This window comes from Haemaphysalis longicornis, unplaced genomic scaffold (genome assembly GCF_048455015.1).
Source record: "Haemaphysalis longicornis isolate Haplotype H1 unplaced genomic scaffold, Haemaphysalis longicornis Haplotype H1 scaffold_5, whole genome shotgun sequence".
In the NCBI taxonomy this organism is placed as follows: Eukaryota; Metazoa; Arthropoda; class Arachnida; order Ixodida; family Ixodidae; genus Haemaphysalis; species Haemaphysalis longicornis.
In genome coordinates this window covers 194,087,970-194,232,148 of record NW_027526385.1, presented here as the reverse complement: position 1 = coordinate 194,232,148, position 144,179 = coordinate 194,087,970, and the positions used below count along the sequence as shown (strand labels likewise).

Genomic DNA, 144,179 nt, shown 5'->3' with positions numbered 1-144,179 from the left:
TGAATGAAATCAGATGCCACGAAAACACGATTGCCACAATTTATAAATCAGACTTACAAAATTGCTGCAGGGTTATTTTGTATATATATTAGAATATGTTAAAGAAAAACAGACAAAACAGAGGTGATACTGACGCAAATGGCACAACTTCCACGGATCTAGTTTTTTGAATGAATAAAATACATAACAGCAGCAAAACAGGTGGAGCAAGCTGCGTAACAAATTACAGCTCATAAATAAAAGGGCTCTTATTCATCCTCAGCCAGAATTTAAACTCTACATCGAAGAAGGCAACTAATACATTGTTCGGCCCGAATAATCTTTTTAAATGCTTCCAGTAATTCGCGCACAACGGAGTCACAGCTTCTAATCAAAATCGTAATCTCATCTAACGCGGTGTCACAACTGCAAGAACGGCATGTCATAGACAAATACCCAGCGACTCCAATCAATATGCCAATTTACCTTCCCGCGCTCGACCTTTCATACGACATCGAGCCGGGCACATGTGTGCCCGCCCAAAAGACAGCGGCCTACTGGACGCAACTCATGTGCCCGACTTTACGAAAGCCTTGCGGTGCCTATTTTCAAAAGCATGTTTCTGCGCAGCCGAGATTCGTGGGCACAGCGAAGCGAGTTTCACTGGTGCCCAAAACACAACCGGAATGCCACACCTTCTTACAGCCTACTTAATGTGGCGGGAAACTATTTTGTAACACCACGCGCTGCTCACGATGTTTTGAATTTGTTTCTGTTCTTGCATTTTGCGTTTTACTTTGTTTCTTCTGTACCCCATAATTATAAACAGCTTGGTACAAAAATTGAAACCCCATCCAGTTGTATCCAGTTGTATCAGTGTGTGCTAGTGTCTTCTTTTCCTTTCAAGTTTTCCTTGTAAATTTTTTTATTGTACTTTTTATTTGCTTTGTCATACCGTTTGCGGCTGAGGGTGGCGTGGCCTTCGTCAGGCAACTGGTTTGCCTCTAGCCATGTCCCCCAAGGCAATGTTTTGCAATATTGTCTTGAATAAACTTGAACTTACTTGAACTTGAACATGCATACAAAGTCCCCCTCGAGTTTTTAGATGCGGAGCAGCTTATGGTCGCGCTTGTTTCCTCCGCTGTTGTGCGGCGTCCACACAACCCACTGCGCATGCGCATCCTCCTCCTCCTCCTCTCCTCTCCTCTCCGACGCTCCTCTCCTCTCCGGGATTGCGCAACGGATGGCAACACCTACGGCTCCACACGCGATAATGCGAAGCAGCTTAGTGTTAGAGGCGCGGCGGTAGCCGCTGCATACTCCGCTGGTTGACCCCATGGCTACTTCGCATACTACTCAGGGTTCCCCTACGGGAACCCTGAGCAAAGAAAAGCTTAGCTCTACCAACTCTTTAAGCAAAGCTTAGCTCTACCAGCCAACGGTTTTTTCGTGGCGTGTGGTACAACAAACTTTTAAAGCGTCGCAGGTGGCAGGGGGGGGGGGGGGGGGAGAGCGGAGGGAGGGGTGGCGGTGGGTTTTACTCATGGAGCACACAAGAAATGGCGCTGCGAATTTACCCAGCGTTCCACGGGCGGTAGTGCCTGCTAGCCGGCGGCGGCGTCCGTGGTATGACTTCGTCTTCTGCTTCAGCGTCGGTTGTTTTGGCCCGGTGCTGCTTCCCGTCCATTGCGCGGTGCCTTCGCACGTCTTGATTAACTTGTTTGACAGCACCTCCAAAACCCGGTCACCCGACGGAATTAAGTGGTCGCCGCACGACAAACATACGTTGAGGGTTGGTTTGCAGGGCGGGAAAACAAAATGTACAAACCCCATACAGACATCTGGCCACTAGAGAAACGCTACCTTTTGCGCACTGCTTGCCGCAAATAGAACTCCGTTTTCTAACTTGGTGATTACCAATTCGGTTGTGTTTTAAGAGGTATTGGGAAAGGCGAAAGTAGCTAGAGATTCGGATAAATAGGAAGCGTAAAAGTTCCCTCAGCTTTCTCGCCATTTTCAAACTTACTAAGCTAACTAGTTTAAATCGGTAGATATGGGAATCGCTGAGCTCCCATGCCGCATTGTTTTAGTGTCTGCGCTTGGTGTAGCCCCAAGCTAGCACATCAGGATGGCTAGGTACCGCTGCCTCACCCTTCAAAAGACGCTCCTCTCCGTTTTTAAAGACGATAGTCTTTCTTTGGCTACTTAAACCCAGAAATTTCGGTCTGTCTGTCTGTCTGTAACTCGAGTTTGCCACCCGGCCAAAGTGAAATGCTTACTGCGCAATAGTGTTATATACTCACAGCCAAATGTAAACGTCTGAGCCCGGTTTATATGTTCATACTTGTCAACTTTGTTGAACAAGAACAAGACATTACGCAAATATAACACAGAAAATTAGTACACAAGGAATATTTACAGTGTTCCTTTATTAAAAAATTCCTGGATGCTTTCTGGTTTTTGGATAGAAAATTACATTCTACAGCTACTGCAGAACAACGCGTACCGCCTGCTGAGTAATCACGTGAAATCACGTGGCCGCAGCAACGAAAGGTTCCACTAGCTAGTTTCCACGTTCTGCTTGGAACGCACGTGGAGCACGGAAACGCGGTTCTATAAACCTTGAAGTCACCCACCTCGATTCACGCGCGTCTCCGCCATACTGCAGCGCTGGCATCGAGGAACCCCGCCTGTAGCAGTGGAACGCGGTAAATTCAAATCGCCTTGAGCAAACCGTTAGTGTGTTTACCTTGGAATAAGCGTGACGGAGCAGGAACAGTATCAGAGGTGAGCGGGAAAGCGAAGGGGGGCATTTCCTTGGCAAATGTCTACAAAGCAATCGTCTTTTGACGACATTTGCAACAAAAGGAGCAGGTATGCGGCCAATTTTCTCTATCCTGACTCACGGCTGGGCTACAGCGGCGGTGTACGCCGCTGTAGCCCGGCCGTGGCCGACGCTGCTGCTGGGACGCCGCCCCGCGAATTCCAGGTAACGGCTGGCAGAAACCCTGGCTTCACTCTTTGTAGAACCACGTGTGTTAATTCAAATGTCATCGCATGGGCAATTGTTGGGGGTGTCGTTTAAAGCTCTGCTTTCCGGCCAGCTTCACAGCGTGGATTGGAGCCATTTTTTTTTTTTTGTTCCAGGTAAACTTGAATTTAAGTTTCTCCCACTAGGCCTGACAGGGTCCTGAATGCTGATGCGAATATATGGCTCCGAAAAATTTAGTTTCAGTAGCCCCAGTCTCATTCACCCCTTTTGTGTTATTTGTGTTGTGCGGTAACATTTTCATCGATACTATAAGCCAGTATTTGTACCAAAAAAATTTGGAAACATTTGCAAATCTTGCACGTCAACGTGGCCGGGACAACAATGGCTAGTTTTTTGTTTTGGTTGATCAGGACGGCGTTTCCTGACAAGCACTCCTGACTTACCACTATTACTTCTCGCAGGGTACGGTGCGAAAACAAAGATAAATAAAAGCGCCGTTACAAGAAACAACGACCACGCTACGCAAGCTTTTGCAAAGAAATGAGGGCATCCATTTCTTGCAAATTCCGCAGCAATTGTGTGTTTTTTTGTTCCCCGAATTGAGTCTTCAGGCTTTGAATACACGATTGGATCATGTGTAAGTCTGTACAGTTAAAATAGCACTGATGCCTCTTTTAATGAGATCACCGCTTAGTTAGTCTTTCATATTGCGCATGCAACTAACCAGATATTTTCTCGCAGTATGGTTAAGAACACATGGTTGTAAGCTTGAGGCCTTCAGGCCGACGACATAAAATGCAAATTAAAGACGCTAAATAAACTTGCAGAAGCATCTGTTTCCGCTTTGAAGTTAGTGCGTATTCTTTTGTAGCAGTAAGATTGGCGAGGCAAACTTCCGTTGCTCGTTTGTTTTCGCTTGTTTTCGCAAAGAGAAGTTACCAACTGCTGTCCCAAAGTTAAGGCACTGAATACTCCGTTCTGCCGGCCAATGCTGCAAACAACTGCCTTCGAGGACATTGGACAGGTCTCTAGAGCCATACGTGCTGCTTGACTAGACGATTACTTTCGATTACTTTGGAAACGAAATACAGCACTTTCTGCTCCGATAAGATGCCAGTTGATATAGAGGGGTTGCGTAGCGGTGTTGCGCCACAATGTAGAAGTTTGATGGAAATTGGGAACCCATGGGAGTGCTTTGGGTTTCCCGTAGCCCCATTCAACATACTACATCTCCAGTTAAGGTACCGGCGTGTACTAACATTGGTGATGATTTCACGAAACATGCGATGCATGGGGGAATTAAGATTTTGCCTACAATATTAGCGTTTTCCCGGAATAAAGCATCCGTTGCTGCTTGACAAGCACTGAGGGGAACATGAATAACCGAATGTTTGGACAGATGAATGTTGGCTGTTATTTTCAAGGATAATTTATGTCTTTTGTTAATTATGTCTGCAATTTTGATGCTTAGTACTATAAAAGAAGAGAACCGCCCCCTTTCGTTTCACTTTACACCCCGGTGTTTTTGGGCGGGGAGCATCAGCCCGCGGATCACTCATTGTCAAGGTACCTCATAGCTCCAACAAAAGCTTGACTGGAAGCCAGATATAGCCCCTATAGAGGCCAAGAGTGCAGGCGCTGTTGGCATGTTGAGGCGTTTTAGTCATAGAAGGGTATACGCAGAGAGTCCCTTCTCAGTATCAGTGTATCGAACAGGAAAAAAATACCGGTTCCCTTACGGCTCGGGTTCGGGCAAATTCATTTCATTCCGGTTCTTTTCCGGTTCCACTAAATTATGCGGCGAACCGGTTCGCGAACCGGTTTAGAGGTAAATTATTAGCGAAATGCGAAAAATCAGTTTTGTATAACTTCACCAAAAAACTCGAGTATATATTTTTCAATTGGAATACTGTTTTTTTTAAATGAGCGAGGTGCAATACTACAGTCAATTTTTTTAAATGTAGGCCAAATGTAACGGAAAACGTACCAGCATTTTTTCAACACCCCTACTGTCGAGGATCCTAGAGACGACATAAAGCCACCGCCAAGAGACACGACTGGGATTTATTGATACTCCTCGCGCAATTTTATTGTTCATTGATTGTGGGTTTAACGCACCGACGCTACACAGGGGACTAGGCGCGCCGTAATGGAGGGCTCCGGATTAATTCGACGACCTCGGGATCTTTAACGTGCGCTAAAACCCCGAGCACACGGGCATTTTCGCATTTCCCCTCCACCAGAAAAGTGTCTTCCACGGCCGGAAATCGAACCCGCGTCCTTCGACTCCGTTTTATTGTACCTTCTGTATGCCTAAAATGACATGACATTGCCCATTCTGTTTATTTTACATCCTTGTTGAGTTACTGCTGATGCAACGTAGCAGAAAATTTGAAAGTTTTTTGTTGTTTCTCACCACTTCTTACGAAAACAGAGTCCTTGAGGTCATAATGAAGTTTGACAAGTCACGAAGGGCACTTAGTTAAATAAGGCAAGGTAGGGCTTCATTTTCACGGTTCATTTAAGCTCCCTAGCCAAGCATGTAAGAATACGCGATAGAAAAATTGCGCCGACCAGGGGCTGCTGCGGCCCCTTCGTTATCGGGCGTGCTACCACGACAACAAAAAGCGAATGCTGCCTGCCTATCTATTAGAAAGCCTTCAACAAAGAAAAAACTTGCGCGTAAAGCACGCACACACACGCACGTGCACACGTGCACACACAGGGCGTTTTATCCGCCTGTGAAGAGAAGCTTTTCCTGTATAAGTATACCAAAAGCGCTAGTGGAAATCAGCGAAACCAAACGTCCAGTGCCCAACGCCGGGCACACCTCTCCATTAGAAAGAATACAATCTCTATAACTGCGAATTGACACTAGGAATTTCGCATTGACACGTCTCTTCGCTTATCCCACACGCCGCGGTAGCTCAGTATCTAAGACATTGTGCTGCTCCCCACACGGGGCATCTTGAGCAATCTTAGTGGCGGTACTGGCGATACCGCGGACCACGAGCCCCCATACTATTGCTTTGATCTACCGTGGCTACAAGTTGTAAGGTGAAGGGCAGAAACCACAAACGGTGGCCGTCGGAGCACAGGTCAAGCTCCGGCGGATGGGCTCCCTGTCTGTTTACCAAGCAGGGAGCTCCGGGACCTCTTCAGCTATCAGGGTAAGGCTGACGAAGAAAGTACCCCCGTCCCCTGCTTTTATACTATACTATGCCTAATGTTATTTTCAAACCTCCCCCGCCCCCGAAAACGGCATCTGCCTCTGAAAAGGGGCCGCATCGAAGTATCTTTTCCCCATTGCCATCGGTAACCTTTCCTGAGCCAGATCATTTTCTCGATTTCTTGTGATGGAATCCCTCAATCCTACCCACCCTCTTGCATCTCAATCAGTCTTCGTGTTTGCAAAATATCTTGAAGGCATAATAGGAAAATCGTATAAGTGCAAAAAACAAAAGTCTGGTGAACTCCTAATCGAAATAAACGACAAGCAGCAGTCTGCAAAGCTTCCAGCTAAGACTAGACTGGCTGATCTAGACATCAGGGTCACAGCCCATCGAAGCCTCAACAGCTCGCAGTGTGTGATATCCGAGCCAGTTCTCCTGAACGAAACGGATGCGGATCTCCTCGCCAGCTTGAAGAATCAGGGCGTCACTGCTGTGAGACGCATCCCCATCCGCAGAGACTACAAGGAGATTCCCACCAAGCACATCATCTTAACCTTTGACCGCGCAGTTCTCCCACAACATATAAATGCAGGTTTTATCCGGTGCTCATTATGTTCGTACATCCCGAACCCGCGGCGCTGTTTTAAGGGCCGGTGGTTCGGGCACGGTAAGAACTCTTGCTGTGGCCGAACGACGTGCGCAAAATGCGCGGCGCACGATCATCCGAGCGACAACTGCCCATCCGAGACCCTCACTTGTGTGAACTGCGGGGGGCCGCATGCGGCGTACTCCCGCAAATGCGAAAAATTTAAATTGGAAAAAAAAGATAATCATCAAGGTAACTGAGAAAATCTCCGTCCCAGAGGCGCGAAAAAGGTTCGCCTCTTTTCCCCTGACGAGGTACGCCGACGCAGCTCGTCGGGGGGCGGAGCGGCGTCTGGTGTCCGCAGGGACCCAGTTCAGCGAGTCTCACCTGGTCCCGCCCCGGCCCCCGCTGGGTTGCCTCAGGCAGCCTAACCCGGCCCCACGCCGCTTGGTGAGGCAGCAGCGGTTGTGGCGCAAACCACTTCTGTCGGGACCGGTGCCGCTGCCGCCTCCAGTGCGTCGGAGGGTGCCGAGGGAATGGACAGCGCGGGCTCCGCACCGGCTCCCACCGCCAGCGCACCGCCCGTACCACCTCTGGTGCCCTGGACGCCCTCGGCGGGGGCGGCTCAAACGAAGGGCTCACGAAAGGGGGCCAAGTCCAGGGGGCCCCGTCCGTCAGGCACCCCTCGGACATCTGATGACGAAATGGATGTCTGGCCGTTCCTGCCTGCAACGCAGCGCAAGGTGCGGCCACCGACTTCTAAGCCTACACAAAGGCCTAAAAAGCCCTATGCCAGAGTAACACCCCCGGAAGACGACACATAAACACACACACACACACACACACACACACACACACACACACACACACACACACACACACACACACACACACTCCAGCCATTCTTAAATGTAAATGATGGGAACAGACAAAATCATTCAATGGAACTGTAGAAGCCTTATCAACAATCTAGATGATGTGTACGAGATACTTCATTCACATAAGTCAAGTCTCAAGTGTCTTTACGAAACACACCTAAATAGTAAACATAAGTAAAGCCCGCTTATATCGAACACGGATATATCGAATTATTGCCTATATCAAACCCTTGTATATTTCTCGTAAAAATTACATGCATTGAAATCTTTTTATATCGAACGCGATTTTGCTCACAATGAAGATATCGAGCTCTCCTGCGCGAAATTTTTCGCTTTCGTTAGGCATGCGGCCTTCTTTCCCGCAATGCATTGGTGCGCAGCGGTGGCGTGGGTGTCGCTTGCGGCTCCCGCGCGAGCTCGGGCGCGCCTAAACCGGCCGTGGCAGAGTGGACCAGCTGAAAGCGCCAAAAGCGCCACTTTTCGTAGAGCCGAAAGCGCCACTTTGGGCGCTGCGAGCTGCAGTGTCACCGAACTTCAAGTCCGCGCCACTCCCTGCCCGCACTTGCTCTGTTCGCTGGTTTCGCCGTTATTCGCTTGTGCCCATGCTTGCCTTCGCTCTGTCCAAGACGACGAGGACTCCGTACCGCTTCTGAGCACGAGCGAAGCCGTCGCTGCCGTGGCCCTGCTACGGCGATACTGCAGTGTCATTGAGGGCAGCGGTCTTGTGCTTGTCGACTGTTTAGATACCGTGGAGCAAGCAGTCACAAGCAACGCGGTGTGCTCCAAGAAGCCGGCTACACTCACGCAGTTCTTCCGCATGAAATAAATTAATGTTTTCTTTCCGAGAAAGTGTCGTATCAATAGTGAACTGCAAGGTGGTAAAAGCTCAGCGTTAGCTCGTGACTCCGTCGGCAAGATTGCTCTCATATAATGTTTTTTTTTTGCTTGACCTTCTATATCAAATTTTCGCTATATCGAACTATTTTACAATCCTCGCGCTGTTCGATATAAGCGGGCTTTACTGTACTAACATCTTGAATAGCTACTTGGTATTTCAGAAAGACAGGCACACTTGCACTTATTCTTCAGGTGGTGTGGCCATAATAGCCCGAAAATCCTTAGCATGTCACACCATTCACCTAAACACCATGCTGGAAGCTGTTGCGATTCGAACAAATATCTTTGACAGGTTAATAACGGTATGCTCCCTCTACATCCCTCCGGATTATCAACTATCCAAATCTGGTTTTGAGACCCTGATAGATCAACTACCTGAACCGTACTTAGTCTTAGGCGACCTCAATGCACATAATTCAATCTGGGGCTCTTACCGCACAGATGCCCGAGGTTGCCTAATTGAAAAATTTCTAACATCATCGGGAGCATGCCTTTTCAACAAAAACCAAGCTACTTATTACAACATAGGACAAAAATTCACATCTTGACTTGACTCTTGGCTCTAGACTTCTTTTCCCATTTTTTGAGTGGCATGTGAACACAAACATATAGTAGTGACCACTTCCCCACCAAATTGACTTACATAGGCAAAGGTACAAACACCTTCTCCTCTCATAAAAGGTTCTGCGAGGGAACAGCACACTGGACTACATTTACAGAAACGTCTGAACGCACACTACACATCCATAAAACACCTACACGTAGAAGAGGCGACCCAACTGCTCACGGCGCACATTCTCGACGCCACCGACAAGTCTATTCCACAGGCCTTCGGTGCCCCACGCAACCCAAGGAGGCCCTGGTGGAACGAGGACTTCAGGCGAGCGCGAGTACCCAAGAACAAGGCGTGGGGTTGCCTTCGCCGGTACCCCACGTCTGATAACATTGTATCCTTCAAACGGGCAAAAGCACTCGGGAAGCGCGTGCGCCGTGATGCAAAAGGGAGAGTTGGCATGCCTTCCTCACATAAACTCATACACAGACACACGCAAAGTATGGACACGTATACGTAAACTCAAGGGACAATAGACACAGAGCCTGCCCTGGTGAGCCCAACAGGGGACACACTCAAAGATCAGGCCAACACACTTGCACAGCCCTTCCAACACGTGTCCAGCTCTGCACACTACACAAACACTTTCATGAAATACAAAACATCTATTGAAAAGAAGTCGTTGTGGGATAATCATAATTCAAACACCTCCTATAACTCCCCCTTTACAGTTCATGAGCTGAAGCTTGCTCTCAGTACTTGTAAGCGTTCAGCTCCAAGTGGAGACAATATTACGTACACCATCACACAACACTTACACGCAGACACACTCGAAACACTTTTGCACCTCTGCAACCAAGTATGTCTTTCGGGGCACCTTCCAGGGTCTTGGAGGGAGGCCATCGTAGTGGATTTTCTGAATGAGGGAAAGGATCCGTCTTCCCCTGCTAGTTATCGTCCCATCGCCCTAACAAGCTGCCTGTGCAAGCTGCTCGAGAAGATGATCAATAGGAGGCTCGTGTACTTTCTAGAGTGCAATGGTCTTCTCGAGAGGTGCCAGGCAGGCTTCCGGGCGGGCCGATGCACAAATGATCAACTGGTTTCTCTAGAGGCCTACATTAAGGATGCATTCATTCATCAGCAATACTGCATGACAGTATTTTTCCACATTGAAAAGGCATATGATACGGCATGGCACTACGGCATTCTTAGATACCTAGAGTCTTTTGGTATCTCAGGTAACATGCTGAACACTCTTTCTAGTTACATGTCTTCACGAACATTCCGTGACAGAGTTGGGTCGCCACTATCAAACCTTCACGTGCAGGAAAATGGTGTGCCTCAAGGTAGCGTCTTGAGCTGCACCTTATTTATAGTAAAGATAAACTCTCTCCGAAAGGCACTGCTGCCAACCATCTCATGCTTGATGTATGTAAATGACGTCCAAATATCTTTCAAATCATGTAACATATCTATTTGTGAACGTGAGGTCCAGCTTGGGGTAAACAAACTTTCTCGCTGGGCAGATGAAAATGGATTTAAACGTAATCCTTCTAAAAGTACGTGCGCTGTATTCTCAAAAAGGCGGGGCATCCTGCCCGATCCTGATGTAAAACTCAATGGTAATTCAATTCCAGTAAAAAAAGAACACAAGTTTTTGGGTGCGGTGTTTGACGAGAAACTCACGTTCATACCCCACATAACACGACTAAAAATGCCTAGAAACAATGAATATTCTGAAAGACATGTCTCACCAATTATACGGTGGAGACAAACAACTTCTGCTTCGCCTTTATGCTGCGTTGGTAGGGTCACGGTTGGACTACGGAAGTGTTGTGTATGGGTCAGCCACAAAAACAGCACTGAAAATGCTAGACCCGGTGCTGCACTTGGGGCTTCGCCTGTCTTGTGAGGCATTCCGTGCCAGTCCTGTCCACAGTCTTTATGCAGAGGGCGACAAATGGTGCTTAGCGCATCACCGAACATATGTTGATTTTCTATACGCCTCCAAAATCTCCTCAAATAATAACCATCCCTTTAAACCGATTTTTAATTATATATCCACAACTAAACTCTTTTTAATCCATCCATCAAATTATGTTCCTTTCTCGCAGAGTATGAGGGACGAGGTGACTATTCATGAGGTCTCCTTCTTAGACACATCCAAATCATCTCACACTGATCTTGTAGCAACATGGTATCTCCATCCTGTGTCGTGTGACTTGTCTTTCGTTCAGTACATTAAAAAGAGGACACCAAGAACTGGGATTTTGCAGCATTTCCTGTATCTGCAGGACAAATACAGGGCTGCAGAGTTTTTCAGTGATGCATCTAAAACGTTCACTGCAGTGTCTTGTGCAGCGAATGGACCCAATTTTGAAGCATGTAGAACCATGAATGTAAGGACAAGTATATTTACGGCAGAGGCATAGGTCATTTTTCTGGTTATAAGTCACATAGTTGAACATCATATTTCTAAAGCCCTTACGTATACAGATTCGGTGAGCGTCCTCCGTGCATAATCATCCGGAAAGTCATCTAAATACCGTGTCGGTAATCTTGTACTCAAATCATTTATGCTAGCTTATTCGTCAAACCTTGGGGGGACTGCGTGTTTGGTGCCAGGCCACTCTGGCATTGGCGGAAATGAACTGGCGGATAAAATGGCCGCCAGTGCTGCACTCTGAAACACAGTAGACATAACAACACAACCTTACACAGACCTCAAGCCACACATTAGACAACAACTCTGTAAAACTTGGCAAGCAGATTGGACCGAACAGACCGACAACAAACTCCACGTAATAAAACCACACTTGGGACAATACACTACTGACTCACACAACAGGCACATTCAAGTTACCTTAGCTAGGTTACTGATAGGCCATACGCATGTAACGCACTCGCACCTGCTCACGGGATCTCGAAGACCCCTGTGTAGCAGGTGTGGGGAGGGCCTATCCGTTATACACATCCTCATTAAATGCAAGGCACTCGAAATTACACGACGCAAACACTTCAGAGAACCCTACAGACAACATATTCCATTACATCCCTCATACTTTTTAGGAGACGATGCCATGTTTTCTGTCCAGCGCACCTTCACATTTCTTTCAGAAGTTCAATTCTTACAGCTCATCTTATACCACCCATAGTTTTACCCCGGTTCTATACACCAGCCACCTTATTTAAATTTTAACGACTCTTGGTCTTCATCCTGGCCCTTTACACCAGCCGTGGTCGTAGTCTTTTATTGATTTTATTCGTGTTCCTACAAACCAGTTTTAGTTGTCACCTATTCATCAAACCACTTTCTTGGCGCTCTTTGCCCTAGCTGGCCTTGTGACATTAACCTTCAAACATCATCATCACAATGTGCTGCTGAATCCAAAGACGCGGGCTCGATTGCGGGCCACGGCGGCCGCTTTTCTTGTGAAGGCGAAATACGAAAATACCGTCTCTTGGAGATTTCGGCGCGCTTAATATCCCCGGGTTATCAAGATTAATCCCGAGCCTTCCATCACCGGGCGCCTCATCGCCTGCGGTTCGTCGGCGCATTGAACCTCATAATCAATCTTTTCTGCTACCCCTGTAGTATGCTTAAGAATCTTATATCTTTGGCCCCTTCTGCCTATTATACAAGCGATGTTCGCCTCGCTTGTATAAAGCAGATGCCACCGCAGCGATGCAATAGTCGACATAGAACACTTGCTGTGGTCTTGCTTCGCTTTGCGTCCTACGAGACTGACATTTTGCGGAGCCGGGCCTCCGCGTAGACTCATACGCATACAACGCACAGATATATGGGCCCCATCATTGTTCCTCCTAGACTTTATCCGCGAAGCGATCATTTTCATGTTCATATAATCAACATTACTCTTCATCAACTCATACCCCTTATCTATTCCCTGTGGTAAAATAAATGCTAAAAAAACATAAGTGCGCCTCATTCTTCCTGTGTCTCGTTTGTGACGCTGTTGTTCTAATTCTTACAATTATGCATGCACTTAAAAGCAAAAATTTCAACGCTCTTTCGATGCTACGAATAGCCATAGGCCAACCTAGAGCTTGAACCTTGGCCGGTTCACAGTGCAACCATATCGTGGCCTGATTGCACTTGCACCGTCCCAGCGAGGGAGACAGTGCGGCAAACGTTTTATTGAGCCTTTGAGGCCCCTTAGGGGGCCGCTGCAACAGGCGTACCTGCGATTGCGGGAAGGGCAACGTCGGTGCTTCAAACCTTGTGCAGGCTGATAATGGTTTGGCATTTGTTGTGCCCAGACTTGAACCCTGCTTGCTCGACCACCAGCAATATACCATTGCAATATTGGTGCGCAGTCGTTTCACCATGCCATTGCGCTGCGCTGTGTTGCTAAGGCGTCGTGCTGCTGAGGAGAAGGTCGCGGGTTTGATTCCCATCCACGGCGGCCGCTTTTCTGATGGAGGTGAATAGCGAAAACGCCCGTGTGTACGAGAATTCTGCGCACGTTAACGATGCCTAGGGGGGCGAAATTAGTCCGGAGCCCTCCACTACGGCGCGCCGAATCAGCTGTGTAGCATGGGCGCGTTTAAAAACCACACAATCAATCAAATAAAAGTTTCACCACGTTGTGACCATGAAGAGAGCGTTCGGAGCGTTTTGATTCCTCTGAAGGGGAAAAGTGCACCAGAGATTGCGAAATTGATGGTGCGTGAAAGAAAGAAGCCCTTAATGACCCTGATCACCCATTATAAATGATGGGATGGGTGAACCCTTGTCTCGTAAACGGGAAATTGTTATTTGATTTTTAGGTTCAGTTCCGGTTCGGGTTCGGCCGGCTGAGAAATTAACGGTTCGGGTTCGGGTTTAGCTCCGGAAAAAATACAGGTTTGGTTCTGGCTTTCGGTTCGGTTCGTTTCCCGTTCAAAAGCGTTCTTATGGTGTACAGAATTTACGTTCTCGCAAGTTTCGAGTTCGGCTGTGTGTTATTTGCTGGGTCCGCGGCGGAGAAGCTCCGTCTTCTGGTTCTTCTGGAGTGCCAGACTCTTCTTTGCCGCCTTACCTAATAATGCAACTAATGCACGTCTTTATTTGGAAGCACCCGTTCCTTTTCTGCTAAATAGGTTTCGGGTACGTACTGGGGGAACTTTTCTGAGATCCAGTATCTCTGGGGTTAACAGGGAGCACTTAACTTTATTGCTGCACCAGCTGCGTTTTTGGCGCACCAGTGACCAGATCGTTAGGTCCGCAAAGCACTTTGATACAGAGCTTTCTTTCTCAATTACGTGTCGTGATCAATAAGGTTATTCCCTGTTTTGACAGCTCTCCTCTTTCTATCAACTTCCGGAATATTTTTTTCAAAAATACTAAACTGCATGTTACCAGCCGGACTGCGCAATCGTCTCCTCCAAGATCATTTGGCCTCCATGCAGCCAGGTGCTATAATATATACAGATTCCTCTCAAAGAGACAAAAAATTCGGCGTAGGTATATTTTTCCCTCCCCTTAACTGGTCGTTTTAGTTTCGTCTGGTTGATTTTATCCTCGGTATTCTTCGCTGAATTCCCGGCGATTGTCCAGGCTCTACGAAAACTGGATGCAACAATATTGTCTCCAATTATAATTTCTGAATCTTTTCCTGCATGTTTAGCTCTTTTTTCCCGTAAATACACTCCCCTTTGGCCGACGTTTTGATCCCTCCTGCCTCCTCATTTCACTGAAGTTTACCTTCTCTGGGTTCCTGAACATGCGGGCCTCGTAGAAATAAGACCGTAGACTCTCCAGCAACGCCCGCACTCTCTGGGCATATTGTAGACGTCGTGAACCAACACTTTTAATAACCGCTGCTAGGTACCGTAGGCTGTTAAAACTTCAATAACAGCAAGAGTCAGTTTTATTCTCTTTGAGGAATTTTAATCATTTAAAATTTTCATTGAAATCTGAATGGTGCCATGGTGCAACATGAAGGTTATTATTACAGTCCTACGTTGTCGGGTAGCCCAGTTAGATAGGTACTTACACCGGTCTCGTCTTGCGCCAGCAGCTCTGTGCAGCTATTGTAACAAAGACGAGTCTGTCGAACAATACCTTTCGACATGTCGACGTTTTTCACGGCTCAGACGTCAGGTCCTGGAGGTGCCGCTTTGCAGTCTGGGGATATCCCTATCAGTGCCGGCTCTACTATCATTCCGGATTTCCGAAACGGGGTTCTAGCGCCGGGAAGTATGTTCTGCCCTCCTTGGCTTCTTTGACAATTCTAATAGATTCACTTTATGATTGCGATTGCTTACTCTCGCCTTTATTTTTCACTTTTTTGCCATTTATTGATCCAAAACGCTTTCCAACGGTCTAAATGATATTTTCTAATAGCCGCGTAATTTAATACGAATTCTTTTTATTTTCACTGTCTTCTGTTGATTGGCCAACCACCTTATTGGGTATGTGCGCTTACTAAAGGAACCACAACAAGAATATCCAACAATGTACACTACGCTATAGGCAATGCTCTGATACCACGGACACTAACATGCGCCATCAATCTATTCGAATTCCGTCTTAGGAGTGGAACAGTGGGATGACTAACACAATTTTCATCCCTCTTGGCTATCAAGTATGCGTAATAAATCTCACGAGTGCTTGAACTCAAGCACCGATGAGACATTTTATGCCTTTGCGGCCTACGTGACCTCCCCTCCCCAAAGTTTGGCTGAAAACTTCAGTTGGCCCTGGAGGGCAAGAGCTTCTTGAAGACGTTTCTTTATGTGAACGACTACGTAGTAGTCCTCAGGAAAAACGGTGTCGCAGAGCCAGTGCAAGGTGCAGGAACTTCTCGGTGTCTTCTTTTCCGTACACACGAAGGTCTTAAAAAGAGACGTAGCGCACGCGGCCCCGAAAAAATCGTTGCTCCGTTCGTGTCATCACACTATGTTCAAGAGCCCGCAGGCCAAACCTGAAAGACTTCTCAAAACGTGGTACCCGCGTATGCTGATTTTGACTGTCGCGGAGGGTGTGTTAAATTCCACAACATGGAAGACGGTGCCACAGGTTCAGACGACGAGGCGGGGGAGCGTAAACGTCATTCTATACGTGCACAAAGTATCGCATGGACTCAAGAACATCGGCCAGAAGGCGGGAATGAGGACCGTATTTTCGCACCTAATGAGATTGGGAGAGAGAGAGCAAAGCTGCGAACGACGTGACACCTGCGAAGGCGGCATTCGCGATAAGACATGGCACTCGCTTCGTTCCCTGTCCCGACAACGTAGTCTGAGATGCAACTCAGCTGCGGTGCTTTGTACATTGGACAGTCAGGGAGATGCCTTAGTGAACTCCTACGGGAGCACTGTACGCTTTACGTGTCAGCAAAGACAGCTACCTTGTTTCTCACTGTATGGTCAGTGGATTTCTCAAAATGCACAAGTTCTGAAGTGCTACTTGGGCTCGCGCACACGTGAGATTTTTCAGGCATACATGGTAGTGAAAAGGAGTTAAAGTTGCGTAGTCAGCCCTTCCTTGCACTGCTTCAGAAGAAACTCGAGGGCATTGATGCCGCATGTCACTGACTGCAGTATCTCCGCGTGTTTTCTATAGCGTCGTGTACGCCGTTTCCGGTTTCCGTGCTTTTCTTTTCGTTTCTGGTATTTTCGTTTCTTTATTTTCTTTTTTCCCTCAGTGTTGTGACGAAATTCGTGTCTTCGTATTAATTGCAGAACACAAAAAACTACCCCTAATCAGTTACCGCCTGTAAGGTATTTTTCCATTTTCTTTTCTTAGATCCTCGTCCCTGCGCTCTTGTTCCCGTTTTGTGACGTTTGAACTGTTAGAACTGTGGCCAGGACACTCAAAAGTGCTGCGAAAAGCTCACCGCTGTCAAATATGGACAGTGCAACAACTGTAAAACAGGCTCACAAACCCCACCAGGCCCAGTTTTCATCGTCAGGATCATATCCCACGTGTCCAAATAAAAACAAACAATTCATGCCACTGTAACTGAAACCGCCATTTTTCTCAAGGCGTGCCCACAAAACTTCCATATATGTTTGGGCGAATACTGCGCAGATGGGCCAAGCTGAGGATTTTTTGTTTTTTTGTTTTTTATTTATTTGCTGGGGAGGACGATCGCGGATAGAGAAACACTTGCCAATGAAGGTTAAATATGAAGTGTCTAACATGCAGTGACAAAACAGTACAGGGTAATGTGCAGCCTAATAAATGGTATTATATATTTTTAAATGATACAAAAAAATATTTACACGGGCCCATCGGTGTTTTAATGCGCTGGATAAAGACGTGTGGAGAGTAGTGTTTGGAGGTCAAATCCGTTTTTGGTTTGGAACAGTTATCACAGAGGCGAAATTACTTTTTTGTGTATTTAAATGCGACTCTAGAAAGACATCTTTGGGCCTGGCTAGTCAATCCACGGACTTGATTGTACACCAAATTATGTGGTCCAGATATAACGTAACAAAAACGTAGGTTAGCTTTCTAGTACATAGAAAACGATGTCATTGCGAGGAACTGCCGGGACCAGTGTAAAAGGCACTTCGAACAGATGTTAAGTTTTGATTACTACGACAGATGGGCTAAAAATTGGCTTTATTGTAAATGTCTTTTGTTTCACATATTTCAATGCAAACCAAGCGCAACTTGTTGTCAAGTCACTGAACACAAGGGAACAACACAGTACAGCAGAATGAAACTGACCAAATAGGAACATTTTCTTAGCCTCTTGGAAGAAACGCCTGTATTCAGAAAAAGCGCCAGGGCAACAATAAAACACGCCCTCAAAGGGTCATTATTTTTTGTTTGGATTAACTTGTGTTAAGCGGAAATTTGAGGAACAGCTTTATGCAAAAGCGTAACAAAATTCTGTTGGTCAAAAATCCGACTTGGTGGCCAGTGATGGCGGCCAAAAGAGCCCAACGATCCTACACAAAATAACCGATTGTTCAAACAATGAAAAGACAGGGATGCTTGTAATGACATCCGATTTCTCAGGAAACCTCTCAGAAACCACAATAACATAGCGAGTTGAAAATGAAATCTTTTAAATTAGGTTCTGGGCAGAATTTAAACAAGATGTCTTTGAAATACGAGACAAGCGCGCATACCGACAAAACAGAAGTCCACACACTATACATGCGGGTAGCCAATGTTTTGGGGCCTTCTGATTAACGTGAGTGTTAGAGACATGCAATGCAGCCAACGTGACTATTGAGACCATGATAATTACAAGAAGTACCCATTAGGCTAGTTGCAAAGTCGGTGTCCGCTAACGGCCCCAAAGGTTTTGCTATCAGTAGGGGGTTCTACTGAATTCATATTCACTGATAGAAGAAAAACATAAAAAATATAAGAATGATCCTAATAATGTAAGGGCGATTCCGACCGTTCGTGCAGCCGGTTGACGATGTGTTTATTCACCGTCAGGACACAATGCCGAAAGGCTTACCACATGTTCGAGCAAGATGTGTTGGCGCGCAATCCGTCCTACGTGGTGCCTCCTGTTTTTCGGCAGCAGAGCATAATATGCCCACATGGGAGGATTCAGCTCCGACTAGTTTTACGGCTTGTTGGATGGCGTGTGCTGACATTGCTGCAATAGTTCCCCAGCCCCGTAAACACAAGCTATCCAGGAGACTAGAAGGATGATACAAGTGGCTGCACTAATCGTCTTGGCGCGTAACGTGAGCAGTGTCACAACAACGCGGCATTGGTCGGCAGGAGATGTAGGCTCGATATCGTAGTTTACGGGATACGTAAAGACGCCAAATGTTATAATAATATCGCGGGAGCGCCGATCGCCGCACGGGTCAGCGCCTTTTCTGGACTTACAGTTGTCGTGTAAAGTTCGCCACCTATGCAGGAGGTACGCGCCGAGAAGCAAAAAAGTTGGCGCAGCTTGCAGTAGTAGAGCAAGGCTGGAGAAACAAGCGCTGGCGACCCCTATCCTTTCCTCAGAGACCCAGCTGTAGCAGCTCACATGGATTTCCGAAGTTGTCGCCGAAATTTTTTTATGACCATCAGGCCCGCATCATTCGTACGCAGGCTTTCACATCTCATCCGAAGTGGACCGCGTTAGCAGGCGCTAGAACCCGCGGAAACCTGCTTCGCGAATTCGGAGTCTGTGCTCCACACTTGAGGTGCGAATGCAACTGGACTGACTCGAAGAACCGCACGCGATAGATAGAACAACTTTTTATTTGCCCAGATTTGTCGCTTAGCCGTCGGTCAGGAGTCCTTGGTCCCTGGCGGCGGTCGTGGCCATCTGGACGAGCCGGGTCTGGATACCCGGGTCGGAGCTGAGTAGCGCGCGGTCTCCCACTGCTCCTTCGAAGTTATGCTGAGTGCAGGCTGCCCTGCCTCACTGCTTTGCGGGTCATTCGAGGTATCACGCCATGAGAGATGGGCAGAGTAATCTCGAAGGTCGAGTTGGCCGATGGCGCGCGCTCCTCACGAGGAGAACGCTCGCGTGCGCTCGGATGCATGAGCAGAGTTTTCCGTTTACGCTGGACGGCGGAGCTAATTGGATTGGATTGGAAAAACATTTATTAAGTGCGAATGCACTTTATAAGCGACCCCGAACCTTCCGCCGTCCGCATAGCAACAGCTGCGGGTGCGCGCGCTTTTCGTCTTCCTTAGCAACGGGGGGAGATGGGCGCGCGCTGCCTGGCCGCTGACATGGCACATACCCACGTGGGAGATTGGCCAGGAATAAGTGCGAATGCACTTCTTAAGCGAGCCTGAATCGTCGCGCTCGCATAGCGCCTCCTCTCCCCCCTCGCCTACTCTCCTAAAGCCCCTTTACTACTCTCCAGCTCGCAACACCCTCTCTCGGCGCGCCAGCCAGGCCACTACACTATATAAAAAAAAAACAGCATCCGGCGCCAGGTTTCGATCTGCGGACTTTGCGGCCGCAGCGCAAAGTCCGCAACGTTAGTAACGCGCCTTATATCTTTAACGCATTCAAACTACGTCGTCAGCGGCGTGCGTTGGCGAATCAGCGGCGTTATAGCGGCTTGATAACTGCGTGGTGTACACGTGATACTACAAACCCGCTAGTTCTGCATTCTCTCACGTGACTGCGCCTCCTCTCCCTTCACTCCGGTCGGCGCTTCGCAGCTGCGGTGCGCTGCGGTGCGGTGCGCTCCTCCTCTCGAACATACACGTTAATTCACCAAGATTTCCGCAGAGGGACAAACGAGGCGTGTTAAGCCGAACGTGATCACGAGGGGGTGTTAATGTAACTAACGGGCAAAATGCCACCAAACTTCAACAAACTCCCCCTCATAGCATCACCCCGTGCTTCGCACTTCCTCATACTCCCCTTCGGGGAAATGCGGGGGAATTTTTTTGACCTGCAGTAAAGCTCGCGCGCTTTAGACGCGGCCTACGTCGTCTTCTTGGCGCGCCTGCAAGTGTCTCGACTCGCCTTTTCAGGCTCGCCGAGTCCCTGCCTGGCTAACGTCTCGATGACCCGCTGGATGGCCTTGAGTTGCGATTCTTGGTCTTTTGTCCGCGACGCCCATTCCAGGAACCGCGGGAACATGCTTCATCCGGATGCTTCTTGCAATCCACAGAATGTGTTCCCACCTCCGGACCCGGGGTTGAGCCGGGCGGAGGCAGTGCTACTAAGGCAGCTTCCAACCGGGTCCCTACCCACCCCGGCTCTGATGCACCGAATGTATCCGGAAGCATAATCGACTGACAAGTGCCAGCTCTGCTGCAGGGGGACTCCAGACCAGAACCAAATCTTATGGAACTGGAACGAGCCCAATAGAAGCGACGTCAAGAACCATCCCGTCACGGCTTGCAGAAGCCGCAAGGAGCTACACCTACAAAAATCAACAGTGGGCCGTCCAGCAGGTCCTGCGGGCGCTCGCAAGGCATGAGACTCGCGAGTCGGCAACGGCGAGCTCACGTCTCCGATGAGTAGCCACCAAGACGACGCCGAGGCCCGCGTCGCGAGGCGTACAAATGTCGTTCTGCCAGCCTAAATAAAGTTTTTTTAATCAATCAATCAATCCATGGTGGCTCTTTCGTCACGTCACACCTCGCACTTGTCATCTGGGCACGTGTCCGGGTACACCTTGTGTAGTAGCGCTGGGTTCGGCAGCGTTCTTGTTTGTAGCTGTCTGAACAAGACAGCCTGTCTCTTGTTCAGGTTCTTGTGTGGTTGTGGCAGTTCTCTGCTTACCAGTCTGTATAGTTTGGTGATTTCATTGTATCCTGTCATTCCGTCTTTGTTGATGTACCACAGCTCCGGGCATTCCTCTCGGGCGCGGTCCGTTAGCCCGGCGCCCGATGCTCGGGTGCCCGAGCATTTGCCGTTTCGTTGCGGTTTGTGTTTTCCTCCGATACTTTTCCGGTGTGCGCCGGTTTCTGTCGTCCCTGTCGTCCCTATTTCTGTCGTCCCTAGGATATTGATGGCCTTAGGGCTGATCCTTCCTTTGGCATAGTTCTTGACTGGTTGTCTTGAGTCACTGACTAGGGCTGATCCTTCCTTCCTTTGCTTGTCTTGAGTCACTGACGATTGTCCTGCAGTCTTGATCAGCAAGGGCCAAGGCAATGGCTATTTCTTCGGTTTCTTCAGCCTTCTTACTGTTCACGCTGGCTTCTGTTCTGGTCTTCCCTTCGTTGTCCACCACTACTATGTCATAGCTGTCTCCGTTGGCGTACTCCGTTGCGTCCACGTATTTGACAGCTATGGAGAGAGGCATTGGGTAGCTCTATATATAGCCAGGAGATTCAGCAGGCCCTGGTACGCAGAGCTACCGAAGTCGCGGTTGGCCTCCGCCCAGCCGGCACCAACCCTCAGTAACCGTGGCTGCAATAAAGTTCTCTCTCTCTCTCTCTCTCTCTCTCTCTCTCTCTCTCTCTCTCTCTCTCTCTCTCTCTCTCTATCTATCTATCTGTCTGTCTGTCTGTCTGTCTGTCTGTCTGCCTATCTATCTATCTATCTATCTATCTATCTATCTATCTATCTATCTATCTATCTATCTATCTATCTATCTATCTATCTATCTATCTATCTATCTATCTATCTATCTATCTATCGATCTATCTATCTATCTATCTATCTCCCTTCCGTAACTTAGTGTTTGATGCTGCGGACGCTCTTCTTTAGCTTCTCCAATTATCTCTGTCCTCTGCCTAATTTCTTCAAATTTAACCCCGGCGGCTGGGTTGGTTTAGCTTGCGGTTACTGTAGTTTGTTGACATCGCGTTTCGACGAGCGTGTTATATTTCGGCCTGCCTTGTTCGTAACTGCCAGTTCGATGCAGGACAAAGGTTTTTCAGCCTATTTAAACTTTTTGAAGGCCGCAGTTTCGCACCGGAGGCTTCGCCGATTTCGGCTATTGTGACTGCGTTTTAGTTTATACTCGGGCTATTGGGAGTAACTTTATCAAAAATGCGCCTAGCGGGCTGATTTGACTTGCCAAACTATCAGAACAACCTCGCGACAACGCGAATATCGCTTTGGAGGGCCACTGCATCGGGGAAGTTAACTAGCTATAGTATTATTGCCTTAACACTTAACACCAGGTGTAACGCGACGCGACCATCCTCGCACCGACAAAAAGGAAAAGTTTGTATTGTACAACTATCGGTGCAGGGCAGTAAAATGTGGTACACAGCTGCCCTAACACTTTATGAAAGAGAAATTATTATAAATGCGAACTTAGGTCACACATTTTCTCGCAATTTTTGCAAAATTTTGTGCACCTTAGTCCAAACATGTCCGCCATAACGTCATGAAATTGAAAAATCCCACAAGATTTAAACATTAGAGCAGCATATGCCTTTTTCCTGTCTCGTGTGCATCACGGATCGGTTACCAGTTGCAAAATAAGATATAAGAAGGAATCAGCGATGCCTAGTGAATTTTAATGTCGTAATAATACCATTAGCACCCCTGCTTGTGCTGTCAGGAAGGCGGCAATAGCACGAGCTGAACCATTTTCAGGGGCAACGACGGGAACATCTCGGTATGGTGGGGAAATTCTCTGAGATGTTTTTGAGTTGTGTACAGGCAGTTTGGTCGTAAATGCTTCCCTGAAAGAGAAGTTAAGACGTTCAGCACGTTCAACTTCTGTTAGAGGCGTACGTGTACCTCTTTTTAGTACAGGGATTTCGGTTGTGCGGTTAGTGTTTTTAGTGCGTTAGAATTCAGCTGAGTAATGCCAGCCGTGAATACTCCCATTTAAAGCGTTCATTTCCGGGAGAAAGCTGCAAATGTTAGTCACGATAAGGGATGCCTTATAGGATTAAATGGTTTTTTTTTTCAAACCATGCGTGTTTTCATTCGTCAGGCGGTAATCTGTAGTGCAGTCACCGTCTCCTTATTTGAAACGAGAATATTGCATAAAAATTGAGGCTGTTGAAAGAACGTGCATACGCTCATATTCCGCGCTTTAGCCACAAAATACTCGCGCAGTTTTTGCCACGTCAACTGGATCCTCGGCGAAAAAATATCCTGGGCTGTCTGCAAAAAGTGAACCCTGGGGAGGGGCGAAGCACGCAGTGTATGTGTATCCTTGTTGCCTTGCCGTTTTTGCCAACGTAGATGAAACCGTTGGGGGTAGAGGTATACAGCTTTGCTGTAAAAGTCTCGTGTTTTTGAAGCACGAAGTGTTCTCGCGCAAGGCATTGGAGAACCAGTGTCCTGATGTGTTCTTTCAGTACGGGATACGTTCTAGCTACAGCGAAAACGAGTGTCCCGGTGTTGTAGTACCGTCACTACACGAGACGACGGATAAGACAACGACATGAGACGCCGACAGCACGAGCCCATAAGGCGTTTCGCCCCTGAAATCTTACTCCACCCGAACCTCTGGCGACTTGATAATTTTACGTCCTCTAGCACTATTCACGCATCAGTTTTAAAGCAAATGCTTAGTAATTTTTCCCGTGATTTCGCCGTCATGGATGAAATGACCTTCATTTAAACCACGGATTTGAACGCAGCTTCGGCGCGCGCGACTTGTCGGGCGGAGGTCTACGGTGGAAGGCATTCTCTGCCCCCCTTCCGCTGCTGGTTTGCCCCCTGCTGTCCACGAGACTCGCCGCGTGCCGGCTTGGCCAAGGATGACAGCTGTACCTGGCAGTCTTCTCTTCTCTGGGCATTTTGCGAAAGCTGGAGGCTTTGATCCGTCGCCGGGAAGCAGCGTCTGACTACCCCTCGGATATTGTCGGGCGAGCTGATTCACTAGAGGAATGCCAAGCGCACGAAGCCAGCGTCGGAAACTGAGGAAGAGCGAGGCGTTCGGCTCGGAAAACGCTGGAAGCGCCAGCGCAACCGCAGACAAAGGCTGGCTTCGGACGAACATTGCAATAATTAAACCTAAATAAAACGTTAAACGAGTGAATCATACAAATAGCTTGACTAAGCCCCGCTTTCCCTTTGTATATCCAGGGTTAGCACAGCTAAGACGCAGCCATTTTGTATTTGAACTTATGAACTTAGCAATAATAGGTCGCTGGAAATTTTGCAGTGGCTGGTCTACACGATGAGGACGTTCGATCTGACCAGAGTTAATGTTAATTCAGGCGTGTGGTGAAGAAATTCCTTAAGGTTTTTTGATATTTCTTACATTTTTCCTCCTCGACCTCTTTATGCCTCTTACAATGATATTGTTTCTTGGCATTTTGTTGATTGCCTCGTCAATGACGTTAACGAGTTATTCACTAGCCTTGGTATTTCTTGGAAGCTCCTCACGTGGCGCCCACGCGCAGGTTTGCACGACCCTGCTGTACACGAGCCTTTCTACCATTTGTTTTGCAGTGACGTAGATTGACGGGAGCCGGTGAGTTTTGGCGGAGCCCTGTCTATAGGCTAGCGAAGCGGGCGCGAAAATACGTTTAGCTGCGCCAGGGGTTGCTAGGCAAAGCGGGCGGGCATCATCGCTCGGCGATGACTTACTGAAAGGGGCCATGCAGACAAAATACAAGTTTGTTTTATTAGAATGATTTTGTGCTTTATAGTGCCCCCCGTGTCGGCCCGAAAAAAAAAACGAGGCTTTATTCTGTGAGAAATTAATCAATTTATGGCAAAAAGGATAAATGCAGACAAAATACAAGTTCGTTTTATTGGAATGATTTCATGTTTTATAGTGTCCCCTGTGCCTGCCCGGAAGAAAACGATGCTTTATTCTATGAGAAATTAATAAATTTATGGTAAAATTTAGAAATGTACACAAAATGCAAGTTTGTTGTATTAAAATGATTTCGTGTTTTATAGTGCCCCCCCCCCCCCCCCATGCCAGCCCGGAAGAGAACGATGCTTTATTCTATGAGAAATTAATCAATGTATGGTAAAATTTAGATATGCAGGCAAAATACAAGTTTGTTTTATTAGAATTATTTCGTGTTTTATCGTGCCCCCTGTCTCCCCAGAAAAACACGATGCTTTATTCACTGAAAAATAATCAATTTATGGTAAACTTCAGATTCTCCTGCCTTAATTGTGTTTTTATGACGTCTGCATTGACATCACAAAATAGGTCTTCAAGCTAAACCTGGTGTGATGGGGAGCCTTGTTTACCGTTAGCCAACATGGATGGCGCCGCCATACAACGCCGGGCACTTTTTCTCCCTTTGCTTTGTTTTTGACCGTAATTTTACGTGGCTTGTTTTTGTTGTGTTCGCTCGAAAAATATGGGCACGTAAGACACCGTCGCTTACGCCTATCGGTCAGTGTTGTCTTAGACAACCACAAAGTGCCGCAGGGCTGTGCAGCCAGAACAAGCATATAGTGCGCACAGTGCCAACATACGTATCGGTATTTCTATATTTACGTGTACTTTCGTAACTTCCACTGTTTATGCTACCATTCTTACTGCTATAAAAGGAATGTGCCCTAAATCTAAGCACCAACAGCTCGTTCGGCAAGCCTATAAGAACTGCATAATTTGCGTTTGCTTTTGCAGGTCTCAGCCAATTGCAGAGCTGGCACAAATGACATTGTAGGTTATGTTGTGGGAAATTAACTAGTGGGTCGCATGACCATCCCCTTTTATCCTAATTTAATGGCTTATTTGAGTTACGTTTACGCTAAGAGTGGCGTCAGTATAATTTTAACGAGGCAATCTTTCGAATGAGCCAAACTTGCGTTTTGTATGCGTGGCCACTTTGAACTGCTCAGCTGTTAAAATAGATGTGGGCTGAGTTTTAGCGAGAACAAGGATTGAACTCGCCTTTGAAGGAATGTTCGAGACACAAAAGGTAAATTCTGGCCTTTGGACCAGTGCTCGTTGTTCCTATGCCAAGTCGCGTCAGTCCCAACAGAAAGCGCTGGCAGTTGAACGCGGGAAACTTGAATTCATCAGAGCTGTAAAGGGTGGACGTGAAAGAGGCCCAACAGCGTGAGAGATGGGATGATAAGACGCGAGGTGCAGTAACGTGACAGGGGTGAAATTATAGTATGGTCTTGCAAATACTGGAACATAGGTGTGTGCCCCACAAATCATTGAAACAATTGTTTTCGTGACCATTTAGTAATTGTAGAACAAAGAACTGACTCATGTGTAGTGTCAGCAGTCAGAGACATAGGTCGCCAAAAAAGAAAGAACCCACTCAAACTAAATCGCAGTTTTTTTTTTCATTCGCACTGTACTCAAACTCAGACTCAAGAAGCTCGTCTGTTCTCAAAATTACTGGCCCTCGCTCATCACATACTCATTTGTAATCGTACTCGCCTGCACCCAAACTAAACTAATGAGTACTCATAGCATGACTACTCATGCTCATTAGTACTTATGCTCTTAAGTACTGTACTCATGAATCTCATACCCATGAGTAGTGCACTCTTGAGTACTGTACTCACGAGTAGTGGACTTATCCCTGTGCTCACTCGTCATAGTACTCACTTTTTAAATCTGGGTGTGTACTCATTCATCATCATACTGACTCATGAGTTTGAGTACAAATGAGTACAAATGAGTGTACTTACTAGTGAGCACGGGGACCTATGGTCAGCGAGCAGTTGTGGCCACTATTCCACACCTCAAAAGGCAAAAACGTCGATGTTTTTCTGCATTTAGCCTTTTCGTAAATTAATAGGTCTAATACACAATTCCGTGCTTTTTTAGAATCGTTAGAGATACTGGCAAATCTATTCTCGCAATACACCTTACGTGTATGTTTCATATCGTATGGCAACTTATTTCCCATTCTTTTGGTAATCAGCTAATTGATCAGTGTTCTTGGGTTGTATAAATTATGCAAAGTGTTTGTCACATATTTCTATTCTCTTCACTAAAAAGGCATTAATCCATAGTTTTCTAGATTTTTTTGCTTTTTGAGCTGTTCTTAGGTAAATGCACTATCATATAGTTCCTGGAATACTTTCAAAAAAAGGTCATAGGAAACGGGAGTATCACTTGTCTGCGTTACAGAGTCCCAGCTGGCTTCCTCAAATAACTGATTAAAAATTTGATATTTCCTGAGGAATAAATGCGTGCTATCTATGTTTGTTGGATTTGGTAAAGAAAACTGCAAAAATAGACAGAACGGCATGTGGTCACTTATGTTGGATATGTTGATTTTATAAAACATATATCTAGTAATTTCTTATTTTATAAAATTTCCATATTTATAAAACACATGTCTAGTAACATTTTGGACATATTTGTTACCTTTGTCGGTATGTCAATAAGAGTGAAAGTCAAGAGAAACAAAACATCAACTGCAGTTCAAACAGATGACTCAACCGAGAGTGAATTAACATTTAAATCACCAGAAACGATTGTAAGTAGAACAGTGCTCTCGAATACGCTCTACAAATTCAATAAATGGGGTTGTAGCACCCTTTGGAGGCCCGTAAAGAACTTTCAACCTCGTGTTAAGGCACATTACAAGCAAATATTCGACGTGAACATCTATGAATGAGTATCCTGAAACAAATTGTGGGGACCAGGGTTTTTTCGGCGACCCAGCTCGACAATCGAGACTCGGCCGCAAGGCTAGCCCAGGCACCAGTTTGCTCCAAGGCGGCCACTTCACGCAGCGGGTCGCCTTGCGCCGACGGTGTTTTCGCTTGCCGCACCGCCGGCGGATTCCGCTGCTTACGGGTCAGCAGTGACTACCCCTGACGACTTGACCCGGGCTGGCGGCCGCTTTCGTAGTCGTGCCTCCCAGGCGGCTAGTTAGCCCAGCGCCAACAATGGCTTTCACTCGGCGCACCTCCGGCGAGCGGCTCCGCCAAAGTGGGGAAGGGGCGCGATTAGCTGACCGCGGCAGCCGGCCCGCCGCGCAGCCGACTCGCTGTACGTGAGGCGGGGTGCTGTTTTGGAGTAACAGCTGGGATGTCTTTCTCCCAGGGTGGCGTCTGGCCCGGATGGCTGGCAGCAGGCCTGACGTGGTGGCGTCTTGCTTGGAGGGTCCCTCGGACCCTTGGCATGCGGACTTGAACACCCCGGAGACGGAAGCCCACCCGGTCAGCGAACTCACCGATTGCGGGTGTTGTAGCAGTGCGTCGGGAACCTTCCTTCCGCACCTACTCCCTTGAGCTCGCGACCTCGCGAGCCCGATGTGCGAGCGTCAGCAGTTTCTTTCCACCGAAAGTAATGCTTCAGCTAGCCCTCGTTAATGGCGCCGCTAATCGACCCAACCTGGGGTCTTTCAGCTTGTCGTTCAGCCGCGAGATCCTCTCGGCTACTACGAGCTGTCCGCCCATGTTGGGCGCCAAAAACGTAGGGGCCAGGTTTCTTACGGCGACCTTGCTCCACACTCGAGACTCGGCCGCAAGGCTAGCTCCACTGAACGCCACCACGTACCGCCAACTTGGCGTAGCGGCAGCGAATAGTAAGCAACACACGACAAGGAAATCACCAAACCTGACGTTTATTTTACTGCAATAAGGACGTCGGGTGCTTCGCTCTACCACCGCCAAGACCACCTTAATTAGGACGGGAGAGACAGGCGCGAGGGCGCGCAAAGGAAGGCAGACAGACAGAAAGACAGACAGACAGACAGACAGACAAGGAACTCTACTGCTGGTTCTAAGAGACTACGATGCCCCCCTTTTCAGGGGGTGATGAAGCCGCGGGCCGCTCCCACGTTGCGACGGGAAGTCCAAGCTTCATCGCCACATCGTAGGCTCTCTGGACAGCCCATCACTGACATGAAAACTCGGAGCTTCGTAGCGCAGAACTCCACTCTTCTTCGGTGCAGCTATTCGGGCCTCTCTGTAACTAGGAGCATCTCCAGACCATGTGCTCTAAATTACTTTTCTGTCTACATCTCGGGCAGTCTCGACTATAGCCGTCTGGATTGATGTAGTAAAATAAAGCGAAGATTAGATACCGTACTATCTGAAGCATGCGCAAAGTGATAGCCTGTGGTCTGTTTTGTTTGTTGTGGGGAGGAGAGCAAACTCTACTATCAAGGTAGTAGTGGTTAATTACCTCATTAAAGGTGTAAAGAATGTCTCGGAACTCGACAAGCTAGCTTCAACAAGACCTCTACTCGCACTCGTGTCCGCGCGGTGGGTAAGTGCACGCGCTTGGACGTGTGCGATGTCGTTGAGGTTGGCGAGTAAATCAAACTGGAAGTCGAGATGTTCCGGGGAACCATTTGATAGTATGTGGATGGAGTAGTCTACCCTGGAGGAATCTATACGCTTTTTCGGCGATGGAGACAGAGAAGTATGGCCTGACCGCCACCCTCGAATCATTGAATATTTGAGTTTTTTCTTCGTCCAGGAGTGCCAAAGCGATCGCTCCCTGCTCCGCCCTAGCCGGGGTGGGGCCTCTGATGGTGGCTGCGCAAGTAACCTGGCCTTCGTGATTGACTACTGCTGCGACGAAGCTAGATGTGCGCCTGTACTGAGCCGCATCCACGAAACTGACCGTGTAAGGGGAGTCCTTGATCTGCCGGAGCATTGCCACAGCCCATGCTCTGTGTCTACCCGCATTGTGTTGTGGCGGTACATTTTTAGGAAAAGGAGCAACCATGATGTTGTCCCTTAGATGATCCAACATAGCCCACTTACGTGCCTCCACTGCGGTATAACCGAGTCCCAAAACCGGGACGCTCTGCCTCCCCACGGGTGTGCTGGAGAGGCGTGATATTTGAGCTTTTTCCTGGGCTTCAATTATTTCGTCAAGTGTGTTAAGCACACCCATCTGGAGAAGGCGTTTTGTGGTGGCATTTACCGGAGCTCCTAATACTTCCTTGATGCTAGCGCTTCCAACTTGTTCTTTTCGGACACGTGCCACTTGGGCATTGCAGCCACGTAGATGATTTGGCTCATGAGGATTGCGTGGAAGAGTCTGGGAAGGTTATCGTCCTTCAGACCTCCCTCGTATTAGAGATTCTAGTGATCAGGCCGATCATGCACTCCGTCTTGGTTGTGACTTTACGGAGTGTGGTAATGTAGCGTCCGCTAGATTCAATGAACATTCCGAGTACCCTTAATTGTCTACCCTAAGAATGTTGGCAACACACTCTTGGTGTGAAGCTTCCTCGTCGACGGGCTCCACCCCTTGGGCCTGAGACCTTTTCTGACGGGTCTGTAGAGACATAGCTGAGACTTTTTTGCCGAGCACCTTAGGCTTGTGCCTTCAAGGAAAGTTTCGGTTCGGCCTGCCGCCTCCTGGAGACTCGATTCCACCTCCCTTTTGCTGCCCCCGGTACACCAGATGGTGATCTCGTCGTCTGTATATATAGTATGATTAACTCTCTTGATTTCCGAAAGAGATACCGACAGTTGCCTCATAGCCAGATTGAACAATTAGGGCGAGATTACGGTTCCCTGAGGCGTCCCTCTGGGCCCGAGCGAGTACTCTTCCGATTTGTGTTCTCTGACCTTTGTCGTAGCTTAGCGACCCTTCAGGTACGACGTGACATAGCTGTGAAAGCCTTGGCCTCAGTTTAATTCCGTGGTGGATTCTAGAATGTCTTTGTGCGATATGTTGTCGAAAGCCTTCTCCAAGGCGAGGCCGAGAATTCCCCGCACGACCCTCGTATCCTTGGTATGATTTCAGCCTTGATGAGTTTTATTGCATCTGGTGTTGAGAGGCCTGGTCTGAAGACGACCCCATTATAGGGCAGGAGACCATTTTGTTCTGCGTGCTTTGCGTACAAAGGAAGGCCAAAAAAGGAGCAACAGGCACCTATACGGCCACTCCCGAGGATGGATAGTATCCAAAGAGGGCCTTCCTCTGTTGGCGGCCACCGACCACCCGCCCTGAGCTTCCGGGCAGAACCGGTCCCGTCAGGGAGTCGGCAGCGGCCCCCGCCGTCATCCTCCCGCGGCGTGGAAACCCGCGGCTGCAGGGATGGAGAGGGACCTCCCCCCTCTCGCCTCCGCGGTGAGCCGAGAGAGATAGGGAAGATGGCGGACCTCCGTATATTCCCACACACTTTATAGTGGAAGGTGTTTTGCACATATATAGCAACACCACCTCTCTTGTGCTAATTCGCGCAACTAAAATTGAATCGTACCTTGAAAAATTTACAACAGAACATTCATGGAAAACCAAGTTTCAATCAATGTTAGGACATCGAACTGATGACCTAAGACATCTTTAAAAAAGTTAACGTGATTATGCTTGTTTCTAAAACTTCGGCCGTTAGGATAAAGTAAAGAAAATTTTTGGTGCCATTTGGGCTTGAGGTGTCTAAATGGTGAAGCATCGCAGTAGCTACGTGTTTTATCGCGTGTGGGCATGTGCTTTCTTGGAGTAAGAAAATGAGTGAAGCCATGGTGCTATCTCATTTGTTCGAGGTCACTGGCTGACTTAATCATGAGTATTCTATCACGTTCACTGCGCCGAACAAAGAATTTTGCGTCCTTGACCCACGCGAAGTGGTATTCTATTTCGGTCGCCTTTGATTTTTTTCTGCCAAATACAAGCGTTTGTTCTGAGCAGTCAAACTTTTATTGATGAAAACCGTTGATTTCTTTATTCTCAGTTCATCCCTTTTCGCAAGCCAATAATCACGGGTATAGCGCGCTGAAACGCACACTATAAAAGGCAATTGTCTATCTGCCCCCTTGCGCCAGCTTTACAACACAGCCGGTCAATGGTTTCAACAGCTTTTTCTGGTAATCTTGGAAGTTCCAGTTCCTCAGCTTGATGATTCAGTTTTCCCATCATTTTCACAATACTTTCTTCGGCAAGTGCGTGGATTTCTAGATTAAGACATCTCCTATATTGATCAAGGTTATTGACTTCTTGCTCACGCATTTTAACATCTAGTTAGTTTGCCTGTGCTTCGAGATTTCCCACCCGCTTTCTTAAACTGTTCATGTCAACATTTTTACGCTTCATTTCTGCAAGCACCTGGTCATACTGGCCTAACATTTTCTGCACTAACCTTTCAATGACAAGCTCAGCGGTAGCAACGCCTTCCAGAGCGTCAACTTGTAATTTCATTGTAAGTAGCAAAGAATATTTTCTGTGAATTTCGCCTATTTCCTTCGTAAGTTTCAGTCCGTGTTCCACACTTTCCTATTCAGTGCTTTGACTCCTCTGAGCTTTAGCCACGCGTTTAACATGTTGCGCAGTTTCATGCGCTTTTCGCTGTTGCAAATTTTTTTTGTAGGCTGATTCTGTACCTGCTGAGCTTGCACCTACATGAAAGCTTTATTTTCAATCTGAGCACAACAGATGTGTCGTGTTCCTCACAGATTCATGAGATGAAACATGTGTCCATGTTAGTCATTCGGCAAGAGTGGAAACCGTATATTCAACTGACGTGCGCTTGCTTTTATATACAGGCAAGCAATAAACTGGAAACGAAAGGCGTATTTTTAGGAGCCAGTCGAAGAACCACGCGACGCCACTGCTGCTGAATTTGTGTGTTCCAGGATACATGATGTCTTCTTCATTTACATGTTCTTGGCGATGACGTCATGTTTGTAATCGGTCGTTGGCGCTACTGGTTGTCGCATTGATGAATGATAGCACTACGTTTGTTGATACGCGTCGATTCCTAAGAAAAGGAAAATTACGCCCACCTCCCCGAAGGGAACCATGAGTAGGATGCGGAGCGTCATGGGGATTCCGTTTGCGTTTCCATTATGTTTGTTCGCCAAATTTGGTAAAATGTAGTGAACCCCGTAATGCTCATATATCCTACTCATGGTTCCCTTTGGGGAGATGGGTGTAATTTTTCTTATTGTATGCGTATATACGCGAGTGAGACGAGATTGAAGTGGTATCTAAAGGTCTTTATTTAGGTTTGCACGCCTTCTTACTTTGAGTATGACGGCCTTATGGTCGCTGAAGTGCACAGTCAGTGGATCTCGTAGCAGCGGTTGTATGTACTCGTCGCCGTTGCAGTTGGTAAAGACGAGATCGATACACATTCCGTAGATATTAGTTGGGTGTAATTGCTGTTAGTGTTTGCGCTGATGCTCTCACTTAATTGCGTCAGCACACTCACTGACGGAACTGTTGCTTCCATCCTACTTCATCTGAAGAATCACGGAGTCAAGCGCAAGCACAACCGGAGTTGTTGATGTTGTTGTTGTTGTTGTTCCTCTTCTATAGCACGTACCCACGTGGGGGATTGGCCAAGAAACAGTGGTGTGCGGACGCCGGACCGCCGCCGACGCCGCGGGACATACCCCCGAGCATTAGACGCTCCGCATCTAAAACGCATTTTTAAAAGCCAGTCGTTGAACCATTCCTGCTGAATATGAGTAAAAGGGCTCCGACTTCATAAACACGTGAATGTATGGTTTATGGCGCGCATTGTGAAAAGGTATCACGCAATCTCCAAACAGGGTCCGCTCTCAGTTGTAATTAGTATCACCGAATTTTCTCTTCACTGAAGAATAAAGGCCGCTTACCTATTTATATGTGTGTTTGACCAATTCCTGTTACCGTAGCGCATGTTGTAAGGATCAAGGACAGCTTTTCGTGTCAGTGTAGCTTTCCCATATGTATGCGGGTAACTGAATTAGCTCTCTTCACGAATAAGCGATTTAAAGGTGGGAAAAAAAGCTTCTGTACACTCTGTAGCTGCTGTCGAAGGCGATGAATCAAAGATCCATTTCAGTTCAATGATATGTACTTCCCTGAGATATTAATTCTGGCTCGAAGAGATATGCAAAAAAAACAAAGCCACTCTTCATACTAATGATGGGAAGAAAATCGTTGGAAATTTAATTAATCATTTTCGGCACGTAAACTACCCCTACTACGCCAAATGACACACACGGCATCGGAAACTATAAAAATGTTTGAGATCAGTGCCGATGATGTTAGTAAGATATATATCGCGGTAAGGGGCCCCCAAGTTTCCGCGTGTTGAAATGCGGTATATGTGCTGTCGGACCAGTTCTCTAGAAGTCATTGTAACCAGTGTTGCGCAGTTGTTTCCGCTATATTTTTCTAGATGCAAAAAAGTATTGGTTAAACCGCAGGGCTATTATGGATCGAAGTGAGTCCCTCCTCCACCACACATTGAGAATGTGTATAACCTTCTTTCACAAGGTATACACAAAAACACAATTGTGGAGCGCTAGACTTTAGATAGTATGCGGCGACTCAAGAGCACTTGGGATGCACCACTCCCGGGTTGGTTTCTGAACGTATGCATTTGGATATCTGGCCCAAATGTGTTGCCGCTTCCAGGATCGGCGACGCGTGTAGTCTATCGCACGCCGTTGAGAGTTCTCTAGTCGTTTATTTTCGCAGCCTCCTCCAGGGTTCATTGAAGTCTGTGACTCACTCCAGAAATTCTCTTGTACCCGCCAAATAGGTATATATAGGACCTGTTTGACATTTTTTTTCTTTCGGGTCTCTGTGCGACCACGGTAATGGCACTGTTAAAAAGCAATGGAGAGATACCCAAACCTTGGGAGGTTCCTTTATTTCCCATACATCATTCCCCTACTCTCAGGTCTCCCATCACCAGTTGGTCACTTCTGTCAGTCACAGTCTGTCACATAGCTTTAGTTTCGTTCTCGTAGATTGCGTTTCGATACCTTTCGATACCAGGGTAGCTGCGTGGTCAATTGAGTAAAAAGTGACTTGGAGTTCCAGTCCAGGTGCGGCTTTGATGTCGCTGCCCCTGCCGTCTAGAACCTGGTACTTGAATTTGAGCATGAAGTCCTGTGTTCTCAGTTGCTGTCTGAAGACGAGGATCATTGGAGATTTGGTTTCGGTTTGCTCTCGGTGCGGTTGCGACCGGTTGAGGAGGACGTGTTCAGGGGCCGTGCCGACGCCAGACGTCACTGAGATTGGTCTCAGATTGTCCAGGTGCGGATGCTTGCCGCGTATTGTGATCGTATAAATGTGGCTTTCTTCCATTGACATGTGTGTATGCCCGTTCGTCAGTGTTTGTGGAAGTCGGTTGGCGCTTCGATCAAGCGGTTGTCGAAGTTCATGAGCGACCTGTGCGTCAGGCGGTCAGGTACGGATGCCGATTTGCTATCGAGTACCGGTCTGAGTGCGGGGTGCTGATCAGCCGATCTGGCGCCCTGACGTCCTCGATATTTTTGTCTCTGTCCAGGAAGGGGTTAGATTCTCCTGAGCAAAGGCCATGCTGTGTGAAAAATGTGCGTGGTCAGTACTTGTCCAGAACATGCTTTGGGACGTCGTTTTCTTGTCACGTCAGGAAATGACGACGAAATGAGCTTCGCCCGTCGGTCTCACTGGTGCGTCTTGGTTTCGGAAATGAGCTTGGCCTGTCAGTCTCACTGGTGCGTCTCGGTTTTGGTCTCGTCTAGGAAGTGTCTGAGTATGCTCTAGGCTTTGTCGTCTTGCATCAGCGCGTATATCGTGTCGCTGAGTTCATTCTAGACCTGTTTCAAACGTTTACGGTAGTGTTCTTCGAAGCCTCCTTTCAGTTCAGCTACTTTCTGGCGAAGTCGGCATTCGAGGCGGTGTGTTTTTCAAAACGTAAGAGAGTGTTTTTGCTTCCACCGTATGTGCCAGTCGGCTGTCCATTTTCTCCACTCGTGAGTTTTTGGCACAAGGCGTCACTGTCCGTGATTTGCCCGGGGCCATCGTCTAGGCGCGAGCCGCATAGATTTCTGAAGTGGGCGCAATTCGTTCATTTGATCGTGGGTTTGGCAGTCTGGTGTTCCCCGGGATAAGAATGTGTACATCTACCATCACGTGGTCGCTGGGCAGGTCAGTGGACGTTGTTTTCAACGTCGCTGTGTTCGTGCCGAGGTTTTTGACGATTGTTAGGTTTCACGTGGTGCCCTGGTTACTGAACTGCCGATTCTCACCGGGGGTCTTGTGTAGAAATATTAAGTCCGGTGCGTTCTTGGAGTGTTGGATTTATTGTTGTAGCATCGCTATTTTATTTTCCTGTTGAGGCTGCTGCACTTCTGGTGCCGCATTGTTAGCCCTGGTACGTCAGCGGCCGTGTTAGCATGTAGTTTAAGCGACGGGTTGGGCTTAGTATACTGGGCTGTATGTGTCTGTTGTCGTGCGTCTTCCGTCCGTGTTGGTCGCACATGGGATGATCATGATGGCCTCTATCGCGCACTTTATACTGAGAATCATTTATCACCTAGATCTCGCAACGTATCTCTTTGATCTCGGAGCTTACATCATTGCCTTCAGTGCGTAGTTACTTGAGTGAAGTTGTGTTGTGTATCTTGAAGGTCGATCCCGTAGGGTCGATCACCCGTTTCTTGGAATCCGGAGTCCCGCTATTGTGCGTGTTATCGCCAACGTCGACCAATTCGGTGACATCCATAGGTTCCTCCAAGGGTTTGGGCGTGTTCACGGCTAGGCCTCTTTTCTTATGTCTTGATGTCTTCCGTTAGTTTCTGCATGATGGTTCGCATGACGCTGTTTTGTTCTTTGGGTTACACGACATTTTTGTCTCTTTTCACTCGCGGATGCTTCGGATTTTCTTCATCTCTGTAGTGAAGAAATTATCAGGATAGCACCGAGTCAGCAGCCGGGCTACTGCTTCCAAATAAACACACGTATTACTTTCAAAAGGCAATCCTAGTTGGAAATGGCCAGAAACGGCCTGCGGGGAACACTACTTACATCATGCACACACCACCAAAGCTAAACTGGCCGACTTCAGTCTGCTGTGGCTTCCACGGTGTAGTAAACAGAAGACGGGCTGGTGGCTTCTGCGAGTGGATGGCAGTGAGAGACTGTCTGAAGGGTTGATTAGTTCGGTGAGCGGATAAGCTCACCCTGGCGTGGTCTGCCAAAGCGAGGAGTCGGGTGGTGACCGATGGCTAGTGGTGGGTAGAGGGAGCTTACGCGTACTTTGAGACGGTGCCTCGCTGCCCGCGCTCTGCATTACCGACACACTGCTCACTCGTCGGACAAACACCGGCTTCTTTTGGCGATCTTCGGGCCTACACTGCTACGTGTGGTGACTCGGGCGGCAGCGTCGGCAACGGTACTCTGTCCTTCATCACGAGGGTTATCGTCTTGCTACCGCCTTCGCCGAACAGCTCCTTCTTCTCTTCTTTTGTTTCTTGGTGCAGGTCTTAGCGAGCATGGGTTGCGCCATCCTTTCGATGGATCAACCGAGGCATTTAACTACACCTCACTACAATCTCTTTATGAGCGTTCTTGTGGGTGCATTTGATGTGGTCGGCGTAACTGTCTTCGTCTCCAGTTGGATGCTTCTGGGCGCATGCGTTTTTCTTGTCGCAGCTGTTGTCTCTCGAGCAGGAGCCCCTCTTTCTGGATCATCTATTGCTGTATGCTGAATAATCCCTGGAAGGGGTTCATGACTACATTTTTTTTAATTGTGATGGCATGCCCTTTGGCATAAAGTCATAAAGATACATGATGGCAGCCACTTCCCTGAGGAAGTCCAGAAGACAGCGGTGCTGCGGCCCCCACAGCCATCGCTGGAGCTTGTGGGGGTCTCCGAGGATGCAGGCCTGTGCCGCGAAGGTGTCGGGATCTTGCTTGCTGAGTATTTAATCCAGGATTTTTTTTTCTTAAACATAAAGCAGCCTCTTAAAAAAAAGAAATCGAAGCGTGAAAACACCTATTTCATTATTGATTTTTGTGGTACGCAGCCAAACTTAAGGAGAAAGCTGCTTTTATGTCGGAAACCGTCAACTAAGATACACACGTGTGCATAAGAGCTTCGCTTTAAAAAGATAGGCTATGCAGGGTCTAATGTTTCTTTGCAAACTTGCATCGGCAAGCGATAACCATGGCGAGAAATCGCAAGATATTTGCACACCACACTAACATTAGTGCGCAGAGTCGAAGTCTGTGGTTGCGAGGTATTCTGCTGCTGTGCACTTCCTCACCCACATGCCCTTAGAAGATTTTGCACTTTGTCCGCAGACGTGTTCGGTGTCATTTTAGAGCGAAGCTGTAAGCTGAAATGATGCATTGCGTCAATCGTGTTAGACATTCATGCACCAAAGCAGTTTCTGGCAGAAAGAACGTTGACGTGCATCCTGTGCAGCTCTAAATGCAGATCTCTATCCTATTGCAGTTAGCCGCGAGGACGATCTACAATACTACAAGCTTTGTGCATCATAGGATATTTAAGCATTTATATGGTTAGAATTTACGTTTTCCTTCTTTCTAAGTTACCTAACCGCTTCATAGCTGGCGCTCCTTTCAACAACCAATTCAAACGCAAATATTGCATTAGAAATAAAACGAGATATAAATTTTTTGGCTCGCAGACATAAAGGCACTGTGACATCGTGTAAATATCAGGAAGCGATTATTTAAATAATAAAAGACACAGTGATCACCACGCAAGGATAAATCAGGGGTCAGGGGAAGAAAATGACTTACAATTGCGGCCTCTTGTGTGTTGCATGGCACTTCGAGTGTGAGCTCCCCAAAGCAAGGGTGCTTCGGCCCTTGCACTGTTCTGTCATGTCGGCGTTTTTGTGTCTCAGGCCCCTGAATATACACTGCTTTGGGCAGCCGCCGCCCAGGCAAACCACGGCCGTGGACGCAGTGGATGGGCTTTTTTTGTGACCCAGGTCGAAGATGGCCATATTTGTTACTGTCGCGAGCGCCGTCTGCCTATGGCAGGGCTGGTGACCGTGAAACCTTCACGAATAGGTGGAACTCGCTCGGCAAGCCACAGCGTGCCCTTTTCAACTCCCTGTTCCCCAGTTTCGTAGGTTAGCGAAAAATACCGCCGAACGAATCTGCCTAATCGCGGAGGAGAAAATGACTGTCTGCAACACCGCTTTCTGAAGGGGACACGCAGTGCGTGCAAGCTGAGCCCATTCAGTTATTCCACGCCAACACCCTCCCGGGCTCCACAGAAACGTGAAAAAGAATGAAGGGGTGACGCGCAGAATAGGGGCATACTTTGCTATGCGCCTCATTCACAAAGGCCCTCTGCCCAACTCCGACATTCATCCAGCTAAAGCACACGTTTCGCCCAATACGCAGACCCATTGCTTTCTTCAGTTAACTGTCTGCCATCGCCGCTTGCACGTGGTTCTGTTTACACATACAAAGATCGTCTGTTCCCTTTCGGCCCTTTATCGTACCAGTATTCGCCCATCAATGGCGGGCGGTCTCTCTTTTTTTCCGCCGCGAGTCAGTGCGGATCACTCCTTGCTTCCCCGGTTATGCCGTGACGAGTCAATATCCCCTGCTGAGAACGACTCAGCCGGCCAGTTATTCTCTGTGTGGGGACATGCCACACACAAAGGGGCACAACGTGGGCTGAGCTTACCCATGGGCGCCATCACTTTTGCAGCTGCACCCCTCGGACGCACTTATCCTGACCCGGGTGCTTCGTTTTGTGTAAGCACCAATGCGTTAGGACAGGCATTGGGTCGTGAATGCTTTTAATAGTGGCACATCCGGAGGATATCCGCCTTCGTTCACAGGCGACGTACCAGGCATAACAGGCAGCATGGCGCCGGCCGGAAAAACTTCGGGGAGGTGGGGGCTGAAGCCTGGTCAGCCCCCCCCCCCCCCCCCCCCCCCCTTGAAACTTGCGACAGACGGGTAGAGGAACCCGCGTGAGGGAGGCAAACTAGACAAACCGGGAGATCCCAACAGCGACTAGAACAATTGACCGAGATATTACCAAAAGTCGCAAGAAAATCGCCGTCATTCATAATTTTCTCTTGCTACGAGCCTGGGATTTGGTGAAAAGGATACCTGAAATCATCACGATGGCAGGGGGTTAGATATTTTTAAAACGCGTGACGCATTTGAAACAAGGGTTCATTTAACTCCGTTTTGAATAGCATTGTGTGTTACTATGTTGAGATGAAAGTGGACGGGATGAGGCATTTATTTAATGACAGAATTGCCATGTTATGAGGAACGTGGTGAGCCTATAGGCATACGTTACAACAGTGAGTTGACAAATTAATGTGACATTTAAAGTGCTGTAGGGCTTTTGACATTAAAAGAAACTACAGGCAGTCCTGAAACATTTCAGTAGAAAAAGGGGGGTGTATACACAGACAGTGTGGGTTGTTTATGTGCATGATTTGAACAAAACAAGCAAGTCGGCTAATGAACACAGCATTTGATGTGAAGTAAAACTACAAAAATTTCTTAGTATTCTTGGACCACCACTTGTGCCAACCGTGATGCCAGCGCCCACATCTTTCCAGTGCATTGTCGCAGTTTCTGCAATCTCATTCTGCACGTGGCTTGACATAGGGGTTAACATTTGCGCATGTCCCTTGAAAGTTTCCCAGCACGCTGTCTAGTACACCAGTGCTCCTTTGTAAAGAAAGCTGAGCTAATTGGTCAAGTTGCCCCTGAACAGCACTAAAAAAGCACCTGTATTTTCCCTGTTCCTGTGTCTCGTCTTAGCACTGTTCAAAATACAGTGCTGTTTGTTCACTGTCAGAAGCAGGGTGTTTCCTGATGACCTGACAGCTTTTTTTAGCAAAGGCCAGGGTCTTCAGCTCTTAGGGAATTTCTGAGGGGAAGTCTACTGCACAAAGGAATCGGCTCACTTAAAGGAGTACTGACACGAAATTTCAAAGCTGTGATAACTATGGAGAACGCTTCCTTTTTATCAGGAGATATCTCCCAGCAAGTTTCAACAGCAACAGTTCAGCGAAACATATTTAAAATCCATTTTAATCTTCGCCCGCACGAGAAAGCCCAGAGCGGGCCGACATGACATCATGTGCTACTTGCCCCAAACTGCCGACGTCGGGGCTTCGTGACAAAGCCGACGCGCTGGCTGTGGTTGGCGCGCGCTGCTCGGGCGTGTGTACACGTCATGGTTTTGGGACTGACGTCATGCTGCCCGGGCCTGTGGGGACGGCGAAGACCTCGGCCGGTCTGGGCGCGCGCGTGCGCTCGCTCGCGCGCGCTTCCAGAGAGGCAGCGATGCGGCAAGAATGGTGACGCCATGTGATACATCCTGTTATGGCGGCCGCTCGGCGTTTTTCAGTCGAAACCGAAACTGGCACGAATAAACGACGCCGTAAATGAATGTTTACGCTGCGCTCGACCGTCTAATCTGTCATTCTATGATTAGTTGGCTGGTAGGCACGCATAGCAGCGAAAAAAACGTAACACGAAAATTTCGTGTCAGTACTCCTTTAAAATGACACATGCCGCAAGCCTCTTGATAGCATAATCCAGAGCCAAAGGGCCTGTGCAGTAGAAGACAAAGCTGTAATTTTTTTCTGTGAGGCTACGGTTTACGCTCATGAGCTTTGAGGCAAGCGTAGTATAGTTGTGAGTTCGTGAGGTTCTGGTTGTGCTTCAGTGGGGCCTAGTCTGATTTCTCCTGCATCGGTGTCGGGCGCGCATGTCATAGATACAAAAGGTCCATTGAGATAACTTACAGTACGCTGTAGGAATGAAGTGTCACCGTGCCTAAAGACAGTGCAGAAATGTTTACAGGGAATTTTCATTACATTGAAGTCCATGCAGGTGCATCCTTGAGGCAACATCTCCACTGTGAGCAAGCCAGAATGTTGCAAGCAGACTTGGTACTGTCTAGCTGTACCTGCAGCATCCACATCACGCTCCTTGTACTCCAATACACGGGCTCATTCTCTGCATCATCAGCTGGCCTGTCATACACGTAGACTGGGATATTGCCACTGTATGCCCTCTAAGGGGATGGTGATTGCATTCGCATAACACACCTGCTGTAATCTCGTGGCATGTCTGGTAGAACTTTCTTTACACAAGCAGAGATAAAAGTAGCCAACGATTTTTGTTTCTTCCGGTTGGTGTTCTGATATTTATTATTCAAAACTTTGTTTTGGCCTTCTGTGTACTGTTTTTTGTGGTAATGACTACATTGAAATCAAATATATGATCCTATCTACATGTATTTGACGACCAGCCATTGGGGTTTTATGTACGACCTCAGCTTGCTGTTCGAGCAATGTTACAAGCATTGAAGGTCTCCGAAAGATAAATTTTCGATTTCAGTTCTCAGACAAATAAGTACAGCATCCTTTGACTGCACGTAGCAGTCCATAAGTCACTGGTGCGAAGCTTATACTCCCTGTGGAAGTCGCATTGGACAAATTTGCGTTCCGGAAAGCACTTGTTCCAAAGCATAATTGTTTCAGCTTGACCGTAGTCACCATCGAATATTCAGCACAGAAGTCAGCATTCCATTCCCCGAACACTTTAAGGGCTTTAGATATGCAGGTTCTTGTCTCGAACTGTGACAAAAGCACCAAAGGTCAAGTATCCCAGCACAATGAACAAAAGAAGCGGCAATGCGTAATTTGCTTTTTTGGTAGCCTTTGAGGCATGAAACTGGGCTTATTTGGTATTCGATCTTCATGGGAAATATTCTTGATTTAGTTCGGTTTGTCCACTTATTTCATTTATTAGCAGGAAAGAATACAGGGAACCGTGCCTCGATCAAAGGTAATGACAGATTTTAGTTCGCGAGAACTTTGGAAATTAGGGGCGCACAACATACTGGTGTGTGGTGTGTTCTCAAACCACCCACTTCAGAATTCTTGAATTCTTACGCACTGCACCTGGTCAGGCTGTGGTCAGAATTTAATTTCGTGTGATTTCATCTCTGTTGCGTTAATAAATAATCAGTTCTGTGGCGTTTGGTAGATTGCTCCGGTTTTGTGATTTTTTTTTCACAACTCGGTATCAAACCGTGCGCACTTTCCAGTCTTGAACGACACCTGAAGGTCCTTATCGATAGCTAGAAAACCTGTCCAGGTTATCGCCATCTTTCATAAAATCTTGTAAATTTGGTCTCCTGTGGATCGTTATTCACATCGGGATCTATGATTATTAGGCAGTGTACCTGATTGAGGGAGAAAAAAACATGTAGTTGAGCCAAATAAAATCATCATCATCATCACCAGCCTATCTACGCCCACTGCAAGGCAAAGGCCTCTCCCATTATTCTCCAATTAACTCGGTCCTGTGCAAACTGTGACCAATTTATCCCAAATAAAATAAACAACAACAAAAAACGTGTGTGGCATTTTCCCATTTCAGAAGGTGTGAATTGTCGCTCTTCGGCTCGTGCGGCCAAATATTTTTGAATTTCAGTCCTCTAGCCAGTCACCCCGCGCACGCATTGCTTCGCGAATGGGGAAGGGTGGGGGGTATGGGCATTCCCAGTAACGTTAGGCATGACAGTTGTAGGGATATTATTACGTGAGATAGATGTGGGAGTGTCGTGAAAGCGGCAGCGTGAAGTTTGGAGAAGGTATAGTGGAAGTGGCTGCGAATGTCCGTGTAGCAAAGGAAAATGGGTTGGACGAAGTGTGACCGAGTCGTCCACTCTCGCCGGGCACGCATGGAAAATAATCTTCCCTGGGAAGCAGGCCAGCCCAGGAGTCCACACTGTTTGGTAATTATTCCAAGAAAATTTAGGCCGCAGTATGCGTTTTCCGTGGAAAAGCGTTGACGAAAAGCGCCATGCGGTTTTGTTTTGATTTGTTTACGCCGAAGCAATCCCAGCTGCGCTCACAGATACGACGAAGAGCAGAAAACACCCCCGGAGAAGTTTTCTTTTTATTGTTTTTTGCTTTTGACGTCACGGGCCTTCAGGCTCCGCCAATTAACTTTATTTCTCTATGAATTAACTTCCGACCTGGATCAAGGGCTTCCCTGTTGTAGAATGCTACGTTGGTCGTAGCCCTCTGGTAGCCCTGCTGTCACACGCGTGCACGCGCGTTTGACTAGCAGACGACAATTAAATAGCAGACGACAACACCAAGGTAAATGGCAACACGACCCACCGGCAACTTGTAAATGATCTTGTTGCTATTAAAACTTAATTACTTGCTTTAATGACCGTAAGCAGGTTTTAGCAAAAGTCTGTTTGCAAGCCTATCAGCTTATTAGCACATTTCAATAACGAGTTTCATCATTAACGGGAGCAAGAATCCGTTCCGGCAACACTGACAGCTCAGAATCATGGCGGCCGCCGGCCAACGCTTGCTCGGCTTCGGTGACGCGTCGTTTTCGGAAACCGATCAAGACGCCAATTCTGCACTAACAGAGCTTGACAAAGGTTAGTAACTCCTGGAACAAAACAGCGAACGGGCGGGGCACAGTGTGTCGCAGGTCGTTAGTTTATTTTGACCGAAATGAACAACTCGCTCGTGCGCCGGTCCGTCCCTCGCAGTTGTGCACAAAAGCGCGTGTCAGTGTTTACATCAGTCCGAGACCGCTTTATATTCGCATAACTTATTTATCTACGCATTCCAGAGCATTGTTCGGCTGTCCTCTTGATTCCCCATGCATTCGCTCGCGTTCGCATTTGGCACCTGTTGCGTTAACGGCCCTGAAAGCGCGGCAGTGTTTGGGTGTCGCTTTCACCGCAAGTCCAAGTCCAAGCGTTCGTTCTGTACTCGCAGGCTTGCGGTCGGGGCGGCTCGGGGAGCAATGCGAGACGATCGTGCGCTTCCCTCGACTGTTCGAGAAGTACCCGTTCCCGATACTCATCAACTCGGCCTGCTTGAAGCTGGCCGAGGTTTTTCGAGTCGGGTAAGTCGGCGTCCTTTCCAACCGCACCTCACCACTGACTCCGATTTGTGCTGACCTCTCTCCCTCTCTCTTTGTGCAGGAGCAACTTTTTGCGCATGCTGGTGCTCAAAGTGGTGCAACAGAGCGAGCGGCACCTGGACAAGGTGCTCAACATCGACGAGTTCGTGCGGAGGATATTCTCCGTCATGTACAGCAATGACCCAGTCGCCCGGGCGCTCACTTTGAGGTGGGAGGCCCGTTAGCGCATTTCGCTAACCTGCTTCGCACCAGAGTCCGGTGATATGAAGTCGCGTGTGCGCCGTGCAGACGCAGTGAGGTGAAGCCTCTAAGCGTCGTCAGGGCTAATGCAGTTATTGAAAACCTTGGAAACCCTTGGATTTGAAAATCTTGCTTTGAAGGCCCTGAAAGTCGTGTAACTTTTGCAGGCCCCTGAACATCCTTGAATTTCTCGAATTTCTCCTCTAATGATCATAAAAGCAACATGAGGTTACATAAGGACTGGGTGAGTGTTTGTTGTTTCGTTGATCGGTTTTGGCGAACAAAATTTTTGTAACACACTGTATGTGCTCTAGTGTAACTCTAGTGTAACACTGTAACCCTAGTGAGCAATTACGACAAATAATCACCAAAGAAGGAAATGTTGCTGGAGCTATCATTTCGACAACGGGACATGTCTGAAGACGAGTCCTTTTGTTGAAAGGTTGGCTCCAGCAACATTCCCATTTTTCGACGTTCTGCCATCATTTCAAGCCTCCATCTTCTCGTGAGCATTGCTCTTGTTTATATTTACAACAAACAATACCGTAATTTAAAATCTGTACACAGAGCATTCAATGTTCTTGAAAATCCTAGAATTTTCACCATATATACCAGCATGAACCATGTGTCGTTAGTTTACTAGCTCCTTGAGGGCTCTTTAAACGAAATAATTATGTTCTAAAATGGCCAATTTTTTTAATGATGTGATATGCTTCAGTAACGTGTTCAAAACAAAAAGATATTACTTAAAATATTTTACGGCATATAATAAAGTTTTATTGGTCATTCTCCACTCCATGTAATACGCTATACCTGGGGCATATCAAATATATTCACAAATAAATTTCTGCTCCTCCACAAAGTAAAGGCTGGATTTCAGTTGCCGCGCAGGTATCACACTATTCCTCGATAGTTCACCCGAAGATAGATGAGTCTACCATCCGTGTGGTAGCATTCAGAGCACGGCACTACGCAGAGAGCCTCCTTGGGGTCTATGCGGTACCATTTACGGGAGCGGCCGTCTTCTCCTTCGGAGTCGCTGTCCTCTTTACTTGAAGAATCAAGCACACAGCCGATATGCTCATCACTCTCGCTTTCATCATCTGAAGAAGACATTTTTCGCACCAGAACGCCGCACGGATGGAGCCATGTTTGTAAAACGTGCGGGAAAGAAACCACCCATTCCGCCATCTAGTGTGGAAACTCTCATTGAATACAAGCGCCAATGGTGGAACCCGTGCTGACATCTATGTTGTCAATAGAAAAGCATCGTTTGACGACCTGGGCTCGTCAAAAGCCTCTTGTAGCATTGCAAGAGACCCATGACGAGCACAGCTCGTCATAAGCAAAATACTGGCAACTGCTCATGACGAGCTCAGGTCGGCGTAAGCCCTTAAGGGGCTGGAGGCTTGATTTTACCTTGTGGCAGTGCGGCTATGTTTCTTTTGTATCATTTTTGCGGTAAACTAGGATTTGTGGGGAGCGACTGCTGGTGCACTGTTACTGCTAGCAGGAGGTTTCATTTCAACATTGTTCCACACAGCGATCATTCGACAACTGCTTGGGAAGTCAACGGATAAGTGAATGATCTTTTTGTAACATTTTCAAGTATTGTTAACCTATCCGCAATATTTGGCTTAGACCCCATATGGCTTGTCGTGTGAAGTATTCTCTAACGCCTGTATGTTTTAAAGAGGGAGAGGTAGCATTTCAGCTGGCGTACCCGCAAATTTTCCAGCGAATTTTTTGCGGGGCTACCATGGTTGCCAGACCAGGACTGCCCTGTGTTGATTAGCTTGAATTATACATTCGCGGGCACTACAAACATATTGGGGCCCGTAAAGGCCGCGTATCTGTCAGCCCGCTCTGGTTACAAACCCCTGCGCGCTCGCGCCGCGGCTCAAGCTCAGGCCCGGGTTCGGTTTTTTTTTTTTTTTTTTTTTTTTTCCCATTTCGTCCCTACGGGAGGTACGACAAACGTATGGGGCTCGTAAAGGCAGTCCGTAAAGGGGAGGGCAGTCCTGCTCTGGCAACCATGGTAACCCCACGAAAAAATGGCGGGAAAGTTTGCGGGTACGCCAGCCGAAATGCTACCGGGGCAGAAAACTGATTTTTGGGGAGTGCATGTTTCCCAGCTCAGATGAAATCCAGAATTTCGGATACTGGGGTAACCACAAGGAATTTCTAAATAAACAGGCGGAGGTAATTTTAATTTTGCACTAAACTTTCTGTAGTCTGAAAGGTGTGACACTACGTCACGTGTCCAAACATCTCCATTGATTTCAACGCATGATTCAAAATGCTCACGAAGGAATAGGAAAGGTTGCACATTATTAGTTTGTTAGTCGGGGACAAGTTTTTAAATACCTTTTTTAATCTCACGCGCAGTAAAAGTGTGTTGTAGCACGGCTCACTATCATCGCTGCCAGCATTCCTCTTGGCGGGACACACATGGCGGTGGATCGAAACATTCCGATTTCAAATGTTCTAGGGCGCTATCGCAAAACCGCTCCAGGTTAATAAGGTGTTTTAAGTGATGCCCTTTCATTTGGGATAAAGAAAATATACTTGGCAAAAATGGGTTGTCTGCCCCTTTAACATTACTGTGTTCTGTACATTTGGTTGTATTGTTCATGATGTCAACAAAGGGCACGTCCAGACTCACAAATCAGCTGAGAAAGCAGCGCTGTGAGGCAAGTTGTTAATTTTTTTTTTCTTTAGTTTTTAATTCCGACCACTTGCATGCTTCAGGTTCTCCTGCTGTACTTTCTTAGAAGGTTGATGAAGTCACGCTAGGCCATCTCAAAATGCAGGGACAGTACAAAAGTGAACGGGAAGCACTTGCGTCAACTAGAGTGTGTTTCATCAGAAGGCAACATGTCAGATGCAACGTAAAAGAAATACTAGTGCGAAGAATATGATTGTAACTGATCATAGGTGCACTTTATTGCATCTAAAGGACATTTCGTTGTAGTGCACGTAGAAAAAGGCTTGTTGAGAGCACTGAGTGCTTCACAACACGTTGCCCATAGTGGCGGTCAACGATAAGCCATTTCTCAAACATTTGCCTGCTATATACACTGACTGAGAAATCCGTTCCAGAAATCCAGCCGCTTGTAAAAAACGAGGCCTGTGCTGTGTTTTGGCTTGCTACACCTTGCATATTGTTTCCCGGTGAAATAAATGCTAATGGATAGCCTGTGCTTTCTTTTTTCACTGTTTTGGTGTTATTCCAGCACTGTTTTGACATTTTAAGGTCTTTGTATGGTGCTTCCCTGTTTTCGCAATCGGGCGGCTTTCTGCGAAAAGGTTCACACGAACAGAAAAGTTTGTCCTTATTTTTGAAAATTAAAGAGGTTTTGTTTTATGTCAGTGAACATATCTGTAAATAAACAGATTTTTATGTGAAGGTATTGGGGCTGGGCAGGCCATGTAGTGCAAATATAGGACAGCAAGTTGACCATCCATTCAATGGATTGATTGATTGATTGATTAATTGATTGAATGTTTATTAGCATTTGTCACATGAAGTTTACAAACACTGATTGGACCCATAGCCGGAGGCTAGTGCAGGGTCCAATAAGAAAAGTAATGGACAGAAGCGGGAAATATTAGTTACACATAATACAGATGTAGCTATAGAGACAGTGTAAATATATACTTCCACGTAATTATGAGCATACTCATTTACAGAGCAGAGAAGTCTTTCTCTCCTTAAACAATCGGGTCACAAAAAACAAAACTACACGTGTGCATACAATCAAAAAGTTATGACAGATCACTTTGTGGACACACCCAGAAACATCAGTTAAAATACAAAAAACACTATAACTATCACCGGTTTTAGGAAGAGGGAAAAAAAAGGCTAGGTTTACAAGATTTACCAGTGTATAATTATACAAATATAAGCGTTTACCACCAAAGAAAAAAAAAAGCAGTTACAGCCTGTTTAAGAATTGATTTTTTTGTTTTACCACAGCATTGTGTGATCTCTTCAATTCAGTGGGCAAACTATTCCAGATCTTTATCCCTGTGAATTGCAGTAATCTCTACCCATAAACGTTATTTCTTGGTGCCAAGTTAAAGTTACCGAACGTGATACTTCTAGTAGGGCGAGAATAGGAATAAAATAACGGTTGGTTGCTCCATAAACGAACATTTGACCCCTGTGGCTGCAGGACGCTGGGCAGCATCGCGGCCATTGTGGCGGAGCGCAAGGACCTGCACCACAGCATCCGCAGCAGCCTGGAGTCGCACGACGCGGTGGAACAGGAGGCGGCCATCTTTGCGGCCGCCCGCTTCGCCGCCCAGTCCAAGGCCTTCGCGGCCAACATGTGCGCCCGCATCGGCCACATGATCCAGGTGACAGGAGCAGCTGTCTCCCTATCTTGAACGGCCCTCTCTGCAGCGCTCTCGAGGCCTCGGCGCTTTGGCAGGGGGCTTTAGGGCCTGTCTGGCCACAAAGACTTTCCGTCACTTTATTGAAAAGCTTGGTATGCTGCCAAGAGCAATGTCATAGTTGGCAGGCTACCCCAAGTTGCACTGGCTGCAGGAACGTTTGCATCGTTGTTGTCCCACTAAGTGTGTGTGGGCTTGTGTGCTCTGCCCTTCCGTGGTATGTTGGGGCAGATTTCGCCTCGATGAATTTCCGCTTTAACGAAATTTTTCACACGTCTCGTCAATTTTGTTATTGCGGGATTTCGCTGTAGTGCTTATTGTACCACAGCTATTGAATGCAGCTCTGGTTAGTTTGAAAGAAGCTGCTGTTGGTAGCCAACGTTGTTCCATCCCAGCCAGAAAGGTTTTTTTTAACTGAAAAGAGCACTAAATACTGAAAAAAAAGTCATTCCGTTGATGATGGTTGAACGGGAAGCGTTCTCATGAGAGATTGTTCGGCTGTCGTCTAATTTTCCCAAACCACCTCGGCCACACCAAAATGGAGCAGCCGGCTAGATGCCGGATTCATAACATGAGGGACCCAGGTTTGGTTCCAGACACGGAAATAGTTTTTTTTTTTTTACTTCGTCGTTTTCACGTTGCAGACGCCATCAGTGAGAACACGAAAGCTTCGCTTCAAAACTGTTACATTTTGGTCTACGGCGACGTAATATCAACAGGAGTGACATAATATAAGCGAGAGCTACACACGTACTAACCGGTGTGTTAACTGCAACGTTAGGAGGTGGAGGAGGAGAAAACTTTATTGCATTCGAGTGGTACCATGAAGTAGAACTAGAGGCCCCACTGCGATCGCTCATTCATCATTCTTGACGGTGGCTTAGGTCAGTGGCTGCCAGTTGTCCAAGGAAGGTTCTATGATGTCATGGGGAAGCCGCTGGAGTGTGACTTGGGAGTTGGCACTGCTTTGCATGTTTCCTTTATTATCTTAGTTGTCTGCGTGAAGCTTGCGATAATATTGGTATGGTTGTTGTTGGAACGAAACAGTCTCTTTAATATCATCACCGTCATCAGGCTGTCTATGCCCATTGGAAGGCTAGGCCTCTCCCATAGATATCCAATCACCCCAGTCCTGTGCTAACCGCGACCAATTTATCCCCGCAAACTTCTTGATCTCATCTGGCCATCTAACTTTCTGCTGCCCCCCTGCTGTGCTTGCCTTCTCTAGGGATCCACTCTGTTTCCCTTGATGACTAATATACCAAATAATATGACATTGTCACGAATGTCGCTTGGGCCCTTGAAAATGGCAAGCTAGATTTAATGGCCAGGAATTATTGGTGGCGGCCGAGAGTGCCTGACGTCAAGGGCGCAACCCAAGAGGGCTGTCGTCGTCTTTTCTTTTCTCTGATGATGATCGCAGCGTCAATATACCAAACTTTACTCTTACTCTTATACAATATACTCTTATTGTATATTGTACTCTTATACAGTATACTGTTATTCTTATAGACTGTATACTCTTACTCTTACAATATAGCTTTTATATTGAATATATAATATTTAATGTAGGTATATTAAACTTTACTCGTACTCTTATAAACAATATACTCTTTAATATACCACACTTTTACTTTGCCCCACGGCCCCTTCCCTCTTTCCCTCTTCCTACCTCCCTCTCTTCCTCCCTCCCTCTTCCCCCTCCTGACGTGATGGTGCCCCCCAAATGCAGGGCCTGGCGACGCCTGTGGACACGAAGCTGCGCCTTCTGGGGGTGCTGGAGGGGCTGCACCAGGACGCCCCCACGGCGGCCCTGGTGCGGAGTGAGTGCCTCAACCGCCTGCTGCCCTCGTACCCGTCCCAGCGGCTGGTGCAGGCCACCCTGCGCGTGCTCACCCGCCTGGCCGCCGCCACCGTCACCCACATCCCCAGCCAGGTACGGGTGGGTGGGACAGGCGGTGGACTCCTTCTCTGACGGCGTAGTGTTTCATATTGCTAAATTCCTTGAGGCACTTAATTCTGCTTATGGGCTGAAAGGCAAACTATGTCTCATTTTCATATAAAAGGGTGCCCAAACACGTTTGGGTACTTCTAGGCACAATATTTTGCGTTAAGTCGAAATTCTTATGTGTGTCATGCGAAGGTGACCTTGAATCACCCCGGCATTGACATGAAGAGTGCAGAAGCTCAACGAAGCCCAGAAGACAACCGAGGCATGACAGCCATGTATGAAAGATGATTAACGGTTGCCAAAGTTTAATAATGATTGATTAGCAATTGATTGTAATGATTGGTACGGCAGTACTGATGCGAAGTAGGACGAATTAAGATGAACTGGGCCAGATAAACCCATATTAAAATGATCTAGGATGGAATAAGGATTGCTTAGTGATTGAGAGTAACGATAAGTAATGTGTGGATTAAGGTTTGTTTACATTGAATAAGATGAATTAAATTGTTTAAGATGGACTAAGGTGGACTACGCATTGTAGATTGGCGTGACAGCTGTGTCATCGGATGGATGTGTGTAACTTCAACTAAGACAAACTCAAAGAGACTGTGAAAATTTGTTCGTACAGTCTAGTCCACTTGTAACAATATCCAAGTGCCAAGGAAAACCCATCGTTATAACTGATAATTGTCAAAAGTGGTTCGCACAAAAAAAAAAGAAAAGACCAACCAGATATCAAAACATTTGATTCGCAAGGATGCAAGGTCGTACTACTACTAATTTGCAGAAAACATACCATAGTCGATGGGCTTTGTTCGCTTCATGTGAAGCTGGCACGCTCCTTTTTCAAGAGCTCCTATGGGTGCTTCACCTAGCTGAGCGAAAGGTCTTTGACGGAAATGAAGTCCCTGAGGGACTGTACCATGTGTTAGGCCTACTGAAAAATCACTACCTGATTAGGCTTCAGAACCACATCACCAGAGTCATCACTGTCACCGGTGGACAGCACAAGTATCTGCGCAGCGACCGCCTCTTCAGTGAGGCGCTCGTACGTTTTTAAACCATCGACCACCGATGTCCCTTCCGCGGAAAGACAGAGGCAGTTTCAAGGAGCCATGAAGACAAAATACAAGTTGGGTTTATTAGAAAGACTGCTTAGTCCGGATAACAATGATACCAATATCATTGCAGTCTTCGAACAAATAACAGAGATGTTAAAGAAAACGTGTGAAGCAGTCACGACCCCCTAGCCAATTTCCCGCAACTTTTCTATGACGTCACAGAACCTTGTTTGTGCGATTGGCCGCTGCCTAACTGACCTGTCGCGACGACACATGACTGGACGTCTGTAATGGGGCCTCTAGTTCCATTTGACCGCATCACTTGAATGCTAACGTGCAGTTAAGGGGGCAGTTGGGTCTTTGGGGCCGAAAAACGGTCAAAAGCGTTTTCGGAAAAATGGCATTTTCAGCCTCCACGGCCATTTTTCTATCAGTCTGTAAATTTCCTCATCAAAAGGCACCATATTTTGTTGTTATTATATTATAATAGCATTTTAAAGTGCTCTCTACAGCTCAGTTAGCGCAGAATTCAATGGTGAAACGGCACTTTTCTTGCAATGCAAAGCTAGCATTTCGTCCTCGGATATCTCGGCACCCAGAGCAGGTAGAACTGTAACTCTTTTTGCTTCTGATACCGAAATGTATGGAGAATACAATGTTGGAAACAAATTTTTCAAATGGAGGCTTTGAAAAATTATTATTGAGTTCAATTGGCACCACCTGTGATCCATTTCTGGCACAGCACGGGAGAAGCGAAGTTCACTGTGCTGTAAAACGACCAAAAATAGCTGAATCAAAAAACTTCTTCCTATGTTGTATTATTTAGTCATTTGTCTACCTAGGCACGTGGTAATTGCCATTCTGTATGGAGTGGTTATTTTGTAACTGTGACCCAAAATAATGGCAATTAATCATCAATTAACTCAAAATATAATCAACTTACAAAAAATCTAATGGCAGATGTGAAATCAGCACAAAGAACTCTATAATGCACTGCAGTTGCATTAAAATTGGTTGGTAAATAAAAAAAATAGCTCTAAGACCAGTCTGCCCCCTTAACGCTCTGAAAATTGTTTTATTGTTGGCCCGTATGACGTCATTCTTGCTCATAACACGTCACTGCGGCGCAAAATTTGAATGTTTTTAAATACTTCTTGCTTTTTTTTCGTTAAAAAACATCTTTTGTGGCTGTAATGAAGCTGAGTGAGATACTGAATCCTAGTTCTTTCAAATTAGACGGAGTTGTATTTTCTCTTCATGGCTCCTTGAAGGGGCACCCAGTCAAATCCAAAGCAGTGCACACATGACACAACAGACGAACTTAGACAAACCATAGTATTTCTTTCTCTATGGATGAACACGCAAGCGGTGCCGGCACCGGCGGCGCGAGTTTGTGAGCGGCCCAGTCGAGTCATTCTTTAAAGGGTGGAAGGGATGCGAGGTGCATCGCAGCTTGAGGCGCATGCCAAGGACGCTGAGAGCTGGTGCCAGCTCAAATTTCCGGTGCGAATTTTCGAATTTCAATTGTTGTATCCTATAGAGCATTGTAATAAGCGGTATTTTTTACTATAGAAAACATACAAAATGGACAGTGCCATAGTTGTTCATCGTTGTATCCGATATATTATTATACCCGGTATCGTTATAAGTGGACTCGTCTGTATTAGTATCAGAAATTTGTCTTATACAGGTGTTTGTTGCATTGTGTGCGTTACAGGAGAGCATAAGCGTTGTTCATCTTAACCAGGGTTCGCACAGGTCCAAAACCCTTGAATTTAGACGTGTAAATTTCAAGGCCTGGAAAGTCCTGGAATTTTTAAAGGGTCCTTGAAAACCCTTGATTTTTCTGGAGAGAACCAATGGCCCTATCTTTTCCACAAGAATTTAAAGTGTTTGTCATAAATTTTAGGTGTTAAAAATGTAAAGAAACATTGTAACAATCAAGTTTCACTGTATTGCGTGAAATTACGAGTCGTGGATTCTCATTATTACGAGGCAACATTGGGAGCAGCACTCCTCAATAGAATTCATGTCACGGTACAATCCCGTGAAAGCCGGCTTCTGTTTTCTATCTTGCATGTTCCATCTAGTCTGTGGACGGCCTTTCATTGCATGTTTGCTGTGGCTCATACGCTCCATCTGCGTTTGCTTTTACGTGCAAATGGAGGACGTGTACGTAGTTCATCCTGCCTTGTAGCAACACTTGCTGAGTTAATTTCAGCTGATACTCTTGCTGACAAAGCAGGAGATGCAGGCAACATTAACTAAGTTTTGAAATCAAACAGCCTAAGCAAAACACCAAGAAAAAGGAAAACCTCTAAATACAAACTATGAAATAAAAGATAAAGCTGGGACAGCGTTCATGAACCCATAGCACCTATCTGAATGTGGAGTAATGTTCTTAGGTATTGGGCAATAACACAATTTTGCATTGTGTTGAAAAAGTTATAAATAATCCCAGGTAAAACATAACACGGGGACCTTGGAAATGTGTTTTCTGGTCCTTGAAAGTCCTTGAAAACCCTTGAATTTTGGCTTTTGAAGCCCGTACAAACCCTGTTAACCACGAAACGAAATTCATTTTAACGAGAGTCTACTGTATATTGCCGCGAACCATACATTGGGTTTGTTTATTTGTGTTTTGCTTTTACCGCCCGGCTGCGCCGGTCTGTGTTATCTCTGCGCCAAGGGAAGCGCGTGTTCCACTCTTTCTTTCTGTGCCGCATGTGTTATCTGTTGTGATAGGGAGAGCATTCCGATCTAACGTGAACAGCCCAGAATAATCTTCTTGGATCTACTATGTTCTCGATGCGAATCGACGTTTCGAGAACCACGCGCGCCAAAAGATAAAAAGCCTGCAGTGCGGACGCCGGGGCATTCGATTCGACGACACTCGCCTGTGCAAGTCACTTTGTTGACCGCTGCTTCGCCGCCTCTGTATTCTTTTGAGTTGTTAGGGGAGCACAAGTTCGCTCCAATAAACGTGTTTCTCATTCAACACCACGGCATCGTCCTTGTCTTCGTGACATCTGGTGGAGGCGCTGGGTACGCACCCTTCATGCCCACTACAACCTCGAAAAGCCGCCAAGCCAGTCCAACAAGAGCCAGCCCCCGCCTGCAAGATTTACCGCCCGAGTTCGGTCTTCTGCCAGAAGGGCCCAAGAGAAGGAACGCTGCAACCAACACCATGGTGCAAGAAACAACGTCGCCAATCATCCTGCAGCAGCCCCGAGAACCGCCATTGTTCCGGGGAGCCCCCGCTGAAGACCCCGAAGAATGGTTGGAGAAGTTGGAGCGCGTCCGCATCTTCAACAGGTGGGACGATGAAGAAACGTTCCGGCATGTCTTCTTTTACTTAGAAGATGCTGCTCGAACTTGGTTCGAGAACCATGAGAGCTCTTTGACCGACTGGACTCAATTCAAGAGGGAGTTCCTTAAGACCTTCACTACCGTGGTGAGAAAAGAGCGAGCTGCGCTTTTGCTTGAAACTCGAACGCAGCACCCCAACGAAGGAGTCGTGATTTTCGTTGAGGAGATGAAGCGACTTTTTCGTTGTGCGGACCCTGAAATGACCGAGGAAAAGAAGCTCAGGTTTCTAATGCGAGGAGTGAAGCAAGAGCTTTTTGCCTGTCTAGTCCGTAACCCTCCGAAGACAGTGGCCGAATTCGCGTCTGAGGCGGCCGCGATGGAGAAGACGCTAGAAATTCGAACCAGGCAGTACGACCGCCCTGTCAACGCGCTGTTCTCGGAGACCATCGGTGCTGCAAATGGAAGCTCCGATACATGGCGAGAGACCATCCGAGCAGTGGTCAGGGAGGAGCTTCGGAAGCTTTTTCCAACGACGCCGCAACCTCAAGTGGCTTCCCTGACCGACGTAATCCGAGAAGAAGTCCAAAACGCACTGGGAACTTCTACGCCGTCGGAAGCACCCCGCGAACCACAAGCCATGACCTACTCCTCGGCTGTTCGTCAACCCCGCCCTGCTCCAACCCGTCGTCAAGAGGCTGAGCCATACCGCCGTCCAACGCCGCCCGCCCGACGCCCTGTAGACCAATACCAGACGCCAAGGAAGACCGACGTGTGGCGAACGCCCGATAATCGCCCGCTGTGCTACCACTGCGGAGAGGCCGACCACATCTACCGTCGCTGTCCCTACAAGAGGCTCGGTTTGCGAGGGTTCTCCGTCGACGCCCCACGCCCCCGATACGGCCAGCGCCCTGCTGAGATCGAAGAATACCTCTCCAACACCAACCGAGGACCAGCCCGCTTCAACCGTTCACCGTCGCCCTACCCGTCTCAGTCACCAAACCGCCGCAGCACTGCTGACTTCTCACGTGGAAGGTCCCCCAGCCCACGCGGGGGAAACTAAAAGCAGCAACTTCGGGAGGTAAAGTTGCACAACGGCGGAAAAATGAAAACCCTCCAACGACGCAGCGACTCGCTGAAGACCATCATTCACGACATGCCCTCATCCCGACGACCCGACCTAGCCCTAACGAGACTCCTGAACACGACGACAGCTACACGGCGCGACGCGTACCCGACCTGACCAAGACGTCCGTTGAGAAGACGACGGCAACGACGATGCACAGTGCCCGACCATCAACACGTACAAGCAGAGATACGACACCGCGACGAACCCGCAACTCGAGGACGACTGCATCTGACGTCAAGGTGTCCATCGACGGCTTTGACGTAGTCGCCCTCGTAGACACGGGAGCTGACTATTCGGTAATGAGCGGACCATTTGCGTCTAAACTGAAGAAAGTTATGACCAGATGGGACGGTCCGCACATACGCACAGCAGGAGGCCACCTCGTGACGCCAAGTGGAACGTGCACATCGCGCGTCACCATAGACGGCACAACGTACCCTGCGGCGTTCGTCGTTCTGCCTAACTGCTCCCGCGACGTGATTCTCGGAATGGACTTTTTGACGGACAACGGCGCAATAATTGATCTGCAGACCAAGTCGATAACATTTTCCTCCAATCACTCCACGACGCCGCAGCCGAACCCCGATCACCGTGCTGCTGTCAGGATCGCCGACGATCACATCACCCTGCCACCCCGCGCAAGCTTGATGATCGCCGTCTACTGTGAGGATGCTGCTTCTGACATCGACGCTATCGTAGAGAGTGATCGAAGGTTGCTTCTCGACCGCGGTGTCTCCGTCGCAAGAGGCATTGCGCACTTTAAGCAACGCCAATCTCACGTTTTGGTCACTAATTTCACCGAAGAGTACCAGCATTTAAACAAGGGAGCTGCAATTGCGTTCCTCGAAGAAACGCAAGAAGCAAGTGATGTGATCGCAGTCGCCGACTTTGAACGCACACCCGTAGAAACGTTCAAGCTCCCGCAGCCATTCGACGTGAATCCGGCGGTACCGCAAGAACAACGGAAAAAATTATTGGCTTTGCTGCGTCGCTATAGCGAATGTTTTTCGTCGAGCGCAAAACTACGTCAGACCCCTCTAGCGAAGCACCGAATAATAACCGAAGATGGAGCCCGACCTACCCGACAGTCACCGTACCGCGTCTCTTCACACGAACGGGAAGCCATCCGGACTCAAGTCGACGACATGCTGAGCGATGACATTATACAGCCATCGAAAAGCCCCTGGGCTGCGCCCGTCGTACTCGTAAAGAAAAAAGACGGCACATTAAGGTTTTGCGTTGACTACCGGCGACTGAACAAAATCACGAAAAAGGACGTGTACCCCCTCCCCCGAATCGACGACGCCCTCGACCACCTCTGCCACGCGAAGTACTTCTCATCGATGGACCTGAAGACCGGCTACTGGCAAATTGAAGTGGACGAGAGAGACCGAGAGAAGACTGCATTTATAACCCCAGACGGCCTATACGAGTTCAAGGTGATGCCGTTTGGGCTGTGCACAGCACCAGCGACGTTTCAAAGAGTCATGGACACTGTGCTAGCTGGCCTTAAGTGGCACACCTGCCTCGTATACCTCGACGACGTAGTGGTATTCGCCCGGACTTTCGACGAACACCTTGCAAGGCTGGAGTCTGTACTCGAGGCCATTCGTACGTCGGGGTTGACGCTGAAGCCTGAAAAGTGCCGTTTCGCATACGGGGAACTCAAGTTCTTGGGCCACGTCGTCAACGCCGCGGGAGTCCTACCTGACCCGGCAAAAACTTCAGCCATTGCGAACTTCCCAAGGCCAAAAGACAAGAAGGGCGTGCGGAGATTTCTCGGGCTGTGCGCATACTACCGGCGCTTCGTCGCAAACTTCGCACGCATTGCAGAGCCACTCACGCGCTTGACGAAAGATAGCACCCCTTTCAGCTGGGAAAACGACCAAGAAAAAGCATTCGGCGAGCTGCAAAAACGCCTGCAAAGCCCGCCCGTGCTCGCTCATTTCGACGGAAATGCCGAAACGGAAATGCATACGGACGCCAGTGATATAGGCTTGGGTGCCGTCCTTGTCCAAAAGCAAAGCGGCTGCGAAAGGGTAATCGCCTATGCTAGCCGTGGTCTGTCGAAGGAGGAGAAAAACTATTCTGCCTCTGAGAAAGAGTGCCTGGCTATTATATGGGCGATTTCAAAATTTCGCCCATACGTGTATGGAAGGCCATTCAAGGTTGTAACAGACCACCATGCGCTGTGTTGGCTCGCCAATTTGAAGGACCCCTCTGGCCGTCTTGGGCGGTGGAGCTTGCGCCTGCAGGAGTTCGACGTTACAGTCGTTTATAAATCCGGCAGGAAACACTCCGACGCCGACTGCCTGTCCCGCGCCCCCGTCGACCCACCACCACAAGACTCTGATGAAGACAGCGCGTTCTTCGGGATCGTGACGGAGAGCGACCTAGCCGCCCAGCAGCGTGCCGACCCCGACTTACGCGTCATAATCGAGTACCTCGAGGGATGCAACGTTGCCGTTCCTAGGACCTTCAAACGCAGTTTACCAGCATTCAGCCTGAGAAACTCCGTCCTTGTGAAGAAGAATTTCAGCCCCGGAACAAGAGCGAATTACCTTCTCGTCATCCCCGCGGACCTTCGTGACGAAATTTTGGAAGCGTGCCACGACGACCCGTCTTCCGGACATCTGGGCACAGCCCGCACTATCGGAAAAATCAAGGCGAGGTACTACTGGCCCGGCCTTACCTCTGACGTCACCCACTACGTCCGGAGCTGCCGTGACTGCCAGCGACGAAAAACGCCGCCGACAAGACCCGCCGGACTTCTGCAACCGATCGCCGTCCCATCGAGACCATTTCAACAGATTGGAATGGACCTTTTAGGCCCGTTCCCTACGTCACGATCACAGAACAAGTGGATTGTCGTAGCGACAGACTACATGACGCGCTACGCAGAGACCGCCGCTCTTCCGAGGGGGACTGCACAAGAAGTGGCGAAGTTCTTTATAAGCCAGGTTGTGCTGCGACATGGAGCCCCGGAAGTCCTAATCACAGACCGCGGAACGGCATTTACTGCGGAGCTGATGCAAGGAGTATTACGCTACAGCAACACGGATCACCGAAGAACGACGGCGTACCACCCCCAAACGAACGGACTAACAGAACGTCTGAACAAGACAATCGCAGATATGCTGTCAATGTACGTTGACGTTGAACATAAGACTTGGGACGAAGTGCTCCCATATGTCACGTTTGCGTACAACACGGCTATCCAGGAGACGACACAGCTGACGCCGTTCGAGCTTGTCTACGGTAGAAGGCCGACTACGATGCTCGACGCCATGCTTCCGCACGTAGAAGACGACGACCTCAACGCCGACGTCCACGGATATCTTCAACGTGCGGAGGAGGCCCGCCAGCTCGCTCGAGTTCGTATAACGGACCAGCAGCTGGTGGATGCGGGCCGCTACAACCTCCGACGCCGAGACGCCGAGTACCAACCAGGGGATCGTGTGTGGGTTTGGACTCCCATCCGACGACGCGGACTCAGTGAGAAGCTCCTGCGAAGGTATTTCGGACCCTACCAGATTCTACGACGTGTTGGCCAACTTACCTACGAAGTGATCCCCGATGGTGACTCCGGCACATCACGACGACGCACGCGGCCTGAAGTCGTCCACGTGGTTCGCTTAAAACCTTTCTACGGACGATGACGAACTTTTATTTTCATTTGTTCGGACTGTCGCTTATGTTAGCATCGGGTCGATGCACTCTTAGAGGGGGGGTAATGCCGCGAACCATACATTGGGTTTGTTTATTTGTGTTTTGCTTTTACCGCCCGGCTGCGCCGGTCTGTGTTATCTCTGCGCCAAGGGAAGCGCGTGTTCCACTCTTTCTTTCTGTGCCGCATGTGTTATCTGTTGTGATAGGGAGAGCATTCCGATCTAACGTGAACAGCCCAGAATAATCTTCTTGGATCTACTATGTTCTCGATGCGAATCGACGTTTCGAGAACCACGCGCGCCAAAAGATAAAAAGCCTGCAGTGCGGACGCCGGGGCATTCGATTCGACGACACTCGCCTGTGCAAGTCACTTTGTTGACCGCTGCTTCGCCGCCTCTGTATTCTTTTGAGTTGTTAGGGGAGCACAAGTTCGCTCCAATAAACGTGTTTCTCATTCAACACCACGGCATCGTCCTTGTCTTCGTGACAATATAAAAAGCACTCGTCGCAATAGTATGCCACGCCATCAGCTTCAAAGCAAGTAGAAGACTGAGGCGCCCCTGATAATTTTTCGTATGCTCAAATTTACCTTTGCAGTCTCAAAAACGTGTTTCATTTTCGCAATGTCGGTAGGTGGTTGGTTGTACTTGTGGTTTGAGCACATTGTTTGAGCACATTGTTTTGAGAGAAATTTGTCAGCCTTCATAGGCATTTCATACACATAGAGACCACGCGACCCAACGAAAACTTCAAAGCAAAGGCTAGAACAGAATTTTTGCTTTTTAGCTACGGCCCAACACAGCCTGGTTAAAACTTTCTGCTCATTTGGGCAAATGCAAAGGCTTGTGTAAAGGGGTTTGCGAGATTTCCTTATGGCACAGAGCAAACACAGAGAAGCTATGCTGCTGCTTTTAGCTTTTATTTTATACAGAGCAACTTCCATTCCTTGTGGTGACCCCAAAAAGAAGTGCTTTGATCTATTGATGGTGTTTTCAAGAAGGCATACTTTCATGTATCTGAGTTAATTGAAGCAACTGCCTATTTGAGTTTGGAGCTTCGGTATTTCTTGAAAATATTCAGGGCTTCAGAATGGGGCTATTCGATTCGAAGCCTAATGGAATATCAGGTTATTTCCTTCGCTATTGAAAAGTTCAGAGTATTTTCACGCTTCTGCCTGCGAGCATTGTAGCTACTTGAGTGTACTTCACATGGCTGTGGTTTCTGATTTGTCCATCCAGTTTTGTAATCCTCATGTACCGGTGCTTCTTTGTGTTGAAAACTTACGGTTGACCCTTGACCCCTCCCTGCCCTTTCCCTTTCTGTGCCCCCAGATTGGGACTCTGGTGGAGTACCTGCGCGACGACCCCCGGGAAGGGGTCAAAGCTCAGGCCCTGGACGACCTCTGCCACCTGGCCACCGAGCAGCCCCACCTCTGGGACACCGAGAGCGTGCACGTGAGTTCAGCACACTCACGTGGCAGCGTCGGGTTTTGGTGGTGCCTGTAAGGAATGCCGTTTGCGATTTTATGCCCCGTTATTCCTGAATTCAGGAATTGGAAAACAAACTTTCAGTGTGAGGGCGGTAGCTAGGCAGGCTGTTCCTGAAAAGGCGGTGATTCTCGAGCCACTCGAGTGAGGCAAGGTTGAAACAGCAAGGAAGTGGAGGCTGCGTCTCGGTTGCTAGACAACACTGGCTGTCTTCTTATCTTTTGATGCTTATCTCTTCGCATAGAATGAAGAAGGCACCTACTGCAGGCAAGGTGTTTTGCGCACATGAATCCACGAGAAAAGATATTTGCATGGGAGGCAATTAAATCTTTTTGGTCGGTGGTGGGAGCAGGCGACAAGGTTGCGTGTGGCCACATTGAGGGGCTTTATGGGGCCGTGCGAGTGCTTCTTGTGCCAGGAAAAAAAATAAACCACAAAATGCATGTTTTTAGATTGCAAGCTCAACATAGTAAACCATGCTTCTCTGTACTTTGCCCTCATGAAGGAGTAAATAGGGAACGTTTGTAGTACCAAGCAGTGCGTCCTTCCAGCAGAGGATTGCCACTCTGTGACAGTTTCCCGCTGAACATCGCTTGAAATATTCTTTCCAAGCAAATTGACTTCAGAATAATGGCCTCAATGGAGGGATTGTCACAAAGTACCGTATGTTGCGACTGGATATGAACAAAAGTTGCCTTAGTATGATAACAAATGAAGTTCTTGCATCCATGAACGGCTTGTCCCATTAATAAAACTTTCGGGCGTTTTCTTTCTCTTGGTTGGGAAAAGAATTGAGTGCTCGTTAGATTCCAGTAAATACGGTAAACATACCTGTGCGTTGCAATTAAGGGCGTGCTAGAGATCCCTAGAGAAGGCAAGCGCTGCACGGGGCAGCAGAAAGTTAGATGGGCAGATGAGATCAAGAAGTTTGCGGGGATAAATTGGTCACAGTTGGCACAGGACCGACGTAATTGGAGAATAATGGGAGAGGCCTTTGCCCTGCAGTGGGCGTAGATAGGCTGGGGATGATGATGATGAGAGTTTTGCACATATGTGACAGTGGAACCCCGGTGAAAATTCCCCCGGTCTTACAACGACCCGCTTCTTACGACACACCACTGCGAACCCGGAAAACTCCCCATAGAAACAATGCATCAAATACCCCGATCATACAACGCTCGGGAGCATGCGGTCTGCTCCATAGGATGCATCCTGGCCGCGATGAACCAGCGTTTTTCCCATCTTTTACACCGCTTCGCCGTCTCGCCTCGACCTTTCTTCATTCTGAACCGGCGTTTGAAGCTGCTTGATGTGCAAACGTCAGCAGGTGGGCCACCAGACCACTTGCTGAAAAGTCACAAGAAAGCAGGCGGTACTGGTGGGTGGGAGTTGCCTTCAACTGCCCCACACAGCAGTAGAATGCCAACCGCGAGAAGTCAAGGTCCAGGTGGCCGGTGGACTGCAGATTCGAAGCTCCCATCGAGCCGGCAAATGGGAAAACGCGCACAACGCAACCCCATGGCGATGACCGAACTGAACACCTGTCTTCCTCACCCACCCGATCCAAGTTTCTTCCTTTCATGACGCTCTCTCTCTGCTCTCTGCTTATCAGTGTCTTTCAAATTTGCGCTGTCTCTTGAGTCCTATGTTTGCTGCCTTTTTCTCGTCGCTGCCTCGCACTATCGTTCATTTTGCTTGGCCTTGGCAGTTTCACCCTCTCAATTTGCTCGGTTGTGTGGGCTACCCAGTTAAACTTTTTTCTTTTCTTTGAACATTGTTTTTTTAGAACCGTTCTTTTTTTTAAGCGTCCTTTTTTTTTTTAATCTTGCACATGTGAGGCACAGGCCTGGTGGCCTGGGCTAGCACCGGATGACATGGAGGTTGCGTGGCGTGCAATGCAGAAGCCGTGCAGGGAAGGGGGGCCCAAAATATGCATTCTTTTTTTTTTTTTTTACAAACTTGGAATTTTATCGAGGGGTTCGCAAATTACGTAACAATGGTCTAAATATTGTAACGTGGCAGCAGAGCCAATGACTCGAACGATGGTTGAAGGATGAGGAACCATCTACGTATTTACAGAATTTACATTGCGGCCGCAACAGCGCGCGCTGGGGCCCAGCCACTTCTTCGTCTTCGTCGTCTTCGGTGATGAGCGATGGCAGTATAGGGCGTTGGCCGCCTTGGTGTCCCGTGACAATATTACCCCTCCTGTCGCGTGAGACCATCTACTGGAGTGGAATTTGCCTGTACCCTGATCATACGACACCCCAGTCACACCACAGCACTTTCGCAGCGGTCCCTTGAAAGTCATATTATCAGGGTTTCACAACACCCCTGACCGACTGCAGTCTCCCTTCCAGTGCACCCATAGTCTGCTTCCTTCCTGTTCCAGACCTGAGGTGTGCTGTAGTTCTGAATGGCAGCCGTGTGCGTTGGTGTCTTTGCATTGCAGGCGGTTGTGCAGTACGCCCTGAGCACTCCGTACCTGAACCTCAAGTGTGGGGCCCTGTCGGTGCTGGTCCTGCTGGCACAGTCGGTGGCCGTGGACAAGTTCGACCTCCTGCCCGGTGGGTAGACAGTGCGCTTTCTGCTGGTTTCTAAAGCTGGTTGCAGTTAGGAGTGGTTCGGTTTGTGACATTGGCTTCTTTTGCGGCCACTTTCAGTTTGTACATTTTGGCTTCAAGCCTGTGGTGGGTAGTGGGCAGCCCTTTGACGACAAGCCACTCGACGGACTGCAACAGAGGCCGATAACAACAACTGCATATGCTCTGGCTTCTGAGAGAAAAAGTCTGTGTACCAAATTTTCTTTTGCCAGTTTTCACCACCGTATAAGTCGGAATATAGGTCAAGCCGGAATATAGGTCGACCCCCTTACCTTGTAGTCGACAAATGGGGAAAAAATTAAGCCAATGACCGGTATATAAGTCAAGGGGTGACTTTTCGGCAAACCTTTTAGTGAGAAATTGCGACCTGTACTCCGACTTATACGGTATATAGAACGAAGGGAGTATTGTTAAACGTACAGGGTCAAAGTTATTGTCCTGTGCAAAGGCAATAAAAAAGCCATTACAACAAATTATGCTCCCTGTTCTGGCTAACAGGGCTGTAGTCTAATCTGTTGTCAGTGCTGCTGGCTGGTCTTAGTGTAAGGTTGGTTGAACAGTGGTTTCCCAGGATACAGGCACCGGTGCAACCACTTTCGAGAATGTTTGTCCCATCTCACTGTGTGGTTTTGTGGCGACTATATTGTTGCACAACTAAAGGCGCCTTCCCACTTGCGAATCGCAGATGTTGCTCGTAGAGTCAGCTGTCGTTTTTCGTCGCTTTGCGACAGTGGAGCTGATCGCTCTCAGGCAGAATTCCCTCGTCGTGCGATGGCATCACAAATCATTTGGCCTATCATGGCTGCAAAGTCCAGTGACGTAGCCAAAGCAAATTGTTTGTTTATATTGGGCATTGCAAGTAGCGACGATGCCAACAAGTGACTTGCTGTGCACTTCAGTTCTTTGGTTGGTGAACAGCTTCAACATGCACATGCACCAATCAAAAAACAGTGTGAGACCCACCAGTGGGCAGGAATGTGTTTCAACTGTGAAAGCAAGTAATCTTTGTAGATAACTGGAGTGATAGGTGTACAGGGGGCTGACTCGCAGTCTTTTCTTATCTCCATCAGTACATCGCAAACTCCGTCGAGTTTAGTGGCGCCAGAACTCTTGCACTTTTGAAAGGAAGCAACCTTTGTGGGCCCGGGTGCGAGTGTTGTGGCGTGAAAGCTAACGTGCACATTTCTTCCTGAAATAATATGTCGTGAAGAGTCTGGTTTATGTTGTTATTTTCGGCTCCTCCCACAACCTGCAATGCTTACAGCAGTGTTCCAGGTTAGTGGCTTGGGTTTTAGAGTGATTTGTAGCTATTGTTGTCATAGTAGGAGAACATATTTCTCTTTGAAGGCAGATGGTGGAAGCACCGAGGAAGTCGTAGAGGTCACGTAACAGCTCTGCTAAACGGAGTTGCATCGCCGCTTGTCGCAGGTACACCGCCTCACTGCATGACACGCGTCGAGAAAAAATCTTTTCTGGTTCCACAGTGTTGCTGCTTGTACGAAAGGGGCCCTGAAACAGTTGAGGACACCTTTCTCGCATGGGATAGCAGAGTGACGTGCAGCTGGGCTTAATAAAGGGGCCACGGAGACAACATGCAACTTTTCTCATTTTAAAAGAGCTGGCCCTTCTGGTAACTCACCCAGCTGCATTCCAGCAGCTACAGAAGTTGCATTTTAAACCAAAAAAATGCAAGACATAATGGGAAACTTTCGAATTTCATGCTAAGCGACATCAGCAGGGACATAATATGGACAACAGTAAAAACATAGTTATCACTGTGTTAACTATACTCGGTGACAATTTAAGAACGGCACCAGAAGTCGCAGCTGTGCCTTATCACCGTAGCCGGATGTTTCTCCGCGCGGCGCAAGTAGGGCGTTACTGGGAATATTTTGAACATGGCGTGAGCCGTTCCCGTGATTTTTTGGACTTAATATGCTTATAAACGACTCCAGTGACAACAAGAAAACTGCGTGAGACAAGGCAGACGATATTACGCATTCGTAGCAAACCCCTTTCAAAACGCGGGCGCACTGACATCACGGGTCCGGCGCTTTGGCGGAGTGATACACTACATGAGATGGTGCCATTCTCGAGTTGTAACCGAGTATAGACATTTGCATTGCAGTGTTATGGTGAAATGAAACTGGAGCCACCACATAATCACAAAGTCGTGTTCCTCAGTGGTGCCTCTGGTCGACGTCCGCCTGTCTTACTAAGAAGATCCTGTGGCGTTGTAAAGACACAGTGCGAAAGTGGCCAAGGAGTCGCCACTGCCTCATCTGTGCTACCGTCTATCTAGATTATTCGTTTCAAGTTTAAAATGAACTCTGCATCCTTGGTATTATGTCAGAGAACTTGTGCAGTAAACCCCTGTCGTTTAACAAAATCTCACTTCCGTCGAACCGTTTCGTGGTTCTTGCTACAGCGCACGAATAGCAAATTATCTCAGCCTCTGATGACGTAAGAAGAGGAGGAGGTTACTGTAACCAGAGAGAGAGATAATATTTTATTCACAGGTAGAAAGTGAGGAGTGGTTGTAGGGAGCGCTGCGAGATTCAGAGGCCTCGGTCCAGGCTTCTGCTGACGGCTTCTTGAATGAAGTCAATCAGGCCGCGTTGCTCCTCTTCTCTTCTAGGTGAGGTCAGCCACTCTCTGGTGTATTGTTTTCTAATTTGGATGTATTGAGGGCATTGCCAAAGAATGTGGTCTTGGGTATTTGCAATTTTGCACCGTGAGGTAACTGCGTTTTGTCTTCACCTTTCAGTGCTCATCGAGCGTTTTGTCCCTAGCGGTGTGGTGCCCTTGCAAAGGACCCTTGATGTGTTGCGGCAGTAGGAGTGTCTCTGTTGTTCCCTCTCATGCAGAGGGTGCGGTGCTGCAGCTCTGCCGGGAGGGCATCTTCCACCACCAGGTGCGGCTTGCGTCGGCTTCTATCCGGCTCCTCACCCACCTGGCCATACACGCCTCCAGGGGTGAGTGGTGGGGGTGGTGATCGTCGCTTCTTCTTCACCCTGCTCCTCTCTCCTTCTCGAGTCCCCACTTGCACACGAGCCCTTGCGATGTTGCCTGGCTCTGTGGTAATGGGCAGCACGCGTACCGTATTTGCACGATTATAACGCGCGCTGTTCTTTTTGCTAAAATTAGCCTTCAAATTTGTCTACGTGTTATAATCAGGCTCAAAGCCGAAATCGGCCAAAAAGCAGCCGGCAACATTGCCGTGGATTTTCGTACAGTTTTAGACACCAGAAGCATAGAAATGAAAAATTATGCTGATCGTGCGTATATTTATTTACAGTTAAACCTCGATATAACGAAGTGGTACTTGAGGGCGAAAATTTCGTTAAATCGAGAATTTCGCGAAATTGAGGTTTCGATGTTACAGTTAATTTAACCAGTTATTGAGGTCTCAAAACCTTGCCCATTGCCCAGAAACAACTGTGTTGTAGTTACCTCTCCACTTAAAGCGAAATTTGTACTAAAACTGGCTGCGAAAATTGTGAGAATTAAGAGTTTCAACACTTAGTCGGATAGCCGATGGTAGTTCATGTGTCGTCGTAAAACCAGTGCTTTTTCCGCAACGCTTCATTAAATATGATAGCAGACTAGGTTTCTACTTTTTCTTTTTTTCATTTCGGTCACTACTAAACGCTGGTGTTAGTCAATTGAACCCGCGTCCATGCCCCATGAACTTCACCCCGGCTAGGTGCTCGTTCGAAGTTACGCCTCTTCTCGTCCGTTCAGCGGTAGGCTTAGGCGTGGCGTTGAGGGGTGCGGCGGGCCAACAGCGGAAGGCTGCTATGAAACTTTCGAAATACTTTTTTCATGTCATGTACAAAGGCTTTCCAGTATGGGCACGTGATGCAACCACGACACTCGAGATAAAGCCATGATTGTGAGTTGAGCGGAGTACACGCGGACCGCTTCGCTGTGTGGAGCAGCGCTTACGTGCTCCCGCTAAACCGGAAAGCTTACATTAAATATCTTCTGGCCAAAGTCAATTAAGCAATTGCTTTTATGCCTACTGAGCCCTTACTTAACCGATTTCTCCGCATCGCAACTGTCTAAGGAACACAGATGAAACGACATGTTCAAAGAGAGCAATTTATTGCTACGAGCACTCTATGTTCAAGCCGTAGTGAAGAAGTCCGTAAGCAGTGCTTGGCGTTTCTTGACCAGGGTGGGCTTTACGTGACGCTCGTATGCTGACAGCGCTAACAAGGCTTGCTCTTAAACATTCGTATGTGCCTGCATGCCTCCGCCGAACGTCAATGGCATCCATCACTTCTGTGGCTGTCGGTTTCACCGACACTTCCTCAGGCTCTCGTTCGGAACACTTTTCTTTCCCTTGGAGTGCTCATGCTGCTTACAAAAGTCGCCTAATGATGCACGAACAAAATAATAATGTGGTTATCAGCGAGCACAACCTAGAGCAGCAGCACCGTGAGCAAGGAGGCGTAGAAAAAAAAGCTTGAAGTAGGCAGCCTAAGCATAGAGGGCGCTGGCGTAGGCAACGATGGAGACGTCAGAATGGTGGCCACACGATTGAACTGTCCATGACCGCTAGCAGTTTTTGAGCAGCTTCTTTCATCGCTTTTAATTGTTGTCAACCGCATAATTCACCGCTTTTCTTTCATTTTAGCCTTTTAACTCTTTCGGGACCGCCGGAAAAAGTGATGAAAAAGGGAGGTCGCGGTACAAATTTTTTATTACATAAAGCAAAGGCACCATCCTGCCTTAGCATATACCAAAATGCAGCTAATTATATGCTCTTTGACATACAATACCAAGTTTTACTTCAACACTGACGATAGAACCATGAAAAAATCTGAAAGTAAGAACTTCGTAAAAAAACTACAGGAAAAGATAGAAAAAAGCGTAAATATAAAAATATTAAAACATAATAAAATTATTTCAGGATATACAAAATCTAACACAATGCTTTGTTTCTTCATCGCAAAAGTTTGATGCGGCTAGGTGTAACTGGTTTTTTGTTTTGTGTGTGATCTTTTTGGCACAAAGGCCATGGCTACGTCGTCGCCCAGGTACACGCCGGGCTCTCGTCTCGGCGAAAACTTCATCCGTTTCTGCACTGGTGGCAGGAGATCACCACTATCGGTAGTTAACACCCTAGCGAACAAATATAAACCCGCCAGAATATATTTCGAGCGCACATATTTACTCCAGAGCCAATTGAAACCGAAACCAACACCCACCTTTGAGCGCGATTTGATGTTCAAGGCTGATCGACACCCGAATCCTCACTCAAGCTGAAATCCAATCTCTAAAGCCACATTCCGACTCTTCACTGCCTCTCTTATCGTTAAAATCCACAGTAGAAGGCGAAGATATGCGACACGAGACGAGGCGGATTTATTATCGCGCTCCCGCGAGTATGACGCCATGATTGTTTACATTTGAAACCACTGCCCGTCAGAATAAAATATCTGACGCGTTGCCGCCTGGCGATAAAAAAAGAAACTTCACAAAAGAGAAAACTCCAGTTTTCAAACTATCTCCTAGATGTCGCTAGGTGTTCCATCGAGCGAAAATTTGTATTCTGCAGGCTCGCGAAACCATCGATCATATGTGATCGAAGGCCTATGGAGCGGTCCCGAAAGAGTTAAGAGTCAATGCTTGTACTGAATGTTTTCAATGTAGGCTTTGAGAGGCAAAATAAAACGTGCCTCGACCGGAATTTCGTTCTTCCTTTCTCGCTGTGACTTCGTTAAATCAGAAGCGCCGCACGAAATTACTTCGTAAAGTCGAGATAAAAATACATGCATTTAGCAAAATTTTGATAGAAAACTTGAAAAAATTCGTTATATCTAAAATTTCGTTAAATTGACGTTCGTTATATCGAGGTTCAAGAATTAGGTCATACACAATTAAATTTTTTTTGCGGGTGAAAACGAAATTTTCTCCTTTGTCCTTTTCTCCTTTTGTAGACGCCCTGAGCCTACAGGATAAAAATAAAGCTGGTAATGCAAGTATTTACAGATTTATAGACACTTTGACAAACTGGGATTTTGGTTTCCTTACCCACCCCACCGCCATTACCCTTTCTTCCGCAGCTTCTTCTTTTGCATATCGTCCAGCCCCGCGAAAGTGCACTATCACAAGAGGCATCCTTGCAAAACCCTTGCCCAGAAAACCACCAGGCTTGGTTTTATTCTCACGGTGGTAGAAGACACTCTGTGTGGTGTCGTTAAATGACGACACCAGGGCCAAAAGGGTTAGAGTGGGTTGTATGTGTGCAGTTTTTGCTTTCATGACCGTGTCCTTTCCCTTTCTCCTTCTTACACCACGAAACTGTTGCCGTCAGGGGTTCAGATGCACTCCTCAGAGAGGCCAGAGTATGCCATAATGCGGCCCGCACGTCAGCACGTGAGCGTTGTGCATTGTAGTTAGGGGCGCAGACTGGCCTTAGAGCTATATTTTTTTATTTACTAGGCAATTTTAATGAAACTTCAGAGCATTGTTAAGTCTTTTGTGCTAATTTCAAACCTGCTATTAGATTTCTTGCAGGTTGACTATTTTTAGAGATAATTAATGATTAATTGCCATTAATTTTGATCACAGTTACAAAATAACCGTTCCATACAGAATGGTAATTACCACGTGGCTAGGCAGAAAAATGACTACAGAATACAACATTGGAATAAGTTTTTTATGTAGCTATTTTTGGTCGTTTTGCAACGCACTGAGCTTCACTCCTTCCGCACTCTGTCAGAAATAGCCCACAGGTGGTACCAATTGAACACAACAATAATTTTACAATGCCTCCTCTTGAAAATTGTTCCCAACATTGTATTCTCCACACATTTAGCTATCGGAAGCAAAAAAAAATTATAGTCGTAGCTGCTGTGGGTGCCGATATATTCGTCGGCAAAGTGCTAGCTTCACGTTGCAGGAAAAGTGGCATTAAAATGCTATGTACAATAAACTACGGTGCCTTTTGATGAGAAAACTTGCAGAGTGATAGAAGAAATGGCCGTGGATGCTGAAAATACGATTTTTCAGAAAACGATTTTTTTTTTTTACCATTTTTCGGCCCCAAAGTCGCCATCTGCCCCCTCAAGAGGTGGGTAATGTAGCGCAAAAGTCCATCAGCTCTGCTCCTAAAGCTTGTAATTGGGCCTGTTGAGTGCACGTTTTGGCTGCTTTGAAAAAGTGTGGAGACGAAGATGTAGGGGGTGACGAACTCGCGTCCTCGTCTTGAATGGCGGTGCGGGAAGTTTGAAAAGTGTCGCCCCCCCCGTTGGTTGGTGCGTGCAGAGGACCTGGGCGACCTGATGCCCGAGGTGTGCAGCGCCATCGAGACGCTCCTGCTGATCCTGTGCACCAGCCAAGAAGGGGATGAGGCGGGGAGCGCCCTCAAGGTGAGCCGGCCGGGGCCACGGGAAAACGTGTGCTGACCGACTGGCAAGACGCGTCGTAAGCGTGACTGGGGACTCGAAACATGCATTACAGTCACTGTGGACAAGAAGGTGGAGTTGTCCCGCAGTTTGTTTGTTTTTGCAGAGCATCACATCTATTGGGCTTCGTGTGCTTAAGCTTTGTGCGGTTGGGGGTGTACGCATCCTTCGTTGTACAGTTGAACCTCGTTTTAACAAACATTGATATAGCGAATTATCGGCTGGGGTGAACTACAGTGGAATCTCGGTGATACGAATTCGGTTGATACGAATTTCGTTGTAATACGAATTTTTAAAATTCCCCGGCCAAAATGCATTGTATGCAATGTAAAAAAATTCGGATGATCCGTACGCATTTATCACCTGGTGCGGGTGATACGAACACGGGAGTCCGAGCAGACGACTGCGGCGTGGACGGGAGGCGGGAATGTTGGTGTGGCCGTGCGGCCTTGGTTGCGCGCGGGCACAAAAGCATGGAGCGTGAACCGCATACAGCGTTTTCTGCTCGCGAAAACGCACCGCGCACGCCACAAGCGCGCTGACCCTGCCGCGTAACCACCTGCACGCACCGCCGCCGCCGCGGCCGGAGGCGGCAACATGGCGGCGGCTTCGGCCGCGAAGTGGTGTCGGGAGCTCGAGCGACCACTCCTAAGCGCTCTCTAAAATATCGCTCAAGGCACGCACGAAGTTGCTTGATTGGTAAAGGAGCTTATAATGTAGGTGAAAACGGTACTATAAAACATCATCCCGCCGGTAGTGAAAGCGCCCATTCAATATCTGCTGGGGTGTTAGGCCTAAACATCTCCGTCGGGCCACCGGGCTGTCCGGAGCGTTTTCAAACTGCCGCTGCTGCCGCCATGAACAGCGCACCTCGCCATTGGCGCAAGTCGGCAGGCTCCTCCCACTGCCGCGCGCGTCGGGCGTCATTTTCCGAGCGACTAGCATCTATCGCGGGGGCGAAATCGTCAACGCAGGCATGAAAATAATGCGCGCGCAACGCCGACGCGCACGAATCACATGCGGTTCGCGTGCGCACGTCGCGTCGAAGGTGAGCACACGTTCTTTTGACTCCCGCGTTGACGATTCGGGCCGGCACCCCGGCGCCAGCCTCTGCTGGGGTGGTACCTCTGCCCACGGCCGGGCTAGAGCGGCCGCGTGCGCACGTTGGTATCGACACAGCGCGCGTCGCCGCCCTAGCCCGGCCGTGTTCAGCCTTGGTTGCCGCGAACGGCAGTAGGAGGAGACTCATGACTTGGGCCAATGGGGAGACGTGTGCCTCATGGCGGCAATTTCGAAGCGCTGGCAGCAGCTGGCTGGGCCACCTCCGCGGCGCATATTTGGCGCGGATATTTTATAGCGCAGTTTTCTCCCACTTTATGAGCTCTTCCCCGCATGAGCAATTTAGTTTACACCTGGAGCTGCGTTTTAACAAAAGGTTACAAGCGGTCCCTGAAGCTACTTGCACCTCTTCACGGCAACAGCCGACGCCATGTTGCCGCCGCCTGTCACATGCGCGGCACTATTCCATTTTTTCTCGTTTTCTGATGATACGAATTTTCGGGTGATACGAATATTTTTGCCGCCCCTTGAGATTCGTATGACCGAGATTCCACTGTAAATACAAACTTTGGTTGGTCACGCTTTATTTCAGTGACACTTATTCTCTTATAACAAAACTCAAACCGTGATAGCCACATGCAATATCGGATATAACGGGGAAATATTTGACCAGGAGGCTGAGAAGGTACCTGGAAAAAAAAAAAACCTGTAGTCCGAAACTGCAGAAGTATAAAGGTCCTTTTGTTCGTGAACATTGCAAAAAACTTCGTCTTGCTCAGTGCTGTGAGTAGCCACCAGACGGAGATCACATCCTTCATCATATAAACAAGGATGCAGGCCTGTTTTGTCAAGTGGTCTCTGTTCTGTTGTTACTCCACGTGCTCATGTTCTGGTTCATTGAGCTTCAAATGCAACAAGGAGGAACGTTAAGGGTTACCTTGCTTATAGTGGGTGCGATGCCCTAAAAATGTTTATTTCAAGTATTTCGGCGCGAGCCAGATTGTCGATTTGTTAGAGCCGATTTTTACCTATACTGTTGCAACGAATATCGGTTATAACGAAGTAATTTGCTGTCCCAATACTGCTTCATTATACCAAGGTTCGACTGTACTACGTGGCAGTGATGCTTCTGCGGTGCACTTTCTGCGTGCATTTGCGGCTTTACTCGCTTGAGTGCCCTCAACTATCAACAGGGGAAGTAAAAACAGCGAGAGGGTAGGGTATCTGAGGAGGGAAGAAGTGCAGAAATGAGTAATCTGATGTTTGTCACGGGCTGCTTCCAAATTTTTGTAGTATCTTCACCCAGTGCTGGGGATGTGGTGTTTGGTATTGTGGGAGGGTGAATTTGGGGACCACCTTCGCTGATTTTCCCAATTACATCAAGATTGGCAGGTGCTGCCAGTAGACAGAGTTAGTGATGCGTGGTTTGCTGGGACACATCTCCTTTCTCCCTCCAGTTGTCTTCTTGCCTTGTTAATCTTTCCTTGGAACACTCCACCTTGCCCTGGGTTACCCCAGTGGACAGTGAGTGCACTAAGAGGTGTACCTGCACTCACTGCCGTCGTTGAACGTGAGCACGTCAAGTGTCTTCATTTCGACGTGACCTGCTGATGTGCCGAGTGGTGCGTGCGTCTTCCAACTCATGAGTGGCAGCGCGGTGACTGCAGCGAGGAGCCGGCCTTCCTTGCAGAGTGGCAGTGTTGCCACACTTGACTCAAATTTGCAATTTTGCCGACGGCCCGCCGTAAAAGTTTAAAACTTTAGTTGCATTTCTGTTAGCTCTTTTTCTCCCATTTTGCAGGAAGTGTTAGTTTTTCATTACTTGGGAGTGCTTTCCTTGCTTGGGAGTGCTTTCTCTTTGACGTCTTGAAATGTGCTCAGGGGTGATGCCGTGGGTGTGTCCAAGGTGGACTGAGGACAACTTTTGCACGCGCTCGTCTGTGCAGGGCTGCCTGCAGTGCATCGTGCTGCTGTGTGACGCGGACCCCGACCTGTGCAGCCAGTTTGTGGACGTGCTGGGCTCCTTCCTCTCCTTCTGGTCAGGTGAGGGCCCGTGTCTCTGCTTCTCTCCCCTTCTCTCTTCCTCCTCCTCCTCAACCCTCTTCCTCCTTCTCTCTCTGTCTTTCTACCCTCTCTCTTCCCTACCTTCCCCCTCTTAATCATTATTTCCCCCTCCTTCCCTCCATCTGTCTTTCTCCCCTCTCCCTTCATCTACCTTCCCTCTCTCGCTATCATATTTCACTCTCCCTCCGTCTCTCGCCGTCTTCCTCCCCTCTCCCTTCATCTGCCTTCCCTGACACTGTATCCTTTCCCTCTCCCTCACTCCCCCTCTTTCTTTCTTTCTGCACCTCTCTCCCTCCCCATCCGTCTATCTGTCTAAAGTCACACTGAGTACATTGTGCGGAGATTTAGTTTATGTGCTCACTGGCGATGGCGCCTGAAATGACAGGAACCGGTTGGGGGCTGTCATTCTCGCTGGGCATAACTGGAGTCCTGCAGAGCACGGGGGCACTGAATTTGCTTTCGTATAATTTGGGTGAAGCTGGTTGCCTGAGTTCTGGGTGCTCCTTCTACAGCCACAGTGCATGTCAGAGCTTTGAAGAAACTGCGGCGCTAGTGAAGTGCGAATATTGCGACCTCTCAGTTGGAAGGCTTTGTTTGGTCATTCGTATACCTGACTGCTTTCTGGTGCTGAGTGCAGCTGAGTTCCCTGTGTTTGGTTTTTGTTGCTTGCCTAATAACTAATTGGTTTGTGCACACTACCGCGCGCTTGATGTGCCCCGTATTGAATTTTTAATGGGCTCCGCTTGTTGGCCCGACGCAGAGTGGGTTTGGAATTGCCCAACGGAGCTCTGCTTGTCACTGGCAATGGGTTGTCCACAGTGCCTTGGTCTTCACAGCAACCTCAAATTATGAGCGCACCGTGCCAAAGATACTCGACTCTGTTGTTCTGAAGGAACGCCTGGGCTCAAAGGTGCCCCTCACTAAAGGGAAGCGTCGGAATTGTCCAACTTACCTCGGGCTTTTTTTTAGGAAGCAATGTACTCGCATCTTTGTTTTTTTTTTTTTTTCTGGCAGAAGTGAGCAAGTGTCAAAGTAAGAGTTTCAAGTGGATGACGTAGTCAACCCTGCCAAGTGCTTGCGGACAGCACCTTAGCTTAAGGAAAAAAACTGTAGTAACCAAGACACGGAGTTCTGTGTATGTGTGTGTGTTGTGTGCGTGTGTGTCGTTGTGTGTCTCACTACGTCCTCGTCTCTTGTAGTAGCGTTTTGTTTCAACCAGCTCACTGAGCAGTGGTTGCTGTCAGTAGCCTGGCTTGACTGCCACACCACCTTTTCCACTGATTCATTGATTCACCCCTCCTGTTCAACTTTGGTAGTTTCCACTTCCATGCTCAGTGCCCCGAAGAAGTGCCGTCATTCCACCCTGTCTGCTGCCTCTCTCACAAACTGCGACCTGACCTTATACTCGCGTGCCTCCCCGTCTGTTGGTGTGCATGTGCGTGTGCAGGGGCGGCCATGCTGTCGGTGTGCGAGGGGCTGTGTGCGCTGGGCAACCGGCGGTGCGGGGTGCTCAGCCGCATCGAGCCCCGCATCCGGCAGCTCCTGAGCACGGCAGGCACGGCCGGCACCCCGCCCATCCCGCCCAAGGCCCTGGTGAGCATGTCAGGGGGGGGCCCTCTACTCCTTGGGGCAGGACATTTTATACCCCTGTCACACGGCAACTCTAATGTCATTCAAAGTGAATGACATTCGGTTCGGCCATGTGGGTCTACACGGCGAAACAATTGTCATTTCATTGTGGTAGCGGTGACAGTTAGCGAGCTTGCAAAACTGGAAACTTATATTTCAAGTGCATCCATAGAATGTTTTCATACGTAATATCTTCTTTAAAATATGACAAACGATTATTTTTTTTAAATAAAAATAAGACAATCACTGTTTTAGGTTTCATCATTAGACATCTCAAGCCGAGACAAATCTGCAAAAAATCCGTATTAGGGTAGCACGCACATTGGGGACGCGATTTTCTCTTTTGTTAGTACTTTTTCGTCCTTTCTTCATTTCGAAAACATGAAGGGTAAACTATAAGTTTACTAACAGTTTTTAGGAACAGTATTCTTTGGCTTATTACTGAACTTTCTTCACCAGTGACGCGCCACTGCTGTTGACTCATCTGGCTGCTGAATGAGCTCCCGAACCTCAGTTAGCTGGTAAAAGTTATTCAGCTCGAATGTAATTCGGTATTCTCGTGTAGCTCTGAATGAATGACATTTAGAGCGAATGACATTTGCTCTAAATGACTTTAGATCTGCCGTGTGACGGTGGTATTAGACGCAGAGGTCTTCAGTGGACACCAGTTGCAAAAATCTGCTTCAAAGAATCGGGCCCGCTCGAGCACCCGTGCTTCATTAATTAAAGCTCAAGGACGAGTGTATGGGCGCAGCACCTAGCCGGGGACAAAGAACTGAGCCCTGCTAAACATTTGCTTGATAACAGAACTTGATAGAATAAAGCTTGCGTTTCCAATTAGGAAACATTGAATTAGGTAGTGTTCACTTACGTTTCCATGGTTTCTCTCTTTTTTTGACTCACGGCAGCAGCCGCAAGCACTTGGGTACTACAGTCAAACCTCGATGTAATGAAGTTGGTAAAATTCGTAATTTACTTCGTGACATTGAAATTTCGCTACATTTAAATTCGCAGTTAAAACAAAGTGGTAATCGTGTGAAGCGATTCCTGCCAACGAAAACGTGCATGCACAGCTGGCGCATTGTTTCTGTTTCTGTCAGAGCTTAATCGTCTACGCGGGCAACAGCGTGAACCGCTTGGAGCATTCTGTGCACGCAAAAACTTGTCTCGCAAGCCGCAGGTGTGCTGATGCAGCCGCGGAGACCACCCGCGCGACGTGGCCACGGGTAGCTCCACCGACTGCTTCTAAGCACTTGCTGAAACACAACACGAGGCCAAACGAAGTCGTTCATGCAGGAAAGAAGTTGATAATGTGGGCGATATTTGCACTGTAAGATGTCATACGCGCCACTTAGGGAAGCGCCCATCAAATATCCTTCGCGGTGCTAAGCCTTATCGTCTCTGACGGGTCCAGCCGGCATCCCCTAGCGCTTCGAAGCTCTTACCATAGGGTGCGCGCCTGCCCATTGGTGCAAGTCATTCGGCTCCTCCCACTCCCTCTGCCACGCGCGGCGCGAGTTGCTTTCTGGCCGAGCTGCCGCCGGCACGCAATCGCTGATGCAGGCGCAAAAAAAGACACGCGCACAAGACTCATAAATACTCCCTAGGGCTTTGCCACGCACTTCCTGGAAAGATGGAACCCAAAAAGCGTGAGCTAACTCGAATGACGGGCAAAGCGGCGGTATGGAGCAGCGGCGGCACCATAGGCAGTTTGTAGGCAAGAAGCTTGCTTACGGACTCCGTAACTCGCTGCATCCACCCGCGGCATTGGGCAGTCCATGTCGCCGTGCACGTTTTATCGAGACCCCGTTTCGGCGCTTGCATCTCCCAAAATCTACTTCTACAATCAAAATTTCATGCCTAGTTGTCCATAAAACTTTGGTACATTGAAATTTTGGCAAACAAGACTTTGTTACTCAGAGGGTGAAAATACATGGTGAAATTTTGGCAAACAAGACTTTGTTACTCAGAGGGTGAAAATACATGGTGTGCATACACTGGAAGTTGAAAAAAAAAAATTCCGTGGCTCGTTACATTGACGGTTTCATTACAGTGAAAATTGTTACATCCAGGTTTGACTGTATAACCTTTAGGTATAAAAAGAACAAGAAAAGTTTCCCTTCTTTTAGAAATCAGAAATAGTTTCACGTTTAAAAGAAAGCGAAATTCCCTCTTTCTTTGTGGATACCTAAAGGAAATAAAGCAATAATCTAATAGCTTGCTTGCACAGAATAGCCCTTCCGGATCACACTGACATAAAAATTTTGTTGAGTTCTTTTAGTTGATTAAACTTTGGGCGACTTTGTGAAGGTGATTGTTCCCGTAACTCATAAGGTATGGGTGATAGTTACAAACTGATTAAAGTTTTGTTATCAAGATAGATAACTGCATAAAGGCTGCTAATTGGATTAGATTCGGTGCATAAATAACAAAAATAGTTTTACTTGCCGTGTGTCGTTAGAAGCGACCCTCCGCTGCTCTTTCAACTGTGTGCGTTCTCTCCCGACAGGTGCTGCTGTGGACCCTGGCGATGCAAGCGGGCGTGGACCGCAGCTCGCCGCCGGTCGCCCTGGACGGTGTGACCGGCATGGACTCTTGGAGTGTGTACCGGGTGGCCCGACAGGCCACGCGGTACGGCCACTTTGCCGCCGCTGCCCCGCTCTTTGCCAGCCTGGCCAACAAGGTCAGTTACCGCCAGAGTTCTTCAATACGCACCAGTTGTGAAACTCCGCTTCAGAATCCGGATTTTAGAAACACCTGCGCTTCATAGAAGCTGAGGGGCAAAGTCCCTTGCAAGGCACCTAGCTAGAGACTTTTGTCCCTAGGGACAAAACCTTTGTCCCTAGCAGGGCGCTTAGCTGGGGACAAAAAGTGGACTTTGCTGAGCATTTACTTAATAAAAGAACTTAAAAAATACAGCTTGCTTGTAAAACTCGAAAACATTAAGGGGGGACGTGGCGAGTGAAGCTATTTTTGTTATTTATGGACCAAATCTAATTAAATTCAGAGCATTTATGTCGTTAACTACCCTAATAACAAAACTGAAGTCACTTTTAGAAATATCTCCTATGCCTTATGAGTTACGAGACTAATTACCTTGACAAAGTCACTCAAAGGTTAATTAGCTAATTAGGAAAAAACTTGATGAAATGTTTACGTTAGTGGTATCAGGACGGTCTGTTTTGTGCATGGAAGCTATTCGATTATTGCTTTATTTCTTTTACATGTCTAGAAATAAAGAGAAGTTTCACTTTCATTTTGACATGAAAGTATTTCCAATTTCAAAACGAAGGTGAAACGTTTCTTGTTTGTTTGTATACCTAAAGGATATAGTGCAATAATATAATAGCTTTCTTGCACAGGATAGACATTCCTGATCACACTGACATAAAAATCTCATTGGCTTCTTGCCTAATTAGTTAGTTATGCAGAAGGCAACTTTCAGGTCTTGTAACCTAGTCTTGTAACTTAAAAAGTATAGAAGATATCCTTAAACTGATTTCAGTTTTGTTGTTGGAATGGTTAGTTGCATAAGTGCGCATAATTTGACTTAAATTTGGTGGATAAATAAAAAAGTCGTTTCACTTGCCATGTCCCCCCTTGAACCAGGTAATGTTCAATCATGTTCTCGTGGCTTTTCTTTTGTGAGTTAGAGCAGCAGCCACAAGCACTTGAGTATGAGCACTTCAAGTTTTTCCTGGCAGATGGCAGGCTAGTCAACTTGTCCTCTGCTTGCCCTGTTGGCCATCAGTGCAGAGGGCCGACTGCTGACCGGTTTCTGGTACATGGCGCCAATGGGGAGTTCCACAACTGGTGCACCTTCAGTACTAACTCTGGATGAGTCTGCGTGAACGAAAAATCTCGGAGGAGAAAGAAGAAACCTGGCTGGAGTCTGTCAGAGCCAGATCGCAGGAGTTGGAGATAATGAAGAAAATTCCCCCACTTCTCCTTTTCCCAGTCGCGGAAGATCAGTTGCACTCCATAGTTGGAGTCGTGTTAGAACTGAAAGGCGGGAAATTCAAAAAAATGTAGCGCCATTCTGCTGTGTCGAGGTGGATGACCAGCGGAGCTGTATGTGGCTCCACTGGCTTGGGGGCAGCCCAAGGAGTGTACGAAATAAAGCACGTTTGTGTGCACCTTGTAATTGAGCATACCTCCTAGCTAATTAGCTGAAGGAGACTAAGAGGGACTTGAGCTTTATTCGAGCAGGAAAAACACGGCTCTGTTTGCTTTCCTCCAATAGACGGCCATGAATTGACAGCAGAGCATTTACAACTTACCATATTTTCACGCATATAACCCACACCAAAAATGCGAACATTTCAGTGTTTCAGGGGTAAGGTAGGGGTGCGGATAATACGCGGGGTTTTTCCTTTAGTGCAGCTTCATGGCAATGCAAGTTGTGCCGTGAAGCTACTACGCTGTAAGCTTTATATGGCAGCGATTGTGCAAGACACACTAGGACAAGGAAGAAAAAACAAGGACGAACGCACTCCAACAACTGAATCTTATTAGTGAATTGTGACTTTCGCCTTGCAGTCAGTTTATCCTACTTGCTAAATATACGCTTTTTCTGTCTGCATAGTGTGTGATGTGCTGCTTGAGCAGTAGCTTCGGTGCAGCCTTTCCTGTACCAAATGTGTGGGCAATACACGAGGATTTTTTTTCTTTTTCTTTCCGGTGGGGTGAAAGTGGGGCTGCGGATTATATGCAGGGGCGGATTATACGCGCGAAAATACGGTGCTGTGAACTACGTAATTGGGAAAAGTAGATTAAATCGGGTGTACTGTTGCAGTCGTCTTAGTGACCAGTTGTGATGTAATTTGTTTCAGGATACTTTCGATAACACAAGAGTAGTCACAGCCGTTTTCTGTAACCGTAATCTCTTCACAGGCGGACATGTATTGATTGCAGATGGGAATTCTGTAGCGTGTACAACTTGCTGTGAACTAATTGTGAGAAGTGAATAAAACTCGGCATAATGAAAGAGTCGTCCTAGCAGCCAGTTTCAGTGTTACCGTATTATTTTTTTTTCCCCAAGATACGGGCATTAGATTGAGAGCTGCAAAGCATTCACCAGAAAGTTGGCTTTGCCGTAAGATTTGGCGACACGCTTTCCTTTGACACACGCAGTTTGGTCAGAACCTAGCTTATAAATAAAGCCGCACTGTAAAAAGGGTAAAATATGGAATGGGCAACCTTTTCACAGCAGCGTGTTGGTGTAATCTCAGTTCCAACAACAGTGCATCAAGCGGGAATAAATTCCGAGGTCCCTGTTTGTTTTCTTCTCTTCAGACTTGTGGTTTAGTTTGCACTATGTTGGTTTTTGTGGCAGCGCTTTATTTTGGATGGAAATGGTGGACAAGAATGGCTGCGTATATGAGATTTTGGCCCACGTTAAAGATGTCCGTTTCTTCTTTACAGCAGGCCTCGTGGCATGTAAGGCCTTCAGTGGCATACAGTTTCATACTAATATTTAGTAGAGGGAAATTTGGTGCTGCAATCGCGTGCCATCATGGGCGCCAGCAGAGCAGTCAGCAACGGTCATGGCATACTTGGCTTGGCTAGCCTCATGGCTTCTTCTTGCTATTGAAGCCAACATAAACAACTAAGTGTTACACGTTGTTTTTCTTGTTCAACTCGCATGAAGCTTCCAAATAATCACTGACTAAATCTCTTGAAGCTCAAATTTTTAATAGATTAACAACTTTAAAATGATCTTTCAACGATAATATTGTGTTTTTTTTAAGCCATAGGCAACTTTTGAGCCTGTTGACCAGCAGTTCCAAGTAACTATGGTATGCTTCAGCGTAATGCATGAGATGGCACGCTCGCTGATGTGCAGATCGCCTAGACACTGGCACCAGATTACCCTCTCGTACATATATTAGTGTGAGGCTATGTTCAGTGGTGATCCGCTGCGGTGGCTCAGTGGCTAAGGCGTTGCGCTGCTGAGCACGAGGTCGCGGGTTCGATTCCCGGCCGCGGCGGCTGCTTTTCTGATGGAGGCGAAAAGCAAAAACGCCCGTGTGTACGAGATTTCAGCGCACGATAAAGATCCCCAGGTGGTCAAAATTAATCCGGAGCCCTCCACTATGCCGCGCCTCATCGCCTGCGTTGCGTCGGCGCGTTAAACCCCACAATCAATCAATCAATCAATCGATGTTCAGTGGTGATCTGATGAAGCAATTGGGGCTGTTCTGTTTTCGCACTGGTGCGAACCCAGGTGAGCTCGGAGCAACTGCACTTCTGGCTGGTGAGCCTGGCGGAGCTGTGTCGGGCGGAAGAAAGTCTGGTGCTGGCGCGGCAATCAAGTGACCGCTTCCTGACGGTCGCGCTCACCCACTACGTGCGTGCCATCTCTGCCCTCAAGGTACTCTGCTTCCTTTTCTTCCCCATCTGTCTGTCAGTTTCATGAACACTCGTGGCTGGTTTAAAAAGCAGCGTTCACAGAACGAAGCCTTGAGGCACTACGCACAATCTTTGGTTCAGAGCTAAAAGGTGTTGTTCGGAGTGTGCCGTTGTGGCTGTGGCCGAAACACATAAAGGTTTTGGCAGATGCAGCTTGTTGGTACTGTATTTTCACTCATATCGCCCACACCAAAAATTTGCAAATTTTTTTTAATAAAGTTGGGGTGAAAGCGATTTGCAAACTCAGCCCCAAAATGCAGCGTCACTGCAGTGCGAGCTGTGCTGTGGTGCGTATGCTATCACCAGTCTTTATCGCAGTCTTCCTTCGTCCCTAGTACTGGCTTAATTAATGTAAAAAGCAAGAATAGTGCGGAGTTTTGCTGTTCAGCCTCAAACCTGGGCCATCCTATCTTTATCGCGAGCGTGTTGCCTTTCCAAGGTTCAGTGCCTCCTTGAGGCTTCCAAGGGGATCAGATAATGGCCGTGCTGCTCCCGGCACAAACAAGAGGGCTGCTTCTTACAACCTAGTAGCTATCTACAAGTAATTTGCTTTGTAGATGCCACTTTCTGCACAGCCGCATGGCTTCTTGGATGGATTCCTACTGCCACCCAGCAATGTGCTGTTTGCACACAGCAAGAAGAAACGTAATGTGGTAGCTGCTCATATACAGGGACCAGGGAAACATGTCTCTTGTAACCGAGGTCTCTTGTATGCAATGTTGCTAACATGGCGAAGATAGGACAACCAACCAAACCGGTTTTCTACACATCTCTCTTATAACCAAGTGTCTCTGGTAACAGTTTCTCTTGTAACTAGGTTTCACTGTACTCCTTATCCAAATAAACAAGATGTGTAAGGCGTGGTGTTTCTTTTTCAGTAGCATTGAAACGTTGCATTTCACGCCCAACGCTGTGGGCGGTATTCCTTATTTTTAATGGGAAGCTTTCAGCCTTTCACTGATGTCGTTTGCAGTCCATCCAGAATGCGCTGCAGGAAAGCCAACTTTCTCTGACGATGATGCTGATCGTGTGTGAAGTGAAGAAAAATCAAAGCGTTTCCTGTGGTTGGAATCGAACCTGGGTCCCTTGCGTTACGAAGCCGACGTCTGTTCGATTGCGCTGTTCCGGCACGATCGAAGCAGTTTGGACTTGGACAGGGGTGTATAGATGTGCAAAATTAGACAGCCATGAAATGTTAGTTGGATAACACTAGATCATTAATAGATAGGGTCCGCTCGCTTCTGAGTTGGTTCGTTTGATTCTGGAAAGCTTTGCGTTCTCCCATCGTTTCCATTTAAACAACAGGGGGGTAGTTGATTTTTTGTTGTATTTCTCAGGGCGCGACATGTGGGGTTGGGCTTCATGGAGGGGCGTGCTGTACACATAAAAGTACGCCTGTGTGTGAGGTAACTAGAACACACCAACAAAATCATAGCTACTCCTTTCCTAAGCTTTTCCGAAAAATCAGAACTGCTGCTTCAAGAAAAGAGTGCCACCATTAGACTAAAGGTCATTAAAAATTTAAAATGTTGGGACAATCTGTTATGGATCTGTTAACGATTGTTCCATTTTTCTTTTCTTTAGAGTCTGTTGGTCTAGTTTTAATTTTTAAAATGGACCAAAGCATTGGTCCATTTTTTAGAGTTTATTTGAGACACCTTAGCTGGGTCACCTTAGTTGATGCACGTTAGTTGAAACATCTTAGCAGTTTAGCTGAGATTTGCTTTAGGTGCGTCTTTTGATATACTGTTCCTTGAAAAATATTGCTGCCCTGTTTCACATGTTTACTTAGCTGTTACACTTTCCTGCAACCGTGTGTCACTTAAATTGTTGTGAGTTAAATAAAATTGGATTGTTGAATTTGAAATTTGAATTTCTAGTACCACTTGGATTTATGAACGTAACTCGAAACCTAGACTCTGCCTTGGGTGAGCATGTCATATGGGCTACGTTTCAGTCAAGTTAACTTGCACTTGGTTGCAGCCAGTCGCTGGGTGCATTGAGACTCAGTTGTGTGCTCTTGGTCGACTCAAATGGACTCAACAATGTACGGTTTTGGTCTAGTTGATAGTGGTGATCAACGCCTTTAAGGGGACGTGCTCCTCCAAACAACTTTTTTTTTAATAATGAAGTTAGGAGGCTGAAATTTTCACAGCTTGTAGAGATTGAGCTCCTCTGGTCATATATGTAATCAGATTTTGAATAGCTGCTCCGGATAAAGTGTTACGCAGCATGACTTTCAGAAAAATGGCTTTTTTGTGCACACTTTTTTTTATAGTAAAAATTTTTTCTGAAACTTTTAAAATAGCCTAGGTGGTTCTTTATGAACTGCAGAGTGCACAAATCTACCTGAAAAAGCCTCATCATCATTTTCCTCACCACGAAAAAAAAATGACTGGTAGTGTGCCTTTTTTTGTTCTGTGTATTTTTGTTTTATGACCGTCAGAAATATCTAAGGACACAAATTGCATAATGAACAAGATTTGTGCACTCTACGTGTTATAATGAACATCTGTGCAAAATTTCATCCTGATACGACAACTTTAAGTGGGAAAATAAGTGTGCACAAACTCAGAAAACGGACAAAAACAACAAGCTGAGAAAAACACAATTGAAAGTTTATTTCTTTGGCAGATTCAGAAATTCTTGCTCAAACAACATGAAACTTGGTGGGGATACAGTCTGAAATGTCCACATTGAGGTACTAAAACTAGAATGCTCCTGCTGCATAAGTTGCACCCTCACGGTTTTTGCTGGGGTAGTCCTTGGTATGGGACCGTTTCACCAGGCTGCGGCATTGGGGCTAGCCTTAGCAGTCAGCTTGGCACACATCTGCCTGATCCTCCGCTGGTCACTTGCATTGCTTAGTCTGACCAGTTCTTCTGAAGGGAAGATTCCCAGTTCTTGGAGAACTTGCTCAAAGCTAGTGTGGCCCCTGTTGAACCACAACCCTGCGAGGGCAGTGGCAGTCTCCACTACAGTGAACTGCAGGTTGTACGATAGCGTCCTGTGCCAGATGCGCAGTGCTGCTTCCGTCTCCATGGCATGGGATGAGCAGTCAACATTTTTTTCACACACAAGAGGCATGAAAGGCTTGCCACACTTCCTCCTCTTGCTCATCAAGCTTTTGGTGTCGGCTACAAGTACAAGTAGTTTGACAGCACCCCAAAATCCAGGCAGAGACCAGTGTCAAGAAAAATGGCAGTGCCAACACTGTTGTGGCTCGTGTCTTTGCTTCTGCCAAGTACCATCAAAAATCACACTGAGGTCAGTCTGACCAGCTTGCAACGCAGTTACTTGCCTTGCTTCAGCAAGGTTGTCAGAGACGCCTTTTGTGGCCGCAACATGAACTTTCTTGGCAGTGTTGTAGAACGTCTTTTGATGCTGTGGTTTTGGTAGACCAAGAATGGCACAAAACCTGCACAGCTGATCGTGTCCGATGCCAACCGCGCGTGCAGCGAGTACTGCTTTCACATTGACGGCGAAACTATCACGGAAACTTCCCCTGCAGAGTTCCGGTTTGCGGCCTCCGCGACCGACGCCGGCAGCGCGCTGCAACGAGTAAACAGAAGAAATCACTCCCGCAGCCACTCCCGCAGGGCACTTCTTGTTTTTGCACTTCAGTTCCAGTACCGATGCGAGGCCCTTCCGCTTGTTCGCAACCTCAACTACGACGAGTTCGCACTTCCCGCACGTCGCGCACACGGTGCCACTCAAGGTCAGTCAGAGCGCCGACTTCACAGATAACTGCACCGCTCCCGTGGCTGGCTGTCTCCTCACCTTGGAAGGCTGCCGACTTCTCCGATGCGCTTATAAAGCCGATATCTTCGCTGATAAAATCAGTCCCGCCTGGTAGAGCCGCGCTTGCAACGCTTGAAGGCCCGGCGCCGTTAGGCCTCACGGTGCCGGTCGTGCCGGCATTGGCCGTGGTCGTCACAATGCTGCGCCGCTTGCGCTTTCCTTTGTACCGGCATGAAGTACGCTGCTTCCGGCGTCAAAAGTCACGCTTCTCCTCACCGTTCACGATTAAAAACACACGATAAGGAAATAGAAAAGATAGCGCGAAGTAGCGAACGGAACGATGCGGGCGATGGCGGCTCACAAGCGGCAAGAGCCAATGGCGATCCCGCTTTCGCGTCACGTGATTTAAATGCCCAGTGGGAGCTCGCAAAACAAGCGGGAAGAAACATTTTTTTCATTTTTTTTACGCGGAGATACGAAGCTGGCGAGCGGCTCAATCGAGAGAAGGAGGCTTGATCTACCTCTCTCAAGTGACCAAAATGGCGGCAAACCACGCTGCCGTGCGGAATAAATTCTCAAACCTGGCCGAAATTTGGCTTGATTGCGCGATTTCTTGGGTCACCGCGAGTCATTCAGACACATTTTTCACTAAGTTCTTGTTCGTATTTCGTTTTCTTTTTTTTACCCATGAAAGAAGGATAGTCAAAGATGCTAATGCAAGGGAAAACAAAAAATCGGTATATTTCGAAAAAATCGCGTTTTTTCGACCCGCGTGTCCCCTTAAGTGGGAAAAATTCAGATCAAGCACTCGAAGGACAAGGATCGCTCATCTCAGTGTTGGAAGCGTTCTCAAAACAAAGACAAATACAGAAAAAGGACAACACGTCTCTGTCTTCATCCCTGGCAGGAAAAAGACATCCCTGTTTTGAGAGCGCTTCCAATACCAAGCCCAATTGTCCACTCTGCTGCAGGACAAGGAATGCACCTGTCCTTGTGATCTCTTTCCCGCTTTAAAAGCACCGACTATATCGAGCATCTCCTTTAAAACAAAATGGGCTGCATCGTTTCTTTTCTTGGTAGGATTGCATTTGTCGTGACGGGGTAAAAGCATTTGAGCAATTGAAGCGCAGCCTATTGGCAGCTGTTATCATCTACTAGTATCTATTAGATTAGGATCTATTAGTATCTAACAGATATTAGTATCTATTAGTATCGGTGGCGTAGACGGGTGCGTTTTGTAAGCCTAACGCAGGGTTCGCACAGATCCTTGAAAACCTTGAAAACCCTTAAATTTAGAAGTGTCAATTTCAAGGCCTGGAAAGTCCTGGAATTTTTAAGTGGTCCTTGAAAACCCTTGATTTTTCTGAAGAGAACCAATAGCCCTGTCTTTTCACAAGAACTTAAAGCATTTGTTGTGGATTTTAGGTGCTAACAAATGTCAAGAAACATTGTAACAATCAAGTTCCAGTGTATTGTGTGAAATTACAAGTTTGGTGGATTTTCATAATTACAAGGCAACATTGGGAGCAGGCCCTTCTCAATCCAATCCATGTCACAATTCAATCCAGTGAAAGCCGGCTTCTGTTCTCTATCTTGCATCTTCCATCTAGACTGGGGACGCTCGCTTATTGCATGTTTGCTGTGCCTTAAACGCTCCATCTGCGTTTGCTTTTACGCGCATAGGTAAACGCGCATAGTTCATCCTGCCTTGAAGCAACATTTGCTTGATTTAATTTCAGCTTATACTCCTTCTGCCAAAGCAGGTGTTGCTGGCAACATTAACGAAGTTTTGAAATCAAACAGCCTGAGCAAAACAGCAAGCAAAAAAAGAAAGACCTTTAAGTACCAACCATGAAATAAAAAAAAAGCTGGGGGAGCATTCACGAACCCGTTAGCGCCAATCTAAATGTGCATTGATGTGCTTAGTTATTGTGCAATAATAAGCTTTTGCATTGTGTTGAAAAAGTTATGAATAATCCCACATAAAACATTAGATGGGGACCTTGAAAATGTGTTTTCTGGTCCTTGAAAGTCCTTGAAAACCCTTGAATTTTTGTTTTTGAAGCCTGTATGAACCCCGCTAACGTTGGTGTGTGTGCGTTGTGCGTGCAGGCGGCCACCATGCCGGCGCATGCGCTCCAGTTCCAGGCGGAGTATGTGCGCCTGCGGTGCGAGGGGGTGCGTGCGCACGCGCAGCTGCTCCAGGCGTGTGGGTGCCTCCGCACCGCTCCTCCTCCGGCCATCGCCGCCTCCGTCGCCTCGGCCACCCGCGACGAGCTCCAGAAGTGCGGGCGCGTCGTCGCACAGGTAAGAGAATGCGCGCCCGATGGTGTTTTCAACACGCGGCCGCTTCTGCGTGGGTGCAGCAAGGGAACTCGTCTGTCTGTCTGCAACACTTAACATGTCATGGTTTCGGTGCCCAAGAAAATAATACGATGAATAAAAGGTGTTGGGGCCTTCATTTGCTCATGACACCACTGGACAGAGTCTGTCGCAAGTATGGTGAAATTTTGTGACTTGGAACTGTTGCAAGTATGCCGAGGTAAGGAGGGATTGAAACTGCTGTTTCAAATTATGCAGGGCCTGATGAAAATAAACAAAAATCGAAGGTTCGATTACGGGCACCTTTGCCTTTGCCTACAGACATTCTCAAACGTAGCTACAAAAACTGATAAAGTAGCTTAGGCAGCCAATGGGATGTAAACGCAGCTGAGTGTTTGTCCACTAGTTCTTGATATGAAAACGGTTAGAAAAATTACATCTAAAAGGTCAAGACAAGATGAAGGTCAAGACAAGATGGCAAACGGGTGGAGCAAAACTTCAACATACACTGCGAAGATGAAAACTCTGAGGGCATAGTGCTTTTCAAGCATTGTGAATGGGAATGCAAGAATGTTAGTTTAACACCTTAGATGCCGTGCTTCCACCTGGCGTTGTTGAAGGGCTGTGTGGTTTTGCTGCTTTGAACATTTTACTTTTCAATCTCACTTATTAATGCCTTCAAATGGCTTCAATCTGTCTCCTATGCATTGTGGATCTGCTTCTTCCTCCTACCACGTACAGTAACACCTCGGTACTAGGGACACTTTTTTTATAAGAGACACTCGGTTATTAGAGTTCATTTAATGGAAACGGTTTGGCTAACTTTCCCATACTCGCCACAGTAGCAACCTGGCATACAAGGGACCTTGGTTTCAAGAGACATCTTTCTTGGGTCCCTTGAGTGCCTCTTGTAAAGAGGTTTTACTGTAATGGGCCGTGTGATAGGAGAGTTGACGACAATGGTGAATATCGTTGCTTCTCTATTTGCTCCTTTGGCTGCGTTCAACTCTGTTTATCTGCGGAGTACCGCCACGGCAGCCACCTTTCACCCCTGCTCGTGGCGTGCAACAACTCATGTTATGTAATGCCTCGTGCAATGCAGTGCCCCTGAAGCAGCCATTTCTGCTATGAACACCGATGCCAGACGTTGGCGTTTGCTCAGTGGGGTGCTTTCGCCTTAAAATGTGGGTTCCTCAATGGGCTGTGAATAGAGAAAGTAAATAAATTTCTGGCTGCAATCCCTCCATTCATTGAAAAGACGTCTTTGCTTACGGCTGTGATGGCCTTACTGCAAGACTGCCTTGATTGCTCACTCATAGCACTGTACCAATAGGAAACTTCTTTACTGCTTATAGAGGCTGCAGAGTTAGCATTGCAGTTCACCTAACTCACTCTGGCATTAGCGCTCTTTGCATCTTAGAATTGTGCGGGCTAAACTTTCTTTCAAAGCTTTCGTGTCATGCCAAAAAAACAACAACTTGATGGAGCATGCCGCCATGTGGTAAGTTTTGCTCGTTGCGTGGCAGCGTGAACTTTCGCTCTTTATTCTTAATTTTTTTATGCTTGCAAATCTTGAAAGCTTCGAATTTTACTTCGAATTGAATCAAATAGCAAACGCTAATCGCAAAGTATTTGGAAGTTTCAAATACGTTGATACATTTAAAAGAAAAAAAAAACACGGGGGAGAAACGTACTATCCGGGAAAATGTACTGTCCTGGAAGAAACGTACTACGGGATATTTTTAGTGCTCACAATCGAGAGCACAGTAACCGGGAAATCGCATGAACCGGGAATGTATCAACGGGGTTTCTACTGGGGCTCCTTGATTTACCAGTCCTGGACGGTCTGCGGGCAGTCAGACCGGAAGTCCCATAAGAATACTTGGGAAAATCGAGCGCCGCATTGCGTTTCGGGCACCGGGACTGATAATCGAGGAGGCCGACTGTATTTGCACACTCCTATTTCTTTCTCTTGTCCATCCTGTTGACACAGTGCCCTACCTTCTTTCTGTGCGCAGCTGCGTAAGTGCTCACGTGACTTCAAGGTCCTTGCCGACCAGTACGGCGTGCTGTACCAGACGCTGTTTGACGCGGACCCGGCAACACTACGCAACGTCCAACTGTATCCTTCGCTCTGTATATCGGCTTCTGAAAGTAATGGAGAAGTTTTATTGGGCCGCTTGCAAGGGCTGGCCACTCTAGAGCTGCGCAGAGCTGGGCTTGGACTTGCGTGTAACCTTTTCATAAGCTCGCCTTTGATTGCAGCCTAAGATAAGTGCGCAGCTTTGGTCAGGGTGGCTACCAAACAATATTGATACACAGTCGAACGCCGCAATAACGAAACTGCCGGGGAAAGCCGAAAAATTCGCCGTTGCGAGAATTTCGTTGCCGCGAGAATGAAACATAGGCGACAGTGTAATCGCCTGCAAACCGAAAATTTATTTCCGAAAGTCAGTTGTTTTACTTTGCGAGGCTTATCCTGCAGCGACTTCGCAGCTCAGCTCTCGCACTACAAGAAATGGCTCATTGCTAGCTGTCATTGTGCGCACCTAAGAATGACCGGGTCGTGTCAAACACATCCGAAACATCCTGCGAGTTCGCCTCTTCTCTGCACGTTTTTCTCCTGGTACTCGGCACCGATGATGCCCATGCATGCAAGTGAAGTTCAGCTTCTTATGTTGACGAACTTTGCCGGACAGTGGCGCCTCGTTGTTTCAATGCTGTTCACAAAACCAAGTGAGCACCACTTTGCTGACGTCTGGTAAGGCTGCAGCCGCCACAGTTTTGTTTTGAAAACATGCGCCGTGAAAGAGTGGCGCCGTTGCTTTTCAAAGCTGCATGCAGTTTTGAACTCATCGCTGCTATTCTCCTCCCTTTTGGGTTACTGACTGAGGCAATGATGGCTGCTTCATCTTGTAGTGATAAAAACTTTCAGTTTTGGTCTGTAGGGGCATCTTATCGGGAGCAAATGCGCCAATCGCCACGCTCACACAATGAACGCATGTGCGCTGTTCAGCAGTAGTGGTAGCGGTTTAGCATAGCCCTAGCCAAAGCCAAAGCCATGAGTCATCATGTGTCGCCCCCTGGTGGCGTCGCTGCGAGGCTGCCTTCACGACCACCTGTTGCACGGTCTTTTCTGTAAACAAATATGGCTGTGGCCATGCGAGCACCCTGTGGCAGAAGTTTACGCAATTTGAGGTTGAAAAAGATGCATTTGAAACTTTTTGGACTCTCTCAAATGGGTGGATAAAATGTCGAGTGGACTTGCAGAGAATTTTGTTAACGCTGGATCGCTTTCCAAGAACATTTCGTTGCCGTAAGATATGAAATACATGGGCTTGTATTGACGTTCGACGGGGATCCAAAAATATTTCGTTGCCAAGGGAATTTCGTACTTGCAGGATTTCGTTATAGCGGGGTTTGATTGTGTTTCTTATGGTTTTTACAAAAGTTGGAGCATGACATCTTCAAATTAAGGGGGAACACTGCTCTTAACAAAACTTTTTGTAAATTTTTAGGTAAACTCTGTGAAACTTGTCAGTCGTGCTGCTTTTCCCCCCACTGATTTCAAATATGGCATTATTTTTTTTAGTTTGTCAATTAGTTCCCAAGGTTTCTATTTGGAGGCCAGTAGTGTTTTTATGTCAAGCGCCCCTTTCTACTCCGTTGCTGTGGAAATTCTCGTTTTAGCCAATCAGCCCAAACATAAGCTTCACTTGCCAAGCTACTGATGATCTCAGAGCTGTTCTCACCTCTTGGGGCATCAGTGTCTACGTTCTGTAGGCCAGGACCCCAGTTTGTTTGTTACGGGCACCCTACCCAACTACATAATGCCCTGCCAGTGTTGTCTTCTTCCCTGACCTGTCTGACCTTGCCCTGGGACGGCCAGTCTGCAGCAGAATGCCCTCCTGGTCATGCAGGCCATCGACCGCATCTCCCAGTACAATCAGGGCATCAAGTGAGTGCTGGCCTCCCCGTCCCCTGGGGCTCGCATCCTCAGTGGTATGGTGGAAATTGTGGCGTGATGTACGGTCCGTCATGGGATGGTGTACCTTGCATAGTCGTCGCGCTTTCGTCTGCCCGGAGGATTTTTTTGTGTCCTTTTCATTGACCTGCTGCCACATTGACCTGCTAGAAATGGGAAGTGTGGGCCCAATATTATACGCAAGTTGGAAAGAGTGCGGCGGCAGTGTCACTTTAGTAGTGCAGTCACCTTTTTATGTGCACCCCTATGTTCAGCTGAATTGCCTATTGTCAGGCAGTAACGCAGTCGTACATAATAATCTTCAAGTTGTCCTTAGGTGCACTTAAAGGCCCTTCCCGTTTCTTTGCAAGAGCATTGTTTGATGTTGGCTGTAGGTAGCAGCTTCTAATTGGTTTTGGTGATGACTCGTAATGTCTATACATATATGTATGACATTGTCGCATAGGCAAGAAGGACAAACTGTTCTCGTAGTGTCAAAACTTAATTAGAGCCAGCTTGTTCTCTGGAATAAGCTATGAAAAAGGAAAATCATCATAGAAGCACTCAAGGAAATTGGTGTGAATCAAACGCTGTGTCACTGGGGCTGCATGTGCTTCGAGATAGATATCTTGAAGTACAATCCTTTCCAGAAATATTTTAACAGGTCGAGAAGTTTGTCGACGGAACAAGAGCGGTCGAGGTGACTGATGAGCGGGGTAAAGGCAGGATATGAAACGAGATCACCGACAGCGCTATCACGACAAAAAGAATAAATGGATGATCCCCTTGAAGCACGGGATAAGGTAGCCAAGTGGTGCCATGTGCCAGGAGGAAATTATAAAAGAACGAATCCCAAGGCATGGTTTATGGCAATAAATTCCTTGGAGCACTGAAGTTTGGTTATGTAGGTATCTTGAAGGCAAACAACAAAAGCCTGGTGGTGCTTATTAGCAGGCTCTTGGCGACTACATTGTATTTGCTTCTCTCTTTTTTTGCTTTTGTTTCTTTGTCTTTGGCAGAAACAACTTTGACCAGCTCCTCTTCTCACATACTGCGTTTGCGTCTCTTTCTCTTGTACTGTAGAGATCTGGGTTTGAATTCCATGGGAACAGAGAAGTGTTTTAAGTGCAGAGCACTTTAGGGGCTCGCCTTGTCGTCGTAGCTCAAAGTAACGGTCGATGTCAAGTGGACTACCGGAATCGGGCGGCGCAGCGAGATAACGCACCCAAGTAGAGCCTGGTGTTCCGTCGTAGGGTGTCCCGCAGAGGCTTCAAAGACAAAGCGGTTTATACTGTCATAAGTGTTCGAAACTCGTGAACCGCTGACACTCAATTGTTGCACATCCCCCCTTTGTTTAGCGCAAAGAAAACAGCAGGTACATTTGACACAAAATATACGTACTTAAACACCAGTGCCCGTGTTTGTTTAGTTCGGAATACTCGTTGGGTTGGTTTTTGTGACAGCAAGCGAAAAAAGTGGCAGTGCAACGCCTGCACGTGCGGGAGGAAAAGCAAGTGCAAAAAGAACAGAACTTCCGTTGGTGCTGTTTCAGGCAGGGTGCGCGCGAGCGCAGCGAAGGCGGGAAATTTGAATTGCATCGGGTGGTAGCAGTGGGCGGATAACGACGCTACAGCCCATTATGGCGAATAACTGCTCTGCACTTCCAACAGTTTTCACGTTGAGTGGAACAGCTTTAATTTTTTCTACTGTGTACAGCTGTGGCAAGTTTGTGTAGCGGACAACCACTGCAACAACAGCAGTCGCGGTACCTTAAGGCCTTCCTTAAGCTCTTAAGGCCTTCATATCCTAATGCAGTTGACGTTGCGACTCTGAGATGACCCTTGTTGCTGCTCCCCGCGCGCAGCTCGAGCGACGAGGGGGGCCTGGTGTGGATGGACCAGCAGCCCCAGAGCGGGTCGCTGAGCGAACACCGGCTGCTGGAGGCTGCGCACCGGGGTCTGCTGTGGCTGCGGGACCTGCGACACCACAGCTGCCTCCTGACACCGCAGGTGGGTGCACACCGCACCACACCACTCCTTCGCACACACACACACACACACACACCGCCTCTCGCCGAGATGTCGTGTTAATTTCAGGTGCGCTTAGCTGGTTTCGGGTGGCTGCTGTGTTTGTAAACGTTGGCTCATCTTTGTTCCAGTTAACTTGTGAGAGAGAGTAAGGAGAGAGAGAGAGAGAGGGAGAGGGAGAGAGGGGTGGGGAGATAGAGATAGATAGATAGATCCATCCAAATCTACATGAAGGGAATATTGGGCTTCCAGAAGCCCTAGGATTTAAGGGTATCAGAGAGGAAGTTAACTTCAAGGCTGTCGAGGGGACGAAAAGAAGATTAGAATGCTGGTGGACGAAAAGCAGAGAGGGGAATACTATTGCCCAGGACAGTTACCACCTGTAACAGGAAAAAAAAAAGTATTTCGTGCCTAATAAGCTTTAGTGCCTGCCCTAAGCAGCCCTAGTATTAAACCAAGAGTGTAAAACATGGTTGTATTAGTCCTTTTTGGTAAGATGACATGTCACCACCCCGCTTCAAAGGGGAAACCGATAGCAATAATCATCATCATCATCATCGGAGAGAGATGGGGGCTGAAGGGGAGTCACATCTATGGACTTACATGCTAATACAGTCGAACTCCGCTACCATGAACTCTGTCTGCTGCAACGAAAGTTCCACTTCTATGAAATATTTCTGATTCCCCATCAGGAAGGCGTGGAATTCAATGCCACAAATTCCTCGTCACACGAACCATTTGTCTGGCTTTTTTTTTTTCACTTCAACGAATTTCCGCTCAGTGGGGCTGGTTGGAACATTTATTTTACAATAGAATAAGCATAACGCCAGCCATCTGTAGATCTTTATGCATTCAGGGTGCTTGGTTTCACCGAAAACATGCGCCACGCACAACAACAAACTTATGGAAAAGTCATAGATGAACAACATTGTTTGCTGGTGACAACGGTGGGGCTGGCTGTTTTTACACGCGAGGCAAAGGCCTGGTAGGCCAAACCGGAGCTACAGCCAATCCGTATCCCGTAGAAATCACGTGAAATGTAGCACAAATGTGCACTGCTGGCACTGCGCCGTCATGTATGCATTGTGAGCAGCTGTTATTGCAGTGTTCCTTCTACCAATCGTCAAAGTTTAAAGAAAAAAATCTCCCACCTCCCCTCGCGGGAACCACTGTGTAGATGCGACGCATAGGGGGTTCACGTTGCAGCGTTGGACAGCGGAGGAACGGCGCTGGAACGATGGAGCGGAGCGTCGCAGGCACCGCAATTTATAGCGCGCATAACGGTGAGGGGACGCGCCGGCGCCAGTGCGTCTGCCGCGGCTATGACGCAACACAATCCAACACAATTCACTTTAATCCAAGCCAAGCCAATGCCCCTCGCGAGAGAGTGTTCGCTATCGGAGAGGAGAGGGAGTGAGCGGTGGAGAGCGCAGCTGGCGCGGCAAGAAGAATGGGGGAGGGGTGTGGACGCCAACAACGCTGGATGGATGCAGGGACAAGGCGAGTGAATGAGATGCGTTCGCATCTAAAAATAATGTATTCGTGTGTAGTCTTGGACTCGCGTCGTCCTATCTTAATGATGAGCGCGGCTTGCCTGCGAAGGTCAGATGCCACCATTTGCAGTCAGAGGATTAGATAATGGGCGCTGCTCTTGCCACAAGCGAGAGGGGGGCTTTCGACAGCCTAGCAGCTATCTGCAAGTAATCAGCTCGGTAGATATGCCTGTTTGTACAGCAGTGTTTTCCCGACTGCATTTCTGCCACCCCTCCCTCCGTAACCACTGGTACATTTGTTATCCAATAAACACAGTGTAACTGCGCGTCGCTCCTTTTTCTAGAGATAGCAAGTTCGCATTATGCGATGAATTATGTGGATGATATAAGGAGCTATTTTTCTTACCCTTCTGTGGTGTGTTGGGGCAGATTTTGCCTGAACAAATTTCCGCTTCTAGGAAATTATTCGCCCGTCCCATCAATTTCATTATAGCAGGATTTGACAGACTAGAGGGCCCTGTATAAGTTGTTTTACCCGTAGAATAGTGAAGCTCCCAAAAGAATAATTTGTCAGGGATTATTGAGAAGCTTTGCGCCAGATGAACGAGAAAAAAAAAAAAGGCATCCCCATTTTTCGTTGATGTTGGCTCCAGGAACGAGAAGAAGCCGTGTGGCTAGCCAATCCAACAATCCAAATGGGAAGATTGGGAACGTTGCTGGCTGCTCTGGTGTTGCCCACAACGGCACACAGTTGCAGCGACATACTTCCCTGTATTAGTGTGAAACTCTATGGTCACATGGGGAAAAGCCACCCCCTTATTCTGTGTGTCGGGTATTTTCTGGTGAGAGAATTATGGGAGTGGAACTGGAATATGTCTCGTTTGTTCCTGAAGTGGTGCTGTAAATGGAGGGATGGGGGGATGGTTGGCCATTTGTGCGATGCGGTTGTGGTACGTTTTCTCGGTGTATGGCATGCTGCTTGTTTGCTGTAGTTGGTGGAGGTTTTGTTAGAGTGAATCAGCTCTTTGCTTTCCCTGTGGATGTCCCTTTCTGCTTACATGTTTCAAGTGCACAGCACTTTATGGGCTCGCCTTGTCGTCGTAGCTCGCTAACGGTCGATGTCAAGTGACTGCGGGAATCAGGCAGCGCAGCGAGATAGCGGACCCAAGTCGAGTGTTCTGTACCATCGTTAGGGACTCACGCTGAGGCTTCGAAAACCACGCGGTTTAAATAGTCATAACCGTTCGAACCTGTTGAACTGCTGGCGCTTGTCATACATCTCCCTGTTGCTTGGCACAAAGAACACTGCAGGTACGTTTGAGGCAACATCTGTGTATATGACCAACAGCCCCTGCGTTTGTTTAGTTAGGAATGCCCGTTGGGTTGTTTTTTTTTTAAGCGAAAAAAAAAATGGCCGTGCAAGAAAGTAATGGCGCGTTCGAAATGACGCAGAAAGGCTCTAGCCACACAACAAAAAAATTGTGCATTCGAAATGATGAAAAACAGCTCCTGCATAGAAATTAAAGGATGCGCAAAAGGAACACGACTCCCGCTGGGGCAGTTTCAGGCAGGGGGCGTGCAAGCACTGCGGAGGTGGGAAATTTGAATTGCATTGGATGGCAGCAGTGAGTGGATAACGGCGCTGCAGCCCATTATGGCGAATCACTGCTCTGCACTTCCGACAGCTTTCACGTTGAGTAGAACGGCTTTTTCACATGGACTCCAGAGTGACTCTTTTTGGAGGGAAGATGTTCAGGGTTGTCAGGAGGATGTTGGGCAGAGCAGAGAGTAGGATGCATGCTCAGCCTTGCGTCATTGCTTAGAACCAGTGTTTATTAGGCTGCCTGGTGATGGGAGATCAGAGATCTTGAATGGCAGCGCAGTTGGCACAGACACGAGGGAAAGAAGACGGCAGGACATCCCGTCGTCTTCTTTTCCTTCGTGTCTGTGTTTACTACGCTGCTGTTCAAGATGCTTGACTGATATTGCCGCTACTATCATCACCAGTAAGTGAGGGAAGATGACGAGAACGCTCAAACAAGCGCCTGTCCTCTCGTACTCTGGGCTGCAGCTTTGAGTTTAGACCTAATAAACCTTCTTTGTAACCTTCACCATTGGAAGTGCCAAGTGTCATTCGTGACAATACCAACTTGGCCAAATGTCGATCCTTCTTAGTGGAGATGGCATTTTTTGAGGGCGTTACAGGCTTTCACAGTTTTTATGAACGCTGTCGGGTGCGCACAGTGAAACCCAGTTATATCGAGCTCACAAAAACGGAAGCGCCTATCAGTTCGATGTAGAGCATAATTGAGTATAGGGTGTATTCACAGGACCTTGGACCGCGCGGCGGCGCTTCCTGCGCGGCGGCGGCGACGCCATATTTGAGGTTGCACTCCGCCGCGCGGGCAGCGCGTTTCCCGACGCGAAACGTTGTTGGCGGCGTGGTGCTGGCAAGAACGTTCGTGTGGACGGTGTTTTTCTCTGCGTGATTCGTGTGTTTGAGAATGCCTGGTCGTAACGAGTAGCCAGCATTGTTTTCGCTGCGAAATTCCGGGTGCGCTGTTCACGTCTACAACCGCAGACCCGAAGCAGGCCGAACGACGAAATCAAGTGCGCCGTTTTTTTTTTTTTTTTTTTGTAGTAGTAGTTGTTGTTTCGAAGCGAAGGCCAGGGCAGTGCTTGAAGACGGTATGATTTCGCGCGACGAATGCAACTGTCCGATGGTTTGACAGGCGCGACCAGCGGCGTGCATAACCCGGTCCATTTTGGCGATTTCGCGCAATCTCGGTGTCATCCTCGTGCGCCGATTTTATTATTTCCTCCGTTGCTTGAAGCGACCGTGGCGCGAGTTGAGAAAATTTTTTTACCCAAGGCTACGAGGATATTTGATGTGGTGGTGGCGTGTGAGAGAGGAGCTGGTTTTACCGTGCCACCGAGGCATGTTGCGCGCTTCTTGAGGAGTATGAGAGACGGTGAGGTGCACTGGCGACAGTGTTCTGTGCGTTGAGTGCACGAAGGTCGTCCATTTGAGCTCCCAATGAATCGGAGCAATTACGCACAGGGTCTGGGTGGAAACCATCGCGAGGTAAGTACGTTATAAAATTAGGTATGGTGGCGACGACAAAGATCCCACCGATGATTTTCAAGTCTTTTCCTTTCGGTAAAGACGAAGCGGAAAATATAAGCAGAACAAAATTATGGAACACGTACGCTTTGGCTACTTCGAAAGCAGCGCAGAGACATGTGACAAAGGCTGCTCTAGTTTGTACCTGCATACGTTAACGTTTCAGTCTCTGCGCTGTTTTTGAAGTAGTCAAACTGTGTACCCAGAGTCAAGCTTTAGTGTCTGATCACGTAACACGCTCGGTCATTAGAGAATAGTCGAAGGCGACGAAGAAGAATTGGATCAATTTGGATGCCCGCAATTACCTGGGAAGCGATATTGCATGTACGCGTGCGTTCATCTCAACACTCGAAGTAGCCCATGTTGAGGCTGGGAGGCCAGTATGGTTCGTCTCATCCATAAAGTACGCCGGCTACCTTAATTTGTGAACATTTTAAGCATGTTTCAAACATGTGACGAGGTGCGAGGTGAAAGCTCCGACGCCCATCGTCCCGGGGCCCACCTGGATGAAACGGGTTCCAACAGATTCGATACTGATTAGCCATATTATCGATAACGTCTTTGGGAATTCGTCGAATGAAGACAGACAGCCTTCAAGCACTGCCCTAGCCGTCGTTTCGAAACAGCAGAAGGAAAAAAGATACACGGCGCGCTTTTTTTTATTTTGTCGTGCGGCCTGCTTCGGGTCTGCGGTGGTAGGAGACCAGCGCAGTCCGGATTTTCGAAGCGAGAACAATGCTAGCTACTCGGTATGACGAGGCATTCGCAAACCCACGAATCCCGCAGAAAAAACACCGTCCACACGAACGTTCTTGCAAGCAGCACGCTGCAAACCACGTTTCGCGTCGGGAAACGCGCTGCCCGCGCGGCGGAGTGCAACCTCAAATATGGCGTCGTCGCCGCCGCGCAGGTAGCGCCACCGCGCGGACCAAAGCCCTGTGAATACACCCTATAGCCTAATCTGATAATACAATACACCAGCGGGCCAGGATTATTTTTTGCACAGGCGGTGTTGACGGCTCACCCTACATGGCCTGGTGGTGCATTCATGATAGATGGCGCCCCTGAGTGGCGGGGCAAAACCGCTTTTAGGGAGTGGTGGCAGAAGTTCTCCTCGGCAATGAGGGAAAGCCAGCTTCATGGGTCAGTTCTGTGTCACTTGTTAGATATATCGGGAGTTGCTGGTGTTTTAAAGACGATACTCTTTCTTTGGCTACTTAAACCCAGAAATTTTGGTCTGTCCGTCTGTCTGTCCGTCTGTCTGTCTGTAACTCGATTCAGCCACCCGGCCAAAGTAAAATTGACATTGCGCAATAGTCTTATATACTCACAGCCAAATGTAAACGTCTAAGCCCGGTTTATATGTTCATACTTGTCAACATTGCTGAACAAAAAGAAGACATTACGCAAATATAAGACAGGAAAATAGTACACAAGGGATATTTACAGTGTTCCTTTATTAAAACATTCCTGGATGCTTGGTTTTTCGATAAAAAATTATATTCTACATCTACTGCAGAAAACCGCCGCCTCCTGGCGGCACATGAAAAATCATGCGGCAACAGCAACGAAAGGTTCCACTCACTAGCTAGGTTCCACGTTCTGCTTGGAACGCACGTGGAGCACGGCCACGCGGTTCTATAAACCTTGAAGTCGGCCGCCTCGATTCACGCGCGTCTCTGCCGTACTGCAGCGCTGGCATCGAGGAACCCGGCCTGTAGCAGTGGAATGCGGTAAATTCAAATCGCCTTGCGCAAACCTTTAGTGTGTTTACCTTGGGATGAGCGCGACGGAACAGGAACAGCATGAGAGGTGAGCGGGAAAGCAAGAGGGGGCATTTCCTTGGCAAATGTCTAGAAAGTCTATCGTCTTTTGAGGACATTTGCGACGAAAGGAGCAGATACGCGGCCAATTTTTCGTTTGCTGTAAGCCTCACTTTTGGTATGCATTGTCACTGTAAACATACTGTGTTGAGATATAGTTCCGTATATACAGGATATTTTGATGCAAACGGGTTTGATACAGCAATGTCTGGCTGTCCTGTGTATTTGGCGCTTAACGTGAAAGACGCCCCTCTGTAAGGCTGTTCACCTTTCATATTTGTGCATTTCAAAAAAAAATATATATATTTTGAGAGGGGGCCAATACGGGCAGTTGTTTGTTGCTACAAGACCTGCATATGTAAAGGGGACCACACTTGCTCACAGTGCAGGGTAGGGACCCAAGAGAAGTTATCCATGTACACTGCTCAGCACTGCTTCTGAGCAGTCACTTGGCTCCACAGTACATGTCATAGTGCCACTTGGGGAGCTAGAGAGCGTGCGTCCTCCTTAATTGCACTCTTCTCCTCACATTCCTTCCTTGACCGAGTGATTGTGCCCTCTCGTCTGAGTCTGTGAATACTGATCACTGATGAAGCTCTGTCGTGTCTGTTACTCCCTTCTGTGCCTTGTTTCTTGTGCGCTGGTCACTAATCACGAGTGTGTTGTTGTTCTTCTGTGGAGCAGCAGGTGCAGCTGGTAGAGCGTCTGAGCCAAGAGCTGATGCTGGCGCCTCCGTGCCTGCCCCGGTTCTTCTTCCAGGCCCTGCAGGCCACCACCATCAAGGTATATATATATTGTGGGGGCCCTTGTTTCCCCACGCCTCGCCTGCACATGTTTTCGCGAGCTGGTAGCCGCCATTTTGGGTAGCCGGCACGTCACGTAGGTCGTGTCCTTTTCATGACCCCACGCGACGCCGCGGGGTCATGAACATACGCGCGAGGCCGCGAGGGAAGGAGGACCAGTTTGTCACCTTTCTTTGCGCCACCATCTCCCCGACCTGGGGAAGACCTCCTCTCCCCTCCGAGCTGACCTGCGGGACGAACGAGCTCCGCCGGGGAGTCGACTGGGCGATTTGGTCAGAGTCGGTTGGCTTGGCAGTGCCTACGCCGAATGCCCCGATGACGGTGAACCCAGTTGGCTCCATGGACTCTGCCGAGAGATTCTGCCCTGATCGGTCGCCACAGGATGCCTCCCCTGCTCCTGCGGCCGTGATGACTGATATCGAGGTCAGAGTCCCGCGGCTTGAGCGAGCGACAGGAGCCACTGTCTCCCCGCAAGCGATAGCCGTGTTGTCTGGTATATGCCCTGTATCTGCCAGGCAATAAAGCCTCACTTTGGATTGCCGAAGCCTGTCTACCGCATGTGAGTACCCGAACCCGTGCGTGAGTCTTCGGATTCCGCAGGGCTAGTGTACGGCGCGTAGCGTTCTCTAGCAAAGCTAGCCGGGGTCCTCTGCTGTCCCGTACGTTAGCCCACGATATATATAGCAGGGGTGTGCAGATACTCGAATATTCTAATACAAATCAAATAGTACCTCTGCAAATAATTTGATTCATGAATCAAATATATACTATTCGACTTTTCGAATAGTTGAGTGGAGTTTTTGAATGTTTTCGGTTTTGCGAAAGCAAGGGAGACATTTGCGTACACTAACGCACTGCTTCCACACCGACTGCTCGGCAAGTCTCATCCAAATCACGCTTTCGACGTGCACACTTTGCAGAAACCATAAATTTTACACCGCTGCACGGAGCAACCTGCAGTTGCGTCGATAAGATCTTTCTTTCGTGCCGTCGCTGTCGACTCTTGCCGCCGTTTTGAATTCTGCAACGGGATGTTTATATGTTGGGGCAGCAGCTTCCGGTAAAGACCACCACCATTTTGACAGCGGTTGTGGCTGTTTTTAATGCGGTTCGTGTATGGTTTCTGTGTGTTCACTTGTTTTTGAGACCACAGTGCATAGCGCAGGCTTGTGCATGGCGACTGTAGCGTGACGTTCCTTCCACTACATACTATTCACGTTTCATTCTGCCCATGTGCTTCCAAAAAAGTGCCTCGTCCGATTGTTCATGCGCGCTATTGTTCGCGTCCTATTGTTCATGCCTGCAAAGTGTTCGCTTCTGAGTTACGAGGCGCTGTATAGTCGTTGCCTATGATTGCAGTACAGCAACTCCAGTGCAAGTCTCTCTCTCTCTCTCTCTCTCTCTCTCTCTCTCTCTCTCGCTCGCTATCTCTCTCTCTCGCTCTCTCTCTCTCTCTCTGTTTTTTTTCCCCGTTGTGCTTTCGGTATACTGCGCCCGCGCTATGTTAATACACTACTCATGTCGGTGGTGCTGCCCAGGTTTGAGCTCCAGGAGAGTTTACAGATCACTGCATGCCGTCGAAACCAGAGCTCTTCGATGTAGGCAGTTGCAAAACTCCGCCTCAAAAAACGGCCCCCACCTGAACCCCCCCTGCTTTAGATCGTGCGTACTGTGCGCCGTTGTGGCCACTGCACGCACTATCCAAAAAAACACAGTAATTATTCAATCTGACAATTTAACGTTCAAATTTATTTTAAAGGTGCATAATTTTTTTGTGTTTGTACTTTCCTAAGTTATTCATTGTTTATTTAAGCGCGGTTTTTTTGTTGCGATAGTTTCTGCGCTTGCGCAACGGCCTCGAGTGATTGGCGCTTGCGCGGGCACTCCGGCACAACATAGGTCCGACCTGGTATTTGCAGTTCTCGCTCGGCCTGCATCACACTGAATGCCAAAACTAATCTAGCAGCTGGTCAAGTGGCTCTAAGTAATCCTTTAAAGCATGCGTAAAGCCTCGAAGCAAACTTTTAACTCTTTTCTTTGCCGCTGGAAGACTTCTGATGACGCGCAGCAGACGACAATGCTTAGGCAACAACGCATCTCGGTGAACACACGGTCGCATTTTTTTTTCTACACTCGGTTCAAATGCATATAAAACGCTTGCGTGGTTGTGCACATTGGACTTCTTCGGCACAACAAATTTATGTAAGCACTCAAATACCATTTTTCGCCCAGGTCATCGAGCGGTGAAGCATGTGTATAGTTTATTTCGTCACCAACAGATGGCGCCACTGTAAAATAAGATCCAGAACAGTGGACCAATCGTAGGGCCACTTTTTGATGCATGGGGCCTGTGGGGAGTTTCACAACTCCTACATCAAGTAACTCTGGTCGAAACTGCAGTGTTGACAAAATTGACTTCACTTCTGAACGGCACAAAGTTGGGCGGTATAGTCCACGGTTGGCTGGAGTTCTCCAGCCAAATCGTTTGCTTGTGTTTACAAACAGATGAAGCGTGGAGAAGGAGACGCCAATGTGCGTGCATGTTCGCTTATCGTGGTTCAGTGCACTCAACCATGGAACTCACACGAATAAATCAACTGTATCAAACGCGTATTTGTCACACCAAAACTGAAACCGAAACCAGTTTGTCGGGAGCTACTTTGGCGCACTAACACAGAGTAGTTAGCTCCCCCTCAGCCCTCCCCCCCCACAAGCTTTCTCTCCATTGCCACAGAAAGTTGTCTCCCAGTATAAGTAAGCTGCATTTCAGCGAGTATGCTGTTGTGTACCACAGAGAAGTGTTCCAGCATCACTTGGCAAGGCTAGCGAAAGAGCTCAACAAGAATTGCCTGTGGCTGCATAAATTATAATTATTATTCGCAAAAGATTAGTTGAGAGGTATATTAATATATTGTCAAATTAATGCCAATGAAATACTTCATCACCATGAATTTGTAAATGTTTTACGCAGCCTGAGTGTAAAAAAAGAGAAAAAAGGCAAAACCACTGCTCCTGTTGTTACAGAGTCCACAAGAAGCTATGTGGCTAGATAATACAGCTAGACGGCGCCCATGCTGGCATGTAATCGTAGCGTTAGATAGTATACATTGCATCAAAATATGCTCCCAGTGCTCTGCATTAGTTCCAAGACAACGTGTGCAGTGCTCCTCACAGACCGAGTGCGGCTTCAGCGCGTTTGGACCCTCTCGAGCCAATTGTCACGACCTCGTTCTCTCTCTCTCCCTCCTCTTGTGGTGTGTCCCTTGCAGCTGGCGGTGTCGCCGCAGCAGAAGAGCACGGGCGAGCCCCTGTTCCTGGCGCAGCTGGCCCAGCTGGCGCTCCGAGTGGAAGGCGTGGTGCAGCACCGGTGCGGGGGAGGGCGGCCCCCATACCGCTCGGTGCACAAGGTCCTCGTCACCCTCAGCACCACCCCGCCGACGGCCGCCAACAACGCCGGCCGGCCGCAGGACGCCAAGGCGAGTGGGGAGCCGCCTCTTCTCGTCTTTCGTGACCCTCGCATTAAGAGGCCGTGCAAAACCAGTGTCGCAGTCACTGTCTGACGAAAGGCGAAATCACTCGAGCCTACGGGTGCCGCTTATGTTGACTTGAGAATAAGTGGTACCGTATTGGTACCGACTGTAATGTGCGGGAAAGTTTGCTTAAAAATTAAAAAAAAAAAAGTTTGTTTTGATTAGATTAAATTTTATCTTTGGAGGCATTCGTGTACATGAAAATGCAGCTGGCCGCTTTGAAGTTGATTTCGGCTTTGAGCCCAGTTGTGTAGCTCACACACAAATTTGAAGGTTACTTTCAGCAAAAAAAGATGCGCATTAGAATTGTGCAAACACGGTAATATCGAAGCACAGTGAAGCCTTGTTGTAACAGAGTCCTGAAGTCTCAGCACAGGAAAGTGGCTTTGTTGTAAGCGATACTTCATTAAAAGTGGGGAAGATTGGCTCTCTATGCAGTGCAGTAGGGACCATGAAACGCTTCGAGTCAAGTGAGATTTCGAGTAAAGCGATTTCATTATAGCAAAGTTTAAAGATATAAAACTTGGCGCTGAAGCCTTTACAGCATGCAGCCAACCAAGCGGACGTCTTCATTTAGAGCTCCGGTGTCGGAGTGCACGCTGACGTCACACTACCTTTGATGGGCTCGTAGGTCTCTGTGCAGAGTAGAAAGAGAAAGGTGGGCTTTTTCGTGAAGTGCCAGCAACAACCATGTACATTAGAAATAGAGGCAGTATAACCACCTGCAAGAATGTTGAAGGAGATAACCCCAAAAAAAAACAAAAACATTTTTTTTTTTTTTTTGAAGCAGCCTTCCTTTGTGTCGATTTTTTGGGCCATGAAGTTGTTATTTTTTCATAAATTTGAAGTCACAGGAGACGTTTCACACCTTGATGTACAATGGTTTCCTTCTGCTGACACACTTCCGGCAGCTTGGGTATGGTTGTGATTAAAGAAAATTTTCGCTTGTTTTCATTGCGAATGGCATTGAAAGTCATTTCAGTTGACACTGCATTACTTGCGCACCAGAGCAATTGAGCAAGCCTTCCAACTTGAACGTAACCAAAAAAGTGTAGAGAGGAAAGGAATGTGGAAGAGGCCAAGACCAGGCTCACAAGCATCGCTAACATTGACGAAAGCATTGCTAATCTTCTCATTTTCAAGAATTTGCAAGCATATAGAACATGATAAGTGATAGAGCACAAATCACTCAGCAGGGCATGGCAGAAAAGGTGATAAGTGTGTTCATGACGCAGGCGCACTCAATCTGCTCGTCAGTCCGCTTTAGTGCTCGTGCGCCACTTGGACTCAGCAATTATCAGTCCCAAACTCACTGTGGACTTCCAAAGAACCAATGCAGCATTTTTTGATTTTCACTTGAAGACCAGGCATCAACACTTACCGTGGGGTAATAACGGCTCTGAGTCCACGACTGTGAAATGGAAGTTCCTCGCTGTCTTGCAAGAAGCATCATTGGAATCCCTCCTGTTGTTGGTGATGACGATGACAAGGCATCATGGGTGGACTCAGGATTGCATGGTATCCTCAAACATGAGACTGGCACTCAGGTAACCTGCAGCGTTGAGAAAGGGAAGCGTTGTTTGGGGGGAAGAGGGCAACATCTCAGACAATGAATGGCAGCCTACCATTGTCCCTGAAGAAGAAAGTTTATGACAGCTGTGTCTTACAGGCATCACAGACCTGTCTGCCCGGTGCATGGCAGAACACTCGCTGAAGCACGGCTCTCCTAGACGTTGGTGCCAGATTTTTCTCTGGTATATATTAGTATGAAAGTCTATTCTGCGAAAGTCTATTCTGCGAACCTACGGGGGAGAAACTTGGAGGCTCACTAAGAGGGTTCGACTTAAATTGAGGATGACTCAGCGAGCAGTGGAACGGAAGATGATAGGTGTAACATTAAGGGACAACAAGAGAGCGGAGTGGGTCAGGGAACAAACGCGTGTTAAGGACACGTAGTGGAAGTAAAAACTCGTAAAAAGTAAAAACGCGTGTTAGTAGAAATCAAGAAGAAGAAATGGACGTGGGCAGGGCATGTAATGCGAAGGCAAGATAACCGTTGGTCATTAAGGGTAACAGAGTGGATACGCCTAGAGAAGAAAAGCGTGGCAGGGGGTGGCGGAAAGTTAGGTGGGCAGATGAGATCAAGAAGTTTGCAGGGGTAAATTGGTCACTGTTGGCACATGACAGGGATAATTGGAGATGTATGGGAGAGGCCTTTGTCCTGCAGTCGGCGTAGGTAGGCTAATGATGATGATGGTGAGGGAGGGGTGATGATGATGATGGTGATGGTGATGAGGGTAACATCAGCTGTATCACCACCAGGGACAATGACTGAGTGAGAGGTCTTTCTGGACCTGGCCCGTGCAGGGTTCCTCCTCCTCGTGTGGGGGCGCCAGCGGTGGCGGGGAGTCGCTGCAGCTGAGCGAGGCGGTGCAGCCGCACAAGGACTACTTCCAGGCGCAGTTCCTGCTGGCCCTGACTGGCCAGGGACTGCACACGGTCACCGTCGACACGGCCGTCCTCGATGCCCAGCACAACCTCTGGAAGACCGGCCCACAGGTGCGGCAGTGCGCTTTCTCTTTCCCTCGTGGTCGAAAGAGAGAGAGAGGCCAAATACACCAGCCAAGGGCTTCTATTAAAAAGCTGTCCCAACCACTTTCTAATAAACGCCCCTTGTTGGCGCATTTGCTTCTTCCTCAAGTTTAACCCAACAATCAGACAGTTGAAGATGTTCACAATCAATAACTATACTAATTATTATATAGCAAGAGAGAGAATTGTTATTATATAGCAAAAGATTATCATATAACACTGTTGTAATTCACAGGCAGCATGGGAGAGCTCACGAAGCAGTCTGATTGGACGTCTAAGGAAACAAGAATTGGAATGACACAGTGCCCACCACCGCAGACAAGGCCCTTGTGGCAGACACGTTGACAAACACAAGCCACAGTTTTCCAAAAAAGTAATAACATTATTAGTACTGTAAATATAATGCAATGTAAAAAGTAAATAAAGGCATCTTCAAAACTGGCGTCGTTTCTCAGTTTAGACGGGAAGGTAGCCCGCATCGTTGTTGACCTCGATGGTGTCTCCGCGAAGCACTCCGCGTTCTTGGCTTCTGTTCGAGCTTGAACAAGGCTTAATGTGGCTGATCGTTTGCGAAGACTGCTATGAAGCAGTCTGAAGGGGGAGTTACAACATGCCCAGTCTAAGTGAACACATGTTCACTTATGCTTGCACGGTTTTTACGTTTTTTTTTTTTTTTTTTTTTTCCTTTGTGAATTGCGGCAGCAGCCGCAAGCACTTGAGTACTGCTTCCACTTTCTGTCAGCAGATGGCAGGCCGTTCTGCTACATTCTTGCTTGCTCCCAGTGCAGGGGGGGGGGCAACCACAGACCTGTTTTTGGTGCATGGAGCATGTGGGGAGTTTTGCAAGTGGTGATATTGACTAACCTTGGTGAATACACCCCACGTTGACTGTGAAAAAAGCTTCACCAAAGTGAGGGCTCAAAAGCACTCGTCAGCAAGGGCAAAGTGTCCACGCTAATTTTCAGCAGGGTGCGTTTTGTAAAGGAGCTAACAGAAGTGGCACACTAATAGAAGAACCTGGTCTGTTCCTTCTGTGTTGTGGGGGGGGGGTGGGTTTCTTTCAAGTGCCGTGCAGATATGTCCACCTTTTCTGTTGGAGACGACATTCAAAGTGCTCTAGAGGAGCACAGGCTATGGTGGCTGCAGCCACAGTGTCAAAGATGCCTCGAGCGGGCTTGTCCTGGGTACGAAAAATGGACAGCAATTCTTGCTCCGGGCTGCCTAGTGTCTGGACACTAGGCTTTTTGGCTTGGCTACTATTTCTGTTTGCAGTCGACTCCCATTAATACCAATTCCTTTGGGGACTGTAAAGCTTTTCGAATGAATCAGATTTCCAATTAAACAATAAGCACAAGGACAGCATTGTTACCAGTCCGCATCATGTCTTCCTTGATATTGTTCAGAACGTCGACTTTTGTTGCTTAGTCGAGCGTAGGGCACAAGTCGCCATGATAGTTGAGGCTTATCGCTGAAACAAAGGCCTGACGTGTCCACCACACAGCTCTGTGCGCAACAAAGAAGGTTCAGGACCCAAAAGAGAGATGTGTGTGCTGGCTTGTGCTTTGTCAACTTTGCCGCTGACTCAGTTGCGATGGTGCTGAGATCAGCATAAACATGGCAGTGTTTTCGTGCTTGAAAATTTTGAATTACTTTGAAAACTCAATTTAACGAAGTTGGCGGTTTATTTCGTTAAATTGAGAACTTTGGTAAATTGAGTTGGGCGTTTCTTGGTCACAATTCATTAAATTCGATTATATGCTGTAGCAGCACCCAGCAAGCTTATGCGGCATCATATTTGTGTATCGTAAATGCTCCGAAAATAAAATTGGGGCCCGCACATATGAAAAGAGACCACAGAAATTGTTACCTGAACAAGAACAGAACCTGCTGCGGTGGCTCAGTGGCTAAGGCATTGTGCTGCTGTGCCTAAGGAGGCGGGTTTGATTCCCGGCTGTGGTGGTGGCCGCTTTTCTGTCGGAGGCGAAAAGCAAGAAACGCCTGTATATATGTGTGCAACAGCTGGTTAAGGCATGCCTATCAAGGAGTGGGTACACCAAAATTTACTCACGTGATGTTTACAGATTGTTTTGGCCTGGATTGAGTTGAATTTTGGTCGGAGTTTGTGTCCGTGGCGATGCTGGTGGACGCTTTGAAGCCGACTTTAGTTTTGCGCCCGATTATAACGCGCACACAAATTTGAAGGCTACTTTTAGCGAAAAAATGTGCGCTTTAGAATCGTGCAAATACGGTATTCATAATATGGAGACTCCAGCTAGTGTTTCATAACGCGTCTGCTGCAATGTTTTTGTTTCTGGTAGTGGCTGCTGGGTCATTCCAAAGCTTTTTTATCTCAGCCTATGTTGCCATGTCTTGGCTTCAGTCATTGCCCCCGCTTTGTCCTGCTTGACCCAGTCGACTGTTCACCTTTTATGCAGGTGTCCCTGACGGTCAAGTGCCACGATGAGGCGAAGCCCTCGATGGCGCCCGGGCCCTCCGTCCTGCCCCTCAAGCCCCAGCTGGCCCCCGCTCCCCCTCCACCACCCCCTCCTCCCCCTCCCCCTCAGGCTCAGGCCTTCCCGACACCACCGCGCGTGCCCTGAACGCCCTCATCGTCCCGTGATTGATTGTGCCTCACACCATAAAGATCAGCCCATCTAAAACCGTGTGTCCTGTGTTGTTACTGTGACATTCCACACGGCCTGTGCAAAGCATAGAGTTTCATGCTAATATATACGAGGGAAATATGGCACCGCAATCACAGGTCGCCGTGGGCGGCGCCATTGCAGCTAGCGATGTTCTTCGCCTACTTGGCTTGGCTAACCAGGAGGCTCCTTTGTTTGTCTCGAAGCCGGAAGCAACAAAAAAGGGTAACATCGTTTTCTTGTTCATGTAGCATGAAGCTTCGAAATAAGCAAATTTTTTTGGAGCTTCCATTTTATGATAACAAAACAAATTTCAATGATATTTTACCCTAATAATGTTGCTTTTTGGCAGCCAGAGCCAACTTTTCAGCCTGTTCGTGAGCCATGCCAAGGACAAGTGGGACGTGTCTGCCCGGTGCATGGCAGAACACTCGCTGAAGCACGGCTCTCCTAGACGTTGGTGCCAGATTTTTCTCTGGTATATATTAGTATGAAAGTCTATTCTGCGAACTTCTTAAAGGGACCCAGAAAAGCCTTTGTAAAAGTTACAAAAGGCCTTTATTGTCACGTAGTACCAATATAGCGATGCAATGCCGTTGGAATTATTGATCTACCTTCAGTATTAGCTGCGCCAGAAGCAATTAAGTGCACCTCTCCCCCTTGCCGATCGATTCCTCCTCCCTCTGTGCTTCTTTCAAAGCAGCTGGAAACACTGGGAATAGCCATGTGACATCGCGACGCTCGACTTCCGTTCTATTCCTGCGCCTAGGCACGCGTCAATCGCTGCAGTCCCGCCTTTGCCTCGGGATCGCGCAGGAAGGAGGAAGAGCAGCTGGAAGCCAATGGCAGTGACGTTACCGGCGACCGACGGTCGGCCGAATGAGGGGGGCGCCTCGCCGTTGCGTCAGCCGCGATCGCCGTTGCGTCAGCCGCGGTCGGCTCGCTGCGGCGGCGCGCTCATCCTCTGAGAAAGGCGATCTTCAAAAATTGTTTACAAATTATCCGTACAACGCATGGGGCTCACACTTGGCTCAAAAATCCCCCGTTATGTGTTCTACCACCTGAATGAATTTGATTGCCACCTTCACAAAGCTTTTCTAGGTCCCTTAAGTGAAAGCATTGAACGGGTCATTGAGCGAAAAAGCCCGCAGGACGGATTCTAAGCCATGTCTCTTTAAAGTGTTCCATAGCAGGATGTGTTCCTTAGTGCGTGCCTAAACTTGGCAGTGGTGAAAACTGATTATCTACACCCATACGCAGCCGATAAAGGAAGTGTACAATGGCATCGGTGTACTGGCATACAACGGCATCGGTGAGGGCACTAAAGCTTCGCTTTAAAACAGGTAGCACAATCGGCCATTTTTGTCAAATCTACCATTATGCATTGTGAGATTCGATGGAGTTCAAGGCTACACCCACCAAAATTTCCCAAGAATTTGCAGCGTCCCAGAAGGATGCCACAACGGGTTCGACTCGGTGACAAAGCGACGACGGGCTCCAAAGGGCCGGGACAAACGAGGAGGTTTACTGGCCGAGTGCTACAGTGCACAGTGATCGCCGCAATAGGGCCAAGAACTACACTATAGCGACACATGCCTCCTGGCCAAGCCAAAATGGGCAGCGGTGGCCAAGGCCACGGTGTAAGATATACTTTTAGGTGTGGACACAGCAGTCCAAAAATCTGTCAAATAGAGTTGGTGGCGCCGTGGCGCCGCGCATGGACCTTTGATTGAAAGGTCATCTGGTGGCAGAACTCTTAACTAAGCTTCGAAGCGACCGAGGCTTCAAGTGAGTTGAACAACGACTGTCCGAAGCCAGGTGGTTCGCAGGCACCAGCGGCATGCGTGTACAACAACATTGAGTTCACCGTGTGAGCTCCCACAACGCGGTCTTAACGCGTAATTTATTGCATTGTTTAAACTGCTGCGAGATTTTGGGCGTCCTAAGTTCATTAAGACACGAGCGCAGCTCCTCAGAACATTGGACACTGGCAGTGAGTTTGACAACATCGATTCGTCTCCGCTGCTTCGTGCATAGACTTATCCCAGTTGTGCAACGTCATTTACGACGAAGAAACATCAGCGTACTCGCCGCCAGTTTAATCCATTTCACAAACTGCCTACTTTCCTTGCATGTCGGGGCGTTGTTCCGGCAGCGGGCGCTTTCTTTTGCCGCTGCTTGTACGGAGTAGCTTGGGGGGCTGTAGCCAACGGTAAAGTCGATGGCACTGCATCGTTTGCGAGCGCGCACCACTTCAACATTCAGTAGTACATCCCCTCAAAGCACCAAGAAGAACCCTTTCGCGCAACCGCACTCTCAGAAAAATGCTGACCGCAAGTAGCATCATTTTCTGCTGGGGATGGCTGCAGAGCACGCATTCATTCGTTTTGGATCGCAGGTAACGTTAATTACTGTCAAGTTTTCTTGCCATCCGTTGTAGTACGTACGCAATAAAACATTTGCACCCCATTTTTTTCTTTGCGCAAGCATAAAAGCGCAGCATAAAATCTCATTTGTGTGAGCGCTCAACGGCTACCGCGGCACACATTCCCTTTGGTTTAGTGTTTTATACCTTCTTTTGATTGTTAGCGACTCAAAACACATGCTTGGAACACGTTAAAACACTGGGGCGAGCGCAAAGGCTTTTGCACGGCTATCTTCAAGTTATCGTCTGCACCTCCGGCCGGCGGAACCAGCCAAGCTGCGGTAAGCAGAAATCGAGCAGACGACCGTTTACGGAAGCTGCCAAGAAGGCTCGACAAGGAGCCAAAGAGATCCGAACACTCGTGGGCAGCGCTCGGGCAGCTTCTTTTCTCTGCCGCTGGAGGGCGCTGCAATCAGCAGTCTCAGCGGCGCCAGTTTGGCGACTCTATCAAAACAAAGAGCACACGTTCGTTTTGTAAGCTGTGGCCTCGCCTAATAATATATCTTGCACCATGGCCAAGGCTACATGTTGGTCGCAAGCGAGGTAGGCCTAATACGCCTACCTGCGTATCCGAGTGGGCTCAAAGGCCCAGTCCTAAATGGGTGGTGACGGGGTCGCGCTCCCTCATGATCCCTTCTCTCCATCCTCCATCTCCTCTTGCGAAGTGCGCACACCGCACGTAAGGGGGCACATGGGTCGTCGATTAAAAACTTTTTTTACAGTCATGACGATAAAAATTGGGGACATATGTAGTTTTTCATTATGACTGTGTGCATAAAATTTGTCTTCGTGCAAGACGACTACATTGAAATTTATTCAGATTTTTATATTTGATTTTTTCACAGCCTTTGCAAAAAAAATCTGCTGGAGGGATGCAGCTGAACAAGGTACCAGTGAACTGTGCACGAACCAATTGTGTGCAGTAAGACTAACAGTGCCATTCTATCTGGTCTCTAGCAGAAGTTCCACCTTCCAAGCACAAGAAGGCTTGGAAGGTGGGAACCAGGAAAACCAGTTTTGCTTTCTACAAAGATTTTTTTTACAAAGGCTGTCAAAAAATCAAATATAAGAATCCGAATAAATTTCAATGTAGTCGTCTTGCACGAAGACAAATTTTATGCATACAGTCATAATGAAAAACTACATATGTCCCCAATTTTTACGTCATGACTGTTAAAATAACCATTTTTGGTTTAGGACCAGACGGCCCCCTTCAAAGGCATCGGAGAGAGAGAGAGAAATGACGTTATTGGGAGAGGCTGGTGATCCTAGGCGTCGGCCAAGAGCCCTTGGGCTCTAGCAGCGTCTTCGGCCAGCTGGACGGCCCAAACTTGATCCACTGGGTCGGAGCTGAGCAACATGGTCTCCCATTGCTTCCCCCGAATGGTTCTGCGCGCGGGTGTAGCCGCCTGCGGGCAGGCCCATAGCATATGTGCTAGATCTGCCCTTTCTTTACATTTGTGGCATTTGTCCGAATGTTGCCCTGGATAGCAGTAGCTATACATGACCGGGTTTGGATAGGCATTCGTTTAAAGTAGCCGCCATACGACGGATTGCCTCTGGTTGAGTGACGGGTGAACTAGGGGGGGGGGGGGGGTGCAAAAAAATTAAAGCCGTTCCACTCAATGTGAAAACTGTCGGAAGTGCGGAAGTGCAGAGCAGTGATCCGCCTTAATGGGCTGTACCGCCGTTATCTGCTTACTGCTGGCACCCCATGTAATTCAAATTTCCCGCCTTCGCAGTGCTCGCGCGCCCCTGCCTGAAACTGCGCCAGCGGGGGTTGTGTTCTCTTTGTGCTTTTCTCCCCCCGCATGTGCCGGCGTTGCACTGCCACATTTTGCGTTTACTCGTAAAAACCAACTGAACGGGCGTCCGGCCTAACGCGGGCGCTGCCAATTATTTGCGTATAATTTAAATGCGAATGCATTTCTTAGTCGGGGGTTGTCGTGCGTTGGCCGGCGTGCGCCTAGCAACCGGAGCACATGTTAGCTCGGGCGGGAGTAGCGGAGGGCAAGGGGAGAGAAGGAGTGCGCTCGGCGTGTGAGGGCGCTCGCATCGCGGAGCTCGAGCAACCGGAGCACCTGGTAGCTCGGGCGGGAGTAGCGGAGGGCAAGGGGAGAGGAGGGGCGCGCTCGGTGTGTCAGGGCGCTCGCATCGCGGAGCTCGGGCGGAGTAGCGGAGAGTGAGTGGAGAGGAGGAGCGCGCTCGGGCGTGTGAGGGTGCTCGCATCGCGGAGCTCGGCGGAGAGAGCTCGCGCGCGGGGCGGGCGTGTTGCGCGGGTCTCTCTCTCCTCTCCGCGTACCCTCTCTCCGCTCGCTGCGCTCGGAAAAATATATCTAAATGCAGTGGAGCGCGCGCCTCTCTCCGTGACTGCTTGCCGCAGCGCACTCATCGGTGCACCCAATGCATTCGCATTTCCGCACGATCCCTTTCGGGGAGGTGGGGGGAGTTTTTTTCCTCAAATGTACCTATAGTTTTCTTTGCGCCTAACGACGAAAAGATGCATGACAAGCGCCAGCGTTTCACGAGTTTCGAACGCTTATGACTACAGAAACCGCTTGGCTTTGGAAGCCTCTGCGGGGCGCCGCCTTGGTGCTCCATATACTTGGGTCGAGCGAGCGAGCTAGGACGTCAAGGCGAGCGCCTCGCCCGCCAGCATGCCAGCCCGCGAGATGAGCTCGTGACGTACTCTGCGGGTGGACGCGAGGTGGACGCGCACGCTGTGCGCAGCTGAGGATTGCGCTTGTGGTATGAAGAAAAGGAGATCCAAAGGGTCCCCACAACATGGAGGCAGAAATGAGGAGGGGTGTAAGAAACTGACTGAAGCCATTTGAAAGCGTTAAGACGGAAAGATATTGCGAAGCACATATGTCAAGTGGGAAGAGGACCAAACTGGAATGGGGGGCGGATGCGAAATTAAAGTATCTTGGGCGTCAAATACAGTTCGACGTAAAAAAAAACAGCTTTGTTCTATTAAAAAAAAACTAGACTGTGGTAGGTCACTCAGTTCCATTTCATTCACGAAAGACGTTTTTTTTTTTTTCTTACTAGAAAAATCCAAGAAATATTGAGAAACTTTCCAATTTCATGCTTTAGTGACACTTTGTGGGCAATGGTGACGTAGTATAGGCTAGCAATAAAACCAGCTGTCAGAGCGTAAACTGCGCACGTTAGCATTGAAGTGATAACAGTGCAATCAGACGAAACTAGGGGTACCATTGCAAACATTCAGTCGTGCTTCTTGGCAATGGCTTTGGGCGGGAGCCGTCAATCGCACGAACAAGATTCTGTGACATCGTAGAGAAATGGACCTTTTTTCCAGTACCGGTCCCCCTAGCGGCCGCCACGGCGAACTAAAAAAAATGGCTGTAAGGCACGCCCCCAAGAAAGTTCGCATCGTGCACGAAATATCCTGGTCCTGCAGTCCCTCCCGCACTCACCCGTCACCCGTACCTTTCACATGAATGTCACGGTAGCAGGCGCACATTCAGCAGTGTTCGAAACGCCCTTTTCACTTTCGTTACCCCCTCACTGGCAGCCACGTGCTGGCAGCGTGGTCAGCCTCAAACGTCTTTGCCCATTTTCTTAGAAAGCCATTACTGTGTGCACGTACGAACCCACCACGAGGTGTCCAAAGAGGAAAACAGTAAGAAGACGTGCAGTGCCGCTAGAGTGAATTCTAGTTCACTATAGTGCCGTTCCCTAAACAGAGAACTGAGGGGCGCCATTTTTTTTTTTTTTTTGCCCGAGGCGCCTGCCAAGAATGGCGGACCGTCAGCCCACGCATGCGCAGCTCGCTACTGGAAAAAGGTCCAGAGTGACTCGCCACTGTTCAGTATGTAGACCCTATGCAAAATGCGCCCCGCCATCTCACGTCGACTCCGGTAACTAGGTCCGCCATTTTGGTACGGTCGTTTGAAACCGAAACCAATTAGCGAAACATAGAAGGCGCCGGGCATTGACCGCTCTTGGTGATGGACTACAATGCCGGAGCATTGCTTCGTGCCGCAGAGCACGCAATGCAGAATTACCGGTTCAAATGAAGAAAAGGTACGTGAAGTTCCACGCTTTTGAACGAACTTTGTGACGCGAACTGTGCCGGCGCGAGCAACCTTTGTGACACGCTGGGCGCGGTGCGCTTGGAGCGAATATTTGTCGTTGGTTCGCTAAGCGCGGGGTTCTGTAGTCGCTGTCCGTATGAAAAATACAGCTGCGTTGGAGTTCTGTTGTCCAGCCTTTGTATTCTAAATGAAGCCTGAGCGTGCGCCGCCTATTCACGCGACTGACAGCGGCGCTCGACCGGGAAAACAGTACCACACGTTGCCAAAATTAGGCTGTTTCTTTACTCGTCCCTGTGGCTCTGCGCCCGCTTCATTTCATTGTTAAATGGTACCGCTTAGCCCCTACACGAGCCTTTATCTTACCTAGGGCTGTAAACTAACTTTTCTTGCCGCACTACGCCGTCGAAAATTTCCTCTGTGGCGGGCGCGCACGGTATGGGAGTGTGTTGTTGGTTTCTTTACGTTGCATTTAGCCGTGTGTCGTTGCAGAAGTGGCGAACGCTGTTTTATGATGATCTAACGGTGGAAAATTCGAGCTTTTGCACTTGGTTCCCGATTTTCCGGGCTGAAAGGTTTGTTGTTACGTCAAGTTAACTTGGTGCCCATTGTCATTCCAGCAACGATGTATTTACTGTCGAATATTTTGCGACTAAAATACACACTCACTCCTCTAGTTTGTCACTCGCTGCATGCATGCCTCCGACGTAATGATAGTGTCCATTGATGTAGGTAACTGAGACAATTTTCAAGTTTTATTCAAAAAGAAAACGGCCACAGTTGCATCAGGCTGCCGCGCATCAGCTTGAGAGCTTTTGCGTTTTTTGTATCCACAGTGAAAATCCCAGTAAATCAAACTACTTCGCTGATTTATAGCGCGTGCAGTATAGCAAACTGTGGATATAAATGGAACAAAAAGAAGCATTCGCGCACCCCTGCATGTCGCGGTCTAGTAAACGCGACGTTGCCCAGCCTCTGCGTGCTCCTGAATGCTTGCTGGTAGCTCATAGGTGACCCTTCAGGTGCCATGCCAGTCCTTGTTTCTGTCACTGGCGGCGGGGGGGGGGGGGGGGGGGGGGGGGAGGGGAGGGGAGGAGGAGCGGGAGGCCAGCACAACTGGGGCAAAAAACTCATTCCCAAGGCTACCAAGTTTTCTCCCAAGTGCCTGCACGGCACTTCCTGTACTCGACGTGCATCGAACAGACGCATTGGCGAGGGAAGGGAGGGGCCATTTTATCGCGGGCTTCTCCAGTCAATGTTTTGGACACTCGCTGGCTTGATGCCCTGCTGTCTCGGACGTCCCCACTGTTGTGGCAGCTCAGTGCACGCAAGCTTTGGTGGCGCCTCTTAAAACCTTCGGCTAGCAAGAGGGCGAGTAGGTGCACAGCAGCCAGGATGTGACTCCATGCTACACTGCAACCCGCCGGGCAATCGCACGCTGCCTCCCCAATCGCCCCACTGTCCGTCTCAAAGGTGAGGCACACAACTTAGGGCCGGCCACTTTTCTTCTGGGAGCGAAAGCAGCTGCTGAGCACATGGATGAGGCCCAACCTGCAAGAACAGAGAGAGTATACGTAAATAACACTCAGTGAAGAACAGGACTAGTCCGCTACAGTTTATGGTAAAGAGCAGAAAGAAGTGGCCGCAAGGAACAGACTCAAAATGACCAGATTTTGTGTCTTCCTTAACATTGTTGCAAGGGCAATAATCTACACCTGAAACAGCAATGATGTCAAAATTGTTTGTTCGAGCGTGCAAGTATCTCTGCATGCTTTGTTAACGCATTTTTCAAGAGAAGGAAGTTTAACATTTAAAAACCTCAGCGTGGGTAATGATACCAGTACCCGCATAATCGTGTTCGTCATAACTTAAGCAAGCAATAATATGATTATCTGGAACTCACTTCCAGAATCTTTCGAGATAAACAGGTAAACATTCGGGCTATACCGATGACCCATCGAATTAAAAAAAATCTTCTAGTTCAGTGAGTTCGAGCTAACCAGGTTTTACTGTATTATCTATTCGTGCACACCAAAAACATGCGCTTTAAAACAAACACAACCACCCCACCGCCAAAAAAGGAGAAGAAAGACACACAAACAGATTTTTGCGCAGAACATGCGCAATAAATAATGAAAACACACAAAAAAAGAAAATTCAAGGCGTATGTGCGCTTTTGTAGTTGACTTCGCCGCAAAGCACGATTGCTTTGCGGCAAACGCGCGGGCGGACGACCGTCACGGAAAACGGCCGCAACCTTTCCGTTAACATCTTCGCCAAAAATCATCCCGTAAATTCGATGTACAGCATTTGAAAATACCTAATCCACCCACTAGCGGTATGGTCTGGCGATTGTCGCTTTCCTCTTTCAGAGTTACTGCAACAGGGTCGCCGCTGCGCATTTGCATGGTAAACAACGGTGAACAAAGTGCCATACAAATGCTCATACCGGTTAACTCGCGTCAATTAAAAAACAAAGAAGGATTTACTTACTGCGAGTCGCACGTGTCTGTCCGCACCGATGAAGGCGAGCAATGCGCCTCGGTGGCTAGGCGGCATGCCCTGCTCCGCTGCCGCTCGGATGGGTCTTTGGCACGGCACCCCGAGTAGTACGAGTCTTCAGACACAGTCGGCAGCGCAGACAAGTCCTTCGTCCACAATCCGCGGTCGGGAGCCGGCAAACGCCGTCCAGTTTGAGCCATACCGCGTTACCGTCACCTGCTCTTCCACAGTAAACAATACGAGACTTCCCGATCGGCGCCCGTACCAATATGGCCGACGGTCTCGTTTACATCAGTGTTGCTAGATCACCAAGCAATTTCGCATAGGGTCTATTAAGTGTGCGGTAAAATTGGTGTAATTATTATTGGGACAAAGCAGTCCTTGTAATTAACCAAAATTTCGTCTGCAAATGGTCCCTTTAATAAGTGCTGAAGTGTCCTGGAACCGTTCACTATTTCATGCAAATTGCGACCAAACGATGTAATGGTGCAAACTGGGGTGGCATATCTCTGTTTTCTTTTTTAAGGATTTTTTTTTTTTAAAAGGATGCGGGTTTGATTACCAGCCATGGTGGCCGCTTTTCTGAAGGAGGCGAAAAGCAAAAACGCCCGTGTGTTCAAGATTGGAGCCCTGTACTACGTACGGCACACGTACCTCGCCGCTTGGGTAGTGTAGGGCCTCTTCGATTTACAGTCTCGGGCTCACCGCGGACTCCCCGAGAAGCAGTCCAACATTCGATTTTCCCGTGTATCCCTATGGCTTCGGGGAATCCTCGGACTACCCGCGGGCAGCCCGCGGGGAGCCAGAAGTGGAAAATCGAAGAGGCCCGTAGGCGCGTTAAAGGCCAACTGCACTCAAATTTTCGACAACGTAAAAATAATGTCACCTAACAGTTCACATAAAAAGGGTGCGAAATGCAAAATATTGCGCTTCAAACATCAACGCGCGCGACGAAAACGGCTCGCGAATTTCGCGTTTTCGGAACCGAAACTGAATAGAAAAGGCGGCCATAGCGGCGGCCGGACGTGACGTACGTGAGGGAACGGAAGCGACCGCGCCAGAGCCGGCGGCCGCTCAGAGAGAGAGAGAAAAACTTTTATTGAGCGACTGGGGTTAGGGAAGCGTGGTGGCCGCCGGTTGGAGGTCGGCGGCGACGATGGCAGCTCGTTCCACCAAGGCGATCAGAGCCGCCTTCAAATGCGCGTGGTAGCGCCGCGTTTCGCTTTTTTATTTCCACAGAAGAACTTCCACTAACGTTTGCCCATGATAATGGAGTTGGGCGCAATTCCGGCATCCCGTTGCTATCAATCGAGATGAAGTAGACCACCCGACAGTAATTTTTTCCAATATAATAACTGCCGGAATGGCAATTTTTGGCATTGCAAGTAAAAAACGGACCCTGATTTACAAAGCTATTTGCTCGTATACGATATCGAAAAGCAGCTTTTATTATAGCCGACCCCTCGGCTATCACGTCGCCCTCTCTGAAGGGAACAAATCGCACGCGGGCGGAGATAAATCACTATTTCTACTATACATTACACACAAACAGCTTCGTGAATATCGGCCCAGTATTTTTTCCCCTGTGTGCACATCGAGAATCGAATTATAAAAGGGCTCTGAAACTATAAGCCCGCCTCCAGAGCTAAATGACGCACTAAAACACGAAAACACTTCCTATCTACCGCTGTTTTCTACTTTAACCAGAGACAGGTACTGTTGAAAACGTTTTACTTTCAAATAAACTAAATCTAACGCTCAAAGTAAATACTTCACTTGGGAATCGAACAAAAATATAATCTATTGTTTAGGAGAGGAGCAGTTTAGTTTTCGCACTTCCCAAATACGATGGCCAATATTTGTGCGGGCGTATTTGTTACTACGAGAAAGGCTGATTTTGGTTCACTTAGCTAGCGAGACAAAAGTCGCACAAATGTTTATAGCCGCGTGGACAAGAACTCTATTTCGGTCGTAAAACTTTTGGAAATGTCTAAAGGATAGAGGTGGCGTTGGGCCAGCCCAAATGAGGCCAATATTGGACGCGAAAGTGCAAGTGGTGAATAATTTATAATATATCTTTTTTTTCTGTGGTAAATGCAATAGGAATGACAAATGTAAGGCAAGTGCTCCTTTCGCGCTATTTTTTTCTTTGAGTAAAAATATTATTTTCAAGTAAAAAGAGTTTTGCTAACTCCAACACGTTCGCAAGCGCCTGAATAGGTTTAGGCTTCTAATCCATTTTTTTTTTTTGCATTGAGAAAAATGGGGGATATTACTACCTATGCGGTTAGTTTAAACATTTGATGGCGACGCCGGTACAGCGCGCTGGTGTAGCAGAGAAACCCCGGGCGAACGCATCATTGCGCCCGGCGGAGTGCCCTGCAAGTCGCCGGAGAAGCGCGAGCTTCACGGGACAGGTTCCCCAACCTCCTTCACAGGCCGCTCGGAACTTGTTGCGGCGACTCTCCGCCAGGTGCAAACGTCGTCTGCTCGGAGGTACCGGTACCTAGCGCTCTTTGTGATTACGAAGCTAAGGATTTCGCCGTGGTGATTTTAAGAGCATAGACTACTTATTTGGACAAAAAAAAATTTTGAGTGCAGTTGGCCTTTAATTAAAGCCTACAATAAAAAACTAACCTCTTTGTTTTGCTACATATTGTTTTTTGTTGCAGTGCTAGTGTTTTATTTTCATGCCTACATAGTTATGTTTAACAAAAGTTGCTGCTGGCTGCCGGCATTCACAGCAGAGTCGTTTATGTACTAGTACAAACACATCAATCTGTACAAAGCCTCTGATGTAAACATGTGCCAGCAACAGATTGATACCCCTGTCTTGTGAGAGATGTGAAGTCATTCAAATCAAGTGAACAACATTAGCTATAAATGAGATCTGGTTTTGCCATGCGTGTCTATACACGGCGAAGTAAACGTCATTTCGTAATGCGAGCATGCAGTGACGAATAAAAAAACCCGCTGACCTGCAAGATACTAATGTAAATGCAGCCGTAATGTTTTTAAACCTTTAGTTTGTCTAAAACAAAGTGATTTGCTTTTGAAATGAAAACAAGTGTACATATCGCAAGCCGGGACAACTAAGAAACAAAGGTAGAAGCAAGCATGGCAGAGCTTTGCTAAGGTTTGGTTTGCCTTGTAATCTGTATAAAATACAACATTTAGGGAAGAATGTTGTTTGGTTGATGGAGTTCTCTACAGCTAATTGTTAAATTTATTTTTTTAGTGGCAGGCCGCTGATGTCTTGCTACTTGTGTTCGGAAGCTAATGCGAATATGTCTCCCAAACGCATTCGATCCTCGAATGCCATTCCCGTGGATGTTATTTGGTACTCTCGTGGAGCGCCAAACTAATGCATTCGCATATAAAGTCATTATCTCTAAATGTGATTAGATTTGCAATGGGACAGGTGTAGCCTCGTTACAAGAGGCACTCAAGCTTGCGCCATAACTTCCAGCAGGTTTGGAGCAAAAAAAAATTCCCCCGCATTTCCCCGAGGGGGAGAATGTGAAAGTGCGAATGCACGGTTGTCGGCCCGCTTGCGGCGCTTGCGCTCGGCCCCCGCAGCCCGCCGCCTCGCCGCCTTCTCTTCCATCTCTTCCATCGGGTTTGTAGTATCACGTGTACACCACGCAGTTATCAAGCCGCTATAACGCCGCTGAGTCGCCAACGCACGCCGCTGACGACGTAGTTTGAATGCGTTAAAGATATAAGGCGCGTTACTCACACTGATATCAGCGTGGCGTCCGTGGCTTAGCATTGACATCGAGAAGTACAGGCGTGCCATGGTGCGCGCACGCGCAGAGCTACTCTGGTTGGGCGAAACGCCAACCAAACGTTCCCTGAGTGACGAAAAGGGTTATGCGCAAAAGAATGAGATTAAAGCTATTCGATACAATAATGTGGTTTCTAGGGACCCTGAAGTCGTGGAGCGCGCGTTTTTTGAACATTATAAGGAACTGCTGGGAACTGAAAAGCAAGGCAGTAAAGATTACGAGCTAACTTTCTTGCCGTCAATGCCAAAGTTAAGGGATGATGACAGAGCAAGCATGGAGGCGCCGATCAGTTTGCAGGAGATAAATAACGCCATCGACGAATTATCCATAGGGAAGTCACCGGGGCCAGATGGATTGGGAACCGAGTTTTACAAGTTCTTCAAAGAAGATATAGCAGTAATTTTGTACAGGGTCATAACGGAAGCGTACGAATCCAAGAGAACACCGCCTTCGTTCCGGAATAGTCATATTGTGTTAATTCCTAAAACTGATGATCCTGAAAAGCTGTTGGCGGTAGAGTCGTATCGGCCGATCAGCTTAACGAATGTTGATTACAAAATTTTCATGAAGGTTTTGGCTAGAAGATTGCAAGGAGTAATAAAAACAATTGTTGGAACCCATCAAACATGTGGAATTCAGGGACGATCTATTTTTACCAATATTCATGTCGCAAGAAGTGTATTAGAGTGCTGCGACGCTCTAGGGGGCCACGTGGCGATGATCCAAATTGATTTGCAGAAGGCCTTTGACCGTGTTGCGCATAACATTCTTTTCTCAGTGTTAGAACACGTTAACGTAGGATCCGTCATCCTCGAAGGTGTAAAGATGTCGTACACTCAGTGCTCAGCTCGTGTTATTGTAAACAAAAAAGTGGGACGAAGTTTTGATATGCTGTCGTCGGTGAAGCAGGGGTGCCCCTTGAGTCCCTTGTTCGCGATTTATCTTGAACCCTTTTGTTTAAAGATTCTTCAAAATGAAAATATACACGGATTCCGTTTGCACTGCAGTGAAGTTAAAATTTTGTCATATGCCGATGACATCGCTGTTTTTTGTAGTGATAGGAAAAGTGTGAGGGAGGTGGTGAACGATCTAAAGCGATTTTGCGAGTTGTCTGCCAGTGCAGTTAACTGGAACAAGTGCATAGGATTTTGGCACGGTGACTGGCAAATTAAGCCAGTGTTTTTCGAGAACATGCCTTGGACGACAACTCCGGCCAGGTATCTGGGCATCCCCCTTGAAAACTACCAGGATGCTAGAGAGTACTGGGACGGAGAAACTGATAGAGTTAGAGAGAAATTAACACAATGGGGGGGAAGGGATCTGTCAATGTTTGCCCGTGCATCAGTATGTAATGTGTTTGCTGTTGCCAAGGTATGGTACGTCCTACAGGCGATTTGTATGTCAAGAAGGAACATACAAAAGCTGCACAGAGTGTTCGCGGTGTTTTTGTGGGGCTCAAGTTGGGAGCGCATGAGTCGAACTAATTTGTTTCGCTCGGTGAAAAGTGGTGGATTGGGACTGGCACATTTGTTTATCCGACAAATAGTTTCTAGGTTTCTGTTTCTGAGAGATCAGAGAGATTGCTTTCTACGTACTGTGGTACAAGTCCGACTACGTGATGTCATTCCAGACTATGTAGTTTCAACTTCTGAAATGCGATGTGTACGTGTGCGTGGGTTCTTGCGGGAAGTTGTGGATGCTTTTAGGATTTTAAGGGTTAGGTTTTCCTCGGAGTATTTGAGTAGTGTACCGCGAAAACGTTTGTACAAAGATATGATTGATGTGTGTCTGCCTGTTCCGGTTTATCGTCAGTTATATGCAGTGGGTTCAGGAAAAGATGTTCTAAAAAGAGTGAAACGAATGCCAGTACGTTCCTCTGTTAAATCTTTCTTCTTTAAACTTCATAGCGGCACGCTTCCGGTAAAACCATGGCTGCAAGAAAAAGGACTATATGTACACCCATGGACACTTAACTGTAGACTATGCCAAAAGCTGGAAACAATTGAGCACATCTTTCTGGACTGTTGGGATGCGGTGTTTCACTGGGACATCCTCCAACGAACCCTGAAAAAAGACTTCCCATTAACGCCTTATGGCATTCGCTTTTTGCCCGTAAAATGCAATGATGGAGGCGTGCCCTATGATATGTTCATGGCACTTAGTCTGCATTCTATGTGGAAAACTCGCATGGCGGTTCAAAATGCCGAAGAGGATGCTCGCACAGGGCGAGAGTACTTCATTGAAAGCGTTGCTTACATAAGAGAAGTTTATCGAGTGATGCCGGAAGAGCCTGAGTGGTTACCCATTCTGGATGTTTTAGCGCAATTTAAGATGTTTTAAGCCACTCGCTTCAGCCGATTGGTGGCTGGAGCTAGTAATTTGTGTATTGCACAGTGCGTGTTGTGTTGTCGCCAAGCAGGCAATAAAGAAAAAAAAAAGCGTCCGTGGCTTAGTCGGTAGCGCGTCGCGCTGCGGCCGCAAAGTCCTCGGATCAAAACCTGGCGCCGGATGCTGTTTCTTTTTTAAATATAGAGGAGCACTGCGGACGCCGACGCCGCCGCCGGCGGTGGATGGTTTGGGGTCGCTTATAAAGTGCATTCGCACTTAAAAAACAAAGAAAGTGGTGTCAGTGGCAGGAATTAATTTTGTGTCATGGTGACACGAATGGGGGTGTGAATGTAGTAGCGAAGATGTGTCGACCCTTTTGGTCGCTGTCGTCATTGAAGAAACACCACCACTCGTTCGAGTGCAAAGGAAAACAACCGAATTTATTTATGTAGAAGCACAGAGGTTACAGCGTTCCGTCTTACATGCTTTTAACGAACCAACTGCCCCCGCTACCCGCCGCAGCCTCCCTTCTTTCGAGGGAGAGGAGGCTACGTTCCCCGGTGAAACAAGGATCATATGTAGCGCGCGCGGCCCCGCCCACCGCACCAGTTGACAGCCCCGCGGCGGCGCCCGCTTTGCTTTGTTCATTCTCCCGTTTCTGCGGGTGTTTTTTAAAGACGATAGTCTTTCTTGGGCTACTTAAACCCAGAAATTTTGGTCTGTCTGTATGTCTGTCTGTCTGTCTGTCTGTGACTCGATTCAGCCACCCGGCCAAAGCAAAACAATGCCTGCGCAATAGTCTTATATAGTCACAGCTAAATCTACCCGTCTATGTCCGGTGTAATGTTCATACTTGTCAACATTGTTGAAGAAGAACAAGACATTACGCAAATATGAGACAACAAATCAATGCAGAGGTGATGTTTGCAGTGTTCCTTTATAAAAAAAATCAAACATGCTTGACTCTTGCGAAATTAAATACTTCATCAACTGCAAAAAAAGAATTCCCTCCGCCGTCGCCTGCTGTCGCCCGCGCCACTATAGCTTCTGGCGCCATTTTAAGAAATCAACCGGCAACAGTTACGCAAGGTTCCACTAGATAGGTTCCACGTTCTGCTTGCAACGCACGTGGAGTAGGGAAACACGGTTCTATAAACGTTGAAGTAGGGCGCCTCGATTAACGCGCGTCTTCGCCGTACGGCAGCGTTCGCATCGAGACACCCGGTTTGGAGCAGTGGAACGCGGGAAATTTAAAATGATTTAAGCAAACCTTTGGCGTCTTTACCTTGGGAGGAGCGCGACGCAAGAGCAATAACATGAGAGGTGAGCGGGAAAGCGAAGGGAGGCATTTACTTCGCAAAAGCCGATAAAGACTATCGTCTTTTGACGGCATTTGCAACGAAAGGAGCAGATACGAGGCCAATTTTTTTCTTCTTTGCGTTCTCAGACTGCTGAACCCGTCGCAACAGTGAATATCAAAGGCAAAAAAAAGGACCGTTCTCGTGGCGCAATCTACACCATGGAAAAAAGCGTATTTTCTCCTAATTACAAGAAGGAACGAGCTTTTCCCATCACCTTTAAGTTTCGATTCACCCAAACGGTGAAGTTTACCTCACGGACGAACCTCTTAGGGTTCATGTCAAGGTGAGCGTAATCCCTGGGCGCTTCGTTTGCCTTGTTCGTTTTCTTCTATTTTCCGCGCGTTTTTTTTTTTTTTTTCCACCCGCGGCCGCCCCCCACAACCCACCCCGGACCCACAAGTGACCATCCACGGCTCTCCCATTCCCCAAGTCATCACCCTTCGGGTACTCGGCGTTCCTTTTCACTACGACGGCTCCGGCGCGATTCTTCTCCCACAGCTCCATAAAACAATCACCAAACTTACGCACCTCATTCGGCGCATCCGCGGCTCCACCTACGGCCTCAAAGAATCCGACACCTGCAAACTCGTTCAAGCCCTCCTCATCAGTCGCCTTACATACAGCTGCCCTTTCGTCAACCTCAAGACACAGGAAGCTAACAAGCTGGACGCTCTGATCCGCAAGACCTACAAAGCAGCCTTAGGCCTCCCTACCTACACTTCCAACACACGCCTCCTCCAGCTTGGCCTCCACAACACCCTCACAGAAATCTTGGAAGCCCAACGCACTTCCCACCTGCACCGACTCTCCCTCACACCGGCTGGTCGACGGGTACTTCAGGTCATCGGACGCACGGCCCCTGCCACCCCACACGCGCCCCAACGTATTCCCCTCTCCATTCGTCAACGCATCCACGTCCCTGCCGTCCCCAAGCATATGCACCCCATCTACAACCAAGGCCGCCGCAACGCCCGCGTCCGATTCCTCAAAAAATGCTACGGCTCGGATCCCAACACCCGCTATACCGACATAGCGCAGTCCTCAACCCGCCACAGCACCACAATCGCAGTCCTTAACAACGAGGGCCGCCTCCCCACCGCGGCCTCCTACCGCCACATCCCCACGCTCACCGCCGAGTCCCTCGCCATCGCCCAAGCTGCCCTGACCCACTGCCACCAACCCTATCTGACCATAATAACCGACTCGCAGCAAGCGTGCCGCCTCTACCAAGCCGACCTCGCCCCGCCAGCAGCCATTCACCTCCTTCAACGCCTCCCTGAAGACATTGACCTCTCCATTGTCTGGACCCCCGGCCACTCCGGCCTGGCAGGGAATGAGGCGGCCCACGCCGCAGCCCGCGCACTCATTACCCGGGCACTTCCCTCGCCTAGCCTCGACCAAATAGCTCCCCCACCCCCAAACTCAGCAGCCCTTACACCTCTCGACCCCACGTACAACTCCATCCTCTCCCACCACACAAACTCCCGACTGCGATACCCGCCCCACCCACCCTTCCCTCACCGCCCAACAGGCCTACATCCTCCGCCGACTACAGACCGAAACCTACTTTAACCACATCATTCTATCCCACATTTCCCCTTCTCTCTTTCCACCCGACTGCCCACATTGTCACATCCCTCTCAACACCTACCACCTCGTCTTCTCCTGCCCCCAACACCCACATCCCACCCCTCCCCTTCCCCTGAGCAGTGGGAGTCCGAGCTGACCAGCTCCGCACCGGAGCGCCAGGTCGCCCTGGTGCGGCGCGCACTGGAGGCAGCCCGGACAAGAGGCCTCCTGGACTTAGGAGGCTAACCACGCCCTTATACCCCTTCCCTTTAAGCTCAATAAACGTTTTGCCACCACCACCACTCCTTAAAACTTTTAAGTCAAGTCATACCAACCGGCCCACGTCAAGCTAATGCTTTTCTGAGCTGCGTAAATGGAAAATTTGTGATCCGTCTTCCAGTCACTCGATAAACCTGCAGGATAAAAAACGGTTCAGAGAACACTTGAGCACAAAGTATACATAAGCAAGAGCATTTGAAGCTACTCGAGCTGCTGCAATGGCGCGAACATTGTCAGTATTATCCAGGGTGAAGGAAACCCAACGCACAACTCAAACAAAATATAAGCACATAACATGTAGCACCACCATCCCTTCTCTTATACTCCGCGTTGGATCGCTTTTTACGATAGCAAATAAAAATTAAATACTCTGCTATAACGTTGTCAACAAGGGGCGGAATAAATAAAATTATATTACCAGAATTTGCGCTCCAGCTGCGCCAAGTACAAAATAAGAAAAAGACCCGCTGCAAAGGGCGTCTGTCCTGGGCTAAGACGCCAAAATTGCATGGCATTAGTCAAACCTGCATTGCAGTTATTATTGGTGGAGTGATACGGGATCAAAAGCCCGTGACGTGTAGGAGCTTGGCGAGAGAACTGAGGGTTTTAAGTGACCGTAGCAGGAGACGACCGTCGTCTTTCGTTGGTATCTGCCCAACAGAAAGCAGATAGGCGGCCACTATGTGTGCATAACCGGGTGCAGAAATGGGCAAACCCATGACGGCGATGTAGAGCTCTGTTTTCCTGCAATGTTGCGCAAACAATGTTAGGAAAAAAAAATTGATTACGTGATTTTAGCTTGAATAAAACCATAGGCCTAATCATTTGCGGAGTATTTTGAATTCAGCTCCCCCTGTTCATCGCCGCAATTAGCGCGTACAACCAGTCTGCCGTGTTTTTCTGCAATTGCAGACGACAGCGACTTAGACGGGGAGCAGTCCATAACGGTAAGCGCCCATTCTGCACTGCCTAGGAAAAACATTGTTTACGAATCTAGAAAATTTTCTCTTTTCTATTCGATAGTCTTCATTGGGGTAATTTTTAAAAATAAAAGAAATGAGAAATTAGAAGTTTCTATATGCAAAAACGAACTTATGTCGGCCCAACGGCCATTAGAACGACGAATGATCGCAGTAATCCTTAGGGACAGGAAGCGAGCTTCGTTGATCAAGGAACGAACCCGAATACAACATAGTTACTGCAGGCACAATAAACGTTTCTCCAATCCAATCCAATGCAATAAGGACACGTAATTTTTTTTGAACGTTTATTGAAATGTAGAAAAAACACCCTGGGATCTCTTGATAGTGCATCAGACCCCATTAGGGGTAGCGATAAGTTAAGGTTCACGACGGGTATGGGTGGGAAATAGCAAGGGAAAAATAGTGGGTTGGGATATGAAATGCAGGAGAGTGTCCCACACTGCCTTCGCTAAATTAGGTGGGTAGAAGGGACGCAGGAGATCATTTAAGGAATTTGGTCGTAAGTTAGCGGGAAGGGTGTCTAGGAGAACCTTTCTTTCAGTTTGAAATCGATGGCACGTCCAAATAATGTGTTCAGTGTTGTCCGGAATTTCACAGGGGATACACATGCCTTGATTTGGTGACGAATGAAAAAACTGTTGCCGTTTTGCAAGGGAAAGGTTCGTAAGTGTCATTAGCTGTCTTAAGCGGACTTGTTGAGAGCGAGAATAGGATTTGGGAATGGGAGTGTGGTTAACCAGGGAGGCGAAAAAGTCTTTCCGTTGCTGTTTGATGGTGGTCCGGTGCTCGTCAGGGTCATAATCGCAGTCCGAAGGCATCCAGCTGGCTTGGGGCACGGTTGTGAACGATGCACGTGCCGCCAAATGGGCTGCCTCATTTCCGGGGATTCCGGCATGGCCGGGCACCCACGTGATGGTGACGTCGATGTTCTGTTGATGAAGGATGCTCTTGAGTTCTTGGATCTTTTTAACTCGTACGCTGTATGATAGTTGATGGCGACATTCGAGGAAAGCTTCCCGACTATCTGCGTGAATGTGTATGAGTTTGTACGCTGTGAAGGTGGTCGGACTGTGAAGTTGTAAACGACACCCACAAAGATTACAAATGCGCGGTCACTTGAATTCCCGCACGTGGCTCTGCAAAGAGTGAAACCAAAGACTCTGCCAGCTGGTACCTGGGATTCGCCGGGGTGGCGTCCCGAACCCAGACGCGTCGGCAGAAATAAAACAGAGATGAGCGTCTTTCAAAGGGGGAGGAGAAGGGCGACACGCGCGGCTATGGCGTCATTCCACTCACTGCCTCACCCTCACCCTTGTTTCATGTGTCGCCTCCGTAAAGCGCCCTCCCCCTCCCCAGACGCTGAATACAGACCACCATCTGTCTCCACGTCTTCAGTGTGGGCGTAGCTTAGTCGGCAAGACGATGAGCTCTCGCTCCGCTTCCCCATTCGGGCTCAGGCTCGTTCCCTGGCACTGCCAGTAGTTTGTTTGCGTATCCAGTAAGTAGCCAGTAGTAGCCTGGGATGTTTCTTTGTGTAGTTAGTAGTAGCTCGGGAGTTTTTCTTGGCTGGTTAGAGGAATCCTTCTTTGCAGTAAAACTCCAGCGCTGTCGTCAAACGCTACCGCTCAAAAATAATAACTCCAGCGCTGAAGCTAAAGTTCAAAAGACACCTTGATTGGGAGAGGTCACCGCGGCCGCCGCATTCTCTACAAGCCATTATGGGTCACTGCAGACATGGGTACAAATGTGCCAATCCTTCCCGAGACGACTTGCAGATCCCGCGACCGCTTTCTTGGGTCGATGACGAAGCGCTGGTGGAAGTCTGAGGGGTGACTTCGCAGCCACCTCCAACAGCTTCGCCATTTAAGTCTTATGCATGAATGCAAGCTTTCGTGAATTTTTAAAGCCAAGCTTTAGTGTATTCACTTATGCCGTTGTATGTCAATACGCACTGCAGCAAAGCCAAATTTCTCTGACGATGATCATGAATGATCGTGGGTGAAGCGGAAGAATAAAAGGAAGAATGTCGTTTCAAATCGCGCGCCATCAGCCGCAAAGGGTTCGCACAACATCCGACAGATGGCGACGAGTGTACTGGCCAGTAGGAAGACGCAGTGAAACATCCCCCTCGCGAGGGGCACGATCAAATGCAGAGCATTTCCGGGGGCGCACGACGTTAAGTAGTTTGCGTTACGTTAATGTTGTTGCACTTGTGGCAACTGCTGACGAGAGAGCGCTCGTCAGCAGTAATTTCAATGAGTCAACGATATAAGGCGCGTTCGTAGCGTCCCATTCTGTGTCGGCTTTGTGGCGCAGTGGGTAGAGCACCATCTACATTGCGTTCCGCCCGCAGGGTCGAGGGATCGAAACCTGGCGCCGGATAGTGTTTTCTTTTTATATAGTAGGGACAACGACGGTGCGGACTACGGACGTCAACGCGGGTGACATCGTGTGTTACTGAAATGCTCTGCATTTAAGAAACGCTTACCGTGGCCGGAATCGAACCCGGGTCCCTAGCGTTATGAAACCGGCGTCTATCCGATTGCTCCATGTCGGCATGGTCGAAGTGAACGTCAAGCAGCAGGTTCCGGTTCGCGCGGTACACCCCAAACCCAAATGTTAGCCCTACAGATTGCGCACCCGAGAGTTGATGTGTGTATTCTAGAAAAGTGTGAAATTGGCAACCAAAGAATACATGACAGGGAAGCTTCGCGTTCAGCCATCGTTCTCGTTAAAGGGACACTGAAGTGAATTTGTCAAGCTCCCGTTTTTGCGTGTACTGCGTAGACTGGCTCAAATTAGCACACTTTTCATCGTTTATCCGGTTGACAAATCGGTAATTATTTTACAAAGCGCGAAAGAAGAAAAACTACCATGCGCGGTTTGCGGCGGCCACACCAACTAAAGCTGTGACGTTGGGAGGAGCGGGCACCGTGATTGGACGATGCCCAAGGTGAGCAACCAAACAAGTTTCGGTTTCGGTTTCTGTTCTGTAAAACACAACCGTTGGCGTTGTTGGATGGGCATTCTCAATAACTCAGTAATCATCGTACCGCGCTTCTGCCATGTTGGCAGCTGTAAAAATGCATAAAGATAAGCCTCCTAGGACGGATTGGAATCGTAGCATTCACTAGCCGAAACCTACGCAGTGCATGAACGCCCTCCGCGTACCCGCAGACGCCCAAATGTCATGCGCTTTTCCCCCATATTTGGAGCTTGCCTCCCTCATGCCTGTATCGTAAAAAGCGTGCTCGCACCAGGCCAAGGGTCTGTTCATTCTGGCCTGTGCCCACTGCCTGCAAGCAGTCGGTGCTTATGGCAACAGCACGCCAACGAGAACTCGCTAGCGCGCCAGTGCCAGCCTGCGCGCGTTTTGTGAACTAGTTCGTGTAGCCATGAACGTTGCGGCCCCAAAAAAGGTGAACTCAATATAGAAAACATCGGCGGAAAACAAAAAAGTTAACTTACAAAAAAAAAAAAAAAAAGCACGTACCCGCGGGGATTCGAACTCGTGACTCGCAAAACATTTACGGTGAATTCCTAGCGCCCCAGACTGCTAGGCTACGAAGCGGGACGCGAAAGCCATGCTAATATAGGGTATATATTGTACAACCGGTTTACACTTTTATTTAGTTTTGGCATTTCAAGCCGCTTAGGTGACTATTTGTTGTACTGCGATCGTGCAGTAAGCGTCGCCCGAGTTTCCACAGTAGCTCACGTCTAGCAATTGCATTTCGTAGACGGAAAAGCGTTCGCAGATGCGTAGTCGTGCTGCTGACCGCTGTGCTTGTTCGCCCAGCGCAAAAAAGTGCTTCCCGCGCCCTAGTTTTACGCTGTACGGTAAAATATCAGTTTATTTTATTTGCTTAGTACCTATATTGACTTCGCTGACTCTTCCCCCGCCTTCAAGAGGCCTTATATTTTCCTACTGGCGTACCAGTCAGTGAAGCGTCGCATGTGCAGCGCTTGTGTGAAGCGACCTTGACTTGGAGCTAGATACAGTGTACAAACAAACCAAGTAAAGAAAGGCACATTCTTCCATTCACAAATGTGTCCTGGCTTCGTTTCAACTAAGCGAAGGAATTGCGACCAAGCAATTTTTTTTTAACCTCCTTGATTGCGACGACCCGCCGGCGGCCGGCGGACGAAACGCTGGGCCGACTGACTCTGTCGGCCGGGGAGCCGTGCAGTAGCGCAGCCGTGGCGCAGCCAATTGCCAGCTCATCCCCTCCTGACGTCACACGAAAACGCCACAGAAAATGGGCGAGCGTAAAGAGAGGAGGACAGCGTTTTCGAATTGGTTTTTCTACTAAATAAAATCGCGTAAACGCGCCTAGAGTGGTCGAAACATGGCCTGGGGACTCCGGACTACAATTTGCGCTAGTAATCCCGCAATGTTTACATATCACTTCAGTGTCCCTTTAAACAGAGGGGTGCATGATTTTTGTTGTTGAGGCGCTTGCTTGCAAACTGCATGAGTGAGCGAAAGAAATTACACACTTTCGGCATTCAGTACGCCAACCAAAAAGAAAAACTCCAATTCAGGTCTTGATGGCACATTCACGCAGCAGTTTTATTTTTGTGTCGCGAGCCGGCAGTTGATCGCGGACATGAAGTTGACCGACGCGATCATCTAGTGTACTCTGTAATGTGCGTTCAGGCAGCGGATTCATTGTCTGACCATACGGCCATCAGCTTCACACTCTTCATCCTCCCTCGATAAGCAATTATTTTAATTAAGGAGTTCGGCTTTTTTGTTGGCAAAAGGGTAGAGGGGGTGCTTGAATGCCAAGATGCAATCGGAGCCTAGACACTTGTGGAGTCATTTTTCCAGTAATGGCGTGGGAGATTCCGCGGTATATAAACATGAGTCGGCGCAGACTTCACCTACCAACGGCAGTGTCGAACGCAGCGCTGAGGCCCTTTATTCGAAGACATTTCCGTTAAGGTGCTTTAACTACCGTGCTGTGTACTAAAAATGAAGGCACCTATGGTCAGTGAAGTCAGTGAAGTCTGACTAATTCTTCCATCGTTTGTCCGCATGTTCCTTCGCAACAGAAAAGGAAATACAGTACGCCCTGGTTAACTCGAATTCGCATACTTCTAAATATCGGTGAAGTCGAAAAATTTTCCCGCGTGCATGTACCTCTCAGTGGCGCTGTTTGCTTCCCTTTTACCTCGAAACGTCTTTTTGGGGCATCAGGGATATCACGAATTGTCTACAGAGAGGACACAAGGCAAAGCCTACAACAGCCAACTGATCAGGTCTGCGTGCGAGCGCTTACCTCCCACTACGCGCCGAACGCGGTCATGAGCGGCACATTTTAAACTGTCGCCGCATCGGCGCTTGCCTACCCAGCCTGTCAAGCACCTGTTGAGCCCTAACCTTGGCGCCCCCACTGGCGCCACTTGAGCGCCGGTGATTACGGTTTTAGATGCAGAGTATCTGATTCACTCGCCTTGTCCCTCCGGCGTCGTCGTCGTCGTCGGCGGCGTTGTCCACCCCTCCCCCATTCTCCTCGCCGCGCCAGCTGCGCTCTCCGCCGCTCACCACCTCTCCTCTCCGATAGCGAACACTCTCTCGCGAGGGGCATTGGATTGGATTCGATTGGATTGGATTGGCTTGGCTTGGATTTGGATAGGATTGGATTGGATTAAAGTGGATTGTGTTGGATTGTGTTACGTCAGAGCCACGGCACGTTGCGTCATAGCCGCGGCAGACGCGCTGGGGCCGGCGCATGTGCACTGCAGTACTCTCTCTTCCGCGGTTTCCTCTCCTTCGGGCGCGCTGCGCATATAACGGGTGTGCCGTTCTCCGGCGAAGCAACATCCACGCTTGGCTCAAACACCTAGAGTCCACGCCGCTTTACAAGTACGCCAACGTCGTCATCGACTTGGACCGGCTTACGCAGTCCCCTCAACGTTATGCGCGCTATAAAACGCGGTCCCTTCGCCGCTCCGCCTATGCGTCGCACCTACACAGGGGTTCCCGCGAGGGGAGTTGGGAGTTTTTTAATATGAAAGTGTTTTATGCCCGGGTGTACCAAGATCTCACCCACATCCGTCACGGAAGTGACGTCACAGAAAAAGTACGATTGACGCTGCGCCGCCCGGATTCGAGCCCATGCCCTCTCTCCGCAAAGGCAGGTACGTGGCGCTCTACCGACTGCGCTAAGCAGCGACGTCAGCAGCTCTACGAACGCGCCCTACGTCCTTCCCTACGACTCATTCAGATCGTGCTGCCCTCTAGGAGAGGCGAAGCGAAGTAGCGCACCATGACGCTAAGGAGCGCGGACAATTGGCGCCTCGATGCCAGCGCCTTCGTGTACGGGGGTCGCGCGTGAATTGAGGCACCCTCCGCTGTCGCGCTGTTCCCATGACCGTTATGCGTTTCACGCTGCTGTTTCTGTGCATGTCATGTTTGGTTTTGTTGTCCCGGAATAAACCATTTTTTTTGTTTGTTTCTTGCGTCTCGGCGTCACTTCGTCTGGCGGGGTCAGGCTCCTGACCCTTCCCACATACAAATGGTTCCTTTAACACTCAACAGCTCATGTGAAGGCCCCGTTCACTTTTGTGTTTTACCGATTCCTAAGAAAGAGGGATCAACCAGAATTTTTTTAAATGCAGAGAATTTCAGCAACTCACGATGTCACCCGCGTTGACGTCCGTAGTCCGCACCCCTCCCTACTATATAAAAAAATACTATTCGGCGCCCGGTTTCGATCCCTCGACCCTGCGGGCGGAACGCAATGTACATGGTGCTCTACCCACTGCGCCACAAAGCCGACACAGAATGGGACGCTACGAACGCGCCTTATATCGTTGACTCATTCAAATTACTGCTGACGAGCGCTCTCTCGTCAGCAGTTGCCACAAGTGCAACAACATTAACGTAACGCAAACTACTTAACGTCGTGCGCCCCCGGAAATGCTCTGCATTTGATCGTGCCCCTTGCGAGGGAGATGTTTCACTGCGTCTTCTCTCGGTCGCGGGACCCGTGGCGCCATCTGGCGGAGGCGCGGCATAACTCGTAGCACTTTGAAAAGATCCGGCGCCAGCCAGCTGTGTGTGTGCGTGTCGCACTTGTACAAATGGCGAGTGCATTGGCTGTCCACGGAGCAAAGAATTCGTGAATGTAAGCCGTTGCAGTCAGTCAGTCTTTGCAGTCTATAGTACATGTCCACAAACTTTCATGCCTTGACAACGTAAAGTGGTGTTTTTTATCGGTAAGTCGGACTATGTCTGGACGCAGTCCTTGAAAGTGCAAGAATGAGGTTGTTGGGACTGTTGTTTCTGCAGTGGAGCTTTCTGCAGTGGCGTACTAACAATTATTTCAGTCATCTTGCCCAAAGTTTCGGCATTGAAATAACTTGAAACTCCACCTATATGAAATAATTAGAGGATTTTACGACTTTGAGTTAATTAGGTATTACTGTAAGGATGATGACGATACCCTCGATGTTTTTGCCTCGTTCCCACAAGGGGCTGTTGCCCAGGGCTAAATCAGTCATTTCACTCCGGTTAGAGATGAACGAATAATTTCATTCGAAAACAAATAAGGCCGCGAAATAAAAGTTTACGATGATTGAAACCCAAATTACCCAATAATTACGTGATCTCTAGCAAATCAAGTTAATTATATACATCGTTTTTGCGTACCAAATGTTTTTTTTTTTCCCAAATAGATAAAATAAGTGGGACCGAAATGGTCAACCTTATGCGCTAAATCGGCTCCTTCAAAAATACGTTTAGCTCCCCAAAAGACGGCCGTTGAGAAAGAAATGGACGGTTAATTTCAAGACCTGGCACCGAATACACATAGTTCAACAGGCGAATGCCCTGTTCTGATCCAATATACATTTAGCCTCGAAAACCTGCAGCGCAGCTCGGTGAAGATCACTGTGCGCGTTTCCGCGGACCACAAAGACGAACATTCACCCTAACTTCAAATGCGTCTACTCTTCGTTAGATAAGAGTACACCTGGACGAACAGCGTCTAAAAGCCAATATCTTCTAATTTTTCAAGATACATAAGAGGCAGCATTAGGATGCGCAACTGAAAGAGGAGAAGAAGAAAACAGACAGTGCTCGCTCCCGCCGACATCACCCGCCTCTTGCTCGCCTTCTACCCGCTGCCTGACCCTTTGCCACGAACTCGTCGCCACCCGTATCCCAACGGTACGGCTCCGGTTTCATCTTTTCCCCGGCCAGCAGAAGCCACTGGGACGTCTGGTTCGCCATGGGTAAGCCTGCTTCGTCCGTCTCTATCTCGGGTGAACCGCCATCGGGCGTTAGGTCAACTAGTCCTGGTATGTCTTCGCGCCCGCTGCCGAAGTGGGTGCCGCAACGTTTTTAGGATTGCAGGCATGCATGGGAAAAGAGAAACGGATGTCTTTGGAGGGCGGGAGGTGCAGCTCTGATACTGACCATTGAAAAGAGCTGACATAACGGAACGCACAACTTTGCCCTTAAAGGGTAAAGTGAGCGACGCAGGAAAAAAACGGAACGGTCGTTGCTCAGTCCCACTGAGGACAGAATTGCGTTCCACCGCTTACTATACTCGGTTACAACTCAAGAACGGCACCATTTCATGTAGTGTATCACTCCGCCAAAGCGCCGGACCCGTGACGTCAGTGCGCGCGCGTTTTGAAAGGGGTTTGCTATGAATGCGTGATATCGCCTGCCTTGTCTCAAGCAGTTTGTTTGGGGTCACTGGAGTCGTTTATAAGCATACTAAGTCCAAAAAATCACGGGAACGGCTCACGCCATGTTCAAAATATTCCCAGGAACGCCCTACTTGCGCCGCGCGGAGAAACATCCGGCTACGGTGATAAGGCACAGCGGCAACTTCCGGTGCCGTTTTTAAGTTGTCACCGAGTATAGCATGAGGAGCGCTCGCATTCGGTTCGCAAACACGAACATCGATGGCGTTACGTATAAAACGGGGAATTAACCCGCCTTGGAATAACTGAATACTTCGCTTCTAAAAATCATGTTCACTGAAGGTTTCATTGCAGCGACTGTTGGGAGAAGCACGTCACGGAGGCGGCGTTTTGGGGTCGTTTTGCCACAGCGTGAAAGGCTAGGATACGAAGTGCGCTGGCAGTGTGATCTAAATCTGTTGCCTCGGTTTTTGAATCAAGCATTTGAGACAGATTCTTTTGGAAGTGGTAGGTGCTCGCAACCCGCACGTTTCATAGGTTCAACATGTATGCAATACGTGGAAGTCGGGTGACACTTAATAGTTTATTCTAATTATTTCTTTAAAACTATTTTGTTGCGCAAAATGTGGAGGGTTGGTAAAGCGTCACCTAGTTTTAAATAGTTTTATTGTCTACTTATACCAGCCAAGTTAGCGATTTCATCGTCAGGGAGTTCTCTGCCGTCGAATGCATTCCAGACTTCCAAAAGAATAATATTAGCAAAAAATCTTTGTTAGATGGACCAGGTGGCTTTTATGTTGCTCTAGAAGATTTTACTTTCTTTTCAAGCACGGAGCATTGCGCTACGTGCATACCTTCTCAGGAAGCCTGCGAACTCTAGACAACTGCAGGACCGGTGTGGTGCCTCTAAAATTTGTCCTTTGGATCAGCTTTACTTATGTGACTGGTAGATTTCGTGTGCCAGCGGCGTCGGCTGTCAATAATAATTTTAACAAAATAAATTTTAGGCACGATGATTTTGAGATTGTTGCAATGATCAAAAGGCGCACCATTTTTAATAAAAATTACACCGCTGTTGCCATCGCCTTCATACTGTGCTACTCCTAAAGCGATAGTTTTATTGCGCATGCAATGCGCATATTTTAGATTATCGCATGCAGATAAACACTGTTGTTATCGCAGCACTCTTGCTTCCTTGGTTAAATTGCATTGTATGGTATTCTTGCCCGACATTTACTTTCTTTTCCAATTCTCCCGTCTAAGTACCTCTGGGAAACGAAAATAAATAGAATAAAGAAGTTAATTGAAAACTTTAAATTAGTGCACAAATTTTAGGAATGTTCTACTCACACTTACGCATTGCTTACTGCCCTCCACTATGCCGCAAGGGCATTTAAACTCTGCTCACTACTAGGCCCAAATCAACGTCGCCTGTATAAACATTGCCTAACGCGTCGCCCGCTTTGCAATGGGAGCGGTAGGGACGCTTAGTTCAGGCACTCATCCCCTATGTGGCGCGCGCCGGCGGACGTCCCGCCTTACGTCACTGCTCGCGAGTCGTGAGCGCTGCACCCACTTCTACGACGTGTGTCTGCCAGCTTGCCTCTCGGGTTTCCAGAGCCGTTTCGCTCACATCTTAGCCGCGACGGGGCGCTGGTTCTGGGGCGCAATGGGAATCTCGTGCAACGTATCGCTCGCTTCATACCTGCGGCATTTTTCGAAAGGTGACCGACGGAGGCGGTGCTTAAATAGGGTAAGAACATATAATTATTCGGGTAGACAAAGAGGAAACAGAAAAACGATAGTTTCTGATGGTACAGCCATTGTTTTATTGATATTTTTTCTCTCTGGAGGATGTAGGGAAGAAAAAATTGCGTACACATTTTTCGTTCAGGCGCTCACTTGTACCATTACTTTCCGAAAATGTCCCGTGCTTGTAAATTTCAGAAGATTATAAAAAACAAAACGATAAGCAGCTGAGGGTTCAGCCACGCTGTCCGGGCGCTTCTACAGTACAGTGCTCAATTTGATAAGTGCGTACCAATGCGGAGTGCAAACAGCATGGACAAAACAAGGCCGGAATGCGGAGGCGACCGGGGGGGGGGGGGGGGGGGGGTAGGGGGGAGATGTGTCACTTAGAAAATTTTGGGTCCGTGATCCAACTAGGGGAACGTGCGAAGCCGGCATCAGCCTGGGGCAGCACAGGCGGTTTTTCGTCTACCCTGGCGCAGGCGGTTCTATCAGCGACAGACGTCAAGACAGACAGGCCTAGTGATAAACAAGAAGGCGTAGAAGCGCCGCGTAGGCAACGCTACACGAACTGACAATTATTTTGCATAGTTTCCGGGAAGCGTCACTGGCTGGCGGACATGAAAGCCCGCAGGAAGGCTAGGAAGTGGGAAAGGGTAGGAGAGAGCCACAAGAGAGTGGCTGTTTGGCCATTTTTCGCTCGCGTTAGGCAATGATTATACAGGCGGCGTTGCCCAAATGCATTGCGGAGACGATAAACTAGAAATGGCAATGTCCGAAGTCTGGTGCATCCATACGAAGGGCTAAACGCGGACTCTCCTTTAGGCACGCTCCATTGCTGAGCCATGAAATCCCTCCTCTTCACCTTTTCCTTTCAATTCCTTCCTTTTTGAATCTGAGCACATCAGTCGTCTACGTTTGCGCAATTATAATGATGTACAACGTTATTTGACCAAGCATGCATTTATTTTGCGCTTATGAAGCGTCACTCAATTGCATGACCCAATGTATAGTTATTTTGAGCCGCACGAGGTCGCGGAATTGATTCCCGGCCGCTGCGGCCGCTGTTCTGATGGAGGCGAAAAGCAAAAACTCCCGTGTGTACGTGATTTCGGCGCTCGTTAAAGATACCCAGAAGGTCGAAATTAATCCGAAGCCCTCCACTACGGCGCGCGCGCCTCATCGCTTGCGTTGCGTCGGCGTGTTAAACCTTACAATCTACAATCTCTTATTTGGAGCATGGTGTGTGGGAACTTCGCTTTTTTTTTCGAAGCTTGTATTGGCTGTCTTACGCCGTTCGTGCGGGCCTACGCCGAAACACGTTGCGGAAAGGCCACTTTTTTCTACATGGAGTAATGACGACGAGAGTGTTGATGATGAATATGCAATTGAAGTGTTTGGCACGTGCCCACTTAGGGGATTGGGAAAGAATAAAGTGCTTAAATTGCCCTTGTTGAGGCTTATAGATTTATGTTGGCAAAGCCAGCTTTATCAACTGGCTCTAATGATATGACGATGACGTTGATAATTCCCTTGCAGTGATTGGCACGCACGGCAATAAAATTCCCCGCATTTCCCCGAGGGGAAGAATGTGAAAGTGCGAATGCACGAGTTGAATTTGCGCGGTTCGGTAATGTTCGCGAAAGAGAGATCACACACACACACACAACTACAAAGAAAGAAAGATGCATTTATTCACATACACCTATTTGTGTTGTCGTTGTACTTGATTGCTAGAGCGGATCTCAGCTTTGAAATTTCGTGTCAGTACTCCTTTAAGCAGGTGCATTAGCCCTTGTCACGCCCGATTCTTGGCCAATCCCCCACGTGGGTATGTGCCATGTCAGCGGCCAGGCAGCGCGCGCTCATCTCCCCCCGTTGCCAAGGAAGACGAGGAGATTCCTGGCCAATCCCCCACGTGGGTATGTGCCATGTCAGCGGCCAGGCTGCGCGCGCCCATCTCCACGTGCGCGGACATCGCCGGTGGACGCAGGTTCAGGGTCGCTTAAGAAGTGCATTGCACTTAAAATGTATCAAATGTTGACTGTAACCCTGTTGTAGCTCATAGACGTACAGTCATGGACAATTCAAATACGAACCGCGGAGCGCATTTCCGAAGATACCGGTGCCGCCACCTGGCAGCGGCCTTGAAAAATACTCGGACATGCGCAGTTGAGATATCGGGAGCGAGGATGCGTGTCCCACTGCGATGTGTTGCCCTCTGTTCGCTCGAATGCTTGCCTTCTTGCCATGCCGCAAGAGCGCTGAAAGAATTGTTAGCGGTGCGGCGCAAGATCGTATCTGTGTCTCTGTGTGCTCGGCTCACATGAGCGCCTGCTTGCCGTGTGTGCCGGCGTCACATTGCCGACATAGCTTTGCATGCGGGGTTCAGTAACTGGAGCAAATAACAATGGACATTCGGGTGACTCCCAAACCAGGCACAGTGTAGCCCGCTCCGCAGATTTCTAAAAGTACTGAGGGGCTTGCCAAAAAAAAAAAAAAAAAACGAGAAAAGCAGGCCGCCAAAATTGTTGCACAGGGGAAACTTCCCTATAGACTGGTTAGACCTGTCTCTCTTCCTAAGTTTTGGTAATATTAGAATTCTGCCAGTAATTTTCCCAGACCAAGCAATGCATGCAGTTAATTTATATCATTGGAGATGAATTCTGGTGGTATATCTATTGTTCGCTACTTGCACCAACTCCGCTACTCCGCGAAATGACTCAGCCATGACTCCGTTAAACAAAGGTGCATTCTTCGCGGCCAGTTTATTGTTCGATTCCCGAGCCACTGCACCACAAACGCAAAACAATGCAGCGCCATCAGAAGTTAGGCGGCATGCATTTATTTTGGCTTCATATATGTGCGATTGTTTCCTTCAAGGCAGCATCATGAGCTCAGCAGCATGCCTTACGAAAGCGTGCACGCGTTTCCCGCGCAAGCACTGGCCGCAGCTGCAAGCAAATACGCGCCGCATTGCTCTCAACGCGAACACCTTCATCTGCAGCAGCACTGGTACTTTCAGTGCTTGCATCGCTCTTACGGCGTGGCGACAAGCAAGCATGCGAGCGAG

General features: G+C 48.2%; 1 protein-coding gene across 1 annotated transcript; it reads left to right on the top strand.

The window, feature by feature from the left end:
• Window positions 1–44,289: 44,289 nt before the first annotated feature.
• Defl (Integrator complex subunit 7) lies at window positions 44,290–111,396 on the top strand. Its single transcript, XM_077671431.1, has 21 exons — window positions 44,290–44,420; window positions 44,767–44,896; window positions 44,976–45,122; window positions 49,333–49,516; window positions 51,285–51,488; window positions 62,000–62,122; window positions 64,608–64,722; window positions 67,626–67,733; window positions 72,037–72,140; window positions 75,182–75,278; window positions 76,747–76,892; window positions 79,438–79,611; window positions 83,155–83,301; window positions 89,193–89,387; window positions 91,421–91,524; window positions 93,292–93,360; window positions 95,231–95,375; window positions 102,518–102,616; window positions 105,906–106,112; window positions 108,534–108,725; window positions 111,194–111,396. Exons 1-21 carry the CDS (start codon window positions 44,324–44,326, stop codon window positions 111,356–111,358), a joined length of 2,952 nt encoding a protein of 983 aa, XP_077527557.1. The 5' UTR covers window positions 44,290–44,323; the 3' UTR covers window positions 111,359–111,396.
• The last annotated feature ends 32,783 nt before the right edge of the window (window positions 111,397–144,179 follow it).

What these genes read in the sequence shown, in the direction of transcription:
- Defl (XM_077671431.1), top strand. Translation starts at nt 44,324, where the DNA reads ATGGCGGCCGCCGGCCAACGCTTGCTCGGCTTCGGTGACGCGTCGTTT. An exon ending in AGGCGGGGAGCGCCCTCAAG is followed by an intron (nt 72,141 to 75,181) that starts GTGAGCCGGCCG and finishes TCGTCTGTGCAG; the next exon opens with GGCTGCCTGCAGTGCATCGT. An exon ending in GCCGGCCGCAGGACGCCAAG is followed by an intron (nt 106,113 to 108,533) that starts GCGAGTGGGGAG and finishes TGGCCCGTGCAG; the next exon opens with GGTTCCTCCTCCTCGTGTGG.